We start from the raw sequence: 130,148 nt of genomic DNA on the forward strand, positions 1-130,148 counted from the left end.
TTAGAAAAATAGTCTGGCGGACTAGAAATTTTTTATTTTTTATTTTAACATGTCGGGTTTTTTTTTTTTTAACATTAATGTTCAATTTTTTGAATTTTTGGTTAAGTAAAAATCATTATTTTATGTGTTTTATTTTTATTTTTTTTTGAAATTATTTTATTTTTTTTAGAATTTTTTATATGTTGGGCATTTTTTTAAAAATATTAATGTTCAATATTTTTGTATTTTTTTTATTTGTTTTATTATTTTATATAAAAATAATTTAACAATCCATACACTAACAACTATCATCAAAACAAACACAATTTTACTTAATCCCCTCACTATCAATCCCCTCACTAACAATCTACTCATTATTAATCCTCTCACTATCAATCCCCTTCATTCTACCTCTAAAAACAAACGGGGCCTTAAGGGGCATTTTGGCAATTAAAAAAAAAAATCACTTTATTGACTTATTGATTTATTTATATCATATCATTTCTTTATTTTTTTTAGATTTATTAAAAAAAAAAGTCAAAAAAACATTTGATTTGAGTTTTTTGAATTAAATTTTTTGAAAACTGAGTTTTTTGATTTTCGTATTTTTTTGTTTTTAGTTAATATTTTGAAAATTTTAAACATTCTTTTTACTTTTTGGGAAATTTACCAATAAATCCCATTTCATAAACTACTAAACCAATTAGTCTCAACTTTATTCTTTTGTTCGGATAAGTCCTATCAGTGGGAAAGTTTATTTCTTGTTGATCCTATTTTTCATATTTAGTGTAACTGTGTGGACGATTTTATCCATTATTGTTTTGTTTCCATATACTGTTGGGGCCATCAATGTGATCCCTCACTTCACCATCACTTCGCCATCTCCCACATTATAACTCTTCCCCCCTTCTGTTGCAAGCCCACCCGCGCTTCTCTCTCTCTGAAATTTCGTTCCCTCCAAACCCTTCCACACAACAAAAAAGAGTAAAATCGATCTCCTTCCGAAGCAACGATCACGAATGCGAAGTTCCACAACATATCCAGAATCACGATCGGCTTCGAATACGCCCAATCGCTCTGCTTCTCTTCGATCTGCTCCGCCGTTGCCTCTCTTACCCTCAACTTCGGCTCGCGCATCATTCTCTGACTACCGCAGAGGCTCGGCGGGCAGCGCACGAACCGGCGGCTCAGGAAGATCTAATCGGTCAGCAATGGCGTCGCATGGATTAGCTATTGTGTGTGTGTGTCTGCCCCTCGTAATGTATGTGTGTATCTGTGTGTGTATCTGTGTCTATGTGTGTATCTGTGTGTGCGTGTGTGTATATGTATATGTGTGTGTATGTATCTGTGTGTGTGTATATGTATTTGTGTGTGTATGTATCTGTGTGTGTGTGTATCTGTGTGTGTATCTGTGTGTGTGTGTGTATATGTATTTGTGTGTGTATGTATCTGTGTGTGTATATGTATCTGTGTGTGTATGTATCTGTGTGTGTGTGTATCTGTGTGTGTATCTGTGTGTGTATATGTATCTGTGTGTGTATGTATCTGTGTGTGTGTATCTGTGAGCAACGGTTAGCTGAGGGTAATTACGTCCCTCACAATTAAATGGGACTAAACGGTTTACTAGAATAAAAATGGGACCAATTGGTTCATAAGTTTACATTTTGGGATTTATTGGTAAATCTCTCATACTTTTTTAGATGCACCTTACTTAGATGTATTTAAAAAATAAAAAATTTGTGAAAAATATTTTTAAAAATTAATAAATACATAAAAATACAAAAAAATGTATTGAATTCTCGTATTTTTTTGTATTTTTGATATTTAGTGAATTTTTAAAAGGTTTTTTTCAATTTTTTTTTACTTTTTAGGTATATTTATGTTAGGTATGTCTAAAAATTAAAAAAAAAAAATTTGCTCAAAATATTTTAAAAATTTAGTAAAAACAAAAAAATATGAAAAATAAGAAAGTAAAATTTTCTGAAAAGTGTTTTTAAAAAATGATAACCAAGCATAACACTGGACCGCAAGTTACAATAATAAAAAAAAATATTATTATAAAGCAAGTTTAAAATATTATTTTTCTACTCATAAGTCTAAAAAATTATTGATTTTTTTTACATAGTATTATATGAATTAAAATGTTTAAGAAAATTTAATATGATCATGTTAAATTTATAAAATTTATTATATTTTTAAAAATTTTAGGAAAAGTCAATATTATTTACAAATAAAAAAATGAAATATAATGTGAAGCGAGTAATAGGGTGGAGATGAGTCGAATTTGGATAGATTTAGTTTAGACTCATTTTATATAAATACTTGAAGTCATTTCTCAAGCTTGGCCTAGCCTCGTGTCAAGGTGCGCTCATCCAAAAGTCAATACCTTGATGCCACACTCATTTGTGCCTTTCGAAGAGCCAAAATCATACTCAATAAGTTGTCGGTGCAAGTGCAAGTAAAGGTCCAAGACATGTCATGAAGCAACCCAGTCACAGCGGACCATAGACTTGCTTGCCCAAACAGCAACTTTAAGCCAACTTTTAGAGGATCAAATGTAGTCTTTTTACCTTGTAAATTTTTACGTAAATACCTTAGTATTAAAGATGTTTTGGGACCAAGAGTTATAGGGTGTGTTTGGTTTGTATTTGTATAGTAGTTTTTGAGATAAAAAGTACGAAAACTTGTTTGGTTTGTCTTTTTTCAGAAATGGTTTTGAAAAATTGTTTTGGGAAGAGAGTTTTAAAAAAAATGATTGATTTGATGTGTATGAGAGAGAGAGTGATTTTGGAAAGTAGGTAACCAAACAAAATTTTGAGATTTTTTTTGGAAAAATTTGTTTTGTTTGATTTGATTACTCTTGAAAATTTGTTTGTAGAGAATTTTTTCCAAAAATTTTTCTGAAAAACAAACCAAACAATTTTTGTAGAATTTTTAAAAAATCAATAATGACTCCTCAAGCATAGTAGATGTTTCCTCCTGCCAGCTAGGAAAATACTTAACAAGTTATATTAAGAAGGGGGTACTCAAGTGTTGAACCAGACCACTTGTGCCTTTAAAGTACTCCAACCTAGCTTATGGTAAGACAATTTTTGTAACACTTTTGGTGCATTGTTCAACTATTGTAATGCCTTCTTTTGATGAATGAAAGTTTGTTTCGCCTTTAAATTGTGAAAAGTCTTTCAATTGTTGCTTACTTTAATTTTAGCTTGTTGATTGCTATTTTGTGACTTGTCTCCAATCTTGTGGCTCATCAGCTTAACTAATATTGTGTTTGCTTGTCTTTGCAAACCTTTTAAGCATCATTGGCGGGCTAGTGAAGAGAATTAACTAGCACCACACACACTTGTATATCTTTATCAAGACTTCCGAATTAAGACTTGGGAGCAAGTTAAGCATGAACAATTAAGACTTGGGAGCAAGTTAAGCATGAACTTAAGCTGCAATTCTTCTCCAAAAATGTTGAGTATAATGCACGGCGTGCTTTGCTGGATCTCAAGCACATCAGCACCATAAGAGATTATGTGAAACAATTCTCTGGGCTTATGCTAGACATCAAAGATATGTCAGAGAAAGACAAGCTCTTCTTCTTTCTTGAGGGATTGAAGTCATGGGCCAAAGTTGAACTTCAAAGGCAAAGAGTGCAAGATTTAGCCCATGCACAAGCAGCAGTTAAATGCCTTATAGACTACGTCGAACCTAAGCAACGGGATAGTGGTTCCCTGTGCAAGAGTAGGGGAGGTAGAAAGTCCCAAGGCTATGGCAAACCTAAGAGTGAGGGAGCCAACACTTCTGCATCCAAAACCCATTCAGGTGGAGGACAATAGCAACAGAAGAGCTATGGTGACAAGGCAAAAGCCCTTCAACAACTCTCTACAAGTAAGGCAAAAGGCCATATCTCTTGTTTCTTATGCAATAGGCCGCATCGGTTATCTGAATGTCCACAAAAGTGTGCCTTGAATGCTCTTGTAGCAGTATCTGATCATGTCTCTCAACCAAATGAGGATGATAGTGAGGAAGATGACGTGCAATCTAGGCGAAGTGGCAAGGGTTCTAAAGCAGCTAGCTCTAGAGTAAGAGCCTTTCATATGATGAATGCCATGGAGAGGGAGGCTTCTACAAGGAGGCCTAAGAAGAATGCCAAGAGTGGCAAAGTGGCAAGCATTCGGATCCTAAACAACTTGTAGAGTCTAAAACTGAAGGCAAAGGGAAGAAATCCATGTATAATAGGGAATCATCAGGTAAGTTGAACAAGAGCAAGTCATCCAACAAAGGTTTGATGTTTGTGGATGTAAAACTCAATGGGAAGCCCCTCCGTGCTTTGATTGACACTAGGGCCACCCATAACTTTGTTGCGGGGACTAAAGTTGAAAGACTTGGACTATCTTTAGAGAAGGATGACAACCATATCAAGGCGGTTAACTCGGCAGCACAGCCCATCTATGGGGTTGCAAAATCTATTCATTTGAAGGTCAGCACTCGGGAAGAAATGGTAGATTTCACCGCAGTACCCATGGATGACTTCCAAGCCATCCTTGGGTTAGATTTCTTGAGAAGCACCAAGACGGTAGTCATGCCTTATTCTAATAGTATGTGTGTCATGAGGGATAAACCATGTCTCATTCCTGCTATGGCCACTAACAACAGTGACCAGTTTGTCTCAGCTATGCAACTCAAGAGGGGTGTTAGGCATGGTGAGCAAACTTGGGTTGTCGCATTGAAGTTAAATGAAGCTCTTGAATCTACTCATGTCCTAGCCGCAGTCAAGAAGGTCTTTAAGCAATTTACAGATGTTATGCCTGAACAGTTGCCCAAGGAGTTGCCTCTACAACGAGGTGTGGATCATGCTATTGTGTTGATGCCAGGGGTAAAGCCACCAGCTCGTGCACCGTATAGAATGGTTATTCCTGAGTTGAATGAATTAAGGAAGCAACTTACAGAGTTATTGAAAACAGGCTTCATTAGGCCATCCAAGGCCCCATTTGGTGCACCTTTCTTGTTTCAAAAGAAGCATGATGGTAGTCTTCGCTTATGTGTAGATTATCGAGCACTCAACAAGCTGACCATCAAGAACAAGTATCCCTTTCCTCTTACTGTCGATTCAAAGCAAGGTATTTCACAAAGCTAGATCTTCAATTGGGGTGCTATCAAGTAAGAGTTATCGAGGGAGACGAGAATAAAACTACTTGTGTTACTCGTTATGGCTCTTATGAGTTTCTTGTCATGCCATTTGGCTTGACCAATGCCCAAGCAACATTCTACACCATGATGAATAAAGTTTTCAAGAGTATTTGGATCAATTCGTGGTAGTATATTTGGATGACATTGTAATTTATAGCTCCACTTTAGAAAAGCACATGGAGCATCTTCAGAAGGCCCTTACCAAGTTGAGAGAGCACAAGCTTTATGTCAAGCTAGAGAAGTGTTCCTTTGCCCAAGAGAGGATTAAGTTCCTAGGGCACATTGTTGAGCATGGATGCATCAAAATGGACCAAGAGAAAGTCAAGGCTATTCAAGAGTGGCAGCCACTTGCTAATGTCTCAAAGTTGCGGTCATTCCTTGGGTTAGCTAATTATTATCGCAAGTTTGTTGAAGGTTACTCAAGACTAGCTTCCCCGTTGATAGAGTTGCTAAAGAAGGGCAAGCCATATGTTTGGGCAGAGGAGTGCCAACAAGCCTTTCAAGCCTTGAAAGAAGCTATGTCAAAAGATCTTGTTCTTACTCTACCTGACTTAGGTAAAGCTTTTGAGATACAAACGATGCATCTGATTTTGCTTTGGGTGGTGTTCTTTTGTAGGATAATCACCCAATTGCCTATGAGAGTAGGAATCTCAATGATTCCGAGCGGAGATATCCAGCTCATGAGAAAGAGTTGCTTGCAGTAGTGCATTGTTTGAGGACTTGGAGGCACTACATCTTGGGCTTATGGTTTGTTATAAAGACTGACAACACGGCGGTTAGCCATTTCTTAACACAGCCCAAGCTAAGCGCACGACAAACACGGTGGCAAAAGAAGTTGGCAGAGTTTGATTTTGCCTTAGAATACAAGGCCGGTGCCACCAACCATGCTGTTGATGCACTAAGTTGGAAGACGGAGCTTGCTGTGTGCCATCATGTATGTTCACTTACTTCCATTTCAACCAGCATCAAGGAGAAAATCAAGACTCATCTAGACAAGGATACTATGGCAGAGAATCTTATGAACCTTGTCAAAATGGGCAAGACTCGCCAATTTTGGGTGCAAGATGGACTTCTAATGACAACAGGCAACCGCATATTTGTACCCAGGGCTGGTGATTTGAGGAAGACATTTCTTAGGGAGTGTCATGATACACTTTGGGCAGGACATCCGGGTTAGGAGCGAACATTGGCCTTGGTGAAATAAGGATATTATTGGCTCCAAATGCGTGATGATGTGGAAGAATATGTCTACACTTGTCTTACTTACCAGCAAGACAAGGTTGAGCATAAGAAGCAAGTAGGCTTGCTTGAACCTTTGCCCGTGCCTAAACGTCTATAGGAAAGTGTATCACTTGACTTCATCACTAGATTGCCTAAAGTGGGAGATATCGGGACTATCTTGATTATTGTGGACCGGTTCTCCAAATATGCCACCTTTGTTGCTGCCCCAAAGTATGTTTCAGCGGAGGAGACTGCCCAACTCTTCTTCAAGCACATTGTTAAGTATTGGGGTGTGCCTAAAAGTATTGTTAGTGACCGAGATACGCGTTTTGTTGGCAACTTCTAGATGGAGTTATTCAAGCTTCTTGGGTCACAACTTGATACTTCATCAAGCTACTATCCGAAGACGGATGGGCAAACAAAACGTTTCAACTGTATGCTCGAGGAGTATTTGCGCCACTTTGTCAATGCCAATCAACGAAATTGGGTGCAACTTTTTGATGTAGCACAGTTATGCTTCAACTCTCAAAAGAGTAGCTCTACCGGCAAGAGTGCTTTTGAGATAGTGAATGGCCAGTAGCCACTGTTGCCCCACACAGTGGATGGACCTTATGAAGGAAAGTCATCCAGGGCTTACCAATTTGCTAAGGAATGGAAGAGGAACTATGACATTACTCGTGCCTATCTCGAAAAAGCAGCAAGTAAAATGAAGAAATGGGTTGATGAAAAGAGGAGACCACTTGAGTTTAGAATTGGGGATCAAGTTCTTGTCAAACTCAACCTTGAGCAACGTAAGTTCATGAGGGGAAGAGACAAGAGGCTAGTGTGCAAGTATGAAGAACCGGTCACCATTCTGAAGAGAATTGGCAAGTGTACTTACAAGATAGATGTTCTATCTTGGCTAAAAGTACACTCGGTTTTCCATGTGAGTTATTTGAAGCCTTACTATCCAGACAAAGAAGATCCAACCCGAAATAAGCTAAAATGCCAAACCATCACAGCCAAAGCAGGAAAAAAGTCTGTTGAATCTATCTTGGCTGATCGGGTGAAAATGGTTTCCAAGAAGAAACAAAGGCAATACTTGATGAAATGGAGAGGCCTTGGAGATGAAGAAATTAGCTAGGAACGAAAGGCGGACTTGTCAGCTTTTCAAGACGAGATTGATGCGTATTGGGCCAAGTCGTCGAGGGCGTCGACCATTCAAGTAGGGGAGATTGTCAAGGTGCGCCCATCCAAGGGTTAACACCTTGATGCCACACTCATTTGTGCCCTTCAAAGAGCCAAAATCATGCCCAAGAAGTTGTTGATGCAAGTGCAAGCAAAGGCCCAAAGCATGCCATGAAGCAACCCAGCCACAGCAGACCACAGACTTGCCTGCCCAAGCAGCAACTTTAGGCCAACTTTTGGAGGGTCAAATGTAGTCTTTTTGCCTTGTAAATTTTTATGTAAATACCTTAGTATTAAAGGTCTTTTGGGACTAAGAGCTGTAATTTTTCTCTTTTTGTAGAATTTTTAAAAAATCTATTATGACTCTTCAAACATAGTAGATGTTTCCTCTTGCCAGCTAGGAAAGGGCTTAACAAGCTATATTAAGGAAGGGGTACCCAAGTGTTGAACCAGACCACTTGTGTCTTTAAAGTACCTCGACCTAGCTTATAGTAAGACAACTTTTGTAGCACTTTTGGTGGATTGTTCAACTATTGTAATGCCTTCTTTTGATGAATGAAAAGTTCGTTTCGCCTTTAAATTGTGCAAAACTTTTCAATTGTTGCTTACTTTAATTTTAGCTTGTTGATTGCTATTTTGTGGCTTGTCTCCAATCTTGTGGCTCATCAACTTAACTAATATTATGTTTGCTTGTCTTTACAAACCTTTTGAGCATCATTGGTGGGCTAGTGAAGAGAGTTAACTAGCGCCTCACACACTTGTATATCTTTGTCAAAGCTTCTGCATTGCCTGTGTGTGGCACCTGGCCTGGCCTAAGATCATACTCTCAAGCCATCAAAAAACAAAATAAAAACCTCAAACTAGTCCGTATGGCTATGATAATATTTAATATAAATATTTTTTCATATTTTAAAATAAAAAATAACAATTAATTTAATCATTGTGGTGCCTCTTTAACCTATTTACGGCTAGCAATTTCAATTCTATAACTAATTCTTTAGATAACTAGTTATATATAATTTATTCCTATAAAATATAAACTTAAACAATGTATAAAAAAATAAACCATAATCTCATGTCTTATAAATTATGAGCGGGCTTAGCAGGCTATTGGGCCCATGTCTAGCCTGAGCGAGTACTAAAGGGTAGAAGAAGAGGAAGACGCAGTTGGCGAAATCAAGTACGTAGTGTCCACTCTTGTTTTTATCATACGGTTCTGATTCGTAGCTCGAATTTTTCGTGATTCAAGTGGCTCAAAATTTCAAAACGACGTCGTTTTAAGATATTTTTTGATTCTCTTACCGGTAAGATAATATTTTCTGTACCATTTGAGCCATTCGAGCCTCACTTTCTCGAGCTACGGAGCATTTTCCTTTATCATATTGGCCCTGGCTAAATAGAGTTAAAGGATATAAGTAGTTAAATAAATATTAAATATAATAATTTACAGCAATAATTGAGGGCCACAATTTTTGTGGCTCAAATGGCTCGAAATTGCTAAAACGACGTCGTTTTGAGTACAAAACAACTTCAAAATTGCCAAAACGACGTCGTTTTGACAATTTTGAGCCATTTGAGCCACAAAAATTGTGGCCCTCAAACATTTTCCTAATAATTTAACATTTTAAGTGGTATTTGATAAGTCAAATCAAAACTTAAAATTGAATACCATTCAGTGAAAAATAAATTAAGCACAATTCAAATCACTTAAAATTTTAAGCAATTTTTAAAAATAGATTAAAATTCTAAATTACAAATTTGTTACTTATTTTGAATACTGAATAAAGAATTTTAATATATTATGATTATGCCACTCTAAAGATAATGTATGGACGAATAACTGCCAATAGTAAGTATAAATACGAGAAAAAAAAGACATGGCATACGGTCCAACACCAAAACATGAATTCTACATTTAAACATTTTTTTGGGTCTTGAGTCTTTATCTTTTACATTCCCTAGCTTCCAATGCATTTTTTCCCCCTAGCATAGTTGTAGTTTATACACTATCCTAATTTGTAAACTATTATTGTTCATTACTAATAAAGTTTTCATAGTTACTTCGTTTATGTAGTGCCTTTATCTTCTAATTTTAATTTATTATTGATCCAATATACCTTTATCCAAGCATGTAATAATTGTTTTTCTATAATATTATTGAGACAAAAATGAACCAATGATTGTCTAATCAACCATGCACAATTTGCTTAATAAGCAGTCAATTTTGAGCACATCGCTATCAACCAAATTTGAATAATATTTAATATGCCAATTGATCTATTATAAAATAATATAAAAAAAAAATGAACAAACAAACAACAACAAAGAAATAATTATTTTACAATGTTTTTGCTTTTGAATTTTCATTTTTATATTCAAGAATTTTTTTATAGTCAAGAATGGGCTACTATCTAAGAGAGAAATTTTACAGCCTACAAAGGGGCAATTTTAAAGGCAAAAATACCTTGATAAATATGTCACAATGTAGGTATCATTAAAAAGTATGGCTAATAATCCCTTATGAGTGCACACCACAACAAATTAAAATTTTAGAAAAAAAATTATGGATGAAATTATTTTTTAGAGAAGAAATATCTTAGTTGTCAAAAGTGTTTCAGTAACAAAATTAGATATTTAGTTATGAATTACTATCCAAGACCAAAATTTTCATCTCAAAAAGTAAATTTTTACACAAAATTTATTTGTCTTGCAGTTAAAAATTGATTTGTCCTACAGTTATTAGTGATATTTTAAAAAATTTATCGCTAAGTGTTTTCTTTATTTATTTATTTATTTTTCCTTTTTTCTTTTAATTTTTGGGATAGCTTTTAGTAACAACTCTTATGACGACAAGAACTTGTCTTCTAATTTATTGAAACAAAATTTTCACTTTTTGAATGAAAAAAATTTGATCCCTATAATCCTTATATGTTGTAATGGCATTAATTGTAACTTTAGCTGATAAAAAAAAAAGAAAAAAAAAGGGGATATTACATATCAGTGCATTTCTATAAACTTAATTACAAATTAGTGAAAAACTTTATCAACATTAACAATTAAAATCACAATTTTTCAATGATTCTGTAATTATTTTTTTTAAAGTACACTGGGTTATAATTTTTCCAAAAATCAACAATAAATTTTAATGAATAAACTGAATAAATGACCTACAGAAACATTGTGCCACATAATAAATAAGACTAATGTTATATATAATTCCATTTCCTATTTCATTTTCTTACACAATAAAATCCAATCACTTGTGTTTGGAAGTGATATGTAATAAATTAAAGGGTAAATTATAATTTAACCCCTTGTGGTTTGCCTAAAAAATACAGAACCCCCCTATAGTTTCATTTGTAACACTTAAACCCCCTATACTTCATACCAAATTGAAATTTTCGACAGAACTGTTTATTTAAACAGAACGTGTGCTGCACAACCATGAATGGTGAGTGAAACAGTTTTTCCCGCCCAGAAACATATAACAAATGACCAAAACACCCTTATGCAACATTAACATCTTCATCCCTAAATGAAATTCAATATTTGAGCATGGGTTTCATTTACCCCAACTTCTCTCTCAAAAAACAACCAACTTCTTTTGCTAGCATTAGAGGGTTTTGACCCTTTCCTAGTCTGCAAGTACCCACACCCTTTCTTCGGTTTCTGCTCCCCAGTCAATATGGTCAGCAGATGAAGAAGCTGGAGGTGATTTAGTAACAGCATTTAGGCCTCTAGCACCCAATGCAGTTGTCACAGAGCTCCATGGAACTTTTTTCTCCTCCACAAATGCACTTTCTTCAGGTTGACTTTGTGCTTTGGTGGATGTAGCAAATTGTCCCGAGGATGATGATGCAAGGGAAAACTTGACATCGACATCAACATCCACATCGTTGGGTTTGTTAAACAAATTATCATTCAAACCATTATGCATACTGGAAACCACAGCTTCCAAATGACGTTCTGCACTGTACGGGAAGGAAATAATTCTCCTCGTATAATTATGTTGACCAAATCCACGCTCCTCCATACGACGTCGCTTTGTCACCTGAAAACACAAACGTGAGCTAGCCGGCGGGTGTGTGCCGGAAACCTCTCCGATGCCTAAGTCAGAAAACTTGACAAATAGACAAAGCTCTATGTTCTCAGAAAGTAAAATTGAATTACCTCCTCCAAGGTGTTGCTTGTGAGCTTTTATAGATTTCGAGTGGCACAATCCTAGTAGGACTTTTATTTCTCCATGCAGAGTCCTCCTAGGATTTATACTCCTAAAGGATAATGCTTATCCTTTTACACCCTCCCCCACTGCTTAAACCAAGTGGGATGGTTTTCACTATGGCCGAACTACCACTTGACCGAAGTAACACTGGCTATTCTGAGTCACAAAGAAGACCGAACTATCCTTAGCTCGGTTCTCTCCTCCAACTCATCTCGGCTTTCCCCCGCTCAACCATGATGTGTTTAGACCAAGCTTCTGAGTAGCAAGCTCTGGCCGATCTAACCACAATACACCGTGACCGGATTAATTCCGAGACCGGACTAACTCTAGTTAACTCGAGACCGGAGTAGCTTTGCACATTCTTGAACCGAAGTAACCACACCCTTCCTGGGCCGGAATAACTTCACTTCTCCTGGGCCGGAGTAACCATACCTCTCCTGGGCCGGAGTAACCTTGCGGCCTTTCCTGGGCCGGAGTAACCTTCCGGCCTTTCCTGGGCCGGAGTAACCTTGCGGCCTTTTCCCCAAGTCCTTGGCACTTTGGGCCACGAAGCTTATCACATAGCTCGGCCCAATTTTTCCCAAAAATTACCCTCTCATGCACCATCTCTTTTGGCAAAACATCCACTGGATTCCAAGGTTGATGGCCCAATACCATGGATGGGATCTCTATTGAAGATCTGTCTTGAGCTGTTGCATATGCATCCTCACCCGTGAGAGATGAGTCCCACAAATATTCATTTGCCTGTCCCAGGAAACAAGGTCCAAGTGCCTTGTGTAGTTCACAGTCCATGGGAAAGCTGAAGAAAGCATTTAAATCTTCATGACCCATATCCTCAGCATGATTGTCTGCAAATGGTTGTTCCATCATACCTCCGTCAAAATAAGAGTTCATAGTTACAGTAGCATGTTCTCCACCAAACCCACTTTTTCTTCTAGTTTCTGACATTTCTTCGGGCCATCTTTTGGACTCCATAACTTTCGCGATTCTTAACGGTTTTATCCCATTCTTTCATCAATCTCCTCACCTTGCTTTATACTTCATCCTACGCTACCTCGTTTTCTCACTTCTTCCTGAAATTGGTGGTTTCGGCATATCGAAAATTGTCCAAAAACTAACGTCACACATTTCAAAGAAACATCTCCAAATCTATTTCTTTCTTTTTCATCATCCACTCTCTTCTGTTGCTTCATCTATAGCATTTTGTAAAGGGTGGTTCTTGGTTTTGACAAAACTAGGCAATGGTGGTGATGATGGTGGTCAGGGTGAAAGAGAAGATATATATATATATATATATATAGAGAGAGAGAGAGAGAGAGAAGTCAAAGCTTGGGTTCACCATTTATCCTTCTCCTCAGGTGTCTACATGTTAACTTATCAATGATAGATTCAGTTTGTTGACTGGTGGTTTATAATGGCATTAAGAAGAAAATTAGAGAAATAAATAAGGGTAATTTAGACTTTTTACAATTTTTGTTACATCCATCTAAAATTCTACTTTGGTATGAAATATAGGGGTTTAAGTGTTATAAATGAAACTATAGGGTAGCTCTGTGTTTTTTGGATAAATCACAGGGGGTTAAGTTATAATTTATCCTAAATTAAAAGTATAGAGACAAGAAACATTCCTACAAAATTTGAAATTGTGTATAAACTAACTACTATGGAAATCTAGGAGAGAAGGAAAAAATTACACAATCATTTCATTAAAACCAATCATTCATAACAATTTACAAACAAATAGTAATAGATCAGTGCAACATTTGAATGCCTATGTGGCTTATTATCACCCAAACACCATTATTAATCCAGTTAATTATTGGAGTAATGCTATATATATATATATATATAGGTTTCTCATTAGATTTTTTTTATCAATAGATACAACAATAATAAGACCCACATTAATAAATATATATGGGAGTCATACTTTGTATCCAGTGACAGAAAAATCTAATAAAAATTTTGTTTCTATATGACAGTAAAAAAACCCAAATTATAGCAACAAACCAAATTAAATGGGTGTCAACATTTCCATCCTAGTTCAAGTAACTTGTTCTCAACCCTCATGCCACGCTTTTGCTGCCCAGACCCAGAGGCACTAGTCCACTTTCTTCTAGTATGATCAAGTTTATGATTTTGATGAGGAAGAGGAAGGCTATCACCATGCTCATAGCTAATCACTTTAGCATGATTAGAGGGACTGTCATTTTTCTTGTTAATTGCCAGAGGGCGACGTGCTTCTGATCGAAGACTCTTTGCCCAGTCGAAATTCTTGGCATTGGAACCTCTCATTACTCCTTGCATATTTTCTGATCTAATTGGAGCCAGAGGTTGGCCATGTTCGCGAGCAATAATATCTTTCTTTATCTCTTTAATCTCAATCTTGGTTCCTCCTTCCAGTCTAATGTTTATGTTCACCTCAGCATAAAGTGTTTTGTTATTCATTCTTTCTTGATTCCTTTCCTTTTGGTGTTGATAGAGCCGGTGCAAGCGTAGAGCAAGATGGTAGATCCCATCCTTAATCTCTGCCTCTAAATCTCTTTCCACTTCCATCTCAAGTTCACAACGAATCTTCAACTCCTCCTCAGCAGCAGCTGACATGACCACTGTGTAGGCCTCGCGGTTTCAAATAATGAATTTCACTATGCATGTTTAATTTGTTAAATTACTAAAAGTACAAATTACTAGAATTATCATAGTAGTTGCTTGTCTGAGTTTGGCTTCTTTATTGGCCTTTTTTTTTAAGTAAACTTTTTTTTTTACGTTTTTAAAAAGTGTTACTCATTCTCAACTAGACTGACTAAATGTTTTAAAAATTCTAAAAATTTGGAAAAAAAAGTCCACTAAAAAAAAGCCCAAACAAAAATTTTTTTTTTTTTTTGGGCGAACTTTTTTTTGATTTTTTTTTTTTACTTTTTAGGTTCTTCTACACTAGATGGACAGAAAAAATAAAAAAATAAAAAAACACAAATTTGAAAAAAAAAAAACAGTGAAAGGAAATGTGACTTTTTTAGCTGGATGTAAAACGCACACTAGAAAAGTCCAAAAGGATAGAAGATCATAAGGGAAAGAAACATGTGTTACCGTATTGATCGAACAGGTGATGCCGCTAGAGCTTGAGATGTGCCTGCAAAGCAAAACCCATAAAGGACATTGTGATCACTAAAGCTTTGATATGAGAAGTAAATATATAGAAAATTGAACTGGAATAGATAGAAACCAATAAACCTAACCCTAGTGAAGCTGTTCTAGGAGTGTTATGTCTTGATGTTCCATCTTTTCTCAGCCGAACATCAAGTTTTTAAATCCAAGTGTGTGATTGGAACCCTTTGCTTTGGGACCTGCCATATGTGTTAGCATGAAGAGGACTTAAGTGTGAGTGTTTATGGAAAGAATTGACCGTTAGAGTAGTTATTTTAGTTGGGTTATTCAAAGTTAGGCGCCGAATGTCTCTATGTGAAATGAAAAGTTAAATGCCAAATATATGGAAATCAAATAGGGATAAAATAAAACTTCGGTGAATGAAGTAGTGCTTTACGTTGAAGGCAATATGGGTTTGGGTTGCTCTTAAAGCACAATCAAAATAAGGAACATTCCCACATGTGGTGATGTGAATGTCCATGGACAATTACCCTTTCCTACAATTTATTTGTTTTATGTGGTCCCTAGATTGTTGACAATTTTGAAGGGATAAAACATTATATTTAAATATAAAACAGATGCAAATTCATAACAATTGTAAATGATAAAGCAATATTAAATTATATAAAAAAATAAAAAATAAAACTTATCGAAATCTAATTGTTAATGACATTCTATGAAGTACGGGTACAGGTACGAGTACTGGTACGATACGGGTACGTCGATATGGTAAAGTCTAAAAAAAGTGAGATACGAGTATGGCTTAGTACGCTTGTAAAAAAATATTTATTTTTAATTTAGAGTAACGTAAAAATTAATTAAATGGTTTAATTTGTTAGGATCTAACCTATAATTAACATTTAATGCCAAAAGTAAAGGTATAAATCAAAATTAAATGTCAATATATTAAATAACTTACAAATCATAGTTGAATTTTAAAATCATGCTAAGCATAAAACTAAAAATAAAAAAGAAGTCTAATGAAATGAGTTTTATCTTTATTGTAGAAGAAAATATTATTTCAACTGAGGTACAGTACGGCTTTGGTATATACTAGTATGTCTAGGTACGTCAAAAATTAAGAAGAAAAAATTTGGATACGTGTTTCGTGTACCCGATACGTATGCAGAAATACCATACACTGGTAAGTACTTGGTACAGGTACGATATGTTTTTCGAAGTACCCATACTTCATAGACGACATTCTACACTTCACAAGACAACTGTCACTTCCCCACAAGCATGCACTCAAAATGTGGAGATGTCATAATTCATTTGATCGTCCCAAACTCAAATAAAAATAGTATAAAATTCTTATGTATTGTATCTATATCTAAACTGCTTTGGTTTTGAGTATGATAAAAGAAAAATGAGTGGTCCACCGAATTTGAACTCACTTGAATTGCTCGAATTAAGTAAATCGGATGACCAGCTGAATGACCGGTGGCACCCTTGTCAACCATGGTTATCACCTTTACCAACTGCGACTGTTACCATTGTCAACCTGTATATCAATCGGCATCCTCTCGGCTGACTAGCCAAACGACCTCCCAGATGGCTACTCAGACGACCGATATGCACAAATTTAGACAATTCAAGTGAGCCTAAATTCAGTGGATATAGCATTAAAATAGAATTTGTTAATTTCATTAATTAATTCCCAAACGGGTAGACGTAGAAACTCTTTAACCTCAATAGTAAAATATAGGTTACTTGGTTCAAAAGTCCAAATTTCAATTTTATTTGTTTACAAGTCCAGGCTCTGAAACACTTTGTCCAAAAGGACAAGCTCAATCAAAATAATCAAAATACCCTTTCTTGTATATATCATATATACCTCCAACCCTAACCAATCACATTCATTTCTCTCTCTCTCTCTCTCTCTCTCTCTCTCTCTCTCTCTTCTCTTCGCAGCAACGCAGTCATCGTCGCCTCATCATCCAAGCCACCACTACTGTCGCGATGCTAGAGTTGTTGAACCTCCATACTTCGGCTTCAGTTCCTTCTGCCACAATAGATTTGAACAAACGTGAACATAAGTTACAGACGTTGCCAGCGTCGATTCACTCTCTCTCACACCTCACGTTGCCCTCATCCGTCGTCCATCGCCGCCATCATACCGCATAATCTCTTTCTTCAGATCTCTTTCTCTCTCTCTCTCTCTCTCTCTCTCTCTCTAATACACAGTCGGATACACAGATTTCAAATCTGTTTAATGATACACATATCTTATATCTATATTGATGATACACACCCAGATCTCATGTATGTGTGTAAGTATATATGTATGTGTATGTGTGTCTCTGTCTGTCTCCAGTTTTTTTTTTTTTTTTATAGTTGATCTGTTTTGTATGTTTATGTGTAATTGTAGTTAATTTGGTTGTTGATGTTGATTTTGATGATATTGTTGTTGTTGATGATGTTGATTTTCTTGTTCTTGTGTTGTGTTGAACAGATGGGATACAGAGATATTTGAACAGATAGAAAAATAATAATTTTTTAACAAATATGTTTGGTTTGGCTTGATATTGCAACAAATAACTCTTTCATCTCTCTAGTAATTGCAATAGGTAGATACAAAATTTCAACAAATAAAAAAGATTTTGAAATCAAATAGAGTTGGTTTGAAAGATAGGAACAAAATTTGAATTGAAAAGATAAAACAAATTGAACAGATTAGGGAAAAATTGAATAGATAGGCAAAAAAATTATATAGATATAATTTTATTTGAACAAATATTTAAATAGATAAGAGAAATTTGAATTGAAAAGATTAAAAAATTAAACAGATAGGGTAAAGTTTTAAATAGATAAGAAAAAATGAACAGATAGAAAAAAATTTAAATATTTTTGAACAGATAAAAAAAAATTGAACAGATGGTTAACGAAAGTCAACAGATAAACTAAGGAATAAAATTAGATACAAAATGTCTTTCAAAACAATAAAAAAAGATTTTTCACCAAACTATTTCACAAAAGATAGATCTATCGCTAATAAAAAATACTCACTGAATCTAATGCCGTAAACACCCTTCAAATTGAATGTATCACCAATTTTCTCTAAAATATAATAAAGCATTTAAAAGGTAACAAAATATTATTTACAATTTAAAACTAAAATAATCATGAGATACAACAATGTTACGGCCGGCTCAGAACTTCCTGTTCTATTTGTTAAGCCTCATTGGCGAATATATTTTTTTAATAATTTTTTAATTTTTTGACTAAAATATGATGAAAAAAAATTAATATATTTAAAATAATTTTTTAATTTTTTTTGAAAAGATATGCAAAAAGTAAAAAGAATTTTTTTTTTTTAACTTTTGATATAGATTGTTGGCTTTTTAATTTTTTTTAATGACTTTATGATTTTTTGACTAAAAAAATCACTTGTCAAACGAGACCTCAGTTAGGGTAATAGCCATATATAGCCCTTAAATTACAATTTTTAGCCTAAGTAATCTGCTGAGGTTTTTTTTCTGGAAGATTTAAAAAAAAATAAAAAAAATTGAGCAAAGTAATGTTAAGAAGAAAAAAAATAATAACATGGTGGAATTTATCCTAGAATTTACAAAAATGCATCTCTTTTCTCTTTTCCCTCTCTCTCCCAAGCTTCCAGCCACTTGCCCCCCTCTAGCCATCACCAGCCCCTTCCCCACCACCGAACCTCTCCCCACCACCCCAATCCCTCACCAACTCCTGCACCATTATGCTAATCCCAAACCTCCCCTGCCACCATTGTGACACTCCAATCCCTCCTGAAACCCTAGATACCCAGTAAATCAAACCCTAGAGCCATCAAATCACACTCCCAGGCAACTCAAAATTCGCTGGTGCTTCAAATATCAAAAGCGCGAGCTCTCCCTGAAATGATGCTACAATCTTTATCCACAAGCTATAGATTAGCATAATGATGCTTCAATCTTTATGCACAAACTATACATTTCTTTTGTCATTCTTGAAAAGATTACTTTCTTCCCAACCATAATAGCAGACAGATGTTTTTACAAAGCTCAATCCAGACATAAATCAAATCATTGACAACATGCAACATATCTATCCAACCAAAAGTGTCTCCCATATATAGTTCAAGTTCATCCCAAGATTTACTGATGGACTACTGTCATGCACACCCATACTGTTATCAATTTGAGCAGAAGCTACATAAAAAGTAAATAGCTCTTCATCCCAAGATTTACTGATGGACTACTGTCATGCACACCCATACTGTTATCAATTTGAGCAGAAGCTACATAAAAAGTAAATAGCCCCCCCCCCCCCCCCCCCCCCCCCCCCCCCCCCCCCAAAAAAAAAAGAAAAAGGGATCCAAAACAAGGCTGTGAAGTTCTCAATACTTTGGAGGTGGGCAGTAATCCAAAGCGTTTCTTTAGAAGGACTCTTTGCCTGGAATATTTGTCATCAGGAGAGAAGCGAGCTACAGTTGACCAAAAAAACAAAGGATTAATTATAGGAAAAACTGTATAGGCTTGCATTATATTCTTTGATGGTGTACTGCTCCAATATATCACCAAGTCGCATCGAAATACACGTGCATACAGACACATATATGAGCAGAGAAAACAAGGGGAGAGGAGAGAGAAGAGGGAAGGGGGTGGTTATTGGGGGGAACAAGCACCATATCCATCATATAGGGCTTGATGCAAAGCCCTGATTTTGATGACTCTTGCCTTTTTACTAGAAAAATAACCTACTTGTACATAGTCAAGTTTACCACAGGCTTGCAACCCAAAACAACCCAGTGCCACATTCTGACAGAGAGATGCCAATTCCAAAGAAATGAAATAGAAAGCTGCCCAGCCAAAATTTCACAAAGATCTCCTTTAATTAAAACTACAATTATGGCTTCCAAACAAAATAAAAGATTTAAGCATACAAAAAAGATTTCCAAGAAAAAAAATCACTAACTCTTTGATTGTGAACAGGAAAAGGGAATACATATCAAATTCATCTCCATTAATCAGTGTTTTTTTTTATTTTTACTTTCAATGGAGAAAACACATTGGTTAGAAAACTTTAAGAAAGCCTGTGCTTTCGGGCTCGACTTTGGACTGTTTTACTTTCAATGGAGAAACCAAACTACAAAACTTTCAAACCAGTTGAGCTGGATGCAGCTGCTAGTCAGTTATTTCAATTCCCCAAAACATCACCTAGGCATCTTGTTTAGTTCAGTCATCATGCATGGGTATAACACAAAAACAAAACAATGCATGATTTATTGTGAATACTTCATCCAAAATTCTATTCAAAGGAATGATTCAGAAACTCATCTTCCTCTTTGAAATGCTCACACAAATTCAATTTCAGAGCACACCAGAAGCAGAATACTAAACTCGCAAACAATAGAATGAAGAAAGTCAGAAACTCATCTTCCTTTTTGAAATGCTCGCACAAATTCAATTTCAGAACATACCAGAAGTAGACGTCTAAACTCACAAACAATAGAGAACAGTACCTGGATGAGCAGATTCTGTAGCCAATCCAAGTGGTGATTCTTTCTACATACAGAAAAGCAAATCCAATGTCAATCCTAAACATAACACAAAGATGAAACCAACCAAAACATAAAAAATGCAGGACAAATGTGTGTAAGATTAATTTAAAAAGAAAGTAATATAGGATAAAAGTTGGCATTGACATACACCACAAAGATTAACTCTTTTATCATTGAAATACACCATAAAAAAATAACTAATGTTGTGTTTGGTCGGGAGATTTGAGGATGGATTTGGAAAGGGAAATGAAAAAAATAGGTGAAATATGAATAAAATATACCTATACATTTCACCTAGTTTCACACATCTTTTCCCTTTCCCTTTCCCTTTCCCTTTCCCTTTCCAAATCCCCCAACCAAACACAACATAACAATACCTTCCAAATATTCAGAGAAGATGCAAATGCTATGAAAAAAGTGCTTTTAAAAAAATATTGACGGAAATTATTAAAATTTCCACAAGTACAAGAAAGTCAAGATAACAAACATAAACACAACAACAGAAAAACCAAGCTTTTGTGATGCCGATAAACCTGGCACTCCATTTTCAAGATCAGATTAAATCTACGAGTTGAACAAATCAATATTGAGAAATAAAATAAACCAGCAGAAAATTGTGTTCCAGCCCCAGCAGTGAATTGTGTTCTAACAAGCATGAAGTTATTTGATTACCCTCTCCAAATATCAAAATCTAGACACTAAGGTTGTGTTTAGTTCATAGATTTGGATAGCAATTTAAAAAGTGAAAGGGAAAAAGTGTGTGAAAGGTGTATGAAATATATTTATATTTCATTCGCAATTCACCCACTTTTTCCCTTTTTCTTTCTAAATCTCTACCCAAATCCATGAACCAAACACGGCATAAGGGTCCGTTTGGATAATCATGAATTTCATATCAAGGGATTTGAGGTTAAATAGATAGAAAAACAATGGATAAGATAAGTTGAGACAAAATATATATACATTTTAGTAGGATCTTTATAGTTAGAAAAAAAATTCATAGCATGATTTCAAATAACTATTTTATATTGTTATTTCAAATCCATCAAGATTAAGCTATTAAACTCAATCTTGAAATTCATAAATAAACTATTATATCTAAATTTGAGTAATTGTCATTGAATGATGGAGATCAAATCACTTGATTTGAAATCCACATCTATACAAACTGACCTTAAGTTTTAGGCTCCATCACTAATGCAAATGCAAACCCTATCATCACATGCTAGCTTATATACATTATGCAGACCTTTATCGAACGAAAAATAAGAAAAAATTAAAAAGCTTAGGTCAGTTTGGTAATGTTTATATTATAATGCTCTGTTCATATTTACAGGATTTTTTAAAACTATGAGCAAAAACTATTCGATTTCTATTTTCGTTTTCAAAAAGTTACAAACAATTTATAAAATTACTACCAAAATAAAAGTTGGTTTCCCCTGTTTATTTTTTATTTTTTCATTTCTTCCTCTTTCTCCCACCTTTTACGACCACCATCCATTGCTGATCATTACTACTAACCACCATTGCCAATGACCTCCATTGCCAACCAACTCTAGCCACCACCTCCCTCAACTGCCAACTACCTGTCACCGTCGCCAACCAGCTCCCACCAATGGTAACTCACCTTCGGCCTCTTTCTATTGTTGAAAACCACCTTCAGTCATTGAATGGGCACCATCTACAACCATCAACAACCACTTTTGGCCACCGCCAACCACCTCCCACAGTGGCAACCACCTTTGACCACTACCTCCCACGATCGCCAACCACCATCGACAATCACCCCTTTCATTTGTTTTCAAAACAAAATTTTAAAATACTTTTGTACCAAACATGTTTTTTATTTTTGCTTTTTACCCAAAATAAACATAAACATGTTTAATGTATTCTGGCATCTTAAAGTACCTGAGTTGCTATGCACAATTTTTTTACAATTGTTAAACTTCTATTAGAGGCATCTACCATTAACAGAAAATAGCAATAAATCATCTTTAAACAAGTTGTGAAAAAAGCTGCCAACGTGGTTTTATCATGTTTGTTAGAATCTTAGGAATCGCAAATCGATGAATACGATTCAACACGAGTTTCAACCAAAACAATTCGAATTGTGTTGTTAAATCTTAAATTGAGTGAATCATTTGATTCAATTGCAATTTAGTACATTTCATTGTGATTCACAAGGATTTAGTTTTGTTTGCATTATGTATGAAACTACATCGTCTTCGTAATTGTAAAATAAAAAAGAAATTAATTAATTATATATATTGATATACATAGTTTTACATAGGGGTGTGCATAATACCGCCGAAACCGCCGAAACCGCACCGAACCGCACCGCCAAGGCAAATTTGTTATTATTTGCCAATCGAACCGCCGATTTTTGATAAGAAAAATGACAAATTCTAGTGACACTTTTATCAATCCATCGGTTTCTATTTTTCTTCCAAACCACACCGACCTGCACCGCTATTAAATCATGTTTTATAATATTCTAAAAATTCTTTTTTACTTAAATTTGCTTGTTATTCTATACCTTACAATATAGTATTACATTACTGCTCGAGAGGAATTCAAGATGTCAGTAATCCAAAATAAAATTAGATTCCAATTCACATTTCAATCTTTTTTTTTTTGGCCATGTTGCTACACTTGCTACATCAGAAGAAAGCTTCGTAAGATGCTTAACATCACGGTATCTCTCGTCTTTTTTTTACTCTTTGATTTAAGTTTTGTAATTTGAATTATATTTTTTATAAACCGCCAATCCGCCCAAACCGCCAAGGCAAATCCGCCATTATTTGCCAACCGAACCGCTGGGTTTTGATAAGGAAAATGGCAAATTCTAGCGACATTTTTATCAATCCGCCACCCGCCATACGATTTTTATTTTTCTCTCAAACCGCACCGACCCGCACCGCGCACACCCCTTACATGTGCATATATACATATAATTTAATTCTATTCGATATTTATTCCTTTTTTTAATACTATGTGCCTATTTTTATATCTATATAGATATATAAAATTATATATTATGCTAAATAAAGTATATCGTACAATTCACGATACAAATATGTTTCTTGCCCAGTATATAATTGTGCTAGGATAGGACCATAGCAATTAAATGTACACCTAGGCCCCAAACAAGCACCAGAAGCGCCTTGCTCTATGCCAAGCCAAGCCCCTGCAATCAAGCCCACACAAACCCCTAGGCTTACCCTTTTAGTAGGCTCCAGACTTAAGAAAAGCGCGCTTTTTTTTAATAATCATTTTTTTTTTTCATTTACAATGGTCACGCAACTCAGGTACAAATGTCAACTAAGACAACCACAATGGCAGATGCATCAAGCAGCTCTGGTACAAATGAATATATTACAAAAGCTACTCTTATGGACATGCCATAAAAAAAAAAACTTCAAAGGCCTTTTCTCAACACTTAGGATTACTAGCACCAATTAGGCTCAGAGAGTAGCAGCTCCGTTAGGCATGAAATAACTCATAAATAAGTGTTAGTGCGTCACCCATAAACTTGAGGGTCACAAATGTTCACTGACATTCTGAACACATCAACAGAGAAGAAATCTGATGCAAAATCTCAAATCATATAACAGCAAAGGGATAAAACAAAATGAAAAATTATAGAAATATCAAGTTCCATGAATTTAAAAAACCATGTAGTCTGAGTTTACATATTTTTTTAGTAACTGTTTCGCATTTTAACAATCTTGGTTTCGAGATATATATAACTCTCAAAAGATCAATCAGCATAATGATGGGCCCAACTCTATTAGATTCTTTAATGTTTGAAACATGGTTAAATCAACAACCAACAAGAAGCAGATTAAAGAACTAGCGTATCATCAAAATCAACATGTAACAATATTGTATTGATTTGTTTGGAACTCCAATACTGATATGCTAAATTATATATATAACATCATCTAACAGGAAAAAAAATACTACAAGAATGAATGACCCAAGATTGCATACCTTAGTGGTGTAAACTTTGCCACCGTTGTCATTTATGTAGAATTGAAGATACATTGTGTCCAACTGTTCAGCTGTTTATACCATAGAACATACATAAAGTAAAAATTCAACAGTAACATGATAAATGATCACACCAATACAAAAGAATCCAAACCAATGGTTAAAGAATAAAGAGCCACACAATGAGGATTTGCCAAAGACCATTGATGCAGAGACTAAGTAAAAAGAAAATGTGGGGAAATTTACAAGAACAACAAGGTGTCAATATTGAAAAACTGATAATAGGGTAACTAAACAACACCAATTGAAACAAAAACAAAACAAATAACAAATATTTATCCCTATAATTTTCTCAAAAGCCAAACAGAGGATAACAAAAAGGAACACTGAAAAATGAGGATGGATTGTGAAGAACCCTTAAAAGCTTACCAGAGAAATCGCAAGAAGCTAACGAATTGTTCGTCTAGTCTTCGTGCTTCTCAAACTCTAAAACCCACCAACACAAAACCCTAGAATTGGTAAACACACACCCCCGTCTACCTGTGCAAGTGTGCCTTCTAAAAATAAATAAAAAATGTAAGGCGCTGTTTGGTTGTGAATTGAAAATGTAATTTTACAGTTGTATTTCAGTATGATGTTTGGTTGAGTATTTGGAATCAATTTTCAAAATATCTGCTGAGAGCTCTGTGCATCAGCAGCGTTTTTTGTGATTTTTTTGCCTCGGGGAAAACCGCCCGGACGTCCCTAGGGACATCCGCCCGGATGTCCTCTACTGTACAGATTTTTTTTTTTTTTTTTTTTTGCAATTCATTTATATAATCGGGAAAAATATTTTCTGAAAATTTTTAAATTTTTTATATGCTTTAAAATAATTTTGAATTGTATGTTTAGTTATGAGTTGTAAATTTTTGTATCACATATCAAATGTCACATCAACAATTCCCCACTCAAATCAAACTTCTTTTCTAAAACTATTTTCAAAACTCTTTACCAAACAAATTTTCTACACTCAAATCATAATTCTACAACACACAAACTCAAAATACAACTCATACTCTCAAATCACATTTACAAAACACAACCAAACGCTGACTAAGTGTGTCTGTGGTGATGGTGAGATGCAAGTGTGTTTGGGTTTTCTAAATTAAGTTTTTTGAAAATTGATTTTTTTAGTTTTTGTATTCTTTTGTTTTTAGTGAATATTTTTTAAATTTTAAATATTTTTTTTATTTTTTTTAAATGCGCCTTAGTTATATGTATCTAAAAAGTAAAAAATTTGTGAAAAAATATTTTAAAAAATTAATAAATACATAAAAATATAAAAATGTACTAAATTCTTGTATTTTTTTATATTTTTGGTATTTAGTGAATTTTTTTTTTTACAAATTTTTTACTTTTTAAGTGTATTTATGTTGGGTGTGTCTAAAAAGTAAAAAAATTATTTAAAATATTAAAAAAATTCAGTAAAAACAAAAAAACGTGAAAAATAAGAAAGTAGAATTTTCTGAAAAGAGTTTTCTGAAAACTCAAACCAAGCATGGTTATGTGTTGATTATTTTTTTTCTTACTCTTATTTGGCTGTAGTTCTTCGTAAATAAAATAATGTTTGCATCATAATTATAAAAAAAATTTATCATAATTAAATTAATTATAATTAAAAAAATTATCATAATTAAGAAAACGTAACATAATTAAAAGTATATATGACACGCTCAATTTAAGGATGTATATTATAATTTTCCAAATTTAAAGAGGACTAACAAAGTATTTACGGTATTGTCCAATTGATTGCTTATTAAAAATAAAAAAAGAAAAGAAGAAATTACAAAAAAAAAAAAAAAAAAAAACTTAGGTTGTGTTTGGTTCTCTTTTTAAATTGTGATTCTAATAAAAAAAATTCAAAATTCATAACCAAGCACACAACTGAAAACTCAATTCAAAATTTATTTTTAAAAACTGATAATCAAACACACAACTCAAAACTTAATTTAAAACTTATAACCAAATTCTTTTCAAAACTCTATTTTAAAATAAATCTTGAATCTTTAATTTTATCAATTAAAACTTTAATTTTTATTTGTTTTCAATTTAAATTATCGGTCTATTTTCGCTAAATAAAACCGATGAAAAAATGGTATTTTAATTTTTAAACTTAACAACAAATAATATTTTAAACATTTTATGTATATTCACATTAAGTTTAATGGCTAAAATATTATTTTTATATCGGTTTATTTAACAAAAATAAGTGAATAATTTAAATTGAAAATAAAAAAAAAATTATAGTGTAAATTAACAAAATTAAAAATTTATTTTATTGTAAAACTCAAATCTTTTATAATTTCTCCACAAATAAAATAAAAAAAATTGAAAAGAAACGGATAAATTTGTGTGAGGAGACAAATTTGTGGCATAGTGTAACAAGTGAAAAATAAAAAAATAAAAACAAAATTAGATATAAATTTTGAGATTATAAACTTTTAAAAGCTAATCATCTGCACCCACTACAAGAATTTACACTTTTGTCGACTAAAAATTTGGTCGGTAAAAGTCCATTTTTAGTCAGCAAAAGTTATCCGCGACTAATTTTTTTAGTCGCCACTTTGGTCGCCAATTGAGGGTCGCAGAAAGTAATTAGCGACTATTAGTCGCAATAAAGTCATACTTGCCGACTAAATTTGTAGTCACTAAATATATAATTACTGCAACTAATCCATTTAGTAGCTAAAACACTTTAGTCGCGAAAAGTCATATTTTTCCGACCAAACATGTTAGTCGCCAATTCGCACATTCAACGACCAAATAGTTTGGTCGGCAATTGTCGCCCATTTCTACGACCAACAAATTTGGTCGCCAATTGTCACATTCCGCGACCAAAAAATTTGGTTGGCAATACATTCCACGACCAAAAATATTGGTCAGCAATATTCACTACAAGAAATTGCATTTTTTGTGACTAAAAATTTGGTCGGCAAAAGTCAATTTTTAGTCAGCAAAAGCTATTCGCGACCAATTGTTTTGGTCGCCAATTGAGGGTCGGCAAAAGTAATTAGCGACCAAAACTTTTGTTAGTCGGGAAAAAGTTAAATTTGCCGACTAAATTTTTGATCGCTAAATATATCATTACTGTGACAAATCCATTTAGTCGCTAAAATACTTTAGTCGCGAAAAGTGACATATTCCCAACCAAACATGTTAGTCGCCAATTGCCACATTCCACGACCAAAAAATTTTGTCACCAATTATCACATTCCACGACCAAAAAGTTTGGTCGCCAATTGTCACATTCCACGACCAAAAGGTTTGGTCACCAATTATCACATTCCACGACTAAAAAGTTTGGTCGCCAATTGTGACATTCCACGACAAAAAATTTTGGTCGCTAATTGTGACATTCTAAGACCAAAAAGTTTGGTTGCCAAAAGGAATGTTTGTGCCAACATGCAATAAAATAAACCTGTAATTCATAATAATCTATCCAATCTATTCAATACAATATGTAATTTACAATAATCAATCAAACCAACAATTCACCTGAATCATGAACATTCAACAAACTATATAAATCATCAAACTCTGAACCTGTTTAATTAAAGTCAACAACTATTATAAATTTTCATCCACAAGTAATTCCAAACTACATATTCGTTCAATTAAAAATCCGCTTGTAATCTATATAATCATCCAATTCACATCCACTTAGCATTAAAATTTAAAACATATTCCTTAAGTAAAGAGTAGAACTCCCTTCACAGAGCATCAATAGCTTTCATTGATTGAGCAAAAAGAAAATTCTTCCAATAGTATTCATATCCAGCTACGTCTCTTTCAGCTTCTTTCCAGGCCTCATAAACCCGGACAAGAGCAAGGTTATCACTGTAATCACGTGAAAATTGTGTTTTTGCTGCTTCTGCTAGCTGCAAAGAGAAAGACACACAAATCAATTAGTGAAATAGATAAGATAAGATACTCAATTTTCTAGCAAAAGCTATCTATTAGTGAAACCACAACTAAAATACTCAGTTAACAACTATAGACATAAAATTATAATAGCATAAAAAGTCAAGAAAAATCATGATGGATCCGAATATTAAAGTTATAATAGCATTGGGCTGCTAAGGGGGCAGGAAAGGGAAACAAAATTACACTGTGGCACACTGTCAATGAAGATTTTGAAGTAGAAAAACATGAATCATCCATTATAATTTTGTACCTGTTGGCATGAACACAATGAATGATGAGAATCCACCACCCACTTTATTTTTACCTAAATTATATACATATTAACCTGATGTGCTGAGTAGGGAAAAAAATTTACAATGATGATATGACATGATTATGGATACATGATATATTTCTCAGTAATTATTATATTAAGTATAATAACAAATCGAGCTACATGTAAATGTGACAGGTACACATTATATCAAAGTAGAGCATAAACCAGAGCTAGCCACTGCAACCCCAACTGCAGCAAGACCAGGCCAGGTCAACATAGCAAGGCTGCAGTACCAGCCGCAACCAGAGCAGCTAAAGTCAGAACAGATAGGGCTGTAGCTTCAGTCATACTCACGTGTTATAAAGAGAACTAGCATAACTGAATGCTAATCCAATCTAATCCAATCCATCTAAACAAACATGGCCTAAGAGCGTTACAAAATGAACAATTCGGACCATTAAAACAGAAGTTATGATAGCCCATGGACTCCTTAAGTTGTCTCAAGTTCAAAGTTGAACTGCATATATATATATATACACACACACACACCAGATCACACAAGTCCAAAAAAAAAACTTTAAATAAAACCATTACTGAGGAGGAGCACCAATTCCACAAGAAAAACTTGAGCATCTGGAGAATGAAATGTAGCAAAGCTAAAATAATACATATTGGGCTGAAATATAATTGCAGAATTTTCTCCATCCAGTGGAGAGTAAAGAAAATAGTATAATTACCCAAAAAGGAATTGGGAAAATGATGTAATAACTAAACAATTTATGAGACACAGGTCATAAAAAGTGTATGTACATAGTACTCAAGTATTGCAATCTCGGTCTTTTTTCTTTTCATAAATATAGAAGGGGGTGGGGGATAGGAAAAAGAGTATTCCCACACCAATACCCTAATGTCAAGAAGTTCACAGTTCTATCATAATATGTACTTATTCATAGCTAAAATAAGATTTGAAAATGCCTCCGGAGTGTCCAAAACCGATTACAACGGTCCACGATTGATGATATATATCATGTTGAATAGAATAATAACAATAATCACAATCTACTGACCGGGGTTCCCCAAAAGCCGCTCCACTGCAGCATAAACATTCCCTACAATGGCTATCAGTGCCTGTATATTCTCTCGAGTATCAAAGAAGCCCATTTCTTGTAGCTGTGAGAGCTAAGTGGCATACAGTTCTTCCGGGGGCACTAAAAAAACAAGGCATAAACTGTAAGTAGATGACAAAGCATAAATCAGTAGGGCATAGGGGAAAAGGAAATAATAGTCACCATTTGATCTGACAGGAACGGCAGGGCTTCCAATCCCAAGACCCCCAAACATATTCATCAACATCTCCAATCCCATGTTGTCAAGTGTTCCTGCTATTGGGAGAAAAGTAGCACACCCACAGTGAGATAAAATAACATACAACAATTTTTAAAAAATGAAAGAATTTTTTTCATATAATGTCTTCTTCCTTCGGCTTGTTTATTTTATTTTATTTTCCTTTCCTTTTCTTTATTTGGGAAAGTAATTTTTATGGGTCAGGGGGTAACATCAAAAGATTACCACACCAACAGTCCTCAAGACTCTTTTGGAGTTCCCTATTGTAGAACTAACCATTGACAAGTTCCCTCTCATTGATTGCAACCAAGAATGTTAAAACTTGTAATAGATGTGGCAAGACAGGGTGCTATCATAAATGATGAGCTCCACAGTACAACATTTAAAATATACAACAAAAAAATAGCATTAAGTCTATTGGAGGTATCACAAGTGAAGCCAAAGAGTAAATTCTTCCAGAGATAAGCACCTGTTCCCCCACCGGTTTGACCTACTTCCCTGCAAGAGTGCAATTTCGTTTAAGTAAACCAAGAAAAGAATAGGCATTAAAATCTAAACAACAAAATTCTATATAGGTATTGTGCAGGTGTATTAATTCATAAAAGACAATATTCAAATATCGGGCATTGGACAGTAACACGGCCGCATTGATTGTGCCAAAAAATATATACTACTATACGAATAATGCATGTGTAATGGACAAGGAAATGTTTATAATAAGATTGTCAGGCTTGAAGTTAGATTATGTTACCAAACAAATTTAGGCGGAAAATTACTTACTGGGTTGATGGTTGCCGACCAAGCTGAGACAAAAGAGTTTGCTGTAAAGTCATGAATTGCTGAAACAGGGGAAAACAGGTGTTAAGAAAGAGGGAATCAAGAAAGAAAGAAAGAAAGAAAGTGAAAACATTAAAATGAATATACAAAAAAATGGTTCATGCATGCATGCAGTCATGAATATACATATGCACTTTTTGGGAGGGAAAAGCAAGGGGGACTGCAACCTTTTCATCAATGAAAGCTCCATCTCTAGGGTTTCCTGGTACATTCATGCTCTGCTGAAAATTGCAACTTAACTTGTTTAATGCAGTTTAACTTGCATTGCACCATGAAATTCATGTTTAAAATTTGTTTGATGCAAACTTAATTTGCACCATGAAATTGCATGAATTAATTAACATTGTTCCAAATCTCAATTATGGATTTCATTATCAATACTAAACTCATGATAAAAACTTTCTGCCCACAGCTTCCTGTGGGTACCTAAAAGTTGATAATATTATAAAATTTAATTAAAAAATTATATGGAGTCTTCTTCTTTTTTTTTTAGTAAGTAAGATGATAATATTAAAAATATATGGTGTCTTGCATCAAAAGATTAAACTAAAAAAATAAAAGCAGAAAGGTGAAAACTTACCTACAGGTTTTCTTTACACTGAAATGCTTTTCTTACATCCAACGTAGTCTAATGCAAAATGCAAAATTCATGCTCCCCATTTTTTAGGGGTTTTTAACTTGAAGTCTTATATATGGAACTTGTAGATCATTTAATCCTATTTATATTCTTTTAATCTTAAAAGTTCGATACCTAACATGCTAACAAATGACTAAAACACCCACACGTATATATGTACACGTTTCCCCTCCCTCTATACTTCAGTCAAATAATTGCCATAATTTAACCCATTCATGGCCCACATACACGTTTCCCCTCCCTCTATACTTCAGTCAAATAAGTTGCCATAATCTATACCCATTCATGGCTGTCAGACTTTTGGTTTTGTGTTGAGAGATTTGTTTACACCTGACTTCAATGCATAGTGCATCATTTCACACTATTCAAGCAAAGGGGTGGTTGTCCTAACATAAATTTGAATATCAACCAATCATCTAGCATTATATGACATAATGTAGTACCAAAACATGATAGCCAAGGTACTCACTCATTTGGATTATTAATCTATATGTAGATACATATTTATAATAGTGTGAATTATTACAAAAGTGAATATTCACATTTATAATGAATAAAATAATGTGAATTTTTTGAAAGAGTAAAGGTCGTAAATGTGAAAATGTGAAAATGCATACTATTTTACTCATTGTAAATGTGAATGTTCACACTTAAAACTGTGACGCAATAAGTGTGAAACTTCACATTTTCGATCCTATAGCGATCCCGGATTTACCCTTGTTGTACAGTGATCCGGACATGTGTCCGTGGATGTTGGTAGTTGATTATTATCTTGTTTACATCCTTTTTACTTTTGTTTGAGTTATGAGATGTGTTGGGCAGGTTTGTTACAGGTTGGTTGAGTTTAGAAACCAAAACTAGTTGCCCAGATTTTGACCTGTCCGCTCGAGCGGGGGTTTTGGCGCTCGAGCGGGAATTGCACCCATCCAGTATTTTCCTGTGCAGTGTTGGAAGCTCGAGTGTGGGATTGGTCGCTCGAGCGGGGTTCTGTGTGTGACGTTCGAGCTGGAGAGTTGACGCTCGAGCGGAGACCTAGTTCTGTAAAAGTTCTAGGAGTGTGCATCCGCCGCTCGAGCGGGATGGTTGACGCTCGAGCGGGAGTCTGTGAGTGACGCTCGAGCGGGGTGTTTGACGCTCGAGCGGGGAGACTGGGTTTAAGTTCCGAGTTTTGACTTTTCAAATCACTTTTTCACTTTCTCTTCTCTCTCCTACTTTTCCAAAAACACCATTGTTGAGCCTCTCACTCTAGAACTCTACCTTCTCTCTAGGTTTTGATCTAGTAGGAGTGATTTGCTCATCTTTGGCCTTTACAAAAAAGTTGTTGATCGTCGAGGGCTACATTTTAATCTGAAAATTTCGGGATTTGGAGCACGTTGGGTTTTGTCATCTTCTCCCTTAGGGCTCCGGATTTGAGGTAGGGATATCCTACTCCTCTCTATGGACTTTGTCTTTAAAATTTTAGTATTTTGAGATGTTGGGGTTGGTTTGGTAATTTTGTGAAAGTTTGGGGCTTTTGTGTAATTTTACAAAAGTTAGGGTTTTATTTATAATAAACCTAGATGCATGTTTGGCATAAAGAAATGGAATAAATGTTGAATCATTGATGAAAATGGGACCTAAGGGTTGTAATGTTAATTATGGAAAATGACCTAATTACATTGTTTGATTAATTGGGATAATTAATTGCAAGAAATGAGGAAATGGAATGGAATTGTTGAGATTGGGAGTGCATGGGGTTAAAGGGTGTAGTTGAATTATTTATCACTCACCGAAATGAAATGTTGATTGAATATCCAATTGTGCATTTATTTTCTGTTTAGAAATAACTGCTTTGGGCTATCGGTGGAGGATAGTCGTGATTGTTGTAGACAATGCATGAGGATTAGGCAAACGAAAACTAATCAATGGAATGTGTCATGGAATTTGACGGTTGATAGAATACATTAACTGTATGTATTGAATGATGGTATATAGAACCAATGTGTTTATATACGTTATGTATAGAGGATGAGATAGGGGATGTACTCCGCGGTTTAGGGGAAGATGGGGGATGTACCTCTAAACCGGATAGTGTTGGGAGAAGATAGGGGATGAACTCCGTAGATACAGCTCATATGCTTGTCTAGAGAAGTGAAGATAGAGCTCATATGCTTATCTTTGTGAAGTGTGGATACAGCTTATATGCTTATCTGTGAATGTGGGATATAGTTGTTATACATATCTGTTGAGAATGTGGATATAACTTATATGCTTATCTGTGAATGTGGGATATAGTTTTTATACATATCTGTTGAGATGAAGATAGAGCTAATATGCTTATTTGCTGAAAAAGGGAAAATGAAAAGTAACTTGGACTCATAAGTCGTATGACATAAAATGTGATTTATGTGGATGTATCAGTGTTAGCCATCTATCAATTGCTAATCTTTTAGTCATTGTTCATGGTTGGTTTAGTGTATTTCTACTGGGCTGTGGCTCACCCTATATAGGAATATCATTTTCAGGTACAGGTAGCATGCCACCTCCAAGGTCATAGCTTGGGAGGCTAGAGGTGGGCAGATTTTTGTTATTTAAGTTCCCTTTTGATGTATTACATGTATATTCAAGCCGAGGGCTTAATGTGTAGATGAGTTAGCACTCTTTTGTTGTAACCAAGTGTTAACTTGGAAAGCTGTAAGCCCGTAGGGCATTTTGCTTTTGTTGTTAACATGTAATACTTTTGTAATGAAACTCTGATGAATAGAAGAATATGGAACTTTTATATATCAATACATGTCTCTATTGATGGGTTTAATGCTATTATTTTGAGGGCGTTACAGATCCATACAAATCTCCACACAAAAACAAGAAATGTAACCATTTATCTACAAACCTCCACAAAAGACGGAAACTTCTATGGTATGCATACCATAAATGTAACCAGCTAATGCATATATACCATACATATCTCCACATACACACACACAAAACAAAAAAAGAAAGAAAGAAATATTTATGTCTACAATAAATCTAATGATATACTTACTATTTAGATTTAGTGTAAATATTATTAAAAGTACAAAATGGGACTTTTATCTCATAGCATTCTATATAAGTGGGACTGAATGGGTTAATTAAAAGCACATCTTGCCGGACACAGCTACATGGTTCGCAATTATTGGTGTTCTGTAGAGAAATTTTTGTGTACATCTTGTTTTCATTATTGCTACTCTTACATGAAGTATTTTTTCTTCTTTATGACATAATACTTACATTATTCATTTTCATTTCTTTTCTTGGACAAAAAAAAAAAAAAAAAAACCATGCATCCACACAGAGTGACTGCAATTTAAGTCAATGACGTTCAAAAAACAGGGAAAACCAAAACAAACATGGGGTGAACTTGAGACCGATAATAGATGTGTCACCAACTGATCTAGTGAAAACTATAACTACAAAAAGGAATGGAAAAATTGATTTTAAGTAGCTAACAGAAATACTTAGGACTTGGACAAAATTTGTAGAGGTAAACTAAAAACCTAACTGGTCCTTGACAAACAAACACCAATAAATAAATAAATAAATAAATAAAAAGAATGAGAAACGAAACATTAACCACCACCGTTAAGCTTTTCTTGAAACATAATAAACAAATATATAAATCCTAAATAATTCTCATAAACTGCAAAACAAGATGTTAAAAGGCTAGTAAGCAACCAAACAAATTTTGTTGGGGAGGCACAAATTTTTTGAAGGTGAATGCATAACATGAGGTGTTTTACCCCTCATGAGGTGAGACATAAGCCTTAAGTTGTCGAGAAATAAGCATTTCGAATTTTGAATTTTTATATTTAGTAAATAAATTAAATATTTTAAAATAGTAAAATTTTAAATAAAAATTAATTTAAATGTGTATATAGCGATCCCGGTTATTCCTTTACTATTATGTTGTATTCCAGACTTGGTTCCGTGAAGTTGGTAGTGGTATCTGTCTCGTTGTGTCCTTTAATTCCACATGATTGAGTTTTAGGATGTTTCGAGCAGGGTTGTTACAGGTTGGTTAGGCCTTGGTTTCAATTCCTTGTTGTTCAGTTTTTAGGCGGTCCGCTCGAACGGGTCTTCTTGCGCTCGAGCGGGGATTACACACCTCCAGTATTTCGGGTTCCTACAAAACTTCTGCAGATGTGATTTCTGTGCTCGAGCGGGTTTGTTTACGCTCGAGCGGTGGCGCTCGAGCAGGTTGTCTGGCGCTTGAGCGGGTAGTGCTTTCTGGGTGTAAGTTCTGGGCGAAGGAAATTTGCGCTCGAGCGGACTGGTTTTCACGCTCGAGCGAAAGTGCTTAATTCTTGTGTCTTGGCGCTCGAGCGGGCATTATTGCGCTCGAGCGTGTCCAGATTTTTGTTCTTGGCGCTCGAGCGTCGTGTTCTCCGCTCGAGCGGGTCATACGTATATGAGTTGTCCGCTGGGTGATTTCAAATCACTTTTTGCTTTTCTTTCTCTCTCCTACTTTTTCTAAAAACCATTTTTAAGAGCCTCTCTCTCTAGATACTCCCTTCTCTCTAGGGTTTGATCTAGTTAGAGTGTCCTCCTTCTCTTCGGCCTTTGTAAAAGTTGTGTTGATTGTCGAGGGCGTCGTTTTGATCCTAGAATCTTGGTCTTTGGAGCACTTTGGTTTTTGGTCTCTTCTCCATCCGAGCTCTAACTTCGAGGTAGGGATATCCTACTCCTCTTTATGAGCTTTGTCTTTAAATTTTAGTATTTTGAGATGTTGGGGTTGGTTTGGTAATTTTGTGAAAGTTTGGGGGCTTTTGTGTAAATTTACAAGAGTTGGGGTTTTAGCTATATAAAACCTAGATGCATGTTTGGCATGGAAAATGTGAAATTAATGTTAAGACATTAATGAAAATGGAACCTAAGGGTTGTAATGTTAATTATGGAAAATGCCCTAATTACATTGGTTAATTAATTTGCATAATTAATTATGAGAAATGAGGAATTGATTTGGGAAGTCATGGGATAAAAGGGTGTAGTTGGATTATTTATCACTCACCTAGTTGGAATGTTGATTATATATCCATTGTTGCATTTATTTTCTGTATAGAAATAACTGCTTTGGGCTATCGGTGGAGGATAGTCTTGATTGTTGTAGACAATGCATGATGATTAGGCAAACTGAAACTAATCACTGGAATGTGTCATTGAGATTGACGATTGAAAGAATACATTAAATTTATGTATTGTGTGATGACGTGTATAATTGTTGTTTATATGCATTGTGTTGTGTTGGAGGAGATAGGGGATGTACTCCACGGTTTAGGGGAAGATAGGGGATGGACCTCTAAACCGGATGTGTTGGGAGGAGATAGGGGATGGACTCCATAGATAGAGCTCATATGCTTATCTATTAATGTGTTGACAGAGCTCATATGCTTGTCATTGGAAGTGTGATAGTGCTCATATGCATATCTGTGGAAGTGATGATATAGCTTGTATGCTTATCTGTTGGTGTGTGATATAGCTAGTATGCTTATCTATTATGAAATGGGAAGTGCTTGATATGAGTTACTGTCTCATATGAGTTGTTTGGCCAGGTTCTGAGCCATGTTTATAAATTGAGAATTGAAAGGAATTGGAAAATGAATGGTAATATGGACTTGTATATCACGAAAATGTAAAGTGTGATAAAGGAAAGTATCTGTGTTGGTCATCTATCAACTGCTAATCTTTTAGTCATTGTTCATATTTGGTTTAGTATATTTCTACTAGGCTGTGGCTCACCCTATATGGGAATATCATTTTCAGGTACAGGTAGCATGCCACCTCCAAGGACATAGCTTGAGAGGCTAGAGGCAGACGGACTTTTGTTGTTTTATTTCTTTGATGTATTACATGTATATCCAAGCCAAGGGCTTAATGTGTAAATGAGTTAGCACTCTTTTGTTGTAACCAAGTGTTAACTTGGAAAGCTGTAAGCCTTTAGGGCATTTGCTTTTGTCGTTAACATGTAATACTTTTTGTAATGAAACTCTGATGAATGGAAGAATGTGGAACTTTTATGTATCAATGCATGTCTATATTGATGGGTTTAATGTTGTTATTTTGAGGGCGTTACAACTTGGTATCAGAGCCTACCGGGTTCGAATACTTTGGGTATGTGGGAAGTGATTAGTATCACAATGGGTTTGTCTCGCTTGATAGAGACTTAGGTGTAGTGTCATATGCTATGTATTTAAATTGATAACATGCTTATGTGACTATGTGGGTATGGGATTTAGTTTCTAGGATGTTGATTGGATCCTTGGGTTTCTGGAAGTCTTGTTGGAAAAGCACTTGATCAATGTTGTTTCTAACCGGAACTCTAGTAACGCCTTGGGACTGTCATTATCCGGAGATGAAATTCGTAAGTGCTTATGTGTTTATGTGCTTACGTGGAGTGAAATACAGTTGTCCATGCATTAGGACGTGAGTGCTTAGTTTTGGCACATTTGTGAATGTGCTAACGTTCTGTATTACCTTTATTAGGATGTCAGGGCGAGGAAGAGGTGCTAGGCGTGGTAGGCCTGCGAGGCAGGAAGTACCTTTACCGGATGATATTCCGGCAGTGTAGGAGGGTGTTGGTCAGGCCAACGTGGCCGAGCCAGCGGGCCAGCAGGCTATGAGTGCCTTGGCACGAGAGATAGCAGGGGCTTTGGGTATTCTTAGGGCTGGGAATCAGGTAGCTGAGGCAGGGCCTTCTTTCTTGAAGAGGGAGTTCTTCCGGTCTAACCCGGACGAGTTTGTTGGGGATCCAAAGGAGCCACTGAAGGCTGACGAGTGGTTGGAACAAATGAGTAAGACGTTCGAGATGCTTGGCATCGAGGACGGGGCACTGAAAGTGACCTTGGCATCCTTCCAGCTGAAGGGAGATGCAGGTCAATGGTGGAAGTACGAGAAGGCTCGTGTTGGTGGTACATGGGAGGCGTTTGTAAATGCTTTCCAGGAGAGGTTCTTATCTGCAGTGGCTAGGGAGAAGCTGAAGGATCAGTTTAGCCGACTTAATCAGCAGGGCATGTCTGTGGCAGAGTTTGAGTCCACTTTCACTAGTTTGTCCAGGTTTGCACCTGAGTTGGTGGCGTCCGAAGAACGCCGTTATTATGAGTTTGAGCGAAAATTGAGGCAGGGCCTCAAGTTGAGGGTTGGTGGGTCTTACATCCGAGAGTATAGACATTTAGTGGATGCTGCAGCTCATATGGAGCTCATGATGCAAGAGGAAGACGAGGAGAAACATAGAGGCTCCAAGCGGGGCCAGGAGGGCCAGGGTGATGGCAGGAGACAGAGGGGTTATAACCCTCAGCAGTCTCAGGGTGGAGTTGCTAGATCGACCTTTCCGGTGCCGAGTGCAGGCTTGGGGAGAGGTAGTCAGGGAGGCTTGACTTGTTTTGCGTGTGGCCAGTTGGGTCACAAGTCTTCGGTTTTCCCGCAGAAGGGAGGGGGTCAGCGAGCTATTTCTTCTTCAGCTAGACCTCAGGGCCAGAGTCAGGGCAGGGGCCAGCCTTTGTCTTGCTATCAGTGTGGTCAGCCTGGGCACCTGAAGAGGTATTGCCCACAGTTGAGTGCTACTTCAGGAGCGTCTGGTTTTAGGCAGACGCAGGGATTTCAGCCAGCTCAGTCTGTGCAGGCCTCGAGGGCCAATTCGGGAGCTTCGTCATCCCGGTCAGTGCAGCAGTCGTATGCTCCGAGGGGTGAGCAGGTAGATCAGGGGCCTACAGGGCGCGTGTATGCTGTTACCGCGCAGGATTTAGTACCGGCTCCATCAGTGGTGAGAGGTACTTTTCTGTTTTGCAACTCGATTGCTAGTGTGTTGATTGACACGAGTGCATCTCATTCTTTTGTATCTGCTACATTTGCATCTGTTTTGGAATTGGAGTTGGCACAGTTAGCATCTCCTATATGTGTGGTATCGCCTATTGGTGGTGAGTTGATCTTGAAACAGGGTGTTAGAGGTTGTGATATAGAGGTCGCCGACCATAGGCTTCCTTTTCCATTTGTGGTCATGCCCATGAAGGGCTTTGATGTTATTTTGGGTATGGACTGGTTATCGTCATACCGGGCTGTTATAGATTGCTACCGCCAGAGGGTCACGTTATGTACCTTGAGCGGGGCGTGGTTCCATTTCTTGGGAGACCGGGTTGGTTGTGTTTTACTACCGGGGTATGATTCGCGAGGGCGAAATGAGCTTAGTGCTCTACTTGCCAGCTTTGAGAGTGGTGAGTGTGGGGAGACCCATGTTGTGTTGCCGAGGGTGGTTCGTGAGTACTCGGATGTCTTTCCCGAGGACCTTGTTAGTTTGCCACCTCACCGAGAGATAGAGTTCTCTATTGATTTAGTGCCCGGCACAGTGCCGATTTCTATGGCACCTTATCGTTTTGCCCCAGCCGAGTTGAGTGAGTTGAAGATCCAGCTCCAGGAATTGTTAGATAAGGGTTTCGTTCACCCTAGTGTTTCACCGTGGGGAGCACCGGCCCTCTTTGCTAAAAAGAAAGATGGTGCCGTGAGATTGTGTATAGACTACCGGAAGTTGAATCGGGCTACGGTCAAGAATAAGTACCCTATGCCCCGTATAGATGATCTGTTTGACCAGTTGAAGGGTTCCCGTTGTTTCTCTAAGATAGACTTGAGATCAGGTTACCACCAGTTGAGGGTCAGGGAGGAGGATATTCCTAAAACGGCATTCCGTACGCGGTATGGCCATTATGAATTTCTGGTGATGCCGTTTGGGCTCACCAATGCACTGGCAGTCTTTATGGACTTGATGAACCGAATCTTCCGGGAATTCTTGGATCGGTTTATAGTCGTTTTCGTGGACGACATTCTTGTCTATTCACCTTCTGAGGAGGAGCACGAGGCACACTTGAGAGTGGTGCTTGAGTTACTTAGAGCCCATAGGCTGTATGCCAAGTTTGGGAAGTGTGAGTTCTGGCTAGGAGAGGTGAAATTCTTAGGCCATGTGGTATCCAGGGAAGGGGTGTCTGTTGATACATCCAAGGTTGAGGCAGTGCAAAATTGGGCACAGCCTAAGAGTGTGTTCGAGATCCGCAGTTTTCTGGGATTAGCTGGGTATTACCGTCGGTTTGTAAAGGATTTTTCCAGGCTAACTTCGCCGTTGACTAGGTTGACGCGAAAAAGGGTCAAGTTTGTATGGAGTGAGACTTGTGAAAAGTCGTTCCAAGAGTTGAAGGTTAGATTGACCACCGTTCCGGTTTTGATTATTCCGGAGAGAGGGTTGGGTTATGCGGTTTATTATGATGCCTCACGAGAGGGTTTAGGTTGTGTGTTAATGCAAGAGGGGAAAGTGGTAGCTTATGGCTCGCGTCAGTTGAAAATACACGAGAAGAATTACCCTATACACGACCTAGAGTTAGCATTAGTGATCTTTGCCTTGAAGATTTGGAGGCACTACCTTTATGGTGAGAGGTTCGAGGTGTTCTCGGACCACAAGAGTTTGAAGTATCTGTTTACACAGAGAGACTTGAATTTGAGGCAGAGGAGATGGATGGAGTTCATTGAGGACTATGATTTTGAGTTGCATTATCACCCGGGGAAGGCCAATGTTGTGGCCGATGCCCTTAGTAGAAAATCCATTAGTGATGTAGCTTGTATAGCCATCCGGGAATGGGAGATGTTGGGAGCACTTGGCGAGTTTGATTTGCTACTGGGCGAATCTGTTGAGGCTGCGGCCTTGTTTTTCGTTGTTACGCAGCCTACGCTTGTGACTAGAGTGTTAGAGGCACAGAGAGGTGACCTTGAGGTAGAGTCCTTCCGAGAGAAGATCTCCAGTGGGGAAATTGAGAAGGGTTTGACGTTGTATCCCAACCTGAGTGTGAGATACCGAGACCGTTTGTTTGTGCCGGAGTCTTGCCGAGAGGAAGTACTCCGAGAGTTTCACCATTCACGTCTTGCGGTGCATCCCGGAGGTACTAAGATGTATCGGGATTTGGGTCGCCAGTTTTGGTGGCGGGGTATGAAGAGAGATGTGGCTGTTTTCGTATCGAAGTGCCTTACTTGCCAGCAAGTGAAGGCCGAGCATCAGAGGCCAGCGGGTTTGTTGCAACCCTTGCCTATTGCCGAGTGAAAGTGGGAGCACGTCACTATGGACTTCGTTGTAGGTCTTCCGAGGACTCAGCGGGGTAGTGATGCTATTTGGGTGGTTGTAGACCGGTTGACTAAGTCGGCGCACTTCATTCCTATGCGCGTGAGAGATCCGGTAGATCATCTTGCCGACTTGTATATTCGGGACATAGTGAGATTGCACGGGGTCCCAGTGACGATCGTCTCAGATAGAGATCCTCGTTTTACTGCTAGGTTGTGGCAGAGTTTGCAGAGTGCTTTGGGCACTAAGTTGACCTTTAGTACGGCTTATCACCCTCAGACTGACGGGCAGTCCGAGCGTACTATTCAGATCCTTGAGGATATGCGTCGGGGTTGTGCCCTTGACTTTAGTGGGACGTGGGAGAGGCACTTACCATTAGTAGAGTTTGCCTACAACAACAGTTTCCAGTCTAGCATCGGTATGGCACCGTTTGAGGCCTTGTATGGCCGACCGTGTAGATCTCCAGTTTGTTGGGCCGAGGTGGGTGATGCACCTTTGTTGGGTCCGGAGTTGGTTAGGGAGACGACGGAGAAAGTTGAGCTTATTCGTAGGAGGCTTGTTATAGCCCAGAGTCGCCAAAAGAGTTATGCCGACCGTAGGAGGAGGCCTTTGGCGTTTGAGGTAAATGATCATGTTTTCTTGAAAATATCACCTAGGCGAGGTTTGATGAGGTTTGGGAAGAGTGGGAAGTTATCCCCTCGGTTCATTGGGCCTTTTGAGATCCTTGAGAAGATTGGCGAGGTTGCTTATCATTTAGCGTTGCCGCCACAGTTGTCCGGAGTTCATGACGTGTTTCATATGAGTATGCTTCGGAGATATGAGCCGGATCCATCGCATGTGTTAGATTGGACCAACTTAGAGGTAGATGAGAATGCCTCGTATGAGGAGAGACCGGTTCGGGTCTTGGATAGGCGGGATCAAGTCCTGCGTGGCAAGACCATCCCTTTAGTAAAGGTTTTATGGAAACATCACAGGGTGGAGGAAGCCACTTGGGAACGTGAGGTGGAGGTCCGCGAGAAATATCCGGACTTGTTTAATGATGAGTAATCTTGTATTTAAATTTTGTAATGTTGTTGGACTTAAGAGCTTTATATATGTCTTAAGTTGTAAAACATTGGTAATGTTTTGGTTTAATGCAAATATGTTGTAGAACTTACCTTGATATGGGAGTTGATTATGATATTGCATATGTTGGCTATATTGTAGAATTGGAGTTGTATCATGTATATTGATTATGATATGAACTGTGAACCATGCATGTTGGAAATGGTTGGAAATGGAAGAAAACTGCATATTGATAATGCACTTGTAATATTTGTTGTGAAATGCCTCTTGAAAAGAGATGGAATCGACCGGTGACGGGTCGGGTTGTTTAATATTATGTTGTAATATTATTGAGAATGGATAAAACCTGTTTTTGAAAAACTTGTGTTTAATTTCGGGGACGAAATTCTTTAAGGGGGGAGGTTATAGCGATCCCGGTTATCCCTTTACTGTTCTGCTGTATTCCAGACTCGGTTCCGTGAAGTTGGTAGTGGTATCTGTCTCGTTATGTCCTTTAATTCCACATGATTGAGTTTTAGGATGTTTCGAGCAGGGTTGTTACAGGTTGGTTAGGCCTTGGTTTCAATTCCTTGTTGTTCGGTTTTTAGGCGGTCCGCTCGAGCGGGTCTTCTTGCGCTCGAGCGGGGATTACACACCTCCAATATTTCGGGTTCCTGCAAAACTTCTGCAGATGTGATTTCTGCGCTCGAGCGGGTTTGTTTACGCTCGAGCGGTGGCGCTCGAGCGGGTTGTCTGGCGCTCGAGCGGGAAGTGTTTTCTGGGTGTAAGTTCTAGGAGGTGGAAATTTGCGCTCGAGCGGACTGGTTTTCACGCTCGAGCGGAAGTGCTTTATTCTTGTGTCTTGGCGCTCGAGCGAGCATTATTGCGCTCGAGCGTGTCCAGATTTTTGTTCTTGGCGCTCGAGCGTCGTGTTCTCCGCTCGAGCGGGTCATACGTATATGAGTTGTCCGCTGGGTGATTTCAAATCACTTTTTGCTTTTCTTTCTCTCTCCTACTTTTTCTAAAAACCATTTTTGAGAGCCTCTCTCTCTAGATACTCCCTTCTCTCTAGGGTTTGATCTAGTTAGAGTGTCCTCCTTCTCTTCGGCCTTTGTAAAAGTTGTGTTGATCGTCGAGGGCGTCGTTTTGATCCGAGAATCTTGGTCTTTGGAGCACTTTGGTTTTTGGTCTCTTCTCCATCCGAGCTCTAACTTCGAGGTAGGGATATCCTACTCCTCTTTATGAGCTTTGTCTTTAAATTTTAGTATTTTGAGATGTTGGGGTTGGTTTGGTAATTTTGTGAAAGTTTGGGGGCTTTTGTGTAAATTTACAAGAGTTGGGGTTTTAGCTATAAAAAACCTAGATGCATGTTTGGCATGGAAAATGTGAAATTAATGTTAAGACATTAATGAAAATGGAACCTAAGGGTTGTAATGTTAATTATGGAAAATGCCCTAATTACATTGGTTAATTAATTTGCATAATTAATTATGAGAAATGAGGAATTGATTTGGGAAGTCATGGGATAAAAGGGTGTAGTTGGATTATTTATCACTCACCTAGTTGGAATGTTGATTATATATCCATTGTTGCATTTATTTTCTGTATAGAAATAACTGCTTTGGGCTATCGGTGGAGGATAGTCTTGATTGTTGTAGACAATGCATGATGATTAGGCAAACTGAAACTAATCACTGGAATGTGTCATTGAGATTGACGATTGAAAGAATACATTAAATTTATGTATTGTGTGATGATGTGTATAATTGTTGTTTATATGCATTGTGTTGTGTTGGAGGAGATAGGGGATGTACTCCACGGTTTAGGGGAAGATAGGGGATGGACCTCTAAACCGGATGTGTTGAGAGGAGATAGGGGATGGACTCCATAGATAGAGCTCATATGCTTATCTATTAATGTGTTGACAGAGCTCATATGCTTGTCATTGGAAGTATGATAGTGCTCATATACATATCTGTGGAAGTGATGATATAGCTTGTATGCTTATCTGTTGGTGTGTGATATAGCTAGTATGCTTATCTATTATGAAATGGGAAGTGCTTGATATGAGTTACTGTCTCATATGAGTTGTTTGGCCAGGTTCTGAGCCATGTTTATAAATTGAGAATTGAAAGGAATTGGAAAATGAATGGTAATATGGACTTGTATATCACGAAAATGTAAAGTGTGATAAGGGAAAGTATCTGTGTTGGCCATCTATCAACTGTTAATCTTTTAGTCGTTGTTCATATTTGGTTTAGTATATTTCTACTGGGCTGTGGCTCACCCTATATGGGAATATCATTTTCAGGTACAGGTAGCATGCCACCTCCAAGGACGTAGCTTGAGAGGCTAGAGGCAGGCGGACTTTTGTTGTTTTATTTCTTTGATGTATTACATGTATATCCAAGCCAAGGGCTTAATGTGCAAATGAGTTAGCACTCTTTTGTTGTAACCAAGTGTTAACTTGGAAAGCTGTAAGCCTTTAGGGCATTTGCTTTTGTCGTTAATATGTCATACTTTTTGTAATGAAACTCTGATGAATGGAAGAATGTGGAACTTTTATGTATCAATGCATGTCTATATTGATGGGTTTAATGTTGTTATTTTGTGGGCGTTACAGTGTAAATAATTTTCATCTCAAGGGGTTGAACATTTTATTATAGAGAAGGAAGTTTGCCTTCATTGAAAGTAAAATTGACATTCTTAGTTTAGTGATAGAACTTCTCACTTGAGCATTAATTTTGTGTTTTTTCTTGATTCATCATTTACTTAATTTTTCCTATAGGATATAGTTGCAAAATATTTATTTTTTGTACTATTTTATGTTTAAACTATCTATTATTAGACTAAGTTTAACAAGAGCTTAAGACAAGCTCTTCATATGTACTCCTGAAATGTGCAAAAGGCATACAAGGAGCATGCCTCAGACTGTGATGTGCAAGTTTTTAGGGAGATCAAAGCCTTGATGCGTTTTGCCTTAGCCTCTCCTTGAGGCAAGCCTCAGTAAAAGCCTTTTAAATGTAGACCTTCATTTCTTTCATTAAATCAATATTTATAACATGCATGTCTAATGTAGATAAAAACACGTATAGAGAGCGTGTGAGAGAGGTAGATTTTTCAAGCAATGTACCTTCATTGTTTCAGGAGAAGTCAATTGATGAATGAATTCTGGGTTTTGCATCATCTCCCTAAGTTGGGAATTAGAACCCAGCATATTGCTCTGATGGGAATTGAGACCAAGAATCTAACAATTGAAAAGCATTAGGGAATAAGAAACTTCACATTTAAATACCAAGCTCAACATGTTTGCTAGCAGATGAATAACACCAGCATGCAACCAGATACAAGTGATAAGTCTCCATGCTTCATGTCCATGTACTACCTTGTCCCACTCTAAAGGTCCCAATTTTTCCAATCTGCAAAAGTAAGGGTAGATTGAAAATTAAGAATATCTACAAGTCTGCAGCTACAATTTTATTTATTTATGTATTCACGGTAAAAGAGAACAATAAATTTTGCTTGGTCTGGGGGGAGCATAAGAGTGAACCCTATGCATATACAAATCATTGAATTCCAATATATCTATTACCACCTCTACACAAATGTAGTACAAGAATGAAAATATTTCCCAGTTTCTTCCTATTGAAGTCATGTTCTGTGATACATTTTCGACAGTGGCAGTTAAAACAATTAGATTTTATGATTACAGTTAACTCGGAAATTGAAATTAAGAAAGAGAAAATGGAAATATTGAGAAAAAAAATGTGATGAGAATATCATCACATCCACAAAAGTTTCCCAGCAAGAAACCACAATATCTCATTTGTGACGAGAATATCATCACATCCACTAGTTCTGGCCAAGAAAATGCGTCATAAACTAACCTAATTGGATGATGACTCTAAAATATCTCATTTATCAATTTCTTTTTCAGAATAGTTGTAATTACTAAAACAGCCATAGTTGTTGTCAAACTTGTTGGAACAATCTTCTGTTAAATAAAATAAATTGAAACAAAATCAAACCAATAAATAAATAACATACCGAATTTATTATTTATCGAACCGAATTAAAAATAAAAGACCAAGTCGAGTGTGTGACACTCTGTCCTTAAGACAGATTCGCCCCGCTACGGTGCTTACAGTTGAGTAGCATCTATCTCCCAGGATACAATGATCTTCACAAATTGTAATAGCACTCCAAACAATTTGTTCGGCGAACCAAACCTATGTTCTAACTCTCTGAAAATTACCCTAAAATAATATGAAGAATAAAGGACGCAAGAGAGCAAAATGAAGGCAAGGAAAATGAATTTTCGAAAATAATCAAAATTAGAATGGGGCTGCCTTTATATAGGCTTTGTTGGCACCTATTCAATTTGAATAGAAAATGTATGAAGAAGGGACATACCCCTTCCTTAAAAATAAAGAGACACCATGAAAGGTTTGCACCCTTTCATTCAAATGGAGGTTTGACCCTTCCTTTAAAACAAAAAGACACCATAAAAGGTTACACCCTTTCATTCGAAATGGAGTCTATTTCAATTCACAACTACCTCTTTATAAATTTTCCAACAATCCCCCACATGAATGAAATTGACAGAGAGAAAATGCAACAACATGATGTAAATACAGAGAGTACAGAAATTGGAAATATTCTGCAAAGGATAGGTAGCTTTTGGCTTTGAACCTTTCATTGTGAGACACTATCGGATTTACTAGCTAACCAGTGAACATGATGTCTTGAACTGTTCAGCCGTTTGTGTAAACCAAGATAATAGAACTCACACAGTATATCCCCAGACACAGTTTAGTTCTCATTATTGTGTTCATTTTGGCCCTGAACGACCTGGTCTTTCATGAGTGCTCTAGAGAATTGTAGCCCTACACAAATCTCATAGAATCGGCCCAGTTCACACTCACATAGGTGATTCTTATGAACAGTATCCTGCTATACTCCACTAGGTTAACCTAGATATAAGAATCATTAAAAGTTTTACTTTACTTAAAACGCTGCAGACATCACTATTATATCATAGAAATAGGTAGGAGTTAGACTCCCCAGTGATCCTTCTGAGTCATTCACAACTCGGTTGTCCATTTGAACCTAGATCTTGGGATCTCCAGTCAACTAGGTTGGGTTGCCGTTGTGGTAACTCTTATTTAATAGGCTTTAGTCCCATTCCCCTCGATGAATTCTCAACTAACTCTCTTGCTAACCCTTTGGTTAGTGGATCCGCTATGTTATCTTTAGACTTCACAAAATCAATGGAAATAATTCCATTAGAGAGTAGTTGTCTTATGGTATTATGTCGACGATGAATGTGTCGTGACTTGCCGTTATACATATGACTCTGTGCGCTACCTATAGCTGATTGACTATCGCAATGTATGCATATAGCAGGCACCGATTTTGGCCATATTGGAATATCTTCAAGGAAGTGGCAAAGCCATTCTGCCTCTTCCCCAGCTTTGTCTAAAGCTATGAATTCAGATTCCATAGTAGACCTAGCAATACAAGTCTGTTTGGAAGATTTGCAAGATACAGCCGCACTACCAAGAGTAAAGACATACCCACTAGTGGACTTCGAGTCTTTAGTATCCGATATCCAATTTGCATCACAGTATCCTTCAAGTACTGCTGGATATCTAGTATAATTAAGCCCAATGTTACGAGTAAATCGGAGATATCTTAGAACCCTTATCATTGCTTTCCAGTGTTCTACTCCCGGATTACTCGTATATCTACTTAATTTACTTACTGCATAAGCAATATCTGGGCGAGTGCAGTTCATCAAGTACATTAAGCTTCCAATAATTTGGGCATACTCTAATTGAGAAATATTTTCCTGTACATGCTTAGAAAGATACAAATTAACATCTACAGGAGTTCTAGCAAGATGATCATCATCTTTGCTGAATTTGTCAAGTATTTTCTCAATGTAATGAGATTGTGACAAAGCATAACTTTCTGATGTTTAGGAAATTTTCATACCAAGAATTACATCAGCAATGCCCATGTCCTTCATGTCAAAATGTTTATTCAACATTTTCTTGGTAGTTTTAATCATGTCATTATTACTACCAATGATGAGCATATCATCTACATAAAGACATACAATGACATAACATTTATCTGTGTTTTTAATATAAACACATTTGTCACACTCATTAATTTTAAATCCATTTGACACCATTGCCTTGTCAAATTTCTCATGCCATTGCTTTGGCGCTTGTTTTAAACCATATAATGATTTAACCAATTTACACACTTTCTTTTCTTTTCCTAGAACAGAAAAACCTTCTGGTTGTTTCATGTAAATTTCTTCATTTAACTCACCATTTAAGAAAGCGGTTTTAACATCCATTTGATGAATTTCTAGATTGTATAGAGATGCAATGGCAATTAGCATTCTAATGGATGTTATTCTAGTAACCGGTGAGTATGTGTCAAAGTAATCAAGACTTTCTTTTTGTCTAAAACCTTTGACTACAAGTCTTGCCTTGTATTTATCAATTGATCCATCCGCTTTCAATTTTCTTTTGAAAATCTACTTGTACCCAAGAGGTTTACAACCTGGTGGCAAGTCCACTAATTCCCAAGTGTGATTTTGCAAGATGGATTCAACTTCACTGTTGACAGCTTCTTTCCATAAAGGAGCTTCAGGATTGGACATAGCCTCTTTAAAAGTTAAAGGCTCATTTTCTAACAAATATGTTAGAAAATCTGGACCAAACGATTTTGAGGTTCTAGCACGTTTACTACGCCTAGGTTCCTCTTCCTCATTTTGATCTAACTTTTGTTCTTGATCATGTTCTTGATCATTACTAGTAATAACATCAAAAGATCTTTTCTTATTACTAGTCTCTTGTCCAGTCTTATTTGGAAATACATGTTCAAAGAAAGATGCATTCCGAGATTCAATAATAGTATTTACATGCATTTCGGAATGTTCTGATTTATGAATCAAAAACCGATATGCACTACTATTCTTGGCATAACCAATGAAAATGCAATCAATGGTCTTAGGACCTATCTTAGTTTTTTTAGAACTAGGAATAGCCACTTTAGCCAAACACCCCCACACTTTTAAGTATTTGTAGGATGGTACTCTTCCATGCCACAATTCATAAGGTGTTTGATTCACTTTCTTTCGGGGTACTTTATTAAGTATATAATTAGCAGAAAGTATTGCTTCCCCCCACAAGTTCTGCGGTAATCCAGAACTGATTAACATGGCATTCATCATTTTTTTTAAAGTCATATTTTTCCTTTCAGTAATTCTATTTTGCTAAAGTGAGTAAGGAGCGGTGGTTTGATGAATTATTCCATGTTCTTTACAAAATTCACCAAAAGGTGATTCATATTCACCACCCCTATCACTTCTAAGTTTCTTGATTTTCTTACCAAGTTGATTTTCAACTTCATTCTTATATTTAATGAAAGTTTCCAAAGCTTCATCCTTAGTTCGAATTAAATAAACATAACTATATCTAGTATAGTCATCTATAAAAGTGATAAAATACTTTTTTCCACCTCTAGTTTGAATTGATTTAAAATCACAAATGTCACTATGAATTAATTCAAGTGGTTCCGTACTTCTTTCAATTGAATGAAAAGGAGTTTTAGATAATTTTGCCCCAAAACAAATTTTACATTTATGATTTGAATTAATGTCAAAGTTAGGTAAACATTCCATATTAATTAATCTACGTAAAGATCCATAATTAACATGTCCTAGTCTACCATGCCATAAATTTGAAGACTCAACCAAGTAAGAAGAAGATGTATTATTAATAACTGAGGGTACAACGGTCATTACATTTAATTTGAAAAGGCCATCAGACATGTAACATTTTCCTACATACATCCCGTTTTTGGTAAGTACAAACTTGTCACTTTCAAAAACTAATCTAAACCCATTCTTACTCAACAAAGATCCGGAAACTAAATTCTTGCGAAAGTCCGGTACATGCAGCACATTGTTGAGAGTGAGTTTCTTTCCAGATGTCATCTTAAATACAATTTTTCCTTGTCCTTCAACTTTGGAAGTTGAGGAGTTGCCCATAAAAAGTTGTTCACTATTGTCCACTGTAGAATAAGATGTGAACATCTTTTTGTCGGCACAGATATGACGAGTAGCACCAGTGTCCACCCACCATTCTTTAGGATTTTCAACAAGATTTGCCTCGGAAACAGCTGCAAAAAGATTGATGTCTTCGACACCATTGGAAATATTGTCCACTTCGGTCATATGAGCTTGAGCAGACTTCTTGCTTGTTCTTCTTTTGCTTTTGCCTTTACTACGACAATCTTTGGCCCGATGTCCCTCTTTGTCACAGATGTAACATTTGCCATTAAACTTGTACTTTTATTATCCCCCCCCCTTTAGAGCCTTGTGATGAACTTTCTCTAAAAGACTTTCGTTTCTTGGTTTTTGAAGCATGTTCCACCACATTTGCCTTAGACTCCATAGGATGCTTACCAGCCCGCTTTTCAGAATTGCGGTTGTCCTCCTCAATTCTCAAACGCACAATTAATTCGTCCATAGAAATTTCTTTGCGCTTATGTTTGAGGTAGTTCTTGAATTTCTTCCAGCTTTTTGGTAATTTTTCAATTAAGACTGCAACTTGGAAGGATTCACTGAGAAACATGCCTTCTGCATGAATGTCATGCAGAATGAGTTAGAAATCTTGAGCTTGGCTGATCACAGTTTTTGAATCAACCATTACAAAATCTAAGAATCTGTCAACCACAAATTTCTTTGAGCCGGTATCTTCCGTTTTGTACTTTTTCTCTAACGATTCCCAAAGTTCCTTTGCTGTCTTGATTGGACTGTAGACGTTGTATAATGTGTTGTCAAGTCCGTTCAAGACGTAATTCCGGCAAAGGAAATTGGCATATTTCCAAACATCAACCGCAGCAACCACTTGCCGATCAGTTTCATCCTCTTTCAGGATAGGAGCATCTTCACGGAGGAAACGAGCCAGGTTCAGAGTTGTAAGATAGAACAACATTTTTTGTTACCATCTTTTAAAGTCAGTTTCTGAGAACTTCTCTGGCTTCTCTCCATGATTTATTGGTACTGTCATCACAGAAAAGGGGGTTGGTGCAATCGCAGCCACCACAGTAGTACTTGTTTGGGCATTAGTTTCAGTAGCCATCAATTCTAATATATAAAACAAAATTATAATTAGAATTTACACTGCACAGAAAATTAAATCAAATTCACAGAATTAAATTCTGTAAAAATAAAAGAAGCAAGAATGTAACTTTTATTTTCCAATTAATTTGAAAATAAAATAAAATTTTATTTAAACAAATTAATTCTACTCAGAAAATTAAATTCTGTAAAATAAAAGAAATAAAAACTATAACTTTTATTTTTCAATTAATTTGGAAATAAAATAAAATTTTATTTAACCAAAATAATTCCACACAGAAACTTAAATTCTGTAAAATAAAAGAAATAAGAAAATAACTTTTATTTTTCAATTAATTTGGAAATAAAATAAAATTTTATTTAACCAAATTAATTCCACACATAAAATAAATTTCTGTAACACTTCAATAATTAAAATACTAAAATAGAATTTTAAGTAATGAAAACTTAGAAAATAATTTCTAAAACCCAAAATTAATTTCTGAAAAAATTCCGCAAAAATATATTCTGAATTGTTAATGACACCAGTATCGTACTACTAGTTGTTGTCAAAGAAAAGAGACAGTATATTACTACTATCTGTCAAATAGTATATAATCACTATTTGTTTTTCCAACCAGAATATTATTTTGTAAATCCACAGAAAATAATTTTCTTCCGAAATTATTTACGAAGAATGAAAAAAGGGAAACAAACGAAAAATTCTGTAAACAGAATAATTCGAATCTGTCTTAAGATTGTTGGAACAATCTTCTGTGTAAATAAAATAAATTGAAACAAAATCAAACCAATAAATAAATAACGTACCGAATTTATTTATCGAACCGAATTAAAAATAAAAGACCAAGTTGAGTGTATGATACTCTGTCCTTAAGACAGATTCGCCCCACTACGGTGCTTTCGGTTGAGTGGCGTCTATCTCCAGGATACAATGATCTTCACAAATTGTAGTAGCACTCCAAACAATTTGTTCAGCGAACCAAACATGTGTTCTAACTCTTTGAAAATTACCCTAAAATAATATGAAGAATAAAGGACGCAAGAGAGCAAAATGAAGGCAAGGAAAATGAATTTTCGAAAATAATCAAAATTGGAATGGGGCTGCCTTTATATAGGCTTTGTTGGCACCTATTCAATTTGAATAGAAAAGGTATGAAGAAGGGACATACCCCTTCCTTAAAAATAAAGAGACACCATGAAAGGTTTGCACCCTTTCATTCAAATGGAGGTTTGACCCTTCCTTTAAAACAAAAAGACACCATGAAAGGTTATACCCTTTCATTCAAAATGGAGTCTATTTCAATTCACAACTACCTCTTTATTTCGATTGGTGTTACATCTAACTTCATCCTAATGTATTCATTTCTTATTTTATTTTTTCTTCTAATACTACTCATCCATCTCAATATTCGCATTTCAATTACACCCATTTTCAAAGCAGGTCTTATAGCAATCCTAAAAAAAAATTCCTTTCAACTTAATAGGAATTCTACAATTAAACAACACTCCTATGTAGACACCCCATTTTTGACCGACCTTAAGACTTAGACGTCACCAGTTGAGCGCTTGATGATGTTGCATATCGCGCTCGTTCAGAAGTTTCAGAGTCGCGGCCGTGAGCCCTGCCTCCGGATTTCCGAACCCTCTTCTGTGCCTTGCCTCGGTTTGCGAACCAGGCTCGGTTTTCTTTGTTTCTTTTCCTGAGGGGAGAGAGAGGTCCTGTAGACCATCTCTCAGTGGCCGTGGGCTACATTTTGTGGCCGTAGGCCATTTTTCCCATTTCGGAGTCCGGTTTTCGGTTTTTCGGGATCGTTGGCCGTGTGCCTCGGTTCGGGACCGCCTAACCATCTCCGTTTGCTCTGATTTTTGGCATGCATCTTATTTTATCCCTTTAAAGGGACACTGGGGCCTGAGAAACCCACTTCGTGGCCGAACGCCACTTTCGGTGCTTGGCAGCCCATTTTCGGGACCCCGAACTGCGTGTTTTGGCCCGCGAACATTCGTTTTGCATCGGTTTTCATTCGTTTTTGGCAGGTACCTCTGTTTCATCACTAGGAAGGTCATGGAAGGGTGGGAGGCCAGCAATTGTTTCAACAACCAGTTTTTACTCCTCTGGCGCCCTCCGACACCCGTTTTTCGCACTTCCGGGCCAATGTTGAACACCTTGGGGCCACTTTCTTGAACTTTCAACCACATATTTGTGTTGTACACACATGGGAGGATCCTAATATCATATGGCCGGCCACTATTTCCTTTTGACCCTTTTGAACCCCTCCTAAAATTGGCTTGTTCTCTCTCCTGTTTTAGAGTTTCCAAATTCGAACCACAGGGTTGTGAAGAGGAGACCTGGGAGGCCACCAATATGTGGTGGCCGGCCACTATTTCAAGTTGACCTTTTTGACCCCTAGCTGGCCGGCTAGGGGGGGTGGCCGGCCGGCCACCTGCAGCAAAAGTAAGGGGCCGGCCATGTTCCTCATGCTTGGTACTTTACAGCTGTGCAGCTGTTTCCCCCATAAAATATCCCAATCCGGGGGATATTTTGTGGGGGAAAGCTTACCTCCTTTTTGCCCCACCTTTCCACCCTCCTTTTGGTCCTTATAACCAGCTGCCATTGTTTATTTTGGAGGTTAAAAAAAATTGTCTTCAAGCTTTCATAGACAAATCCCTCTCTATCCCTCTCATTTCCTAAAAAACTTCCAAGTCCCTAATCACCATTTCTTCTACACCACCAAGCTCTACCATCACCACTTCATTTCCAGCAACAAGGAGGGCTTCTCAAAGGCTAAAGGAGCTGCAAATTGGTCCAAGAAGCAACAAAAGCTTTAGTCTTCAAGGGTGAGTAACATTTCTCCTCTTTGACCCTTTTTCTTGATCCATTTGTAAGCCCCATATGCTTTTTGTTTCAAGCTCTAGCCCTAACTGAAAGGGGCCCTCTTTTGAGCTCATCTTCACTTTTCATTAAGGGCTCAACCCTGTTTGAGCCCTCCATGATGCACTTGCTTCATTGATCCTCTTATATGTCATAGTCTTGCATGCTATTTTTGGCCCATGAGAAATCTGTTTTTTAGCATGTTGTAAACTGATAATAGGCTTATTTTGAGCCCCTCTCCAACATTGAAGAAGGGCTCAACACCATTTGGGACTTCCATGTTGTACTTACCTTTATACTCCCCTTTTGGTCCCATTTTTGCATGCAATGGCAGCCTACCATGCTTTTGTTTTTGGCCATTTTACAGTTCTGAAAAAGTTCTTATTTTGGTCCATTCTTCATATTTCATTTAGGTCCTTTCATGGTTTGGGGCCTCCACATGCCACTTCATGTTATATCTCTCTTTTATTCCCCATTCTTGCATGTTTAGTTAGCCTACCATGCTTTTGTTTTTGGCCATTTTACAGTTCTGGAAATAGTCCTATTTTGGCCCATTCTACATGTTTTATTAAGGGTCTTTGGCTGTTTGGTGAATATTTTGCATACCTCATGTTATAGCCACTTTTGAGTCTCATTTTGCATTACATTTCTAGCATGTTTTTATACTGATTTTGAGGCTTCCATAAACTGTAAATGTGCATATTTTTGGTCCCTCTTCAATTTTGTAGAAGGAAATTTTTCAGTTTGGATTTTTCTTATATCACTTGCTTCATTACCCCTCTCTTGGCCCCTATTCTTGCATGCCATTTTTGCCCTACCTATGCTTGCTGTTTGGCCATGTTTATAACTGTGAAAGTGCCTTTTTTGGGACTGCCTAGCTTCTGTCTTTGCATTACATGTCCATATTGTGCATGTTTGGCATAGCTATAGGCCATTTCGGGTGCCTAAATTCGCATTTCGGGACAATTCCATGCATTTAGTGTCATTTCGCCTCATTTCGGGACTGTTTTCCCCCATATTTTAGTGCTGAAATTCTATTAGAATGATTGCTTTCCATTCCTTTGTCATTACATTGCATTGCATTTTGTCATCGCCTCGGTTTGCGTGCCCGTGTGCACGCATTTCGAGGCACTTCATTTTCATCCATCGGCATCCTATATGAGTGTGGCTAAGGCTCACTCATGTCGGTATAAGCCCATATCACATTTTCATGTCATTGCATCGCATTCTGCCATCGCCTCGGTTTGCGTGCCAGTGTGCACGCATTTCGAGGCAATTCATTTTCATCTATCGGCATCCTATGTGAGTGTGGCTGAGGCTCACTCATGTTGGTATAAGCCCATATCATGTTTTCATATCATTACATCGCCTTCTGCCATCGCCTCGATTTGCGTGCCCGTGTGCACGCATTTCGAGGCACTTCATTTTCATCTACCGGCCTCTTATGTGAGTGTGGCTGAGGCTCTCTCATGTTAGTATAAGTCCATGTTGCATTCTACATGCCATTCATGCCATATTGCATTGCATATGCCATTGCCTCGGTTTGCGTGCCCATGTGCACGCACTTCGAGGCACTTCATTTTCATCTACCGGCTTCTTATGTGAGTGTGGCTGAGGCTCTCTCATGTTAGTATAAGTCCATGTTACATTTTCCATGCATTCTGTCATTTTCTCAGTTTGCGTGCCCGTGTGCACGTATTTCGAGGCATCTCATTTTCATAGCACAGTGCATACTAGGTTGTATCTTAGATTGCATTCTGTCATTTTCTCGGTTTGCGTGCCCGTGTACACGCATTTCGAGGCACCTCATTTTCATAGCATTGTGTATGTTAGGATTGCATCTTAGTTACATGTCATGCATATTGCATCGTGTTCGGAATAGGAGTTAGCCCGGGCACGGGAAACGAGGTGCATTTCGTACTCCGAGTGACGGAACGTATCTCAATTCCCTAGTCACCGACACTCCGGATCATCCATGATGTAGTTAGGTTTTATTGTGTTTCATGTGCATTCATCCTATATTGAATTGTGCATTTCGATTCCTCGGCCATCATGCCTCGATATGCGTGATTGGTGGCACGAGGATCGAGGCATGCATATATCTGTGAAAATACATTGATATGCCCCTTTCCTGCTCTCTGTTGCAGCAAAATGAAGAATCAACAATTTTTTCGGAGCTTGGCGCGCTTTTCAAGAAAAGGTGTAAACAGAGGCTAATTGGGGCATCCCAGTGGATTTCTGTGCAAGGCAGCCCAGACATGCGTCATTCATCAGAAGCAAGGCAGTCCCTGGCTTGCATGCCAGTTTTATTTATTTTCTTAGTTAATTTGTTAATTAAGTAGGAATTTGTACATATTCGGACTGTAATATTTGGACTGTACTATTCTTTCATTTGGGACTGTATATTTATTCGGACCCTCTGCGCGAGGGCACAACTGTAATAAAGTGTGCGTGTGTGTGTTGTATGTCTTCCAACCCCACGTCTTTCTTCCCTTTTATTTATCCGCTTATGATGGTTAGATTAGGGCATATTTCAATTAGCATACAGTATGACAGTATGTTTGCATCATTCATCTGTTTTGCATGCACCGGGCTCGGCGCATCATACTAACTGCATTTGTATCTCAATTTCAAAGTTGAATACTTGTTAGCTGTTGCATCTCATATGCCATATTTAGAATAGCCGAGCCTGCTATAGTTGCATTTTGGATGTGTTGCATTAGGCATTTCTGTATGTTTAGGACCATGCATGATTTCTAACATAGTTTCTGTTTTGGCTTGGAGTACTCGGTAAGTTTTATGCTTTAGCATCCTTGCATGCGCGTGAGTGACTGCCATGAATAGCATGCTTACCATGAGGCTATTTGCTTATGTGATATAACTGCCTGAATGTCTGTGGGTGAAGGTTGGGTCATTTGGATTGGAACAAATCATTAAATGTGTGTTTTAAGCCCACTAGATAGTGGCAAAAATCATGTTTTCTAAGCCCACCTGAGGGTGACAAATCCACGTCTTAGCCTACTTGCGAGTAGCACCATCAAACCATCTTTCAAAAACAAACATGAAATGTTTTGTTCCAATTCAGGCGATCCAGTCTATACTTGTATGCTGTACGCATCACATAGTAAACCTAGGCTAATAACCGGAATAAGGACACACAAAGTTTTCAAAACTAGATATCATGGTTAGTAGAGGCCGATCTTTGATCGGGCGAGCGGGGGTGCTCACGAAGTGACCTTTCCCAATCGTACCCAAGTTCCCGAGCCGAGGTAACTTTGGTGATGACGGACACGTGGCCTTTGGCACCGAGTCAGGGTTTCCTAAATTTCCCATTAATAAAATATTTAGGTGGCGACTCTGTATCTGGCAAAGCAGTCCATGTTTGGCACTTCTTTCAAAATCTGTTTTCTCAAAACGATTTGCCGGATTTGGACTCTTTGGTTCAGACTTAGAACCGTGACCACAAATCGAGTCCGAGTTGTAGCGAGGTCCCCCGCGGGCTTGTTACATCCTATTGCTCCCCTCCATTTTTTTCATCCCGTTCTAATTTTATAAAGAAAGAATGTGAAGCATAGATCCAAAGAAACTAACCATATAATGACAAGAATAACAATATTAATCAAATCATAAATGTGCATACATTTAGTCTTATCAACTGAAAGCCTAATTTATTATGCATGCAAATCACATATTGAAACAAAGAAACTAACCATGATTGCCTGGGGGAAAACACCTAGTGAATGATGACCAACATTATCATATAATGACAAGCACCATCTTTTCTTTGCACGCGGGGAGTAGTACTCTGCGACAAACTTCCTCCAGTGGGCAATGGTATGGGTCTGTTAAATTAAATAGTGCCATGACAAAGTCAGGCCAAAACATAGAGCTCAATCAAAATTATGTATCTAAATGAACAAAGATTGAGTATGTTTATAGCCAAACAAATAGGAAAATGTCTGAACAGATCCAAAGTGAAGAAAGAATAAACAAACTAGATGTAGTCAACAAGTAATCAACTCACAGGGGGTCGTTGCCGTTGATGATATAAATATTGCATTAGTCGACGAGAACATACACCATTATCATTTGGTCGCTTTATGGAAGACATAGGTTGCATACCTTGTTGTTAAAGTTGTTGTCTCAACTGCAGCTGCTGTTGCTGCTGTTGCAGTATGTAGGCTCGCTGCACTGGTGGTATAGACTGCAGAAACTATTGCTGCTGTTGTCGCATTCTCTGCTACAGAATTAAAGCTTGCAACTGAGGATTGTGGGTTTGTAATTGCATGGATTCCTGTCGCTGCAGTAGTTGTTGCAGAACCTGCTGTTGCATAATGTCTTCCTGCTTGATATCCAATCGGGGTTTTTTCTACAGCCGGGCTATATTATTGGGATCTTGTATGAAAGAGCCAGGGACATGTGGGCCAGGGGGAAGTGAAACTTGGCCCATTCTTGACGTGGGCAACGATGTAGCACAGGAAGCCCCTTGCTGTTGCTGACTTTGTGGCACCTGTTGGGAGCTTGGGTCTTGATTGGTGCTCTGCTGCACTACAGAGGAGCCGTCCATAACTAAAGAGCCTGAAATGCTTATATAGGTGTGGAAGCATAAAAAATCAGATTCAATTAAATCATATCCGTTCTCAAGGTCTAAGCCTCATGATGCTAAATGGCACAGCCAGTTTAGCCTTCGGCCTAGTTTTCAATGTTTAGAAAATGGGGAAAAAATGACACAACCAGTTTGATATTTTTTTACTTTTAGTTGGTAGACGCTATTCATCTCTAATCAACACCATCTAAAAAACCACAAAGCAAGATAAATATCAATCCATTTTTAATCGATTACAGGCAACCAATGTGAAGCAAATTGGCATGGAACAACATTTTTCTAAGTTGAGCTTGTCTTTGACTTATTATAAAGTCTTGAAAGCCTAGACACTGGTTTGAACTCAACAATATAAAACACAATTTAAATCAGCTTTGTTACACAGTTTCAGAGCAAACCCAACTTCATACAAATACAAGGCAATTAAATCAAAATGTTTAATCTCATATCATGCTTTTTATACCACATTTAAAATAAATACTTGGTGCTTTCAATTGTTTAGGAAAGGAAGGTTTGAGGAGGGTTTCAAGAATGGATTTTGCAGATATAGAGGTAAAGAGGGGAAGAGTGAAGGAAACCATTTGCCCACTACATGAATGGCGGTGGCTGGGTTGATTTAGAGGTAGGTTTGCGTGAAGAAGGTATGCGGATGAAAGAAGAAAAAAACCCTAGAGGCCGAAATTAGGGAAACAAAGATAAAGATATAGAGATACATATATATATATATATATATAGAGAGAGAGAGAGAGAGAGAGGACATACCTTGGCTAGTGCCCCAATGATGGATCGTGACTACAAGATAAGATGATATAGGCTGTTGGTTTGCGATGGTCCTCATGTGTGACGGGAGTCGATGCCGATGGTGCTCCTGTACCAACGGCGATGGAGACAAAAGTGAGTGAGAGAGAGAGAGAGAGAGAGAGAATCGGAGCTGGGCAGATGTGAGAGACAGTCGCAGACTGAGAGAGTCACAGAGTGAGAGAGAGAGAGAGACGAACATGTTTTTAAGCCCTAAGTCATAGAGAACAATCTGATTGGTTTAAACAGAGAACAGGCGGGGAAATTATATGGTTTCCCTCTAAAATTTCCATGTCTTTGGCGACAAAATTAATTTTTCGTCGGCAAATGTTATTATCTGTGACCAAAATATTAAAAAAATTGCTTATAATATTAAAAAAATTCATTCAAAACATTAAAATTCGACAAATTAAAAAGTAGAATTTTTTGAAAACTGGAAACAAACAAGCTGAATGTTATTTGTAACTAGTGTATCATGGACAATACAAAAATATATATAGATATAAGCCTTAAAATAAATTATATAATGATAAATTATTTTTTGATACAAAAATTGATTAAAAATTCAATATAATGATAACACCACGTCATCATTGATATGTGATATCACCCACTGATGGTAAATAATAGAGAGTGAACCTCACATGTTAAATGTAACTAACAATCTAATAAATTTCATACATTTATAGTGAGATTATTTATACTTGCATATCACTAATAATGACATCGTCGTTACATTCAAAAAATTTCATAGCTAATATGGTTTATTTATAGTAGTTTCTTCATTGTCAATCAAAATAACCATTATTGTTCTCATAATTTTTAAAATTTCATTGACATTTTACTCTAATAATATTTTTGTAATTTTTTATTTAAAATATTTTCTCTATGTTTGCAAAAAAAAAAAATTCCCAAAATCCAAGGGGGGTACATGAACCCCCTGGTTCCATCCTCCCTCCGCCACTGGCTACCAGTATAAATTAAGTATAAGATGAAACTATAAGATAAAATTACTTTAGTCAAAGAGAAAACAGAGACAGAGAGAGTCACAGAGTAAGAGAGACGTATATTAGGGGAAGAGAGGGACAGGGAGAAGGCAAAATAGAGAGGACACACTGGGGTAATGCTCCAATAGTGGATCGACGGTGGTGCTCGATGGCAGTGATGCTCCTTACCCGATGGCGATGGAAACAAAGCGACAGAGATTCAATATCAGGAGGAGGGCAGTAATGAAATGAAAGAGACAGAGGCGTGAGAGAATCAGAAGAGGGCAGATGCGAAAGAGAGAGAGAGAGTCACACAGAGAGAGAGAGAGAGAGAGAGAGAGAGAGAGAGAGAGAGAGACCTATTTAAGCCCTAACTCATTTTAGTTTGTTTGAAATCCCTCCAGAGTTCCTCACCAAATTAATTTAAAAATCCTTCCAAAATGATAATAAATAAAAAATAAAATTATAATAATAAATAATAATGATAATAATAATAAAATTAAACATCAACTCAAATTGGTAGAGTAGATGGGTGATGAGAGAGATGGGTGGTGAGAGAGAGATGAGTGTAAGACAGAGAGAGACAGAGACAGAGACAGAGATAGAGTGATGAGCGAGAGAGACAAAGTGATCGCTAAAAGTGCATTTTCTTGTAGTGAAGAGCTCGGTAAATAAAGAAGAGGGAGAGAGTGAGCAAGGTGAACACAATAGTGGAGAGAGACAGACAGACAGATAGATACAGAGAAAGAAAGAGAGAGAAGAGTGACAGACTGACAGACATAGAGAGAGAAAGAGAGAGAGAAGAGTGATGAGTGAGAGAGAGACAGAGAGAGAAAGAGATAGAGACAGAGACAGAAAGAAACAAGAGATGAGTGAGAGATAGACAAAGAAAAATAAAAGATATGATCGAGGGAAAGACATAGAAAAAAAGAGAGATAGAGAGAAGAGAGATGAGCGGGAGAGATAGAGAAAGAAAAAAAATGAGAGAGATAGAGAGATGAGCGAGAGACAAAGAGAAAAAGAGACAGAGACAAAGACAGATAGACAGAGAAGAGTGATGAGTGAGAGAGAAAAAAAGAAGAGAGAGAGAGAAAGAGAGAGAGAGACAGATAAAGAGAGAAAGAGATAGAGAGTGAGAGACAGAAAAAGATACAGAGAGAGAGGAGAGATGAACGAGAGAGACAGAGAGAGAGATAGAGAGAAGAGAGATGAGCGAGAGAGACATAGAGAGAAGAAAGATGAACAACAGAGACAGAGAGAGAGATAAAGAGAAGAAAGATGAGCGAGAAAGACATAGAGAGAAGAAAGATGAACAAGAGAGACAGAGAGAGAGATAGAGAGATGAGCAAGAGAGACAGAGAGAGAAGAGAGATGAGCAAGAGAGATAAAGAGAAGATAGATGAACGAAAGAGATAGAGAGAGAAAAAAGATGAGAGAAGAGATAGATGAGTGAGAGACATAGAAAGAGAGAGCGAGAGAGACAGATAGACAGATAGATAGAGAGAGAAAAGTGATGAGTAAGAGAGAGAAAGAGAAGAGAGAGAGGAAGATGAAAAAAAGGGTGAAGAGAGATAGACAAAGAGAGAGAGAGAGAGAAAAAGAGCGAAAAGAGATAAACGAGAGAGATACAGGGAGAGATGAGCAAGAGAGCGAGAGAGATGAGAGAGAGAGAGATGAGCGAGAGACACAGAGAGAGAGACAGAGAGACAGACAGACAGAGAAGAGTGATGAGTGAGAGAGAGAAAGAGAAGAGAGACAGAGACAAAAACAGAGAGAAAGAGAGAGACAGATAGACAGAGAAGAGTGATGAGTGAGAGAGAGAGAGAAAGAGACAGACAGACAGACAGAGAAGAGCGATGAGTGAGAGAGAGAGAAAGAGAAGAAAGATAGAGACACAGACACAGAGAGAAAGAGAGAGACATACAGACAGAAAGAGTGATGAGTGAAAGTAAATTTTTATTTTTCTTTCAGCGACTAAATTATTTTAGTTGCCAAAACTATATATACAGCGACCAAAATATTTTTTAGTCGTTGAAATTAAATTTTTGTCGACCAAAATTTTGGTCGCCAAAGATAAAAAATAAATTTTTATTTTTCATTCAGCGACTAAATTATTTTAGTTGTCAAAACTATCTATACCGCGACTAAAATATTTTTTAGTCGCTGAAATTAAATTTTTGCCGACCAAAATTTTGGTCGCCAAAGATAAAAAGTAAATTTTTATTTTTCATTTAGCGACTAAATTATTTTAGTTGCTAAAACTATATATACAGCGACCAAAATATTTTTTAGTCGTGGAAATTAAATTTTTGCCGACCAAACTTTTGGTCGCCAAAGATAAAAAACAATTTTTTCTTTTTCATTCAACGACTAATTATTTTAGTTGCAAAAACTATCTATACCGTGACTAAAATATTTTTTAGTCGCTGAAATTAAATATTTGCCGACCAAAATTTTGGTCGCCAAAGATAAAAAGTAAATTTTTATTTTTCATTCAACGACTAAATTATTTTAGTTGCCAAAACTATATATACAACGACCAAAATATTTTTTAGTCGCTGAAATTAAATTTTTGCCGACCAAATTTTTGGTCGCCAAAGATAAAAAATAAATTTTTATTTTTCATTTAACGACTAAATTATTTTAGTTGCCAAAACTATACATACAACGACCAAAATATTTTTTAGTCGTTGAAATTAAATTTTTGCCGACCAAAATTTTGGTCGCCAAAGATAAAAAGTAAATTTTATTTTTCTTTCAGCGACTAAATTATTTTAGTTGCCAAAACTATATATACAGCAACCAAAATATTTTTTTGTCGCTGAAATTAAATTTTTGTTGACCAAAATTTTGGTCGCCAAAGATAAAAAACAAATTTTTATTTTTCATTCAGCGACTAAGTTATTTTAGTTGCCAAAACTATCTATACCGCGACTAAAATATTTTTTAGTCGCTGAAATTAAATTTTTGCCGACCAAAATTTTGGTCGCCAAAGATAAAAAGTAAATTTTTATTTTTCATTCAGCGACTAAATTATTTTAGTTGCCAGAACTATCTATACCGCGACTAAAATATTTTTTAGTCGCTGAAATTAAATTTTTGCCGACCAAACTTTTGGTCGCCAAAGATAAAAAATAAATTTTTATTTTTCTTTCAGCGACTAAATTATTTTAGTTGCCAAAACTATATATACAGCGACCAAAATATTTTTTAGTCTCTGAAATTAAATTTTTGCCAACCAAACTTTTGGTCGCTGTAACAGCCCTCACCACTGTTTACTGATAACACTACTGATTAGTGCTAATCTATGATTAAGCATGTTAATTGACTGACTGACTGAATTACTAAACTGATTGATTGATTGTGCTAGTTTGAATGCAATTCTATCTATTGACTGTTAAATTATCTGTTCATGTTTTATACTTTAAACTGCAAATTGAAGGCCTTACCGGTGGCCGAATCTGAAATTGATTGATATTTTGTGCTAATTAAGATTTATATGATTTTATGGTATATTTGGCCCCGTTTGGGGACTTACCTTTTTAGCAAAAAAGTCAAAAAGTTACCTTTTTAACCAAAAAGCCAACAACTCATACCAAAAAGTCAAAGATTCTCTTTTCTCTCTACTTTTTGCACATCTTTTCGTAATTAGCCAAAAAGTCATCCCAAACATACAAGTTTTTTTTACCTACTTTTTTAGCCAAATAGCCAAAAAGTTACTAAATTAGCCTGTTCCCAAACGAGGCCTTAATTGGAATGTGATTTGGTATGATTAAATTAGATTAAATATTGATAAATTACAAGAGTTAGACTTAATTGCCATTTTGTCATTAGTGGGCTTTGCTAGACAATTGTTTAGTCTTGACTTATCTATGTTGTACAGCATCCTTGTTCATTTGTGAGAGACCAAAACCGACTTGAGTGAGAGAGTGAGAGAAATTGGGTTCAACTTAAAGGTTTTGCTTGGAAATTATAGGAATTGAAGAGTAATTTGCTTAATTGAGCTCCCTTATCTTGCATTCAAGACTTAAGGTAGGAGATTCATCCTCTCATTTGTGTATTTGAGTTGTTCTAGCATGGTCCATGGTGACATTAGTGATTCAAAGTCTAGAATTGGTTAAGATTGTTGAATTAAGTTGTAATTCATGCATGCATGTATATATTTCGAAGTTTAAAGTTGTTTTCATGGAAATTCCTCACATGCATGTCCATATCTTGAGAATAGTCCATGAATTCATCTTGTTATAGAAAGAATTGGCTCATTTGTTCATGTTTTGAAAGCTTGAAGTTGATTAAATTCATGCATGTTATGTTTTACATCATGTTCATGGAATTTGTTTGAATTTGTGTTCAATTGATCTACCTTTGGGCCTTGATTTTACAAATTGAGCTTTGAATCATGTTAAACTATGAATTTGCAAGTGTTTTTCAGAAAAATTGGCCTAAGAGGGTCGAACTTGATGCATTAAAACTTAATTTTGAGCTTGAGGTTCAAATCTGGAAATTCCAGATTTTGGACTCCCGCTCGAGCGGGTTAAGTGGTGCTCGAGCGGGAAATTCGTGTATCCAGCACTTTTGTTGTATTTACAGTCCGCTCGAGCGGGGTTTTGCACGCTCGAGTGTGGACTTGTGTCACACGCTCGAGCGGGTGTCGAGCGCCCATCGAGCGTGATTTTCACACATCCAGTACTTTTGCAGTACGCTCGAGCGAAGCCTGTTGTTTGCATGTCCACTCGAGCGGGGAAACCCACGCTCGAGCGAGACCTCTATTTTCTGAAAATTCTGAAAATGTTTTTAAAGTGCATCTTTGCATCCTCATTCCATTCTAGGCATTCTTAGGCCTAGTTTAAGGCATCTTAATGAGGATATTGATGTAGAACCACACCAAGTCAAAATAGGGATTAAGTTATTATTTCCCAACTGTGTAGCTTAGTGTGTGTTCACTCTGCAACTGTGTAGGGTTGGCATCCGAGGACGGGTACTAGCTTATCTGTAGCCCAGAACTCTGTGAGTAACAATATTGTAAAGATATGTTCAATTGAGATTATTTTCTGAACAAATGACTGTACTGTTTTATGAAATGACACTGTTTACTGAATGAATGTTTGTCCTATTTGTGAACTGTATTCGTGGCATCCATAGCAATATACTGTTACTGAACTGTTACTGCTACTGTTACAGAGATCTCTGTCGGTTCTCACGTTTGGAACCATTACTGATGGCCATCATTGACTGCTCGGTCTATTAAGACCTACTGTACTGTTTTGCTATTGGGTGTACCACATATGACTATTATAGTTTCTGAATTACTGTGTGGCATGATTTATGAGCCACAAACTGAATGACTGATATACTGTTTAAATGACTGTTTTCAATACTGAAAGGACATTCATTCTTAACCTCTTTACGCATATGTTATTCACTGGGCTTTAGCTCACTGCTCATATATATATGTAGGTGTTCAGGCACCGGACCGTTGCTAGGGGCGTCAAGCTTAACTCCTGTTTTGTCAAGCCAACCTTTGTGTCTCACTTTGAGGTTCCAGAACTGTTCAAGCTGAGGTTGCTTGGGGTGTTTTAGTTTTCCCCCTCTTTGTTTATGTTCTGCATAGACTAAATGATGTTGTACTGTACTGTTCTAATAGGAATTAAGTCCCTGTCCTGAATGATTGTATATATTGTACATACTGTTTTGGTACTAATTGTACATGTGTATTGAAAAGTCTTTTTTTTGCATACAGACTGTCACGGCTCATTAGACATCTTTTAATTACTATTTTGGCTTCCGCCAGCCCCTGTACTCTGTATTACTGTATTACTGTTAAGCAGGCCTTCAGTAATCTCGGATTACTGGCCGGTTACGGTACTAAACCCATATGGGCGGGTTTGGGTCGTGACAGTTGCGAAAGATAAAAACTAAATTTTTATTTTTCTTTCAGCGACTAAATTATTTTAGTTGCCAAAACTATATATACAGCGACCAAAATATTTTTTAGTCGCTGAAATTAATTTTTTGCCGACCAAACTATTGAACGCGAAAGATAAAAATTAAATTTTTATTTTTTTTCAGCGACTAAATTATTTTAGTTGCCAAAACTATATATACAACGACCAAAATATTTTTTAGTCACGGAAATTAAATTTTTGCGGCCCAAAATTTTGGTCGCCAAAGATAAAAAGTGAATTTTTATTTTTCTTTCAGCGACTAAATTATTTTAGTTGCCAAAACTATCTATACAGCGACCAAAATATTTTTGAGTCGCTGGAATTCAATTTTTGCCGACCAAACTTTTGGTCGCGAAAGATAAAAAGTAAATTTTTATTTTTCATTCAGCGACTAAATTATTTTAGTTGCCAAAACTATATATATAACGACCAAAATATTTTTTAGTCGCTGAAATTAAATTTTTGCCTACCAAACTGTTGGTCGCGAAAGATAAAAAATAAATTTTTATTTTTCTTTCAGCGACTAAATTATTTTTGTTGCCAAAACTATCTATACCGCGACTAAAATATTTTTTAGTCGCTGAAATTAAATTTTTGCCGACCAAACTTTAAGTCGCCAAAGATAAAAAGCAAATTTTCATTTTTCTTTCAGGGATTGAATTATTTTAGTTGCCAAAACTATATATACAGTGACAAAAATATTTTTTTAGTCACCAATTGTGGCAAATTTAGCGACTAAATTTTTTTTAGTCGCCAATTGTGAGATTTTTAGCGACTAAATTTTTTTTTAGTCGCCAAAAATTAATATACCCCGACTAAAAAAATTTAGTAGCTAAATATTGTACTTTTACCGACTAATATAATTTTTGGTCTCCAATTCCACAACTTTGGGCAACCAAAATATTTTTAGTCGGCAAAAGTGGTCGCCAAAACTGTATTTTCTTGTAGTGTACCTCCAAAGGAACAACGAGCAAGGATCCCCTCCTTAACTCCCCTACTTAATTTCCTACTTGATGGACCATTAGGCCAACTTTTGGGTTGAATTTTGATGATCCAAACCGTTCATATTTTAAAATTTGTCATGTATATCATACTTGTAAAAAATCAAGTCGATCGGATATAAAAAATCACGTGAACTAAAAGTTTTATTAAACGATAAAATTGTTTATTAATTTTTTTTAATAAACGATTTTTAGTTCTTCCGATATTCGATCAATTTGATTTTTTACAGGTATGATATACATGACAAATTCTAAAATGTGAACGGTTCGAATCATCAAAATTGGACCCAAAAGTAGACCCAATAGCCCATCAAATAGAGAGTCAAGTAGGGAAGTCAATGAGGGAATTCTTGCTCCCTCCAAAGAGTCAATGCTTCATAACGATTTCAGGTCCGATTATTTCAAAAACGTGAATATGTCATTTTAAAATTAGTTTATTAACAAATCAACTAACTAATTATATTTACAATAACAATAATTCACAAATTTCATATCATTGTAAAATATTACAATTGGTCATTGCTTAACTCGTTTAGTTGCACTAATAATTTTTTATTTTTTAACAATACCCAGAGAAACTTGAAATCGTAATTACAAAGCTACTTCTTTGTCCACAAATAATCTTATTAAGCTTATTACAAAATTTCAATGTCCCTTTTCATCATGTACAAATTGAATCAATTAATAAGATGAGGTTTGTTTTTAAGCCAATTCAAATTTGTATATTACTAAAGAACGAAGCAAATAATTTACAATGTTTAGGAGAACGACATCAAATTAAATAAAAATAAACACAACAATGCATATAACCCTTCTGACAATAGCATTAATGGACTAAGTAGACTCTTTTGACAATAGCATTATCCACAAATAGATTTATTGGAGGTCATATAAACAACCGTAACGACCCCTCCTCATATGCTATTCTTAATTCGCAAGATGAGAAATGTTAGGGATCATAAAAAAAATTTTATAAAAATGATCATAAAAGATTTGTGACTGTTAGATTATCTTGATTAGTGTGTGGTGCTTTATTTTAAGTGTAATCCAAATGTCACAAATCTTTCATGATCATTTTCATGAAAGACTTTTCATGATACCTAACATTGTTGTTTGCAAGATATCCTACCTCTGCTTCAAATTATTTATTTGACATAAAAAATAAAATTTAAAATATATATATATATATATATTATCATGTCAACATCAATTTTTTCCCCACAAATTATATGAATTTTAAGAGATCTTTTAAATGGTGAAAAAAAATTTAAATTTTAGTATGAGAATACATTATTTTTAAATTTTTATTTTTTATATCAGACAAATAATTTGAGACAAAGAAAGTGGCAAAGGTCATGAGATTAGTAAAGACTTAAAGATAAAATCCGAAGTCTCCACTTTGAATCACCTTAAAAAGCTATTGGAGGTTTGCATGATCATTAACTTTAGGATTTCGAAAATAGTCAAGGTGCACGCAATTTGATCAGAATACTCGATTATATAAAATAAAATAATTTTTTTTCGATATATTACCTATATTCTACAATAATACTATACACTAAAAATATATATATACAACTTAAAATGTAAGGTTTATATATCATCATAGTCCATATAATTGCGGCTCTTATGAGGCCAAATTTAAATTTACACCACAAATTTAAATTTTGATTATCCTATAATAGCAACCAGCTATCAAGGAGCATGTGAAGTCCAAGCAGAAGCAGTGAACAAACTAGCATCCTTCCACCCTAGCCTAAGTGCCCCATCTCCTTGGACAAGGCTATACCCTTGAACATGAGGGAACATATTCAGTATAAGCTGTGCTTGAGCCATTGAATTCCCACTCATTGGTACTTGCATGAAGCAATTCCTTGCAAGTTCACTCCTCCAATTCCTATACTTGTCCTCTTCACTCCGAGCCAGTCCTCCTATTGCCAATATGTTGTTAATCTCCTTGTAGAGTAGGCAGTGCTCGACGCCATGGCGACTTTGATCATCGCTAGGCAAAAAAGCTCCAAGAGAGTCGAAAACGGTGGAGTAATAATGAAGAGACCCAACAAACCGGTCTAGAAAAGAGCCTCCATGAGCTGCCATGTCTTGCTCCACCAATGTGATCACTCTTGGAGCCAACCCTTGGAGGAGTCTCATCGTCTTCCAATTAGGTCTAGTGGCATCGTATAGTGAGTGTTGTAGCCAGTGCACCGCTATGGCCTCTCCATCGCGGATTTGCAACATTGACATGTCAAGATCACCAAATTTCTTGGCAATTGGGTGGAATTCAAATGACATGCCAAGCCTCCTAGCGAAATTCGAAAGTTGCTTTCCTGTTTCAATCAAGAGCTCTATTGAAGCCCCCATACCGGTCATTCTCACATGTGGTGGACCCTCTAAATGCGTGGCAAGGATGTGAAACAGTGCCAGCCATTGAAGGCCTTGCATGATGTCAAGGTCAATGATGTGAACCCTAGACCAGCCACGGAACGCCTCAAGGATGGCCTGGTTGGAGGTGAAGTGTGCAAATTTGATAAAAGGGGAAATATTGTTGAAGACTTGGAAAGAACAATGAATGCTTTTGTGATTGATCAAGGGGCTACAAATCCCTAGCCATGAATTGATAACCCTACTAGCCATGGATTTAGAGAAACAAGACACAACCCTTTCAGCACAAGAAGGTCCATAAGGTGAGGCCATTTGGGTTAGCTCAAGCAACATTCTGTGAGCTTCACCAAGATTGTCAACTGATATAGCCACTGCACACTCCAAAAGAAGTGTGAGTAAGCTCAAACCATGCTCATCTAACCTACTCAAACCCTTAGACCCACCTCCATTAATCTCAGTGAACTTAGTTTGATCTCCAAAATAATTGCACCACTGAAGTTGGTCCCCGGCACCATCGAAGTGGCTTCTTGTCCCTGTAGTTTTCGTTGGCCTCAAGGCAGTGTTGTCCTCATCATACACCATTGTTGTGTCAGTTTGGAAGCTCTCATCAGTGCCGGATTCAGGTAAGTCTTCGATGAGCTGCTTTGTGACATGCTCCACCCACATGGAGAGTTCATTCTTCTCCAAGTTGGTGGTGCAGTTGTTTTGAACAGCTGATCTCAGACCGGGGTTAGAATTAATCCCGGTGTACTCAAGATTAGTGTAGTCCCATTGTTCTTGAGGTTGGATTAAATCAACCCCGTGAACTACTTGAAACTTTCCTTTCATCAAGGTGTCAAAACAGACTTAGATTAGATGTGTGTGTTGGTGTATGTGTGTGAGAGAAAAAAGAGAATGGAGAGGGAGAATGAATAAGGTTGTAGAGGGAGGTTATGAAAGAAGTGTTGGAGAAAAATGGTTGAATAAGAAATTGCCTCATAAATGTGTATATAACTCACACATTTAAGGCTCATCAGTTTTACAAAATTGATTGGGCAGTTTTGCCAGCATTAGTTGCCAGCCTTGATGGCTAGAGGCTCCTCCCCTCTCCCCTATGGTGTATAAAAGGAGGCCCTATTCCTTGAAAAGAAATATAGAATTTTTCCTTGACATCCATACACTGTCAGTCTACTTCTCCTATAATTTTCTTCCTGAGAGAGAGTGCTGCCGTTGTCCGTTCGCTAAGCTAATCAGAAGGTGCTTCTGTTGTAGCTGGTAAAAACCGTTGTATCCTGGGAAGTAGACGCCGGCATACCTCCAACACCCAACGGTGAGGCGGCGAATCTATTTTAAGAAGACTGTGGTATCACACAGGCTTCGGTTTGCTTCTTTTAACCATTTTATATTTTATCTGTATTTTATTCAGCATGTTATTTTTCCTGGGATTGAAGGTTTGTTTTGTTCATCTCATAATTTTGCGATATGCAATGTGAAATTATGTAATGTGAGTAGTTTTTCCCAACAAGCTTAAAATAGATTCAACGTTTATCATAGAATTAGATTAATAGATTCATAGGTGTGTGTAATAATTTTGCATGTAATTGGCCACTGGTAGTACTAGCGAGTTAATTGGTTTATTAGATGCATGTACACAGGGTTAAGCTTTTGATTTTGCCATTTTGTGTATGCTACTGTTTGGTCTTCCCATGGCATGGAATAGGCCACTGTTATCAATAGGGAAGAAGAGTTCCATTTGTGCAACGTTAATTCACTATATTTTCTAATTAATTTATTAATTTATGGTGTACCGGTTCATGCCTTGTATTTCTAGATTTACATGCTTCTAGTTTACAATATAAATTACATGTTCATTCGGGTTTAATTTTTAGTGTAATTTACATTTCTAGCATATTTATTAGGTAGTAAATTTTCATGTAACTTGTACTTATTAATCTTTAATTTAGGTGTGGAGTTGTAAAGTTTATAACTTGCCTATATTTAAATTCATGTTAATTTCTCTAGAATTATTTGCATGTTAATCATGTCATTTGCACTTCTTGCCTAGTAATGAGATTTAAGTATTTAGGAGTTATAAAATGTTTGTAACTTGCCTCAATTAATTACATGTTTAGTGTACCATAAGTTCATATATAACCTTTACCAATTTAAAATATGGTTTAATTATATTTAATTTAGGTTTGTAACTTATATAGTTAATTACATGTTTATTATGTAATTAATTTTTTTTACAGTTTTTTTTAAGTTTAAATTCTAGATGTGTAACTTAAGGGTTGGTTTTAATCTTTACTTACAGTTATTTATTAGTTTGTTTGTTAGTACCCTCCCCTTCAATCACTACTTTGCCAAAAGCAAAGAAAAGCTGAGGGAGGTTTTGTTGTATTTTGCTTCTAACTCTTTATTGCAGGAATACCTATGGAAATGGGAAAAAGGATTAATTTGGACTAAATATTTGAAGCAATTGTTTGCTTGAGTATTCATTTGTGGTTATTCACCAATATGTAAAGCACGTTTTATTTGCTTGTAATTATTGTAGCAATTTTGTTGTAATTGCTTGTACAGTTTGGAACTTGGTGTGTTTAACCTAGTTCATCCCTTGGAAAATTTAATTCTTAAAGTTGTTTCCCATGTGTAGACGCGCCCGCGTGGGCCCTCGCTACAGTTCGGACTCGATTTGTGTCTCGGTTCTTAATCTGAACCAAAGAGTCCAAATCCGGCAAATCGTTTTGAGAAACAGATTTTTGAAAAGAAGTGCCAAACATGGACTGCTTTGCCAGATACAGAGTCGTCACCTAAATATTTTATTTTTGGAGAATTTAGGAAACCCTGACTCGGTGCCAACGGCCATGTGTCCATCATCACCAAAGTTGCCTCAGCTCGGGAACTTGGGTACGATTGAAGAAGGTCAGCTATGAGCACCCCCTCTCACCCGATCCAAAGATCGGCCTCTACTAATCGTGATATCCGTTTTTGAAAACGTTATGTGTTCTTATCCCGATTATTAGCCTAGAATTACTATGTTATGCGCACAGCACAAAAGTATAGACTAGATTGCCTAATTTGGGAATAAGCATTGCATATCCGTTTATTTTGGAAAAATGTTTTGGAATTTGCTACTCGCAAGTAGGCTAAAACACGGATTTCAATGAGCTATTCCAACTCAGACAATCTAACCTTCACCCACAGGCATTCAAGCAGTTTATATCACATAAGCAGCTAGCCTCATGGTAATCATGCTATCATGGCAACACTCACACATATGCAAGAATGCTAAAGCATAAATGCTTACATCGTACTCCGTGCCAAAACAAAGAAATTGTTAGCAATCAATGCATGATCCAAGTCCATGTTTGAATGTCTAATGCAACGCATACGGAATGTCACTAGAGTAGGCTCGGCTAGTCTATGAATAACATGTGAAAATGCACAAGTAGCATGTATTCAAGTTAGATTTGAAATACTAATGCAGTTAGCATGATGCGCCGAGCCCGGTGCATGCAATACTGATGAATGATGCACGCATGCATAGCATAAGGTATGCTAAATTAAACATGACCTATTACTAACCATCAAAGCAGGTAAGTAAAAGGGAGAAAGAAATGGAGGTTTGAAGACATGCACACACTCACCCACACTTATTACAAATTCGCCCTCGCTCGGAGGGACCAAAAGAATAATACAATTCAAATAATGAATTAACTATCCTAGCTAATTAATTATTACAGACCAACTAAATTAATTAAACAAATTAATTAATTTAAGAAAGCAAGAAAAAAGGGCCTCGAGAAGAGGGCTCAATGCACGTGCGCTCAGGTCTTGCTCGGAAGTCCACTGTCATGCACAAACTGCCTCTGTTTTCCCTGCTCTGCTTCTCTGAAGACTGCCAAAGTCTCAGGATGTGCTCACTGGATGTTGGGGAATGCCACCGGCTGGAGGGAATCATCACCGGCTGTGATTTGGTGTTGATCGGCCAAAAATGAATCCATCGGCCACAGATGGATTGCCGGTCGGCACTCTGTGCAGTCGATCGGCAAAAAGTTCCTGCAGAATCTGTTTGACAGCAGCAGAGGACAGAGCTTTGCATGGCAATGCAATTCAAGCAATATATGCACCAACCGTATCCCTTATCATGTTTATGACTCAAAGGGACATGGTCCTTGGTTCTCGGACCATTAATTGCGCATTTCAATGCGTGATAGCCCAAGAGACCAATTTATGCATGTTGATTTCAAATACAATGCAAACCAACAAACAAGTGAGGAGCTCAACCTCAATCATGGATAATCAAGAGGCAAAGCATGCATGCAATGCAACCTAAGCATGTTAACTAGGCATGCAACATGGTAATGCAAACAAGCATACAAGGCATGTGACAACTATGCTAGTTACTTCAAGCATGCAAGTATGCAAAGCATGCAACATGTTAGGTAATTCCAACTAAGAGAAATGCATGCCAAATGCAAAGTCACTTAGACATGCCACAACATGTGATAAGCCAAGCATGCAATCAACACACAAGGTAAGCATGTCACAACATGCAAGAATGGACTTAGACTAATTTAGGCAGCCCTCAAACTAACCTAAAACAGTGGCCAAAGTGCTTAAGGCTCACCAAAGAGGCATTGGACTACACTTATCAAGACCAAACGTGGCATGATTCAAGCAACTAAAATCAGGGTTTTAGTATGCCAAAATGAACCTCAAAAACCACTTAGATGATATCAAAATGACTTACACACGGAAGCATGCACAAATGCACTTTTAAGGAGCATGAAACACAAACTCTTGAAACATCAAAGAGTCATGAAATGCAAGTATACAAGCAAGCTAAGTAGACTGAAATGACATGGAAAATGGTCCCAACCCACTAAATCAAAGCAAGTAATGCATTCTATACACTCACACCCTTAAGGCCAACAAGCCAAAATGCAAAGGGGCTATACAATGCATGCCAAATTCGACCCAAACAACCAAGGGCAGACCTTAATCATGGCAAAATAAACATGAAAGCTTCACAAAGCCAAGCCTAAAACATGCTAGAACAATGGTTTACAACCTAAGGCACGTTAAGGCAACAAAATGGCATTACAAGGCATATATGCTAAGCAAGTATGGTGTACCAAAACCAACTAAAAAACAGAGTCATATTATGACATAATAAGCACAAAAATCAGCTAAGGCATGGTCAACATGAACCTAAACTAGGTGCTCCATCAAGAGGCAAAAATGGTCCTTTTCAAAGACAACAAGGAGAGGGGGTGGCCCTCTCCTTCTTGGGACCTCAAGGCACCATTCTCACCTCTGAAATCCCTCAAGATTTCAGTGGTGAGGAGGCCCAAACACCAAGGTCTCGGAGCTCACCAAAAATGGCACAAAATGGAGCCTTACAAGGCTTAAGAGGGGTCAAACAACCCCAAATCACAAAACACTCTAAACAAACTATTTAGAGGGCCTAAAAACAGAAATTTTTATGTTATACACAAAGCTCAAAAACAGTTGCAAGGTAAGATAAAAGGCTATGCAAGAAAGGGGTAAAAAGGGGCAAAGTTGTTACCCTTGAAGACTTTCTTCACAAATGAAGTTCCAGCAGCTTCTTCAGCTCCAAACCAGCTCCAAGAACTCCAAGAACACTCCTTTGGCCCTCAATAACCAAGAAAAGGTGTAATGGTGGGTGTTTGTGTGCAAAAGTAAGACCAAACACACACTAAACTAACAAGAGAGGGAAATATAGAGATGGAATAGTTACAAATTCCTAACCCTAATGTCAAAGCTCTCTAAAAATGTTGTCTAACTCTAAATCCAAGAGAGGAGACTCTCTCTTATAGAGCAACTCCCTCTTGTAAGGCTTCCAAAACAAGCCATCCAAGAGGGAAATCCCTCCATACATGTGTATGGAGGGGAGCAGAGTGGGTGCCAGCTATCACAGCTGGCACAAAATATCTACTAAAAGTAGATGAACAGTGATCGGCCATTCAAAATTGCCATTTTGGCAAAATAAATGGCCGACCGGCGACAAAGAGTGCCGACCGGCAATATACATTGCCGATGGAACAAAATCACTGGCCGGTGGCCTCAAGCCATGGCCGGTGATGTGTGGGGATGCCTCACAAGGCATTCACTGCCCCTTCAAGGCAAAACACAAGTGTTTGGTGCAAAACCAGACACAAAACAGTCGAGTCGAGAGGTTCCGAGGCAAGGCGCATAGCCGAGACCTCCGGGAACTCAAGACGAACACGAACATGAACATGGATGATCACCGAGTGTTCGAGCGGTGACGTCCAAGTCTTGAGGACGGTCAAAAATGGGGTGTCTACACCATGGACTAGGAGTCAACATGCTCTTGAAAGTTTTGTCTAAGATAAACTGGGTTGTAAGTGGGACCGGTGTGACTCCTCCAGTCTTCCTGGAAACTTTCCTGACCATGTTCGATTCTAGGTTGCGTGGTGAGATTAGTTTTGAATTAAATTTCCAATTGTGTGATTTTCTAGTGTTAAGTTTGATTTCTGGAAATACAGAATAGTGAAAATTCTGCTGTAATTTTTCAGAAATGGCAACTGTCTCTGATGCTGCTACTGCGGCTGCTAATGTTAGTGGGGATCCAAACCCCGGGGCGACTGGCTTGCCAACCCCTGCTGTGACCTCTGTGGTCAATCCTCCTGTTGTTACTTCGGCTGTTCCGGGAGGACCGCTCAATCATCACAAGCGCCCGGAGAAGTTCACGGGAGTGAATTTCAAGAGATGACAGTAGAAGATACTGTTTTATTTGACTACTCGAAGCCTTGCGAGGTTTCTGAGTGAAGATGTACCAGCCGTAGAGGAGAATGAGCTAGATAAACAAAAGCTCATGGCTCTGGACGCTTGGAAACAAGCAGACTTCTTATGCCGAAATTACATTCTGAACGGCTTGGCGGATCCGCTTTTCAACATGTTCTATGCCAAGAAATTGGCTAAGGAGCTGTGGGATGCCTTGGACAAAAAGTACAAGACCGAGAATGCTGGGGTAAAGAAATTTATCGTCGGCCGGTTCCTGGACTTCAAGATGGTGGACTCTAAAACTGTCCTGAGTCAAGTCCAAGAGTTCCAAGTGATTCTGCACGAGATACATGCAGAAGGGATGATCATAAGTGAGTCATTCCAGGCAGCTGCTTTGATTGAGAAGCTGCCTAACGGCTGGAAAGACTTCAAGAACTACTTGAAGCACAAACGAAATGAGATGACAGTCGAAGAGCTCGTTGTCAGGCTCCGGATTGAAGAGGACAACAGGAAGAAAGGAGGGAGTACCTCCACTGTCAAAGCCAACATGTTTGAGCATGGCGAGTCCTCGGGGGCGAGGAAAAAACCACCGACAGGCAAAAGCTCAAAGTTGGGGGCTAGAGGAGGAATCTCCAAAAGGCCAGCCTACAAGCCAAAGGAGCCTACTTTTAGGTTCGATGGCAAATGCTTCAACTGTGGAAGTGACGGGCATCGGGCAGTTGATTGTCTGAAGAAGAAGCCCTACAGGAAAAACCCTCCCCAACACAAAAATCGGGCACATATGGCTGAAATGGAGGAATTGTCACACGATATGGACGACATGCATCTGTCAACCGTCGTGTCAGAAGTGAACATGGTGGGGTCAAACCCGAGGGAGTAGTGGTGGACACTGGGGCCACTCGCCATATTTGTGCAGAGAAGAGAATGTTCACAACTTTTGAACCGGTTTCAAACGGGGAGAAGTTGTTTATGGGAAACTCTGCAACCTCAGCTGTTGAGGGTAAAGGCAAGGTGATCCTAAAGATGACTTTAGGAAAAGAATTGACTTTGAACGATGTCCTTTTTGTGCCGGACATTCGTAAGAACCTTGTCTCGGGGTCTCTCCTAAGCAAGCATGGCTTCCGCATGGTGTTTGAATCAGACAAGGTCGTGTTGACCAAGGGCGGGGTCTATGTGGGGAAGGAATATATGTCAGGTGGTATGTTTAAATTGAATGTAATGACACTTATCCCTAAGATTAATGAGAAAGCTTCTTCTTTTGCTTATATGCTTGAGTCCCCTAATTTATGGCATGGTAGATTGGGTCATGTAAATTTTGACTCTTTACGTAGATTAATCAAGTTAGATCACATAACATCTTTCAAGATTAATCCACAACACAAGTGTGAAACTTGTGTAGAAGCAAAATTGACAAGGTCTTCTTTTCATTCTATTGAAAGAAGTACCCAGCCTTTGGGTTTAGTGCATAGTGATGTGTGTGACTTGAAAGTTGTACAATCACGTGGTGGCAACAAGTACTTCTTCACTTTTGTTGATGATTGTACTAAATACTGTTATGTGTATTTGCTTAAAAGCAAAGACGAGGCTATTGATAAATTTATTCTTTTTAAGAATGAAGTTGAGAATCAATTAAGCCGGAAAATCAAGGCATTGAGAAGTGATCGTGGTGGTGAGTATGAATCCCCGTTTGCCGAGACTTGTGCTCAATTTGGGATTATTCACCAAACCACAGTGCCTTATTCGCCTCAGTCAAATGGTGTTGTTGAGCGGAAGAACAGGACGCTAAAAGACATGATGAATGCAATGTTGATAAGTTCTGGGTTGCCACAGAACTTATGGGGGGAAGCAATTCTCTCCGTGAATTATATTCGTAATAGAATACCACGAAAGAAAGTGGACAAGACTCCATATGAGTTGTGGAAAGGTCACAAGCCTTCATATAAATACCTACGAATGTGGGGGTGTCTTGCAAAAGTGGCGGTACCTATACCCAAGCGGGTTAGGATAGGTCCGAAAATCGTGGACTGTATATTTATTGGTTATGCACAAGAAAGTAGTGCATATAGATTTCTTGTGCACAAGCCTGATAGTTCAGATATACACAAGAATACTATCATGGAATCTAGAAGTGCATCTTTCTTTGAAGATATATTTCTGTATCGTCCCCAAGACAGGGTTCCGAGTTCCATAAAAGAAATAGTAGATGATCACGATGACGATCACATAGATGATCACATGGATGATCAAACAGCTGATCAAATAACTGATCAAGCTGATGAAGTAGATGAGCCAAGAAGGAGTAAAAGGGCTAGAACCACAAAGTCTTTTGGTCCAGACTTCTTGACTTATATGTTAGAGGGAGAACCTCGAACGTTCCATGAAGCTGTGACTTCACCTGAAAGTCCTTTATGGAAAGAAGCAATTAAGAGTGAGATCGACTCCATCTTACAGAACCATACTTGGGAGTTGGTTGATCTACCCCCAGGCAGTAAGGCCTTGGGGAGTAAGTGGATCTTTCGAAGAAAGATGAAAGCGGATGGGTCAATTGACAAATATAAAGCTCGGCTAGTTATCAAAGGATACAGACAGCGAGAAGGCCTGGATTACTTTGATACGTATTCACCTGTGACAAGGATTACTTCCATTCACATGGTGATTGCAATAGCAGCTTTACATGGTTTAGAAATACATCAAATGGATGTAAAGACAGCTTTCTTAAATAGAGATTTAGATGAAGAAATCTACATGGAGCAACCCGAGGGGTTTTCAGCTCCTGGACAAAGTAAGAAAGTCTGTAAGCTTGTCAAGGCATTGTATGGTTTGAAGCAAGCTCCCAAACAATGGCATAAGAAGTTTGACAATGCTATGTTGTCAAATGGGTTTCGAATCAATGAGTGTGATAAGCGCGTATATGCTAAAGACACTGACAAAGGTTATGTCATTTTGTGTCTATACGTTGATGACATACTCATTGTTGGTAGCAATGATGAAATGATTAAAGCTACCAAAAGATTGTTAAACTCTAAGTTTGACATGAAGGATATGGGCCTTGCAGATGTCATTCTGGGTGTTAAGATCACCAGAACATTTGGTGGTATTGTACTTTCTCAAGCTCATTATGTTAATAAGAAACTTGAGAAATTTGGAAAGTCAGATACAAGTATGTTTAGGACACCGGTAGACTTAAGTCTATATTTGACCAAGAATAATGGTGAGAGTGTCTCTCAACTAGAATATTCTCGGGTCATTTGGAGTTTGATGTATCTGATGAGTTGTACAAGGCCGGATATCGCCTACGCTGTTAGTAGGCTAAGTAGATACACGAGTAATCCTAATGCTACTCATTGGAAGGGCATTATGCGGGTGTTGGGGTATATTCGTTACACCCTGGATTATGGGCTGCATTATACCAGATACCCAGCGGTACTAGAAGGGTATAGTGACGCAAATTGGATATCTGATATAAAAGATTCCAAATCCACTAGTGGTTATGTGTTTACCTTCGGAGGGGCAGCCGTGTCTTGGAAATCTGCCAAGCTAATGTGTATCTCGAGATCAACGATGGAATCTGAGTTTATTGCTTTAGATAAAGCAACTGAAGAAGCTGAATGGCTTCGCCAGTTTGTTGAGGATATTCCACGTTGGCCGAAACCTGTGCCAGCTATTAGTATTCATTGCGATAGCCAATCAGCGATTGGTCGGGCACAGAGTAATATGTATAATGAAAAGTCTAGACATATCCGTCATAGACATAATTCCATACGACAACTACTCTCAAATGGAATTGTCTCTCTAGACTATGTCAAGTCTAAGGACAACATTGCGGATCCGCTAACCAAAAGGTTAACTCGAGAGTTAGTAGAAAAGTCGTCAAGAGGAATGGGGTTAAGGCCTTTAGTAAAGGTTACCGGAATGGAAAACCCAACCTAGTTGACTGGAGATCCCAAGATCTAGGTTCAAAGGGACAACCTAACTTCGTGTAACGGGTGAGTCACTGAAGAGGTAAATCCTCTTGCCCATTCCTTTATATAGTGATGCCCTGTGAGGGTGGAAGGTTAAGCTAATGCTTTTAATGACCTTAGTGATGTGGTATAATGAAATACCGTATCTAGGTCACCTATGTGAGTGCAAAGTGGGGCCGCTTCTTTAAGAATTGCCAAGACCGAATTCTTTAAAAACACTTACAGAACCAGGCTAGTGTTCCAGGGCCATACCGGACACACCAGTGAGAACAAGAACAATGGTTAGACTAACTCCTGTGTGTGGTCTATTGTCTCGGTTTACATAAACGTCAGAACAGTTCAAGACATCACGTTCACTGGTCAGCCAGTAAATCCGATAGGCTTTCACTATGAAAGGTTCAAGGCCAACAGCTACCTTTTCTGATGCAGGGTTAGTCTAGGTGCTCTCTCTCTTTCCGAGTCTTTGTTGATAAACGTTGAGCGTTTGCTGTATTCGGTCAATTTTTATTCATGTGGGGGATTGTTGGAGAAAAATGGTTGAATTAGAAATTGCCTCATAAATGTGTATATAACTCACACATTTAAGGCTCATCAGTTTTACAAAATTGATTGGGCAGTTTTGCTAGCATTAGTTGCCAGCCTTGATGGCTAGAGGCTCCTCCCCTCTCCCCCATGGTGTATAAAAGGAGGCTCTATTCCTTGAAAAGAAATATAGAATTTTTCCTTGACATCCATACACTGTCAGTCTACTTCTCCTATGATTTTCTTCCTGAAAGAGAGTGCTGCCGTTGTCCGTTCGCTAAGCTAATCAAAAGGTGCTTCTGTTGTAGCTAGTAAAAACCGTCGTATCCTGGGAAGTAGACGTCAGCGTACCTCCAGCACCCAACGGTGAGGCGACGAATCTATTTTAAGGAGACTGTGGTATCACACAGGCTTCGGTTTACTTCCTTTAACCATTTCATATTTTATCTGTATTTTATTCAGCATGTTATTTTTCCTAGGATTGATGGTTTGTTTTGTTCATCTCATAATTTTGTGATATGCAATGTGAAATTATGTAATGTGAGTAATTTTTCCCAACAAGAAGAGTGCTGGCCAGTTTTGGAGGTGAAGTTGGCATGGATGACCAAATTAAAATAGAACTTCTATACAAAATAACATTTTATTCATGAAGATGAGTTCTATTTATAAAAATGAGACTGCAATATTATTCACCTTATTTAGTTTCAATTTTCTAAAAATTGAGTTCTTTATTTTCTGTATTTTTTTTTTATTTTTAGTATTTTTTTAATATTTTAAGTAATTTTTTTACCTTAGATGTACCTAAAAAGTAAAATATTTTCTAAAAAAAATTTAAAAATCAATAAATACACAAGAATATGAAAATGTATTGAATTTTCATATATTTTGTTTTTTTTTTTTTTGAATTCTTGGTATTTAGTGAATTTTTTAAAGTTTTTTTTTCACAAATATTATACTTTTTAATTTTATTTATATTAAATGTATTAAAAATTAAAAAAAAATTGCTTAAAATATTTAAAAAATTCACTAAAAATTAAAAAAAAAACACGAAAAATAAAAAAATTCAATTTCAAAAAACTGAATACAGAAAATTAAAGGTCATTTTTTTTTTAAAATTTTATGTATGAATAAATTTTTTATATTAAGAAATGATAGCCAAAGAAATGGTCAATCAGAGTCACACCTGATAATTAAAAAGAAGATTTGTTTAGGTGGACTTGTTTATTCCAAGAGCTTGGCCGGCATAGTGAGACATATAGATGAAGATAAGTTGCTTATTGCCAAAATTACACATCACTCTGGTAGTGATTTCCACATTGTTTAATTACTAGTTTCCTTTTTCACGTAAACAAATCATGCAACCTGATGGACAATGATGGATTTAGGGGCGACTGTATTCTCAAAAATTTGAAAAATATAATATATTATATTAGAAATTTTAAAATAATTTAAAATTATAGGAGTTCGTACCCCCAAATTTTTTTTAGATAATTTCAAAATTATATAGAGGAACCCTCCAATTTTTTAAACTTTAGAATAACCCCCAAAGCCGTAATCCTGAATTTGTCCCTGCTAATGGGATGTTATGAGGTTTTCCAACAAACTCATCAAATAAAATTACAGAGAGATGAAACACCAACTAACCACCCACCGTAAAAGTGAGAGTTGCTATATATACATTGATTTCAATATATTTATTTATTTTGTTGTTGTTGTGAATATGCACTTCATCCTTGCCATGAGATCCATCGTAATCAAAAAATAATGACTGAGTTTCATTATTTTATGAATTACAACAATAAATTAAGATTTTAAAAATAACAATTTAGAGATAAAATCATTATTGGCGACGAAATATTTTATTTATCAAAAGTATCATTGTTGTATTTTTAGTGACAAAATTAGATATTTAGTGATGATTATTACTATTTTTTGGAAGCAAAATTTGTCTCAAAAAATAAACTATTTTGGCACCCCTAAAAGTGTTTTTATTATATTTTTTAAATTTTACCATTAAAAGTCTAGTTTTTTACTTTTTGAAACGGCTTTCTAGCGACAATTTTTGCAACAACAATATTTGGTTCTCAAATAATTTTTGCAATAAATTTTTCACTTTTTGGGATAAAAAAATTTAGATTATGGAGTACTTCCAGAGCACGACCACGTGGTACTTCCCGGAATGAGACTGATTCCCGGAACGATAAAAGCTCCCCCGAGAAGAACCACCGCGAGAAGAGTGGCTATTGGAGGATGAGCGGGATGGATTGCGAAAACAATCATGTTGCAGATGACCAGGACCAAGTTTGTTGCAGTATCGGCAGGTTCTGACGAGGCAATTGACTAAGAGATGTGTTGAAGGAAGGCCCCGATTCTGAAAATAGAGGCAAGCAGTGGTCCGCTGGGTAAATGATGGCCGGTACGGAGGAGTGGCAAGAACAAAGTCCACATGATGAGTTTGGAGAGTACCAAGACGAGTCTCCTCTGATAGCAGCTCAACTTGTTCAAGAGTGGGCAAAGAATGACAATGAAGAAGAGAGGCACGTACGGGCTCAAAAGAGGAAGTGAGAGCCATGAGAAAGTGCACCAACCTTTGCTGATTACGATAGACAGTAAATAAAACAGCATCTTCTCGGTGAGGCCAAGTCGGTTCGGAAAGAGCAAGCTGGTTCCAAACAGAGTACATTTGGGAAATGAAGTCATTGATGGACTGACTAGATTCTTGGCGCATCCGATGAAGTTAGCTCTGAAGTTGATATTGATGAGCAAGACCAGTAGTCTGGTATCGTTCTTTCAAAAAATCCCAGATGTCTTTTGCAGGAGTAGTGACAGAGTCAAGCTGAAAGCGACCAAACTGAAGCCTAATAGAGGTAACAGAGGTATTTCGAAACCAGGTAATGATTTGGTAATTCTTACTGTCCCATTCCTCAAGTCGGTCTTCATATGTAGCAGTAGCAGTAGAAACAGTAGTTTCATCAGTGTCTTTCTCCGGTTGGGTTACATCCCTGGTAATAATTAGCCAGAGCTTCTTTCCTTTGAGGAAGGAAGACATGGCTTGGGCCCACAGAACATAGTTGGAACCATTCAAAATAACAGAAATGGGATGGGAGGCATCATGACGATCCATAATAATAGTTGAGTAAGGCTAAATCGATAGGAATAGACTTGTAGGAGCAAAATTAGGTAAAACAGAGTGTACCAGTGAGTCCAGAAGGTCGAAAATAGCTAAGAAATGTGGGCTGTGCAGAGATGATATCAGCAGGATGTAAAAATGATGTCAGCGGTGCACGTTAGCAGAATGGCGCACGCGAGGCTTACAGTAGCAAGCTGGTGCACACGGGTGCACGATAGCGGAACGGCGCAGGCGCGGCTTACGGTAGACAGATGATGCACGCGGGTGCACGATAGCAGAATGGCACAAGCGCGGCTCACGGTAGACAGAAGGCGCACGTGGGTGCACAGTAGCAGGAACGGCGCACGAAAGCGCAAAGCTGTAGGCGCGTGAAGGCGCGTGTGAGAGTGGCAACGGAAGCAGAGACGCGCCGATCACAAAGGCAGCGCGTGGAAACGCGTGAGGGCATTTCTGACGACGGGCGTGGTGCCGTTGGAATCGTAAGGAGATTCCGAGCTGTTTGGTGTAGTTCCACTGTGTACAGGACTAAGCACCAAAATTGAAGAATGTCAAAATTGTATAACTGGGCTCTGATACCATGAAACAATAGTTTGAGAGAGTGAGAGAGAGAGAGCAACTGAATAGCTCTGTATTAATCTGTAATTGTATATCTCATTTACAAAGAGAATGCACTCTCTTTATAGAGAAGAGAGGGATACATTGGAGCACCGAAAGCATAAAAGAAAAACATACTTTACATTAAGAAATATAAAATCTATAATGCTAAAGCTGAAAGTGTGGTAGTGGTGTTTGCCCTTTACAGTCTTTACAGCTAGCGAATGTACTATCTAATGTATATTATATATTAACAAGTTGCACTAATAATTTTTTTTTTTTTTAACAATACCCTGAGAAACTTGAAATCGTAATTACTAAGCTACTCCTTTGTCACAAATAATCTTGTTAAGCTTATTACAAAATTTCAATGTCCCTTTTCATCGGGTAATTATTCAGTAATCCTGTAATCTGGACACGTGATATTCCATAGTATTATAATTGGTGGAGAATGTGGATAGATTTGGTATTGTGTTGGTGATTGGGAAACATGGGGGACATAGTGAATAATGGTTAGTTAAGGAGTACAGATACGTGGTACTTCAAAAATATTGAATAATTTCCCTTTTTCATCATGTATAAATTAAATCAATTAATAAGATGAGGTTTGTTTTTAAGCCAATTTAAATTTGTATATTATTAAAGAACTAAGCAAATAATTTACAATGATTAGGAGAACGACATCAAATTAAATAAAAATAAAAAACAACAATGCACATAACCCTTTTGACAATAGCATTAATGGACAAAGTAGACTGTTTTGACAATAGCATTAATCGACAAATAGATTTACTGGGTCATATAAACAACCGTAACGACCCCTCCTCATATGTTATTCTTAATTTGCAAGATATATACTACCTCTGTTTCAAATTATTTATTTTACACAAAAATAAAAATTTAAAAATAATATATTATCATGTCAACATCAATTTTTTTCCCCACAAATTATAAGAATTTTAAGAGATATTTTAAATGGTGAAAAAAATTATAAATTTCAATATAAGTATACATTATTTTTAAATTTTCATTTTTTATATCAGACAAATAATTTGAGACAAAGGAAGTGGTAAAGGTTACGAGGTTGGTCAAGTAGTAAAGACTTAAAGATAAAGCTCGAGGTCTCGACTTTGAATCACCCTAAAAAGCTATTGGAGGTTTGCATGATCATTAACTTCAAGATTCCGAAAATAGTTAAGGTGCACGCAATTTGAACACAACACGCGATTACATAAAAAAAATGATATATTACCTATTATCTACAATAATACTATATACTAAAAATATATATATATAACTTAAAATGTAAAGTTTATGTATCATCATAGTCCATGGCTCATATCAGGCCAAATTTAAATTTACACCATAAATTTAAATTTTGATTATCCTATAATAGCAACCAGCTATCAAGGAGCATGTGAAGTCCAAGCAGAAGCAGTAAACAAACTAGTATCCTTCCACCCTAACTTAAGTGCCCCATCTCCTTGGACAAGGCTATACCCTTGAACAGGAGGGAACATATTCAGTATAAGCTGTGCTTGAGCCATTGAATTCCCACTCATTGGTACTTGCATGAAGCAATTCCTTGCAAGTTCACTCCTCCAATTCCTATACTTGTCCTCCCCACTCCGAGCCAGTCCTCCTATTGCCAATATGTTGTTAATCTCCCTGTAGAGTAGGCAGTGCTCGACGCCATGGCGACTTTGATCGTCACTAGGCAAAAAAGCTCCAAGAGAGTCGAAAATGGTGGAGTAATAATGAAGAGACCCAACAAACCGGTCTAGAAAAGAGCCTCCATGAGCTGCCATGTCTTGCTCCACCAATGTGATCACTCTTGGAGCCAGCCCATGGAGGAGTCTCATCGTCTTCCAATCAGGTCCAGTGGCATCGTATAGTGAGTGTTGTAGCCAGTGCACCGCTATGGCCTCTCCACCGCGGATTTGCAACATTGACATGTCAAGATCACCAAATTTCTTGGCAGTTGGGTGGAATTCAAATGACATGCCAAGCCTCCTAGCGAAATTCGAAAGTTGCTTTCCTGTTTCGATCAAGAGCTCTATTGAAGCCCCCATACCGGTCATTCTCACATGTGGTGGACCCTCTAAACGCGTGGCAAGGATGTGAAACAGTGCCGGCCATTGAAGGCCTTGCATGATGTCAAGGTCAATGATGTGAACCCTAGACCAGCCATGGAACGCCTCGAGGATAGCCTGGTTGGAGGTGAAGTGTGCAAATTTGATAAAAGGGGAAATATTGTTGAAGACTTGGAAAGAACAGTGAATGCTTTTGTGATTGATCAAGGGGCTACAAATCCCTAGCCATGAATTGATAACCCTACTAGCCATGGCCTTAGAGAAATAAGACACAACCCTTTCAGCACAAGAAGGTCCATAAGGTGAGGCCATTTGGGTTAGCTCAAGCAACATTCTGTGAGCTTCACCAAGATTGTCAACTGATATAGCCACTGCACACTCCAAAAGAAGTGTGAGTAAGCTCAAACCATGCTCATCTAACCTACTCAAACCCTTAGACGCACCTCCATTAATCTCAGTGAACTTAGTTTGATCTCCAAAATAATTGCGCCACTGAAGTTGGTCCCTGGCACCATCGAAGTGGCTTCTTGTCCCTGTAGTTTTCGTTGGCCTCAAGGCAGTGTTGTCCTCATCATACACCATTGTTGTGTCAGTTTGGAAGCTCTCATCAGTGCCGGATTCAGGTAAGTCTTCGATGAGCTGCTTTGTGACATGCTCCACCCACATGGAGAGTTCATTCTTCTCCAAGTTGGTGGTGCAGCTGTTTTGAACAGCTGATCTCAGACCGGGGTTAGAATTAATCCCGGTGTACTCAAGATTAGTGTAGTCCCATTGTTCTTGAGGTTGGATTAAATCAACCCCGTGAACTACTTGAAACTTTCCTTTCATCAAGGTGTCAAAATAGACTTAGATTAGATGTGTGTGTTGGTGTATGTGTGTGAGAGAAAAAAGAGAAGGGAGAGGAAGAATGAATAAGGTTGTAGAGGGAGGTTATGAAAGAAGAGTGCTGGCCAGTTTTGGAGGTGAAGTTGGCATGGATGACCAAATTAAAATAGAACTTTTATACAAAATAACATTTTATTCATGAAGATGAGTTCTATTTATAAAAATGAGACTGCAATATTATTCACCTTATTTAGTTTCAATTTTCTAAAAATTGAGTTCTTTATTTTCTGTATTTTTTTTTATTTTTAGTATTTTTTTAATATTTTAAGTAATTTTTTTTACTTTAGATGTACCTAAAAAGTAAAATATTTTCTAAAAAAAATTTATAAATCAATAAATACACAAGAATATGAAAATGTATTGAATTTTCATATTTTTTTTTTTTTTTGAATTCTTGGTATTTAGTGAATTTTTTTAAAAAAAATTTCACAAATATTATACTTTTTAATTTTATTTATATTAAATGTATTAAAAATTTAAAAAAAAAAATTGCTTAAAATATTTAAAAAATTCACTAAAAATTATTATAAAAAAAAACACGAAAAATAAAAAAATTCAATTTCAAAAAACTGAATACAAAAAATTAAAGGTCATTTTTTTTTTTAATTTTATGTATGAATAAATTTTTTATATTAAGAAATGATAGCCAAAGAAATGGTCAATCAGAGTCACACCTGATAATTAAAAAGAAGATTTGTTTAGGTGGACTTGTTTATTCCAAGAGCTTGGCCGGCATAGTGAGACATATAGATGAAGATAAGTTGCTTATTGCCAAAATTACACATAACTCTGGTAGTGATTTCCACATTGTTTAATTACTAGTTTCCTTTTTCTCGTAAACAAATCATGCAACCTGATGGACAATGATGGATCTAGGAGCGGCTGTACTCTCAAAAATTTGAAAAATATCATATATTATACTAGAAATTTTAAAATAATTTAAAATTATGAGTTCGCACCTCTAAATTTTTTTTAGATAATTTCAAAATTATATAGAGGAACTCCCCAATTTTTTAAACTATGGAATAGCCCCTAAATATTTTATTTATTTAGAGACAAAATCATTATTAGAGACAAAATATTTTATTTATCAAAAGTATCATTGTTGTATTTTTAGTGACAAAATTAGATATTTAGTGATGATTATTACTATTTTTTGGAAGCAAAATTTGTCTCAAAAAATAAACTATTTTGGCACCCCTAAAAGTGTTTTTATTATATTTTTAAGATTTTACCGTTAAAAGTCTAGTTTTTTATTTTTTGAAACGACTTTCTAGCGACAATTTTTGCAACGACAATATTTGGTTCTCAAATAATTTTTGCAATAAATTTTTCACTTTTTGGGATAAAAAAATTTAGATTATGGAGTATTTCCGGAGCACGACCACGTGGTACTTCATAGTATTATAATTGGTGAAGAATGTGTGATATTATAATTTTGGGTTGGACAATTGAAAAATATGAAAAGATATGATGAATGATAATTGGTGAAAGAATGTAGACATGTGATATTTTGAGAGTACTAAATAATTTTTTTATGAAAAATGTATGATGTGCGTAAAATGTGAAAAAAAAAAAAAAGGGTTCAAATTCGTCAATTGACAAATATCTCATATAGACCCAACCCAAAGAAATGTTTAATGCAAAAATAAATTTAGAGACGGAGAATTAACCAATCATAAAAAGTAAAGGTGGAGTAATTGAGTGAAACATTGTCTTTAATCAAAATTATTTTTGAGGAACATTATTATTTAAGATAAAAAATTAGAATTAAATTTTAATGTTAATAATGTGACAATCAATTAGAATATTAAAGATAACATTCTCTCTCATATATTCTTTAATTATTAACAAATCATATTACTTACATACCATTAGATTTAAAAAATAAGCCTAAAAAGTGAACTTGGATATTATTTTTCTTTTTTGAGTTATGTATCCCTGACGATATAGGTGTGTATTTGCACATAAAATAAGATATAATTCTCTAGTGGGTTTAATTTGTTCTAGGTGCTTAATAGACAAATTAAAGATTGAGGATTTTTTTTTTTTTTCTTTTTTATTATCAACAAAAGTCGCACTAAGTACTTGTTACCTAATTCAACTCCCTCTTTAGGGAGAATTGAACCCATAATCTTCTCCTTGGTTGGGAGCCAACTAAATTAAACTTATTAGTTAAAATTGAGGAGTTGATGATGTTTATATATACATATAAATAGTCTAATAATCTTTGATTAAATCTATCACTCTAAATTATCATGTGCACTAAAATGATGACATAAATGACATCTCAAGCTTAACTCTAATGGTAATTAGATTAAAGGGTTGATGATATATATGATGTGTAGGTTAATTTAGGTTTATGGTTTTGACCCAGATGACCATTCTAAAAAATAATTAATTATGCATTAATATTTTTTAATTGTTAATATGTCTTCTTCAAATTGATGTGTTTGGGTTGGTTATGGCAGAGGTTAATACACACACGATGCCACTTTACCAAGCTAAAACGATTGGTTAATTGATAAGTACATATTAAAATAGTACTAACGGGAATATTTTGCCTTTTTTTACTGAGCTAAAACGATTGGTTAATTGGTAAGTAAAAATTAAAACAGTACTAACAGGAATATTTTGCCTTTTTTTTACTGAGTTAAAACGATCAGTTAATTGGTAAGTAAAGATTAAAATAGTACTAACGGGAATATTTTGACTTTTTTTAGGGTGCAATGGCCTAGCCAAAACGACCGCTTAATTGATAAGTAATGATATCGAAATTTTAATGTCAACTTTAATAATGTGACAATACATTCAAAAAAAATGCAACATCACAAGGTAAAACATCAAATTATAAGGTGAGACTCACGCTCCTCATTTGGTCTCAAACATTTTTGAAAGATAAAATAGTGCTGATGGGAATATTTTGACTTTTTTTAGAACGCATGGGCCCACTTCATATAAAAAGAAAACTTATGAGAAAGTATTTATATTTCAATTAGTGCATAAAATATTCTTATATTTTAATAAATCTTGTTATTTGGGATATTTAATTCATTAAATTCTAATTTTCATATTTAATATATTTTATGGATAATTGTATCCTTATAAATACTTTTGGAACCCATAATAATTTGGTAATGTGAACGTTTATATTAAATAAATTTGACAATATGAATGTTCACAGCATGAAACATTCACACTATCAATATGAATATTAATGCGTGTTTCAACCTATTATTATTAAGAGTATTTTGATAACTATGTCACCCATAAGACTTATTAAAACGTAACAAAATAATTTAAACTAAATAGAACATGAGTAGGTAAAAAAAGATTTATGTAAAAATGTCTCTTTCATTTAATTAGTATTTGCATTCAATTATATTGATTAATGTAACAAAAGAAGAGTTTAAAAGGCAAAACGAAGATCAAATAATCTCTCTTTTGGGTGTGTATCATGCAAGTTATAATATTCTGTAGGATCAATCTTCTGTGTAAATAAAATAAATAGAAATAAATCCAAACGTACCGAATTTATTTATTAAACTGAATAAATAATTTAAGACCAAGTCGAGTGTGTGACACTCTATCCTTAAGACAGATTCGCCTCGCTACGGTGCTTACGGTTGAGTGGCGTCTATCTCCCAGGATACAATGATCTTCACAAAATTGTTGTAGCACACCAAACAAATTTGTACATCGAACCAAACCTGTGTTCTAATACTCTCTTTAATTTATTCTAAAACTAAAATGAAGAATAATGCAAAAATAGAAAATTTTGGACAACAATAGAACAAAATTTCAGACTATTTTTCTGACTGGTTTTTTCGATGTCTCTAAAAAAAAAAACAACCTCTACAGATTGCTGGAATATCAATTCTATTTATAGGCAACAAAAGTGTCCGTTTGAATAGTCAATAGGTGTCTTATTCAAATTAACCGATTTGAATGTAAACTTGACCGTTGCTTTCAAACAATTTGAAAGGTTATGAAGTGCAACAGTTACAAAAACTGTTTGAAACATTAATAAATAAACTATTAGAATAGTTAGAAAAGTTAATTCATAAAAAATCTATCACTTGAAAGAAATAACTTTATTAAACTATTTAAATAGTTTAATCAAATTTTTAGGAAACCAATTAGGAAATAAAAATTTGAATTAAGAATTAAATTAAACTCCCAAAATTACAAACCTTAGGAAACCACTCAGGAACCCAAAATTTGAATTTAGAATTAAATTAAATTCCCACAATAATTTTTATTGAAAAATTCAAATGAATTTTATAAAAGAAATTAATGTTAAACCCGAAAACGACGTCATCTTCCCATTCACTCATAAATGGTTTTGACGTTCCGTTTTCACCACTTCACCTTTTCGGACCCACCCCAAAACACGTTTGGGGTCCACCCAAATTGGGTTTAAAATATGCCTATATAAAACCATTTTTTCCAACAATCCCCCACATGAATGGAATTTGACGGAGAGAAAATGCAACAACATGATCTAATTACAGAGAGTACAGAAATTGAAAATATTCTACAAAGGATAGGTAGCTTTTGGCTTTGAACCTTCCCTTGTGAGACACTATCGGATTTACTAGCTAACCAGTGAACATGATGTCTTGAACTGTTCAGCCGTTTGTGTAAACCAAGACAATAGAACTCACACAGTATATTCCCAGACACAGTTTAGTTCTCACTATTGTGTTCATTTTGGCCCTGAACAACCTGGTCTTTCATGAGTGCTCTAAAGACTTGTAGCCCTTCACAAATCTTATAGAACCGGCCCAGTTCACACTCACATAGGTGATTCTTATGAAAAGTATCCTGCCATACTCCACTAGGTTTACCTAGATATAAGAATCATTAAAAGTATTACTTAACCTAAATCGCTGCAGACATCACTTATTTCATCATAGAAATGGGTAGGAGTTGGACTCCACAGTGATCCTTCTGAGTCAATCACAACTCGGTTGTCCCTTTGAACCTAGATCTTGGGATCTCCAGTCAATTAGGTTGGGTTGCCGTTGTGGTAACTCTTATTTAATAGGCTTAAGTCCCATTCCCCTCGATAAATTTTCAACTAACTCTCTTGCTAACCCTTTGGTTAGTGGATCCGCTATGTTGTCTTTAGACTTAACATATTCTATGGAAATAATTCCATTAGAGAGTAGTTGTCGTACGGTGTTATGTCGACGACGAATGTGTCGTGACTTACCGTTATACATATGACTCTGTGCTCTACCAATTGCTGATTGACTATCACAATGTATGCATATAGCAGGCACCGGTTTTGGCCAAATTGGAATATCTTCAAGGAAGTGGCGAAGCCATTCTGCCTCTTCCCCTACTTTGTCTAAAGCTATGAATTCAGATTCCATAGTAGACCTAGCAATACAAGTCTGTTTGGAAGATTTCCAAGATACAGCCGCCCCACCAAGAGTAAAGACATACCCACTGGTGGACTTCGAGTCTCTAGTATCCGATATCCAATTTGCATCACAGTATCCTTCAAGTACTGCTGGATATCTAGTATAATTCAGCCCAATGTTACGAGTAAATCGGAGATATCTTAGAACCCTTATAATTGATTTCCAGTGTTCTACTCCCGGATTACTCGTATATCTACTTAATATACTTACTGCATAAGCTATATCTGGGTGAGTGCAGTTCATCAAGTACATTAAACTTTCAATAATTTGGGCATACTCTAATTGAGAAATACTTTCCTGTACATTTTTAGAAAGATACAAATTAACATCTACAGGAGTTCTAGCAAGATGATCATCATCTTTGCTGAATTTGTCAAGTATTTTCTCAATGTAATGAGATTGTGACAAAGCATATCCTTCTGATGTTTTGGTAATTTTCATACCAAGTATTACATCAGCAATGCCCATGTCCTTCATGTCAAAATGTTTATTCAACATTTTTTTGGTAGTTTTAATCATGTCATTATTACTACCAATGATGAGCATATCATCTACATAAAGACATACAATGGCATAACCTTTATCTGTGTTTTTAATATAAACACATTTGTCACACTCATTAATTTTAAATCCATTTGACATCATTGCCTTGTCAAATTTCTCATGCCATTGCTTTGGCGCTTGTTTTAAACCATATAATGATTTAACCAATTTACACACTTTCTTTTCTTTCCCTAGAACAGAAAGCCCTTCTGGTTGTTCCATGTAAATTTCTTCATTTAACTCACCATTTAAGAAAGCGGTTTTAACATCCATTTGATGAATTTCTAGATTGTATAGAGATGCAATGGCAATTAACATTCTAATGGATGTTATTCTAGTAACCGGTGAGTACGTGTCAAAGTAATCAAGACCTTTTTTTTGTCTAAATCCTTTTACTACAAGTCTTGCCTTGTATTTGTCAATTGATCCATCCGCTTTCATTTTCCTTTTGAAAATCCACTTATATCCAAGAGGTTTACAACCTGGTGGTAAGTCCACTAGTTCCCAAGTGTGATTTTGCAAGATGGATTCAACTTCACTGTTGACAGCTTCTTTCCATAAAGGAGCTTCAGGACTGGACATAGCCTCTTTAAAAGTTAAAGGCTCATTTTCTACCATATATGTTAGAAAATCTGGACCAAAAGATTTTGAGGTTCTAGCACGTTTACTACGCCTAGGATCCTCTTCTTCATTTTGATCTAACTCTTGTTCTTGATCATGTTCTTGATCATTACTAGTAATAGCATCAAAAGATCTTTTCTTATTACTAGTCTCTTGTCCAATCTTATTCGGAAATACATGTTCAAAGAAAGATGCATTCCGAGATTCAATAATAGTATTTGCATGCATTTCGAAATGTTCTGATTTATGAATCAAAAACCGATATGCACTACTATTCTTGGCATAACCAATGAAAATGCAATCAACGGTCTTAGGACCTATCTTAGTCTTTTTAGGACTAGGAATAGCCACTTTAGCCAAACACCCCCACACTTTTAAGTATTTGTAGGATGGTACTCTTCCATGCCACAATTCATAAGGTGTTTGATTTATTTTCTTTCGGGGTACTTTATTTAAAATATAATTAGCAGAAAGTATTGCTTCCCCCCACAAGTTCTGAGGTAAACCGGAACTTATTAACATGGCATTTATCATTTCTTTTAAAGTCCTATTTTTCCTTTCAGCAATTCCATTTTGCGGAGGAGAGTAAGGAGCTGTGGTTTGATGAATTATTCCATGTTCTTTACAAAACTCACCAAAAGGTGATTCATATTCACCACCTCTATCACTTCTAAGTTTCTTGATTTTCTTACCAAGTTGATTTTCTACTTCATTCTTATATTGAATGAAAGTTTCCAAAGCTTCATCCTTGGTTCGAATTAAATAAATATAACTATATCTAGTATAGTCATCTATGGTTTGAATTGATTTAAAATCACAAATGTCACTATGAATTAATTCAAGTGGTTCCGTACTTCTTTCAATTGAATGAAAAGGAGTTCTAGATAATTTTGCCTCAACACAAATTTCACATTTATGATTTGAATCAATGTCAAATTTTGGTAAACATTTCATATTAATTAATCTACGCAAAGATCCATAATTAACATGTCCTAGTCTACCATGCCATAAATTTGAAGACTCAAGCAAGTAAGAAGAAGATGTAGTATTATTAATAACTGAGGGTACAACGGTCATTACATTTAACTTGAAAAGGCCATCAGACATGTAACCTTTTCCTACATACATCCCATTCTTAGTAAGTACAAATTTATCACTCTCAAATACTAGCCTAAACCCATTCTTGCTCAACAAAGATCCGGAAACAAGATTCTTGCGAATGTCCGGTACATGCAGCACATTGTTGAGAGTGAGTTCCTTTCCAAATGTCATCTTGAGTACAATCTTTCCTTGTCCTTCAACTTTGGAAGTTGAGGAGTTGCCCATAAAAAGTTGTTCACCATTATCCACAGTAGAATAAGATGTGAACATCTTTTTGTCGGCACAGATATGGCGAGTAGCACCAGTGTCCACCCACCATTCTTTAGGATTTCCGGCAAGATTTGCCTCGGAAACAACTGCTGAAAGATTGATGTCATCGACACCATTGGAAATATTATCCACTTCGGTCATATGGGCTTGAGCAGGCTTCTTGCTTGTTCTTTTCTTACTTTTGCCTTTGCTACGGCAATTTTTGGCCCGATGTCCCTCTTTGTCACAGATGTAACATTTGCCATTAAACTTGTACTTTTTATTATCCCCCCCTTTAAAGCCTTGTGATGAACTTTCTCCAGAAGACTTTCGTTTCTTGGTTTTTGAAGTATGTTTCACCACATTTGCCTTAGACTCCATAGGAAGCTTACCAGCCCGCTTTTCAGAATTGCGGTTGTCCTCCTCAATCCTCAAACGCACAATTAACTCGTCCATAGAAATTTCTTTACGCTTATGTTTGAGGTAGTTCTTGAATTCCTTCCATCCTTTTGGTAATTTTTCAATTAAGGCTGCAACTTGAAAGGATTCACTGAGAAACATACCTTCTACGTGAATGTCATGCAAAATGAGTTGGAAATCTTGAGCTTGGCTTATCACAGTTTTTGAATCAACTATTACAAAATCCAAGAATCTGCCAACCACAAATTTCTTTGAGCCGGCATCTTCCATTTTGTACTTTTTCTCCAACGATTCCCAAAGTTCCTTTGCAGTTTTGATTGGACTGTAGACGTTGTATAATGTGTTGTCAAGTCCTTTCAAGACGTAATTCCGGCAAAGGAAATCGGCATGTTTCCAGGCATCAACCGCAGCAACCACTTGCCGGTCGGTTTCATCCTCTTTCAGGATAGGAGCATCTTCACGGAGGAAACGAGCCAGGTTCAGAGTTGTAAGATAGAACAACATTTTCTGTTGCCATCTTTTAAAGTCAGTTCCTAAGAACTTCTCTGGCTTTTCACCGTGATTTACCGGTACTGTTACAACAGGAGAGGGGGTTGGCGTCATTGCAGCCACCACAGTAGTACTTGTTTGGGCATTCGTTTCAGTAGCCATCAATTCTAATATATAAAACAAAATTATAATTAGAATTTACACTATACAGAAAATTAAACCAAATCCACAGAATTAAATTCCGTAAAAATAAAAGAAACAAGAATGTAACTTTTATTTTCCAATTAATTTGAAAATAAAATAAAATTTTATTTAAACAAATTAATTCCACACAGAAAATTAAATTCTGTAAAATAAAAGAAATAAAAACTATAACTTTTATTTATCAATTAATTTGGAAATAAAATAAAATTTTATTTAACCAAAATAATTCCACACAAGAAATTAAATTCTATAAAAATAAAAGAAATAATAACTATAACTTTTATTTTTCAATTAATTTGGAAATAAAATAAAATTTTATTTAACCAAATTAATTCCACACAAGAAAATTAATTTCAGTAACACTTCAATAATTAAAATACTGAAACAGAATTTTAATTAATGAAAACTCAGAAAATAATTTCTAAAACCCAAAATTAATTTCTGACAAAATTCCACAAAAATATATTCTGAATTGTTAATGACACCAGTATCGTACTACTAGTTGTTGTCAAAGAAAAGAGACAGTATATTACTACTATCTGTCAAATAGCATATAACCACTATTTGTTTTTCCAACCAGAATATTATTTTGTAAATTCACAGAAAATAATTTTTTTCCCGAAATTATTTACGAAGAATGGAAAAAGGAAAACAAACGAAAAATTCTGTAAACAGAATAATTCGAATCTGTCTTAAGATTGTAGGATCAATCTTCTGTGTAAATAAAATAAATAGAAATAAATCCAAACAAATAAATAAATAACGTACCGAATTTATTTATTAAACTGAATAAATAATTTAAGACCAAGTCGAGTGTGTGACATTCTGTCCTTAAGACAGATTCGCCCCGCTACGGTGCTTACGGTTGAGTGGCGTCTATCTCCCAGGATACAATGATCTTCACAAAATTGTTGTAGCATACCAAACAAATTTGTACGTCGAACCAAACCTGTGTTCTAATACTCTCTTTAATTTATTCTAAAACTAAAATGAAGAATAATGCAAAAATAGAAAATTTTGGACAACAATAGAACAAAATTTCAGACTATTTTTCTGACTGGTTTTTTCGATGTCTCTAAAAAAAAACAACCTCTACAGATTGCTGGAATATCAATTCTATTTATAGGCAACAAAAGTGTCCGTTTGAATAGTCAATAGGTGTCTTTTTCAAATTAACCGATTTTAATGTAAACTTGACCGTTGCTTTCAAACAATTTGAAAGGTTATGAAGTGCAACAGTTACAAAAACTGTTTGAAACATTAATAAATAAACTATTAGAATAGTTAGAAAAGTTAATTCATAAAAAATCTATCACTTGAAAGAAATAACTTTATTAAACTATTTAAATAGTTTAATCAAATTTTTAGGAAACCAATTAGGAAATAAAAATTTGAATTAAGAATTAAATTAAACTCCCAAAATTACAAACCTTAGGAAACCACTCAGGAACCCAATATTTGAATTTAGAATTAAATTAAATTCCCACAATAATTTTTATTGAAAAATTCAAATGAATTTTATCAAAGAAATTAATGTTAAACCCGAAAACGACGTCATCTTCCCATTCACTCATAAATGGTTTTGACGTTCCGTTTTCACCACTTCACCTTTTTGGACCCACCCCAAAACACGTTTGGGGTCCACCCAAATTGGGTTTAAAATATGCCTATATAAAACCATTTTTTCCAACATATTCATGGTGTTCAAAATATATAATCATAACTAAAATAATAATCACAATAGATTATAGTCAATATCACAAGAAATTATAATTAAGTCATAACTAACATGGTAATAAATCATATCATACCCATCCCATTTTGCAAGTAAATACTGATGATTGCATGTTTTGATGAATAATTTTTACTGAAAGCTTGTTTGAAATTTTCATCTTTTTAATCCATTTTATTGATAGATAAATATTCTGTTGGAACAATCTTCTGTGTAAAAAATAAATTGAAATCAAATCAAATAAATAAAATAAATAACTTACTGAATTTATTTTACCGAACCAAATGAATAATAAAAAGATCAAGTCGAGTGTGTGACACTTTGTCCTTAAGATAGATTCATTCCGCTACGATACTTACAGTTAAGTGGCGCCTATCTCCTAGGATACAATGATTTTCACAAATTGTAGTAGCACTCCAAACAATTTGTTCGGCGAACAAAACCTGTGTTCTAAACTCTTTGAATTTTTTCCTAAAATAATTTGAAGAATAATGCAAACAGATAAAAATCTAGACAACAAGTAAATGTATTTTTCAGACTATTTTTTGGGGATACCAAACTGCTGGAACAAAACTAGTATTTATAGGCAAAATAAACCGTCGAACAGGTGCAGTTTTTGAATTGGACATGTATAGTTTCAAATGAACTGGTGCAAACACTATTTGAACAGATAACTGCTGGAATGAAGATCTGTCTGAACTGTATGAACTGTGTAGTTTCAAAATTGTGCAGTAGTTTTGAGCGGTTTCCAGTAGTTAAATTGTTTGGAATTTTTGTACTAAATGAGATAAAACATGGACAGAAAATTTAAATTCAATTTTGGCACCAAATTTGAATTTAATTTCATAAAGAATTTCTGAAAAAAAATTCAAATAAATTTCCTCCAAAAAATTAATGTTAGAATCGATCCAACCCACACCGCACCCAGCCCAGCTTAGTCCGACCGGACGACAGTAGCGGCGCGCGCGCGCATGTGGTGGTTTGGGCTAAGGTTCACTTTATTCATAACTCCTCCCTTCTACAAACTTGGGGTGTCCCTTGGGGCCCAACCCAAAGTTGAACACCTAGAGCTTATATACTCACAAAAACTCTCTTAAAGTTTCAATGTGGGACAACCCATTTCAAGAAAACCCACATTTAATTCTTTAAATGTCCAATTTCACGAACCCAAAAATGACGTCAAGTTCTCATTCATTCATAAATGGTTTTGACGAACCGTCTTCACCGTGTGACTTGCCATGTGTAACAGCGCCCGCGGTGGGCCTCGTGCTACAGTTCGGACTCGATTTGTGTCACGGTTCTTAATCTGAACCAAAGAGTCCAAATCTGGCAAATCGTTTTGAGAAACAGATTTTTGAAAAAGTAGTGCCAAACATGGACTGCTTTGCCAGATACAGAGTCGCCACCTAAATATTTTTTATGGGAGAATTTAGGAAACCCTGACTCGGTGCCGAAGGCCACATGTCCGTCATCACCGGAGTTGTCTCGGCTCGGGAGCTTGGGTACGATCGGGGAAGGTCAGCTATGAGCACCCCCTTTCGCCCGGTCCGAAGACCGGCCTCTACTAACCGTGATATCCGTTTTTGAAAACTTTATGTGTTCTTAAACCAATTGTTAGCCTAGAATTACTATGTTATGCGCGCAGCAAACAAGTATAGACCAAATCACCCAAACTGGAACAAAACATTTCACGTTCGTTTTGAAAATGGTTTGCTACTCGTAAGTAGGCTAAAATGCAGGTTTTGCCACCTTCAAGTGGGCTTTTGGAAAAGATGGTTTTGCCACTATCTAGTGGGCTTAAAAAATCGCAGTTTTAACGCATTATCCCAATTTAAGCAATTTGACCTCCACCCACAGGCATTCAAGCAGTTTATCTCATGTAAGCACTTAGCCGCATGGCAAGCATACTGTCATGGCAACACTCACATGCATGCTGGATGCTAAAGCAAAAATACTTACATCGTACTCCGTGCCAAAACAGTAAACTAGTTAGCAAACATGCATGTCCTAGTTCATGTTAAAAGTGGCTAATGCATCACATGCAAAATGCGATCTAGGCAGGCTCGGCTAGCCCTAAACATGGCATATGAAATGCGATCAACTATCACATAGTCAATTTTTGAATTGAAGTACGAATGCAGTTAGCGTGATGTACCGAGCCTAATGCATGCAGTACAAATGTATGGATGCACGCATGCATAGCATAAAGTATGCTAAAATAAATGTGCCCTAATCTACCATCATAAGCAGGTAAATAAAAGGGAGAAAGAAGTGGGGGTTGGAAGACATGCACACACACACCCACACTTATTACAAGTTTGCCCTCGCTCGGAGGGACCAAATAAATATTACAAATTAATTAACAAATTAATTATTCTAAGAAAATAGTAAACCGCCTCGAGAAGCGCGCCGCCATGCGTAGGCTGCCTCTGTTTTCTTTCCTGTGCTCCTCTGGAGGCTGCCAAAATTTTAGGACTGCTTCCTTGGATGCTGGGAGACACCACCGGCTGGGTGAAATTGCCACCGGCACTGAGATTTTGCCACCGGCACAAAATTGAAGCTGTCGGCAGAGAAAAGATTGCCGGCCGGCACCTTACACTGCCGGTCGGCAGAGTATTCCTGCAGAACCTGCAACCCACAGCAACAGAGGACAAGGCAAAGCATGGCAGCACATTTCAAGGCATATATGCACCAACCATGTCTCTTATCATTGTAATGACTCAAAGGGACATGTGCCTCGATTCTCGGACCACCAATCACGCATTTCCATGCATGATGGCCCAAAGAACCAAGTATGCAACTTTGATTTCAAATGCAATGCAAACCAAATAAACACACAAGGAGGCCTAACCTCTATCACATGATCAAGAGGCAAGGCATGCATGCCAATGCAATGCAACCTAGGTATGCAAACAAGAATACAAGCATGCTATGCAGCTACATGGCATACACAATGCTAACAACATAACATGCGCAATGCTTTGAAACATGGCATACACAAAGCAAGGTGGACTTACACCAATGTGAGTGGACCTCAGCCGCACCCACATCAGTGGCCATAAGATGAAAATGAAGTGCCTCGAAATGCGTGCACACGGGCACGCAAATCGAGGCAATGGCATATGCAATGCAATGGCTAAAATGGCATATAGAATGCAACATGGACTTATACTAACATGAGAGAGCCTCAGCCACACTCACATGAGAGGCCGGTGAATGAAAATGAAGTGCCTCGAAATGCGTACACACGGGCACGCAAACCGAGGCAATGGCATATGCAATGCAATGGCATGGAAAATGACATGCAAATATGCTAATGGGATTTCAGCACTGAAATATGGGGGAAAACAGCCCCAGAATGAGGCGAAAACACACCCGATGCATGGAATAGTCCCGAAACATGGACTTTGGCACCCGAAATGGCCTATAGCTATATCAAACATGCACAACATGGATATGCAATGAATAGACAGTAGCAAGGCAGTCCCAAAATTAGCATTTTACTAGTACAACTCATGGCCAAAAAGCAAACAAAGATAGGGCAACAATGGCATACAAAAACGGCCCTAAACATGAGATTATGAAGCAACTCACAGCTGCTGTCCCCAAACATGTTAGGGCCCTTCAACAACATTGAAGAGGGGCCCAAAATAAGACTATTTACAGTTTATGGCAGCCCCAAAAACAGTATACAAATATATTAGAAATGCAATGCAAAAATGAGGCTAAAAAGTGGCTATAACATGAGGTATACAAAACATTCACCAAACAAGAAAATGCCCTTAATAAAACATGTTCAGGAGGTCAAAATAAAGCCACTTTTAGTTCGGACCAAGGTCCAAAAACAGCAACATCAGGGGCTTCCAAGACATACAAAAATGGGACCAAAAAGAGGATATAAAGGGAAGTACAACATGGAAGTCCCAAACAATGTTGAGCCCTTCTTCAATGTTGAAGAGGGGCTCAAAATAAGCCTATTTTCAGTTTACATCAGGCTCTAAAATAGATCATACACAGGCCAAAAAATACATGCGAGATTATGGCATTTAAGAGGGGTAATGAAGCAAGTGCAAGCTACTGTCCTCAAACAGCAAGAGGTCCTCAATCAAACATGAAGAGGACCTCAAAATATGATGATTTGAAGTTTGGGTCGGAGCCCAAAGATGTAACCACAAGGAGCTAAGATATAGGCTAAAAAAATGCGCAAAAGAGGGAAAGTAGGACTCACCCTTGTAGAACCAATCTTTAGCAACCTTTGGACTTTTGGACTGAGTTTGGGAGCTTTTAACCTCTGGAGGACAGCCTCAAGCTGCTGGAATAGGCGTTGGATGCCTTGTGCTATGAGTTGATGAAGAAATGGCCCAAGAACAAAGGTGTTTGATGGTTGAATGAGAGAGATATGGAGAGAGATGGAGGTTTGTATGTATGTATATCAGATATATCTATATATCTCTGGTTTTTCTTGCCTCAAATCTCTAACCTAAACAAAGGAGGAGGAGAGGTGCTTATATAAAGCAAGGAAAGCACTTAGCTTACAAGCTAAGTAAAAGGAAAGGGTCAAAGGGGTTCAAGGGGGTGCAAGGCTTCTAGAGGAAGCTAAAACAGCTGGCCAAAGCTTGGCCAAAAGGTTCAAGCTTCTAGAAGGTTAAGGGGTTCAAAGGCTCACAAGGTGCAAAACAAACACACATGCACGTGGGGGGTCGATTCTGTGCATTCCAGCTAGCACAGCTGGAATCCACTCAATCTGCAGAATGCTCCGAAAGGTCGTCGGCTAGCAAAAATTGCCGGTCAGCAAAATAAAGTGCCGGTCGGCACAATAAATTGCCGGCCGGATAAATATAGTGCCGGTGGATGGCCGGTAAGGTCAAAAAACTGCCGATTGGTGTCCAAATTGAAGCCCCGGAAGTTAGCTTTCCAATGGCGCAAACCTTGCATCAAAATTCCTCCTGTGCAAAAAGTTATGCCCTTTTCCGTGAAGCCGCGCAGATTCGATCCAACCGGGATGATGCCCGACTTCAACTGATCATATCTCCCCCACCCGGACTTGGCTCTAGGAGATTCTTGAGTGCAAAATGAAGCCCCGGAAGTAAGATTTCCGATGGTTGTGGCCCCATAGCTAAACTCCAAGTGTACAGATAGATAAGCCCAATTCAGCGAGGGCTGCTCGACTCACTTCTACCCGGATTCATGCCGAACTTCTCCCAAACTAGTTTTCTCCTCTCCTTTCCTCTCTTCTTTAACTCCAAACCCCTAAACAAAGTGTTTTGAAGGATTTGCCTCTCTCCTTGCTGAAGAAACTGATTCTTTGCCCTGCACATCTCTCAACACCGAGCAAACCATCAGTAGTGCCCAAGTCTTAAGGGCGGTGAAAAATGGGGTGTCTACAGTTGCCCCTCTTTGACAGAACTCGAAAGTCATAACAATGACGGAAGTGAATGTCAAAGCCCAGAGACGACCCATTTTTGACAAGGCCGAAGACTTGGACAAACAAATAAAATACCGATAAATAAATGGTTGTGCCCACAGGCTGCCTACGTATCCCTTTGCAAGGAATCAAACCAGCGTAGTTCAGGGGCAGGATGCAAATGATATGCAGGAAGACTTTGATAATTGGACTTATACGCCACGCGAAGCCGGTTTTGAAAGTTGGACTTATACGCTACGCGAAGCCGATTTTGAAAGTTGGACTTATACGCTACGCGAAGCCGGTTTTGAAAGTTGGACTTATACGCTACGCGAAGCCGATTTTGAAAGTTGGACTTATACGCTACGCGAAGCCGATTTTGAAAGTTGGACTTATACGCTACACGAAGCCGGTTATCACTCATGATCATGTAAAGAGAGCTGTAATGAAGCAATTATGTGAAATAAATGCAACATTTTAAGCGAATGCTAGGCAAGCAAGTAAGCTCGAGCCAAACTACACCTCGTGCAGAAAGGATGTAAGAGAATTATGCAATTCTCACGAACATGTGCGTTAGATACACAAAAGTGAACGAAGTGTGATAGATACACTAAGTGGACAAACATACGTGATAGATACACAAAAGTGAAGAGAGTGTGATGGACATGCTTACATAAATAAAGTGTGATTGATACACTAAGCAAAGCAAAGTGTGATAGATACACAAAGCGAAATAAGTGTGATGGATACACTGAGCAAATATGTGATAGATACACTAAGCAACCGTGTGTGGTGGATGCACAAAGGGAGCGTGTGATGGATACACAAAGTGAACGTGTGATAGATACACAAAGTGAGCATAGTGTGATAGATACATAAAAGGTGAAGCAAGTGTTATGGATACACTATATGAAGCAACATGTGATACATACAGTAGTTGAGCGTGTGATAGATACACTAAGCGAGTATGGTGAGCATAGTGTGATAGATACACAAAGGGTGAACACAAAGTGTGATAGATGCACTAAGTGAACAAAGTATGATAGATATACTGAAAGCGAACACGAAGTGTGATAGATGCACTTAGTGAGCAAGTATGATAGATATACTGAAAGCAAACACGAAGTGTGATAGATGCACTTAGTGAGCAAGTATGATAGATATACTGAAAGCAAACACGAAGTGTGATAGATGCACTTAGTGAGCAAGTATGATAGATATACTAAAAGGGAACACAAAGTGTGATAGATGCACTATGTGAACAGAGTGTGATTGATACACTAAAAGCGAACACAAAGTGTGATAGATGCACAGTGTGAACAAAGTATGATTGATATACTGAAAATGAACACAAAGTGTGATAGATGCACTATGTGAACAGAGTGTGATTGATACACTAAAAGTGAACACAAAGTGTGATAGATGCACTATGTGAACAAAGTATGATTGATATACTGAAAATGAACACAAAGTGTGATAGATGCACTATGTGAACAGAGTGTGATTGATACACTAAAGGGGAACACAAAGTGTGATAGATGCACTATGTGAACAGAGTGTGATTGATACACTAAAAGCGAACACAAAGTGTGATAGATGCACAGTGTGAACAAAGTATGATTGATATACTAAATCAATGAAGTGTGATTGATACACTGAAAGTGTGATACAGAAAACGAGAATGTGTGTGATAGATACACAAAATGAAAGAAGTGTGATTGATACACTAAGTGAGAGTGCAATAGACACAAAAGCGAATATGTGCGTGATAGATACACAAAATGAGAATGTGTGTGATAGATACACAAAATGAAAGAAATGTGATTGATACACTAAGTGAAGAGAGTGTGATTGATACACTAAATGAGAATGAAGTGTGATTGATACACTAAAGTGAGTGTGTGTGATTGATACACAAAAGTGAATGACCTTAAAACGGAACTTCTTTGAATGAACCGTGCATACAATATCGTGCATGACTGAGGAAGAAACTTGACAGGTATAATGCATTACAATGCAAGTGAAGTGGGTGCATAACAATGCAAGTGGAAGAGTGTATAACCTTGAAGCAGGATTGATCTTGCGCCTGAGGTAGAGGTACACTCATATTTCGGAGCATTGACAAGGCCCTGAAGAGGTACGTCCGGAGTACAATCACGGAATTTTCTGAAGTTGACACAAACTCAGATACTTCGATTTTCGCTCTTTTGTCTTTGCTTTGCAGTCTGGAACTATCATAGCTTCAGATAGGTCCTGGTTTCACCGTTCACACTTATCGGGGGTGGACCCTGCAGTTTTATGGAAAAAAGAATCTTGTTTTGCACAAACATGAAGGATGGCACAGCACTCTGAGCACAAAACGATTTGTTTTTGAAATTGAGAGATGAGTTTTCGAACAGGTATTGAGCCTACGACTGAACACAGCGAGAAAGACTCAACAATGGAAAACAAAAGGTAAACAACCTAAACACGTCGAGACACGCTCGGAACGACTCAAAGCAAGAATCGAGACAAACAAAACAAAAGACACGACACACAGACGTGCACAGGGAGCCTGTTTCACCGGGTATTATTCCCACCCTTTCTTATTTGTGATTCTCACATCACTCGGCTCTCAAGCTCGGTTTTTCTCTCAAAACCCTTTTCTCGCTTTTTCTCTCAGCGCACATCTCTCTATTCTTTAATCTCTCGTTTTTCATCCCTCCCCTGGGTGGTTGATGGATAAGCTGGAAATTGTGGGCTCTTGCCCCTGGTATTTTACCAGACTCTTGTTCACAACAGTAAGTTTCTCCCATAGAGGGGTTGTGCTACAACTGGGTGTGTAGCAAATCTGCAGCTAACATCGGTTGATGATGCCCTGCTGGGGAGTTTGGACGTGGTTAGATCTGTCCAAACAAAGGAGTGGAATATCTTGATCCGTTCCCGTCCGTGATTCGCACTTGGCTTGATACCTCGTTGCGTGGAGGATGTGAGAGCCTTCAGCCCTTTGTTGTTGACTTCAGTTGTGCCCTTTTCTGGCAGGTATGGTGCCCTCTGGCAAATGCATTGACAACAGGGGAAAGACAGGAAGCCTGACTCAATTGTGCCCCTAGTTCATCATTTTGACCATTTTTATTTTGTTTTCTACGAAAACAATTTTGACCAATATGAGAGTTAGATTAACATACTTGTTCGATTTTTGATTTGAAAATCATGCAAGTCAGGCTATGAGCACTGAAAATTTTCCTATTTTGGGTCCAAGAAATGGTCCAGTTTTTGAAAAAGATGGAACAATTTTCGAGAAAAGTAGTCAACTTCAGTAAAAAATTCTCAAAAACTATTTTTGCAAACGGCCAATGCTTAACAAGCACGGAACCCACTCTTGAGACGCACAACCTCGGATTTGGAGGAAAATTGCCCCCTTGCTTGAAGAGAGCTACATGGCAACGGAAAGTTGCCCCTTGTTTGCATGGCACCGCAGCGCATTGAATGGCAACGGAAAGTTGCCCCTTGTCTGAATGGCCCCGTAGTGTATTGTAATCAGTCCTCAGAGCGATGATTGCAACCGAACTCCCGGATACAGAAAAGACAAAGATGACTAGAACCATCACATGGACACAGTTGAATTTGAAGTGTTTTAGGGCTGGACTTCAGAATGAAGTTGCCTACGTATCCCAAACATGGGAATCAAGCCTGACGTAGTTCCGGGTTAAGGTACACTCGGGTATTTAACCTCTCCTTTTTAGGCTCTAACTTTTGCCAAGGCGCCCGATGCGGGTTTTCGACCTTGCGAGCTTTGTTTTTCTTTTCTTTTCAATTCTTTTCATTTCTTTTCTTTTCATTGATTTTCTTTTTTTGTTCTTTTCTTTCTCTCTTTTTTTTTCTTTTTCTTCTTTTTTCTTTTTTTGTTCTTTTTCTTCTTTTTCTTGCTCTAACTTTTGCCTGGGTCGCCCTTCCGGGTTTTCGGCCCAGCGAGCCTCTCAAGGGTAAAAGTGTAGCTTGGTCCATGCCAAATGGTTATAGGGTTTCGAAGCCATCCGTATCCAGGAGAGTGGCTGTTGATTTGCAAGAGGACTCATCTTCAGCTCTTCGAGCATATCTGACATTTTTGCCCCTAGTTTGAGGGGGGGCTTCTGATCTAGCTTTACAAGCTTCCTTTGATCTGATCTTCTTGATCTGGCTTTGGGTGCCTCTTGTCCGAGGGCTGCTTCGAATCTGGCCACACAGGCCTCACATTGTGGTTGATCGCTGAACCTTCTGAACTCAGGTTCAAGGTTTGAAAGTGAGGGGTCGAATCTTGAGGCTGAGAGCGATCCTAAGCTACACAATCTCAAGAGCGATTCCACACAGGTCTTCGCAGGACTGCGCAAAACATTTTGTTTTTGAAAGTTTTTAAGAAAGCGACAGATCGCTCGTGCTGAAGACAGTGTGGGACCAATCTGGATCAAGTGAGGATCCTTCTCAGTACTCACATTAACAAACATGATCTCATTCATTAAGGGCTTAACACGCCTCTCTCTCTCTCAAATGATCAAAATTTTGCAAATCCCGAGGAATTCCTTCCTCTTCGTTTTCACCACAGTGTTCAAAAAACGTTTTGAAAAAAACTTAGGTCGATACAATGATTTCAAGGCACAGAAAAGGCAGGCGAAGAGCACTGTCATTCCATTCAATACTTCTGGCACAACTGGCACACGGCAGAAGCAAACACAAGAGTGTGAAAATCACTGCTGTTCATTCAAATCTGTTGGCACAACTGGCTCCCTGGCAGAAACAGACTCAAAAGGACAAACACAAAGCAAAATAGTGATATCCGAAGTAACACCCCCGGAATCACCCGACTTTAACAAAACAGGACTGACTCGATACAACAAGACAGACCCGACTGACTCAGTATGAAAAGACTGACTCAATACAAATTGAGAAGACTGACCCAATACCCAAGTCAGAAAACACAAAAACTAGCATTCGTAAAATGCTCGAAACAGTGCGTGCCAAACGCCACATCTAGAGTAAACTGAGTGCCGCCCACAGGTGGTTCATCCCCTGATCACATATTCGTACTGTCCCCCGAGTTCACTGATCCAGTGGTGATAGACTTTACTGAGCTGGCGCGGCGATGACCTCGTTGTCAAACAAATCCTGTACATCGTGGCGTAGACGAAAGCAGCTATCGGTCTCATGACCGGTTTGTTGGTGGTACGCACAGTACTTAGTCTGGTCATGCTTTGCAGGGATAGGATCGGGTAGGGGCCGTTGTTCCAACGGTTTCAGATGTCCTTTTCGAAGTAAGACCTCTAGAGCCTTTGACAAAGGCATATGGAGTGGGGTGAAAACCCTCTTGACTCGAGGTGGATATTTGGTTTTTTGTGAGCTACTTCCGGATGCACCGGTGAATGGGGTGGCTGTTTTTGATGCGGTGGTGGTGACCATGCCCACTTCAGAAGATCTTGAACCTGCATCACCACTGGTGGTCGCATTCGAACTGCGGGAAAACGCCCTCCTAGGCTGCTCTTTCTCCTGGTCAAAGAGGCCCTGCTTCATAGCATCCTCGATCTGCACTCCCATCTCATGCAAGTCTGGAAAGGTAGGGAAGGGGATCACGATCATTTTCTGCATTAGCTTGGGCTGGAGATTGCGCACAATCATCCGTATTTGATCCTTATCTGTTGGCCTAATGGTCATCATTGAGGCCTTGGCCCTCCAGCGGGCCACGAATTCTGAGAAGCTCTCTTTCGGCTCCTGCCTCATCGTCTCAAGATCACGGGTCGTAATCTCGATTTGGGTATTGTATGAATATTGTGTGACGAAGGCCTCGGCCATCTCCTCCCAGCTTTGTTTTACTGAATCCTCCAATTTGGCATACCAGGTGACTGCAATACCCGACAGGGTCCTGCCAAAAAGGGAGAGCTTCTGTAATCTTGTCAAGCCCATCGGGCGCAAAAAATCTGAAAACAAGCTCAGGTGGACCATGGGATCTCCTGACCCATCAAAACGGTCGATGTGAGGCATCTTGAACCTATCCGGTAGAGTCACAGCTGCGTCGGTGTACCCGTCCTCAATGCCCGGGATGGACTTTACGCCTTGAGATTTCTTAAACAGCTTTTCAAGCTTGCTCATTTTTAATGCCATGGGGTCCACCTCGGACTCGAAGGGAGAATCCGATTGATTGATAGGAGTGGGTGCTTTGGATAGTTGAGGCGGGATCGGGGACGGAGCTGGCCCCGTTGGAAGGTAGGTATCCTCCTGGACGTGGGTTGCCTCCCCGAGTATGGGAACTCTTGGTGGGGGAGGAGTCTGGTGCGAAGTAGATACTCCAGTTTGCTGCTCCAATCTGGCAATTGTCTCTGCCTGTTGGGTTATGGCCACAGCCTGTTGTTTGGCGAATTCCGCTTGACGGACAGCGTCTTGCTGCATGGCTTTCATACTATCCTGGAGTTGGCGCACCATCTCTTCCAGACTCGACATACTGTTCTAATCTAACTGAGCAACCGGTATATCTGTGTCGGCAATAGGTTCGGAAATCTCAGCCTGACTGCTCAAAGATCACTGATCTGGTAGCTGCTGTACTGGTGGTCTGTGCCTGACAAGCCTTCTCTAGCCCTGATTACCCTTGAACTGAGTCTCTGACCTGACAAAGTCTATCAGCACAAGTCTGATGAACCTCGGGGGATATTGGAGCCTTCTGAAGCTATGGTTCCAGGACTACCTTGCAAAAGGGAAAACAGAGAGCATCTCAGCCTAATTTCACTGGAACAGATTTGAGCATACTAGGATGAATGTACCCAATACTGATCACTGTTTCCCAAATATCTGCCTGTAAACTGATACCCTCAGGTAAAACTGATTCCCCAAATACTGATGGTAATGCCCGCAGGCCTGATGTCCAGACTTGTAAACTGGTATATGCATTCCTGTAGAGATACACTCTAAAAGCACATAGCAAGTAAGAGAGCCAAAACACCCCTATGTTGGGGTAGGGTTTCCCTGTCCTATTTTGTCAGGAGCTAGGGTTTCACTACGCACGCAGCGGTTTTAAACAACCTAACATCGGGTGAGCAACCTGTCCTAGTTTGGAATGGTCACTATGGATTTCGATATGCACTAGGTCGAATGGTCAAAAAGGGTGCCCCGGTAAAACCGGGGTTTGTGTTCCCATACTGTCAGAGCCCATAGCCGGTCAGCCTTATGGTCATGCCTTGACAAGACAAGCCTCCGGCAAACCGTTCAGGAATGGCAGATGGCAAACACGGTGTCCTAGGCGTACCAATGCACATGCAATGCAAAGAAACACATAAGTGAAATCAAAACAGGATATCACGAGTTCGAGTCAAGCTCTCTAAATCCCCAGCAGAGTAGCCAGAAACTGTAACAGCGCCCGCGGTGGGCCTCGTGCTACAGTTCGGACTCGATTTGTGTCACGGTTCTTAATCTGAACCAAAGAGTCCAAATCTGGCAAATCGTTTTGAGAAACAGATTTTTGAAAAAGTAGTGCCAAACATGGACTGCTTTGCCAGATACAGAGTTGCCACCTAAATATTTTTTATGGGAGAATTTAGGAAACCCTGACTCGGTGCCGAAGGCCACATGTCCGTCATTACCGGAGTTGTCTCGGCTCGGGAGCTTGGGTACGATCGGGGAAGGTCAGCTATGAGCACCCCCTTTCGCCCGGTCCGAAGACCGGCCTCTACTAACCGTGATATCCGTTTTTGAAAACTTTATGTGTTCTTAAACCAATTGTTAGCCTAGAATTACTATGTTATGCGCGCAGCAAACAAGTATAGACCAAATCACCCAAACTGGAACAAAACATTTCACGTTCGTTTTGAAAATGGTTTGCTACTCGTAAGTAGGCTAAAATGCAGGTTTTGCCACCTTCAAGTGGGCTTTTGGAAAAGATGGTTTTGCCACTATCTAGTGGGCTTAAAAAATCGCAGTTTTAACGCATTATCCCAATTTAAGCAATTTGACCTCCACCCACAGGCATTCAAGCAGTTTATCTCATGTAAGCACTTAGCCGCATGGCAAGCATACTGTCATGGCAACACTCACATGCATGCTGGATGCTAAAGCAAAAATACTTACATCGTACTCCGTGCCAAAACAGTAAACTAGTTAGCAAACATGCATGTCCTAGTTCATGTTAAAAGTGGCTAATGCATCACATGCAAAATGCGATCTAGGCAGGCTCGGCTAGCCCTAAACATGGCATATGAAATGCGATCAACTATCACATAGTCAATTTTTGAATTGAAGTACGAATGCAGTTAGCGTGATGTACCGAGCCTAATGCATGCAGTACAAATGTATGGATGCACGCATGCATAGCATAAGGTATGCTAAAATAAATGTGCCCTAATCTACCATCATAAGCAGGTAAATAAAAGGGAGAAAGAAGTGGGGGTTGGAAGACATGCACACACACACCCACACTTATTACAAGTTTGCCCTCGCTCGGAGGGACCAAATAAATATTACAAATTAATTAACTACGCGAGCTAATTAAATATTACAAATTAATTAACAAATTAATTATTCTAAGAAAACAGTAAACCGCCTCGGGAAGCGCGCCGCCATGCGTAGGCTGCCTCTGTTTTCTTTCCTGTGCTCCTCTGGAGGCTGCCAAAATTTTAGGACTGCTTCCTTGGATGCTGGGAGACACCACCGGCTGGGTGAAATTGCCACCGGCACTGAGATTTTGCCACCGGCACAAAATTGAAGCTGTCGGCAGAGAAAAGATTGCCGGCCGGCACCTTACACTGCCGGTCGGCAGAGTATTCCTGCAGAACCTGCAACCCACAGCAACAGAGGACAAGGCAAAGCATGGCAGCACATTTCAAGGCATATATGCACCAACCATGTCTCTTATCATTGTAATGACTCAAAGGGACATGTGCCTCGATTCTCGGACCACCAATCACGCATTTCCATGCATGATGGCCCAAAGAACCAAGTATGCAACTTTGATTTCAAATGCAATGCAAACCAAATAAACACACAAGGAGGCCTAACCTCTATCACATGATCAAGAGGCAAGGCATGCATGCCAATGCAATGCAACCTAGGTATGCAAACAAGAATACAAGCATGCTATGCAGCTACATGGCATACACAATGCTAACAACATAACATGCGCAATGCTTTGAAACATGGCATACACAAAGCAAGGTGGACTTACACCAATGTGAGTGGACCTCAGCCGCACCCACATCAGTGGCCATAAGATGAAAATGAAGTGCCTCGAAATGCGTGCACACGGGCACGCAAATCGAGGCAATGGCATATGCAATGCAATGGCTAAAATGGCATATAGAATGCAACATGGACTTATACTAACATGAGAGAGCCTCAGCCACACTCACATGAGAGGCCGGTGAATGAAAATGAAGTGCCTCGAAATGCGTACACACGGGCACGCAAACCGAGGCAATGGCATATGCAATGCAATGGCATGGAAAATGACATGCAAATATGCTAATGGGATTTCAGCACTGAAATATGGGGGAAAACAGCCCCAGAATGAGGCGAAAACACACCCGATGCATGGAATAGTCCCGAAACATGGACTTTGGCACCCGAAATGGCCTATAGCTATATCAAACATGCACAACATGGATATGCAATGAATAGACAGTAGCAAGGCAGTCCCAAAATTAGCATTTTACTAGTACAACTCATGGCCAAAAAGCAAACAAAGATAGGGCAACAATGGCATACAAAAACGGCCCTAAACATGAGATTATGAAGCAACTCACAGCTGCTGTCCCCAAACATGTTAGGGCCCTTCAACAACATTGAAGAGGGGCCCAAAATAAGACTATTTACAGTTTATGGCAGCCCCAAAAACAGTATACAAATATATTAGAAATGCAATGCAAAAATGAGGCTCAAAAGTGGCTATAACATGAGGTATACAAAAAATTCACCAAACAAGAAAATGCCCTTAATAAAACATGTTCAGGAGGTCAAAATAAAGCCACTTTTAGTTCGGACCAAGGTCCAAAAACAGCAACATCAGGGGCTGCCAAACATACAAAAATGGGACCAAAAAGAGGATATAAAGGGAAGTACAACATGGAAGTCCAAAACAATGTTGAGCCCTTCTTAAATGTTGAAGAGGGGCTCAAAATAAGCCTATTTTCAGTTTACATCAGGCTCTAAAATAGATCATACACAGGCCAAAAAATACATGCGAGATTATGGCATTTAAGAGGGGTAATGAAGCAAGTGCAAGCTACTGTCCTCGAACAGCAAGAGGTCCTCAATCAAACATGAAGAGGACCTCAAAATATGATGATTTGAAGTTTGGGTCGGAGCCCAAAGATGTAACCACAAGGAGCTAAGATATAGGCTAAAAAAATGCGCAAAAGAGGGAAAGTAGGACTCACCCTTGTAGAACCAATCTTTAGCGACCTTTGGACTGAGTTTAGGAGCTTTTAACCTCTGGAGGACAGCCTCAAGCTGCTGGAATAGGCGTTGGATGCCTTGTGCTATGAGTTGATGAAGAAATGGCCCAAGAACAAAGGTGTTTGATGGTTGAATGAGAGAGATATGGAGAGAGATGGAGGTTTGTATGTATGTATATCAGATATATCTATATATCTCTGGTTTTTCTTGCCTCAAATCTCTAACCTAAACAAAGGAGGAGGAGAGGTGCTTATATAAAGCAAGGAAAGCACTTAGCTTACAAGCTAAGTAAAGGGAAAGGGTCAAAGGGGTTCAAGGGGGTGCAAGGCTTCTAGAGGAAGCTAAGCTTGGCCAAAAGGTTCAAGCTTCTAGAAGGTTAAGGGGTTCAAAGGCTCACAAGGTGCAAAACAAACACACATGCACGTGGGGGGTCGATTCTGTGCATTCCAGCTGGCACAGCTGGAATCCACTCAATCTGCAGAATGCTCCGAAAGGTCGTCGGCTAGCAAAAATTGCCGGTCAGCAAAATAAAGTGCCGGTCGGCACAATAAATTGCCGGCCGGATAAATATAGTGCCGGTGGATGGCCGGTAAGGTCAAAAAACTGCCGATTGGTGTCCAAATTGAAGCCCCGGAAGTTATCTTTCCAATGGCGCAAACCTTGCATCAAAATTCCTCCTGTGCAAAAAGTTATGCCCTTTTCCGTGAAGCCGCGCAGATTCGATCCAACCGGGATGATGCCCGACTTCAACTGATCATATCTCCCCCACCCGGACTTGGCTCTAGGAGATTCTTGAGTGAAAAATGAAGCCCCGGAAGTAAGATTTCCGATGGTTGTGGCCCCATAGCTAAACTCCAAGTGTACAGATAGATAAGCCCGATTCAGCGAGGGCTGCTCGACTCACTTCTACCCGGATTCATGCCGAACTTCTCCCAAACTAGTTTTCTCCTCTCCTTTCCTCTCTTCTTTAAATCCAAACCCCTAAACAAAGTGTTTTGAAGGATTTGCCTCTCTCCTTGCTGAAAAAACTGATTCTTTGCCCTGCACATCTCCCAACACCGAGCAAACCATCAGTAGTGCCCAAGTCTTAAGGGCGGTCAAAAATGAGGTGTCTACACCATGCGGTAAGGAACACGTCATCTCTTAAGATCCACCTCAAAAGATACGTGAAACCCTCTCTATTTTGGGCTCAAAGATAGCCCAAAATAAGCCTATAAAAAACCAATTTTCCAACAATCCCCCACATTAATGGAACTTGACAGAGAGAAAATACAACAACATGATCTAATTACAGAGAGTACATAAATTGAAAATATTCTGCAAAGGATAGGTAGCTTTTAGCTTTGAACCTTCCCTTGTGAGACACTATTGGATTTACTAACTAACCAGTGAACATAATATCTTGAACTGTTCAGCCATTTGTGTAAATCAAGACAATAGAACTCACACAGTATATCACCAGACACAGTTTAGTTCTCACTATTGTGTTCATTTTGGCCCTGAACAACTTGGTCTTTCATGAGTGCTCTAGAGAATTGTAGTCCTTCACAAATCCCATAGAACCGGCCCAGTTTACACTCACATAAGTGATTCTTATGAAGAGTATCCTTCCATACTCCACTAGGTTTACCTAAATATAAGAATCATTAAAATTTTACTTAACCTAAAACGTTGCAGACATCATTATTTCATCATAGAAATGGGTAGGAGTTTGACTCCCCAGTGATCCTTATGAGTCATACACAACTCGGTTGTCCGTTTAAACCTAGATCTTGGGATCTCCAGTCAACTGAGTTGGGTTGCCATTGTGGTAACTCTTATTTAATAGGCTTAAGTCTCATTCCCTTCGATGAATTTTTAACTAACTCTCTTGCTAACCCTTGGGTTAGTGGATCCGCTATGTTGTCTTTAGACTTCACATATTCAATGGAAATAATTCCATTAGAGAGTAGCTGTCTCACGATGTTATGTTGATGACGAATGTATCGTGACTTACCGTTATACACATGACTCTATGCTCTACCAATTGTTGATTGACTATCACAATGTATGCATATAGCAGGCACCGATTTTGGCCATATTGGAATATCTTCAAGGAAGTGGCAAAGTCATTCTGCTTCTTTCCCAACTTTATCTAAAGCTATGAATTCTGAATCCATAGTAGACCTAGCAGTGCAAGTCTGTTTGGAAGATTTCCAAGATACAACTGCCCCACCAAGAATAAAGACATATCCACTGGTGGATTTTGAGTCTCTAGTATCCGATATCCAATTTGCATCACAGTATCCTTCAAGTACTGTTGGATATCTAGTATAATTTAGCCCAATGTTACAAGTAAATCGGAGATATCTTAGAACCCTTATAATTGCTTTCCAGTGTTCTACTCCCGGATTACTCGTATATCTACTTAATTTACTTACTGCATAAGCTATATTTGGGTGAGTGCAGTTCATCAAGTACATTAAGCTTCCAATAATTTGGGCATATTCTAATTGAGAAATACTTTCATGTACATTCTTAGAAAAAAACAAATTAACATTCACAAGTATTCTAGCAAGATGATCATCATCTTCGCTAAATTTGTCAAGTATTTTCTCAATGTAATGAAATTGTGACAAAGCATAACCTTCTGGTGTTTTGGTAATTTTCATACCAAGAATTACATCAGCAATGCCCATGTCCTTCATGTCAAAATTGTATTCAACATTTTCTTGGTAGTTTTAATCATTTCATTATTACTATCTATGATGAGCATATCATCTACATAAAGACATATAATAACATAACCTTTGTCTGTATTTTTAATATAAATACATTTGTCACACTCATTAATTTTAAAACCATTTGACGTCATTGCCTTGTCAAATTTCTCATGTCATTGCTTTGGTGCCTATTTTAAACCATATAATGATTTAACCAATTTACACACTTTTTTTTTCTTTTCCTGGAACAGAAAATCCTTCTGGTTGTTCCATGTAAATTTCTTCATCTAACTCACCATTTAAGAAAGCGGTTTTCACATCCATTTGATGAATTTCTAGATTGTATAACGATGCAATAGCAATTAGCATTCTAATAAATGTTATTCTAATAGCCGGTGAGTATGTGTCAAAGTAATCAAGACCTTCTTTTTATCTAAACTTTTGACCACAAGTCTTGCCTTGTACTTGTCAATTGATCCATCCGCTTTCATTTTTCTTTTGAAGATCCACTTGTACCCAAGAGGTTTACAACCTAGTGGCAAATCCATCAATTCCCCAAGAGGTTTACAACCTAGTGGCAAATCCATCAATTCCCAAGTGTGATTTTGCAAGATGGATTTAACTTCGCTATTTACAGCTTCTTTCCATAAAGGAGCCTCAGGACTAGACATAACTTCTTTAAAAGTTAAGGGCTCATTTTCTAACAAAAATGTTAAAAAATCTGGACCAAAAGATTTTAAAGTTCTAGCACGTTTACTACGCCTAGGCTCCTCTTCCTCATTTTGATCTATCTCTTGCTCTTGTTGTTGATCATGTTCTTGATCATGACTGGTAATAGCATCATAAGATCTTTTATTAGTACTAGTCTCTTATCCAGTTTTATTTGGAAACACATGTTCAAAGAAAGACGCATTCTGAGATTCAATAATAGTATTTACATGCATTTCGGAATGTTCTGACTTATGAAACAAAAATCGATATACACTACTATTCATGGCATAACCAATGAAAATGCAATCAATAGTTATAGGACCTATCTTAGTCTTTTTAGGACTAAGAATAGCCACTTTAGCCAAGCACCCCCACACTTTTAAGTATTTGTATGATGGTACTCTTCCATGCCTCATTTCATAAGGTGTTTGATTCACATTCTTTTGGGGTACTTTATTAAGTATATAATTAGTAGAAAGTATTGTTTCCCCCCACAAGTTATGAGGTAATCCAGAACTTGTTAACATGGCATTCATCATTTCTTTTAAAGTCCTATTTTTCCTTTCAACAATTCTATTTTGCTGAGGTGAGTAAGGAGCGGTGGCTTGATGAATTATTCCATGTTCTTTATAAAATTCACCAAAAGGTGATTCATGTTCACCACCTCTATCGCTTCTAAGTTTCTTAATTTTCTTACCAAATTGATTTCAACTTCATTCTTATATTGAATGAAAGTTTCCAAAACTTCATCGTTGGTTCGAATTAAATAAACATAACTATATCTAGTATAGTCATCTATGAAAGTGATAAAATATTTTTTCCCACCTCTAGTTTGAATTGATTTAAAATCACAAATGTCACTGTGAATTAATTCAAGTGGTTCCGTACTTCTTTTAATTGAATGAAAATGAGTTTTAGATAATTTTGCCTCAACACAAATTTTACATTTATGATTTGAATCAATGTCAAATTTAGGTAAACATTCCAATTAATTAATCTACACAAAGATCCATAATTAACATGTCCAAGTCTATCATGCCATAAATTTGAAGACGCAAGTAAGAAGAAGATGTATTTTTATTAATAACAGAGAGTACCACAGTCATTACATTCATTTTGAAGAGGCCATCAAGCATGTAACATTTCCCTACATACATCCCATTTTTGGTAAATACAAACTTGTCATTTTCAAAAACTAGTCGAAACCCATTTTTACTCAACAAAGATCTAGAAATAAGGTTCTTGCGAATATCCGGTACATGCAGCACATTGTTGAAAATGAGTTCCTTTCTAGATGTCACTTTCAAAATAATATTTCCTTATCCTTCAACTTTAGAAGTTGAAGAGTTGCCCATAAAAAGTTGTTCACCATTGTCCACTACTGAATAAGATGTGAACATCTTTTTGTCGGCACAGATGTGGCTAGTAGCGCCAGTGTCTGCCCACTATTTTTTAGGATTTTTGACAAGGTTTGCCTCGGAAACAACTGCAGAAAGATTTATGTCATCTACACCATTGGAAATATTGTCCACTTCGGTCATATGGGCTTGAGCAGGCTTTTTGCTTGTTCTTCTTTTGCCTTTGTGCTTGCTACGACAATCTTTGACCCGATGTCCCTTTTTGTAATAGATGTAACATTTGCCATTAAACTTGTACTTCTTATTTTCCCTTCCTTTAGAGCCTTGTGATGAACTTTCTCCAGAAAACTTCTGTTTCTTTGCCTTTTGAGCATGTTCTACCACATTTGCCTTATACTCTATTGGATGCTTACCAACCCGCTTCTCTGAATTGCGGTTGTTCTCTTCAATCCTCAAGCGCACAATCAATTCTTCTAAAGACATTTCTTAGCGCTTGTGTTTAAGGTAGTTCTTGAATTCCTTTCAGCCTTATGGTAATTTCTCAATTAAGGCAGCAACTTGGAAGGATTCACTGAGAGACATGCCTTCTGTGTGAATGTCATGCAGAATGAGTTGGAGGTCTTGAACTTGGCTGATCATAGTCTTAGAATCAACCATCACAAAGTTCAGGAATTTGCCAACCACAAATTTCTTTGAGCTGGCATCTTCTGTTTTGTACTTTTTCTCCAAAGACTCCCAAAGTTCCTTTGCTGCTTTAATAGGACTGTAGACGTTGTATAATGTGTTGTCAAGTCCGTTCAAGATGTAGTTCCGGCAAAAGAAATCAGCATGTTTTCAGGTATCGACCGCAGCAACTACTTGCCGATCAGTTTCATCCACTTTCAAAATAGGAGCATCCTCACGGAGAAAGCGTGCCAGGTTTAGAGTTGTAAGATAGAATAACATTTTTTGTTGCCATCTTTTAAAATTAGTTCATGAGAAATTTTCTGGCTTCTCACCGTGATTGACTGGCACAGTCACAACAGGAGGGGTGGGAGCACTTGTAGCCACCACACTAGTATTAATTTGGCCAATTTCAGTAGCCATGAATTCTAAATTATAAAACAAAATTATAATTAGAATTTTATATTACACAGAAAATTTAAACCAAAACCATAAAATTAAATTCTGTAAAATTAAAAAAAATTGTAATTTTTATTTTCAATTAATTTGAAAATAAAATAAAATTTTATTTAACCAAATTAATTCTACACAGAAAATTAAATTTCTGTAACACTTCAATAATTAAAATACTGAAACTGAATTTTAATTAATGAATACTTAGAAATAATTTCTGAAAACCAAAATTAATTTCTGACAAAATTTCATAAATAAATATTCTGAATTGTTAATGACACAAGTATATTACTACTAGTTGTCAAAGAAAATAAACAGTATATTACTACTCTCTCTCAAACAGTATATTACTACTATTTGTTTTCCAACCAGAATATTGTTTTGTACAATCACAGAAAATAATTTCTGTAAGAAGAAGAAAGAAGAAATGAAACAAACGAAAAATTCTGTATAAACAGAATAATTCGAACCTGTCTTAAGATTGTTTGTTGGAACAATCTTCTATGTAAAAAATAAATTGAAACGAAATCAAACAAATAAAGTAAATAACTTACTGAGTTTATTTTACCGAACCAAATGAATAATAAAAAGATCAAGTCGAGTGTGTGACACTTTGTCCTTAAGACAGATTCGCCCCGTTACGGTACTTACAGTTAAGTGGCGTCTATCTCCCTGGATACAATGATCTTCACAAATTATAGTAGCACTCCAAACAATTTGTTCAGCAAACAAAACCTGTGTTCTAAACTCTCTGAATTTTTTCCTAAAATAATATGAAGAATAATGCAAACAAATAAAAATCTGGACAGCAAGTAAATGTATTTTTCAGATTGTTTTTTCGGGATACTAAATTACTGGAACAAAGCTGGTATTTATAGGCAAAATAAACGGCCCAACAAGTGCATTTTTTGAACTGAACATGTATGGTTTCAAATGAATAGGTGCAAACACTATTTAAACAGATAACTGTTGGAATGAAGATCTGTTCGAATTGTATGAACTGTGCAATTTCAAAACTGTGCAACAGTTTTGAGCGGTTTCCAGCAGTTAAACTGTTTGGAATTTTCGGACTGAATAATTTGAATTTAATTTCATAAAGAATTTTTGGAAAAAAATTCAAATAAATTTCCTCCTAAAAATTAATGTTAGAACCGACCCACACCCGCGCCTGGCCAGACGACCGTGTCGTAATTTAGGCTAAGGTTCACTTTGTCCATAACTCTTCCCTTCTACAAACTTGGGGCGCCCCTTGAGGCCCAACCCAAGGTTGTACACCTAGAGTTTATATACTTACAAAAGCTCTCTTAAAGTTTCAATGTGGGACAACCCATTTCAAGGAAACCCGTATTTAATTCTTTAAATGTCCAATTCCACAAATCAAAAAACGACGTCAAATTCTCATTCACTCATAAATGGTTTTGACGAACCGTCTTCACCGTGTGACTTGCCATGCGGTAAGGAACACGTCACCTCTTCGGACCCACCTCTAAAGATGTGTGGGTGTAGACACCCTATTTTTGACCGACCTTAAGACTTAGACGTCACCAGTTGAGCGCTCAGTGATGTTGCATATTGTGCTCGTTCTGAGGTTGCGGAGTCTCGGCTGTGAGCCTTGCCTCCGGACTTCGGGGCTCTTTTGTGCTTTACCTCGGTTTGCGAACCAGGTCCTGTTTTCTCTGTTTTCTCTTTTCGAAGGGAGGGAGAGGTCTCGTAGACCATCTCTCAGTGGCCGTAGGCTACATTTCGTGGTCGTAGGCCATTTTTCCCGTTTGGAGCCCGATTTCTAATTTTCGGAGCCGTCGGCCGTGTGCCTCGGTTCGGGACCGCTTAACTACCTCCGTTTGCTCCGGTTTTTGACACACACCTTATCTCCTCCCTTTAGAGGGACACTATGGCCCGGGAGACTACCTTCGTGGTCATACGCCACTTCCGGTGCCTAACAGCCTGTTTTCGGGAACCCGAACCGCGTGTTTTGGCCCCCGAACCTTCGTTTTGCACCCGTTTTGGTCCGTTTTTGGTAGAGACCCTATTTTCACTGTTAGGGAGGGGGTAGTATGGTGGCCGGCCACCTTTTCCCCTGAAAAACCAGTTTTTTCATTTTCTCTCTTCAAAAGCCGATTTTTCTGACCGAAAGCTGGTTTTTCCCACTTTTAAGCCACATTTTCTGGTTTTTCATACCACCATTGTGTTGTGCTCATCTGGGAGGCCACCAATATGGGTAAGCCAGCTAGAAATTCATCTTGACCCTTTTAAACCCCCTCTAAAAGCTAGCTTTTCTCTCTCTTGGGTCACATTTTCTGGTTTTTCTCTACATAGTTGTGTTGCACTCATCTAGGAGGCCACCTTTCTGGGGTGGCCAGCCAGAAAATTTTGTTGACCCTTTTGACCCCTGGTCGGCCGACCAGGGAGGGTGGCCGGCCGGCCACTTGAACTGGCCGACCTGCTTCTTGCTTTTGCTCTCTCTGAGTGTAATCCAGTTGTGCCAGCTGGAGGTCATTTGGTGCATCCTCCATACACGTGTATGGAGGATACTTGGGGACCTTTTTGGATATAAAGGAGAGGCTTGGCTTCATATCAGAGGTTTGAACAAAATTTACTAAGGCATATAACCTCTCTCCTCCATTGTCACTATTCCAAGCTCCAAAACCCTAATTTTCTTGGTCCATTTGCACTACAACCCTTAGCACCACACCTCCATCATCCATTCCAGCACCTTGGAAGTCATTTGCAGACGTTGAAATCTCACCAACTTGGTCCAAAAGCTGCTGGAGGTCGGCTCTTCAAGGGTAAGTCTCTATTTCCCTTAAACTTGCATTTTCTTGCTTCATTACTTAGCTTCACTTGCAAGTATTTTTGGGCTTTGTGTTAAACTAGAAAGTGTCATATTTTAAGCTCCTCTTCAACTTTGTTTAAAGGCACTTTGTTGTTTGAGGTCATCTACTTTCCCTTACCCTCTATCTCTCTTTTAGGGTTGTTTTTGCATCATACTTTAGCCTTACTTGTGAACATTTTCGAGATTTGTTATAAACTGGAAAAAGCCTTGTTTCAACCTCCTCTTTAATTTTTCTTGAGGTCACTTTTCTGTTTGGAGTCATCTCCTTCCTTGCATGCTTCATTCCTTCATATTTAGGGCTATGCATTAGAGCATTTTGTATTGGACTTATTTTGGCCTCTTAGCCACTGAAATCCAGGGGATTTTCAGTAGCTTTTATGAGGTTTTGAGCTTTGAAATCATAGAGGGGTGACCTTCTCACCCCTCATTTTCTTTACTAGCATCATTGGCTTTCAAAAGGGGCTCTATTTTGCATGCATTAAAGTTACTTTTTGGGCCCAATTTTGTGGGTTTTAAGGTCTGCCTTAGGTCTGTCCGGGGCCCTTTTGATCATATTTTATGTCTACAATGCATGTGTAGAGCAATCCCATCCAAGGCCTTTCAAATGAGCCTTTCTTTCCATGTTTCCTAGACCCATTTCAGAGCCAATTTGGTGAGTTTTAGGGCTGTCATAACTCATTTCCAGAGTTGGTTTGGTCATGCTAAGTGTCTATCTTATATGTGCTTAACAACCCCTTGAATGGCCTTCCAAAGAAGCCCCTCATTTTTGCATGCATTGGCTGCATTTCAGTGATTATTTGGGCATATTTTGGCGTGTTTTATTCACTGTTTTTGGCTAGTTTGATGAGTTCTTATTTGCTTCATATACATGCCATGTAAACCATGCTTGCTAGCCAATGTTGCATGCTATTTTAGTCCATCATGTTAGCATCTTTTGGCCATGTTCTAAACTAGAAATGTGCATGTTTTAGGACTTCCTTGGCTCTGTCTTTTGACTTCATGATCAAATAATGCTTTCTTTGTATACTTGTAGTTCAATACATGTGCCTAGTTTTGAGTTTCGAGGCTTATTCCATGCATCGGGTGCTATATTTCCATGTTTTGGGACCACTTAGCATCATGTTTCAGCACTGGAAATTATATGTTTGTATGCCATCTTTCATCCCTTGCCATGCTTTGGTAGAGTGGTATTTTATGCCTTAAGTTCAGTCCTCGGTATGCGTGCACGTGTGCACGCATTTCGGTTGTCTCATTTTCATCTCATGGCCACTGATGTGAGTGTGGCTGAGGTCCACTCGTGTTGGTGTAAGTCCATCGTGCATTGCGTATGCCATTTCAATCTATAGCATTGCGTATGCTAGGTTGCGTGTTAGTGCATTGTGTATGCCATATTACATCGAGCATTGTGTATGCCATCTCATAGCATTGCGTATGCTAGGTTGTATGTTTGTCGCATTGTGTATGCCATCTCATTCGCATTGTGTTTGGGATAAGAGTTAGGATGAGTACGGAAAACGAGGGACGTTTCATACTCCGAGTGACGGAACGTGTCTCAATTTCCTGTCGCCGACACTCCGGATGACCCATGATGGAGTTTAGGTCTTGTTGTGTTTTCATGTGCATTCATCTCATATTGAGTCGTGCAATTTGACTCCTCGGCCATCGTGCATCGATAGGCGTGATTGGTGGCATGAGGATCGAGGACTACACTTCCTGAAAAGTAGTCATGTATACATATGTGAAATACTTTGCCATGCCCCTTTGTTGCTCTCTGTTGCAGTAAATCAGAAATCAGCGGCCTTCTGGAGCGTTGCGCAATATTCCAAAAACAATTGCAAACAGAGGCAAACCGGGCATCGTAATGGATTTCTGTGCAAGGCAACTCGAGCATGCATCATTCATCATTCGGAACAGAGCTGAGGCGGTCCATGGATTTGCGTGCTAATTTACTTGCTTTCCTAGATTAATTTGTTGATTAATTACGATTTTGTATTTATTCGGCCTGTATTATTCATTCGGACTGTATTATTTATTCGGACCCTCTGAGCGAGGGCACAATTGTAATAAGTGTGCGTGCGTGTGATATATGTCCTCCAATCCCACGTCTTTCTCCCTTTTATTTACCAGCTTATGATGGTTAGATTAGGGCATATTTCAATTAGCATACAGTATGATAGCATGTTTGCATTCATTCATCTGTTTTGCATGCACCGGGCTCGGTGCATCATACTAACTGCATTGGTATTTCAATTCCAAGTTGAATACTTGTTAGTTGTAGCATCTCACATGCCATCTTTAGAATAGCCGAGCCTATTGTAGTTGCATTTTTACATGTGTTGCATTAGGCATTTCTGTATAGTTAGGATCATGCATGGATTTCTAACATATCTTTTGTTTTGGCTTGGAGTGCTCGGTAAGTGTTTATGTTTCAACATCCTTGCATGTGTGTGAGTGACTGCCATGATAGCATGCTTACCATGAGGCTATGTGCTTATGTGATATACCTGCCTGAATGCCTGTGGGTGAAGGTTGGGTTATTTGGATTGGAACAATTCATCAATTGTGAGTTTTAAGCCCACTAGATAGTGGCAAAACCATGTTTTCTAAGCCCACCCAAGGGTGGCAAAATCTGCATTTTAAGCCTACTTGCGAGTAGCAAACCATTTTCAAAACAAACATGAGATGTGTTGTTCCAATTCAGGCGATCTGGTCTATATTTGTATGCTGTGCGCATCACATAGTAAATCTAGGCTAATAACCGGAATAAGAGCACATAACGTTTTCAAAACTAGATATCATGGTTAGTAGAGGCCGATCTTTGATCGGGCGAGCGGGGGTGCTCACAAAGTGACCTTCCCCAATCGTACCCAAGTTCCCGAGCCGAGACAACTTTGGTGATGACGGACACGTGGCCTTAGGCAACGAGTCAGGGTTTCCTAAGTTTTCTAAAATAAAATATTAGGTGGCGACTCTGTATCTGGCAAAGCAGTCCATGTTTGACACTTCTTTCAAAAAATCTGTTTTCAAAACGATTTGCCGGATTTGGACTCTTTGATGATTCATCGGTCTTGCATTGCACTCTGCGAGATTAGATACAGGACCATGACGTTGAGTCCTGAACTGTAGTGAGCTCAATGAACAAAACGGGAGGGGATTTCCTCTCGGAACGTTCGGGGACGTCTACAGTGGGACCCTTTCTATTTTGGGCTAAAAAATAATCCAAAATAAGCCTATAAAAAACTAATTTTCCAACATATTCCACCTCTCCCAAGATCACGTACATATTCCCATTTAAATAACATCAATCGCAACTTGGGTCTTCGTTTGAAATGGAATTCCCAATGAAAATTACTTTGATATATAGGCCTATTTTGAAAAGTGATTTTTTTTTTTTTTTTTTGGTTTATTGACTTTCTTTGAAAAAAAAAAAAACATATAAAAAAAATAAATAGGTGATAATAATCTAAATAAGCCAATAAACTTTTTTTACTAATTACCAAAATAAGCCATAGACTCATATCATAGAAAGTTTAACCAACTGCTCTAGCTTGAGTCATCACTTTTACATTTTAATTGAAAGGTTTGCAAGTAAATAGTAATAATTGATTATTTATTACGTATTAGAGTTGTTTTGTTTTTGTGAGTTCTTTCTTGTTTGATGTAGTGTCGTTAGTATTGGATATTTTATTTTTTATCTTCTTTTTTTTTTTTCAATTGGCATGAGTATTTTCTTTACAATATGGAGAATGACAATTGAACAATCCTTCTCTAACAAATATATAAACTCAACCATCAGCCCAACAAAAAGAGCCCCATAATTGGGAAGAAATCATCAACCTGACAATTACAATAAGAAAGAAATAATAAAAAACAAAGTAAAATTTCATAATATTAATATTTTTAGGTGCCCCATAATTAGTCAAGATTTTCTTGGCATTTCTGATAAAAGTATAAGTGGGTGGCCAACTGAGTTAACTTAATTAGAGTTAGACTTGCGAGTATCTGTTGTTAAACTTTCTTACATAATTAGTTAGTTAATTTGATGAGATTTTTTAAATATTTACAAATATTCTGTTACCGATTCAACTCAAAAATAAATAAATAAATAAATAACTGGGCGAGAGCTTTGTTTGTAAACTATAGAAAACAATATTTGGGACTTGGTCATTGACAACTATAATAATATATAGAAAAAGAAATTAAATAGACCAAGTTATTTTTAGCTAAGAGATTAAAACTATTTTTGATCCATATATTACTCCATGCTTGCTTGGTGTATCTTACAAAACTATTTAATTAGGCTTGATCTACTACTCTAGGCTTGGGTGGTGCATCTAATAGATCTGTTTTTAGCTTCTTCTCTCATTTTTTTTATAAAAAATATAAATATGTGACAAGAGTGTTCGGTTTAATTTCTACTTATAACTCATGAGACATAAATAATTTAAATAAGTTTTTTTATTAAAAAATAAAAGAAGATGTATTTTTAATTTTTACTCTCTTATTATTAATTTTCAACTTACACTGAACAGATCCTATAGATCATAACAAACCTAATCCTACCAATGCCTAGACCTCATTTTAATTGGCGAATTTGGTTGGCATAAGATCTCTTGTATCCAATATTTTCTATACTTTGGTTTCCAACTCTTGATTAATCACATGATTAATGGTAAATGAATTGATTATTTCAAGGTTTTCAGGACAAGAATCAGTCCGTCTAACTTAGTTACTCACTATTCGAGGTATAAGAAATAAAAGATTGATTATTTTTAATGTCAGGCTTCCATAAAAAATCATAATATATTTTGTGAGAATTTGTAGGATTATCTATACTCTTGATAAATCAAAATGTTGAAAATTTCAAATTGTCAACATCAAAACAATTTCTTAATTAATCGAAGCAAATCATCTGTCTTTTGTTTTAACTTTGTATGAGAAAGTCACTCACGACAACAACACAAGTGGCAGTTTTATTTTCATTACTAAAGTTTAAGTAGGTGAATCCATTTTCTTTTTTCTTTTTTTTGACCAAAGAAAATGACGATATTGGCCCTTTAAGATTGTTAAATTTAAGAATGGTTTGAGATATTCTAAATAAGTGTATTTTTTAATTTTTTATATAAAAAAAAGTATAGAAAAATAAAAAAAAATTGATAAAAAAAAAATAGAGAAAAAATATTAATAAATATTAATTAATATAACCTAAATAAATATATATATATATATATAAAATATATATTTTTTTTTAATACATGTCAAACACCTGCTTGTAATTAATATTATTATATATAGGGCCGTAAGTTAGGAAATTATTTAAAAAGCACTTGATGGTAGATGGTGACACCATGTAATCGTTATAGCAAGACAAATGGCACTGGCACAGTCACTGTGGACCTACCATAATAATTAATTACTTTTATAGTCGTCCCCCGTCTGAAAAGATGTTACAATGTGTATTTGTACGTTGGAAAAAAAGTTAAATCATTTTTATAATGTCAATTATGATTTTTTATGATTTTTGCGTTGACAGTTATAAATACTGTTGTACATCTTTAAAGTTCTGTATAATTAAAATAAAATTTTTTTTTTGTGGTAAAAGTTTTGTGAGGAGCAGAAAGTTGAATTTTTTTGTGATAAAAAAATTTATATATTTTATAATAAAAATTATACTTTTTATATAAGATACATATCATACATATTTTTGGGCATATAATATCCTTTTCTTTTCAATTAATATAATAGAGTGATTTTAGGTGGAGATGCTCATCCCACTGACTAACCTTTTAAAGCCAAACTTAATGGACAAAAAATAATTTTACAATTTATACAATCTAAATCACATAATTAAATGCTTATTTTCTTATGCATCCTATATTATTAGATAATTTATACCTTACAACCAACCAAACATTAATCTTCTCCACCTCTCTGTCTTCCTCACCCTCAAGTAAGTTATATTTCTACACACTAAAAATTCTCACTGCATATGATTTGAAAGTGGTGATGGTTAATGGTTTGAAGATTAGGGTTTTGAATTAAGAAAATAAGAGTATTATGATAATTTCATTTTAAGGTAAAATTATAATTAAAAAATGACTAAGTATGTGGACTAAGTAAAAATAGTGTGTGACAAAAGAAGCTCCCCTCATAGTCCTTTGTTCAAATTCTCAAACCACGTTTCGCCATCAAATTAGGCTTTAACATTAACATTACTAATTTGGACAACTGTTTCTAATTAAACCTCTTGAGCTGAAAAAAATAAAAAAATAAACTAACTCCACTAAATCGATAAAATAGGTAGTTTAGAGATTAAACAAACAAAATTACAATAATTTAGATGATAAAACTGAAATTAACTCAACAAAATAAAAGGCATGCGATCTTTTTGGTAACATTTCAATATTTTCTGTGTTTTTTAAAAACAAAAAATAACAAAAAGTTTAAAAACATGCATCATTTTCATCTTGTTTTTATTTTGTGCAAAATATATATATATATAAATATAAAAAAAACAACTTGAATGTGCTTCCTTAAAATAAGGTATTTTTAG

The 130,148-nt window shown here is 37.3% G+C and overlaps 3 protein-coding genes and 1 pseudogene across 12 annotated transcripts; all 4 read right to left on the reverse strand.

The window, feature by feature from the left end:
* Positions 1-13,449: 13,449 nt before the first annotated feature.
* On the reverse strand, positions 13,450-25,000 carry NOP10 (nucleolar RNA-binding Nop10p family protein). Of its 3 annotated transcripts, none has more exons than XM_082899393.1 (7): positions 24,849-25,000; positions 24,420-24,490; positions 20,388-20,430; positions 19,231-19,349; positions 15,007-19,176; positions 14,858-14,900; positions 13,450-14,379 (listed from the first exon to the last, which is right to left on the reverse strand). In XM_082899393.1, exons 2-5 carry the CDS (start codon positions 24,471-24,473, stop codon positions 19,075-19,077), a joined length of 318 nt encoding a protein of 105 aa, XP_082755519.1. In that variant the 5' UTR covers positions 24,474-24,490; positions 24,849-25,000; the 3' UTR covers positions 13,450-14,379; positions 14,858-14,900; positions 15,007-19,074. The 3 variants fall into 3 exon arrangements, with proteins under 3 accessions (XP_082755519.1, XP_082755518.1, XP_082755517.1); XM_082899392.1 differs by having other exon boundaries at positions 13,450-14,415; XM_082899391.1 differs by having other exon boundaries at positions 13,450-14,389; positions 15,002-19,176.
* A 3,004-nt stretch (positions 25,001-28,004) lies between these two features.
* On the reverse strand, positions 28,005-60,259 carry LOC114286116 (ubiquitin domain-containing protein DSK2a-like). 8 transcript variants are annotated; one of them, XR_014346867.1, is made up of 9 exons: positions 58,668-60,259; positions 58,354-58,485; positions 45,742-46,027; positions 30,763-30,821; positions 30,452-30,480; positions 29,928-30,020; positions 29,706-29,846; positions 28,566-28,632; positions 28,005-28,336 (listed from the first exon to the last, which is right to left on the reverse strand). XR_014346867.1 is itself a non-coding variant. In XM_082899384.1 (8 exons), the coding sequence occupies exons 4-8, from the start codon at positions 45,823-45,825 to the stop codon at positions 29,818-29,820; spliced, it is 294 nt and encodes a 97-aa protein (XP_082755510.1). In that variant the 5' UTR covers positions 45,826-45,855; positions 45,994-46,027; positions 58,354-58,485; positions 58,668-60,135; the 3' UTR covers positions 28,005-29,817. The 8 variants fall into 8 exon arrangements, 3 of the variants coding, with proteins under 3 accessions (XP_082755510.1, XP_082755511.1, XP_082755509.1); XR_014346864.1 differs by lacking the exon at positions 28,566-28,632; XR_014346863.1 differs by having other exon boundaries at positions 28,005-28,632.
* Positions 60,260-69,671: 9,412 nt separating this feature from the next.
* Positions 69,672-71,186, reverse strand: LOC114309683 (scarecrow-like protein 23 pseudogene; annotated as a pseudogene).
* A 15,327-nt stretch (positions 71,187-86,513) lies between these two features.
* Positions 86,514-88,566, reverse strand: LOC114309659 (scarecrow-like protein 23). Its single transcript, XM_028255447.2, has one exon. The coding sequence runs from the start codon at positions 88,235-88,237 to the stop codon at positions 86,723-86,725; it is 1,515 nt and encodes a 504-aa protein (XP_028111248.2). The 5' UTR covers positions 88,238-88,566; the 3' UTR covers positions 86,514-86,722.
* Positions 88,567-130,148: the final 41,582 nt, after the last annotated feature.

Source organism: Camellia sinensis, chromosome 12, assembly GCF_055761805.1.
Source record: "Camellia sinensis isolate YWXY chromosome 12, ASM5576180v1, whole genome shotgun sequence".
Classification (NCBI taxonomy): domain Eukaryota; kingdom Viridiplantae; phylum Streptophyta; class Magnoliopsida; order Ericales; family Theaceae; genus Camellia; species Camellia sinensis.

Coding starts and splice junctions, on each gene's coding strand:
- LOC114286116 (XM_082899383.1), bottom strand. CDS start 45,825: ATGCTGGGTTCTAATTCCCAACTTAGGGAGATGATGCAAAACCCAGAA. Junction 30,021..30,451: donor TCAAACCGGTGGGGGAACAG/GTGCTTATCTCT, acceptor TTCTCCCAATAG/CAGGAACACTTGACAACATG. Junction 29,847..29,927: donor CGTTCCTGTCAGATCAAATG/GTGACTATTATT, acceptor TTGTTTTTTTAG/TGCCCCCGGAAGAACTGTAT.
- NOP10 (XM_082899393.1), bottom strand. CDS start 24,473: ATGTATCTTCAATTCTACATAAATGACAACGGTGGCAAAGTTTACACC. Junction 19,350..20,387: donor TACAGAATCTGCTCATCCAG/GTACTGTTCTCT, acceptor GGTCAACTGTAG/CTCGCTTCTCTCCTGATGAC. Junction 19,177..19,230: donor CTTGTTTTGGATCCCTTTTT/CTTTTTTTTTTG, acceptor GGGGGGCTATTT/ACTTTTTATGTAGCTTCTGC.
- LOC114309659 (XM_028255447.2), bottom strand. CDS start 88,237: ATGAAAGGAAAGTTTCAAGTAGTTCACGGGGTTGATTTAATCCAACCT.